This window comes from Phocoena phocoena, chromosome 2, assembly GCF_963924675.1.
Source record: "Phocoena phocoena chromosome 2, mPhoPho1.1, whole genome shotgun sequence".
In the NCBI taxonomy this organism is placed as follows: Eukaryota; Metazoa; Chordata; class Mammalia; order Artiodactyla; family Phocoenidae; genus Phocoena; species Phocoena phocoena.
In genome coordinates, this window is record NC_089220.1 from 107,841,057 (window position 1) to 107,985,235 (window position 144,179).

The following is a 144,179-nucleotide window of genomic DNA, read 5'->3' on the forward strand; positions in this document are numbered from 1 at the left end:
CACGTTACCCTGCCCTTCGGTGTGGGGACTCTCTGGCATCACTACAGAACCCGTAAAGAATCCTAACTTCTGGGAACGAGGTGGGGGGGCGGGGTGGGGAGCTGGGGGGAGACGACTTTACTAAGATTTCATGGCCAATCTGGGTCCAGCTTCAAGAAACCAAACCCATTCTGGATTATTGTTTTCTCCCTGATGGGAGCTAATGAGTCCCACGTGTTTGTGGCCTAGTGTGTAAATGCGGCATTTTATTCTAAAACCTGGCAGTCCCTCTTGCCTATGATTCTGGGATTGGTGGATGAGCCTGGCAGGGTCACCTGTCATTCCCCTTGAAACCCGGGGTAAATCTAGTCATGCTGGAAACCGGGCAAAGGGCTGACATGAGGAATCTGGACATTTAGGATCTAGTGCCCGCTCTTTCACTGGGTGACCTTAGGCAAGTCATCTCACCTCTTTGGGCTTTGGTGTCCCCATCTATAATACTAAAGGAAGGGGAAAATAAATCCAATTCAAGCCTAATGGAGAGTGACAAGATAAACCCTGGGTTCCATGTCTGAGTACTTTCTAGAACCCTGTGGGACCTCTCTTTTGGAATACACTCCAGCCTTGGGTGGAGAAAGATATGGGAGTCTCAGAGACTTCTCACTGCAACCCTTCCCCTTCCAACCCCAAACCCCTATCCTCCCATAGCTAATCTACCCACCCATGTGCAAAAGAAACCAGGAAAACCCAGGTCAGCAGGCGGAGGGTCTGGAGTCAAAGCCTGATGGTAATAACTTCTCCTCAACCAAGAGAGAAAATTATTTTCCAGGACAGGACATGAATACCGACTCAGCCTAACAGTGTTTCTGGGAGATCATGGTAAACCAGCTGTGTTATTAAGACTCTAAGGTGTTGGGAGGAATTTGTTTAGATTACACCCACAGGCCAGAATCGCTCACAGAGCTAATGGCCAAGGGTTTTCCTTTGAGTTGTAGAAGGAGAAAAAGTGGGAGCCAAGTTCTAGCCACATCCCTGGGCTGGCCCTAGTCCTGGGAGGACAGACTGGTTCTGGGTGGGGCTATGGGGAGACTTGGTCTCACCGGAGAACTGCTAGAGAGAGGGCAGGCTGTGGACCCCCAGAGGCCCAACTGGGAGTAAACCTGGGCTCTGCTACTTCCCCACTTATGTGATTCTGGGGGAGTTATGTTCCTTATCTTTAAGACTCAGACCAACCAGTAGATGGGAGCTGCAAGAAGGCAGGTTCTAGCTCAGTGTGAGTGTGAACTCTAATCACCTGAGCTGCCCATAGTTAGAAGGGACTGCTGTCTTTGGAAGAAGTGAGCCCCCTGACTCTGAAGGTAATCAAGGGGGTGACACTAAAAGGAGGTGTTGTAAGGAGACACCACAATGATTTGCAAGATGGGATGAGATGACCTTAACTCACTTCTATTTAAAAGATTTGAATTCTTTGCCAGCTGGTTACTCAGGCCCTCAGCTGTGACCGCTAAGTGCCCAAAGTCTGCCCCTCCTACGAGGCTTGGGAGGAAAACAGTGCCCATCTCACAGCTGCAACCACTCCCATTCCCCATCCTCAGCCTCCTCATCTGTGGGCTGCTTGTCCAGCACTCAGAAGTGCCCATTGTGGACCAGAAAGGCTCTTGGAATCAGTCACTTACTGCCAGACTGTGGAATAAGCTACTTTGTCCATCTGGGCCTCAGTTCCTCATTTTATTACTCCCTGTACATTTTTTCTCACATATCACTGTATTCTCAACCACTACCAACAGTTCCAAAATCTATCCAAAAACACAAAGGACTTCCCTGGTGGTCCAGTGGTTGAGATCCTGTGCTTCCACTGCGGGGGGCACGGGTTCAATCCCTGTTCTGGGAACTAGGGTCCCACATACTGCGTGGCGAGTCCAAAACAAACAAAACAAACAAACAAATACAGTCAAATAATTATGGAAATTTGATATAGGAAATTTGAAGTGCTGAGTCAGACCTAAAAGATTAAAATATAAAAATTTCAACATTTCCACCTATGTCATTCCCTGGGGGGTACAATTTATTGAAAGGAATAGTCATTGTTTTTATACACAAATACCATCACCAAATTATTGACCTGTCTTGGGGATTTTTTAAAAATCTATGAATAATGTTGAGCTGAAAGGACTCTGATTTAAAGGATTTGAAATACACGTGTTTGGAATTCCTACCAATGAGAAATCACCATTGACTCTCAGGTGCCCTTCTTGGTCTATTTTTCAAAGACCCCAAACTCATTCAGAATTCCCAGAGTTGCAATATAATTAAATATCTATTAGACTAAGCCAATATGAGAATAATCTCCTTGAATTATTCACAATGCTTAATGCACTTCTCTGTTTTTGTTTTTTGGGTTTTTTTTTTTTGTGGTATGCGGGCCTCTCACTGTTGTGGCCACAGGCTCCGGACAAGCAGGCTTAGCGGCCATGGCTCACGGGCCCCGCCGCTCTGCGGCATATGGGATCTTCCCGGACCGGGGCACGAACCCGTGTCCCCTGCATCGGCAGGCAGACTCTCAACCACTGCGCCACCAGGGAACCCCCACTTCTCTGTTTTTTATCCATCTGTTCCTTATTATCATACTAAGAGGTAGTTATCACACCCATTTCATAGTGGAAGAGTTACAGAGACACCTCGTCTTTAAAATAGGGATGATATTAAGTATTAGATGAGATAACATGAAAATATTCCACCTAGAGATTGGCCCATAGCCCAAAACAGCAAATGATAGTTCCCTGCACTCCTCTGGACATGAATAGCTCACGCTTCTCACCCAACTGCCAAGAAGCCACAACTGTTTTGTGACCAGGAATATGGGCACTTTGGGTCAAGAGAGAGGTTATTCTGCTAGGGTCAGTATCCCAACCCTCCTTATCACCACCTCCCCACATTTGAGGCTCTTATAAGAGGCCCTGGGGCCCTCGAACTGCAGAGGATGTGGCCCCCCACCCAGCAGTGGGCTTGCAGCAGGTGCTCAATAGGTGGCTTTGGACTGAGTGGGGCACATACAGGTCTAGACAGGTAGGACTAGATCCTGCCCTTGCCACCCACCCCTACTCCCACCCCCAGAAGCCATTCCACATAAAGCTAACCTTTTGGGACCCCTTTGTGATGTCACTGCATTCCCTGGAGGCACAATATGACAACCACTTCTGTGATTTTTCAATTATAAATTCAGATGTCAAAACGGAACAGAACCTTAGAAGTCAGATCCAAGCTCCACTTTACAGATGAAGAACTGAGGCCTGGGGAACTTCCCTGGTGGTCCAGTGGTTGAGACTCCGCACTCTCAATGCAGGGGCCACAGGTTTGATCCCTGGTTGGGGAACTAAGATCCCGCATGGCATGGCCAAAAAAAAAAAAAAGAACTGAGGCCTGGACAGGTTGGGTAGCTTTGCAAGCCAGTGGTAGGACCAGCATCAAAGCCCAGCAGGAATCTTGCCTCCTAGTCCAGTGCTCTTCTTCAGGTCTAGGCAAGCTCATCACTACCCTGTGTGCAGAAATACCACCATGGGTGGCAAAGGCCAGGGGTCACCCATCAGGCAGGAGGGCCAGGAGGTCACAGTTGGAGGGAACTTCAGTCTCATATGGTTCAACACCTTCATTTATAGTGGAGGGTCAGAAGGGGAATTGTGCAGGGTGGTGGAGCTGGGCCCAGTCCTCCACCAGATTGCAGGCTCTCGTGGGTCAGGGGTTGTGTCTCCTCCATCAGACTGGGGATTCCTACTTAGGTTAGGGCTCAGAAGTCCACCAGATCCCTCGTGTGTCAATCACTGCAGATAGAGAGATGTACAAGGTGGGGCGTGTGCTCTAGAAAGGCTCAGGGTCTGACACAGAGCCACTTTCCTTGCCTCCACCCTCAACCTTGCTAAGTAGAGAGGGAGGTTGGTGTGGGGTCGGGCAGAGCCTGGGAACTCCGTGGGCTGCCCACAGCCATGACAGTTTCCTTGTCCTCTCCAAGTCCCAGAGGGACATTTGTTGTCCGGGTGGAGGAAACTCTCACCAGCTGCAGAAAACACCCCACTGGGGCCTTGGGCACAGGGCCAGAGTGCTGATCCTGGACTCAGCCTCAGAGTCATGACCCCCCACCTTGGTTGACCCCCTCCGCACTTCCTGGCTTCTGAGGGTGGGAGCCGGGTGTGTGCACTAGCCCTCCAACCCACTGAAATCAGGGATGGACTTGTGAAAAACTGGGACTGGGAGGGAACTTCAGCCAGTAGGGCGTTCGTGCTCCTTCCCACTCCTGCTCTCAGGAGAGGTGCAGGAAGTGGTTCTGTCTGTCTACCAGTTACTAGGTGCCAGGAACAGGCCATCTGGGGAGGGAACTGTGGCCCCCTGGGGGTCAGCCCCTTCCCCACCCGCCCCTGGCAGGAGGCAGCTGCTTCCCTTCCTGAAGAAAAGGCTGATGCAGGTGAGGAGAGGCACCTGGGCTGGGGCCTGGGGTCAAGTGGACGGGGTTCAATCCATCCCACATCTTCATTCATAACCAAGGCAGAGCCCATTCCATCTCTAGGCCTCCCTTTCCTCATCTGTGAAATGAGAACAGTCAGACACTCTCCCTATCCTTGAGACCATTAGCAAGGACAGAGTCAGGACTGGGCACGGCAGAGCCCACTTTCCTCCAAGGAGGGGCTGTCATGCTTTCAGCCAACGTCTAGCCTCAGGGAAGGAGAAAAGCTGGCAGAGGGCCTGGGATAGTATCCGTGGGGACTCCTGCCCACCCCCTCTATCTCTTCCTCCTCTTCCTGTCTAGTCTCTGGGGCAGAGTCTTGCATATATTTCTGGCTGCCGCCTCCAGGCTTCTGGCTTCCCAGGCTCACACAAGTGGTCCCCACATCCCAGCCCTGCTCTAATGGGGTGAACTGGGTGGGAGTCCCCGGCAAGAAAGGCACACTTGTGTTGGGTCTGCAGATTCATACTTGAGGATCTGTGCATGCGTGTGTCTTGGGGGGAGGGAAGTTCCCCTGCTCCCTTCCCAAGTACAGCGTTATCACTGGGAGCCACTGAGCTACCCCAGCCCTCCTGAAGAAGACCTGTTGCTGAACATCTCCTGAAAGGCAGATACATCCTACACAGGGCTGGGCCTCAGTTAACCCACCTGTAGAACAAGGTAGCAGGAGAAGATAATCACCAAGCTCCCTTCCGGCTGACATTTTGGAACCCGGAGTCTTAGGTGGTCACCCAGGGAAGTTCTGGGCAAGGTGGGCAGCAGGAGGCCTGGGGCTGTCTGCGTCCAGACCCTGGGCAATTCCCTGTCTGATCCTCTACTGTAAGTGAAGGGGGTGAACCATAGGAGACTAAAATTCCTTCCAACTGTGACCTCCTGGCACAAAGTGACTGCCCAGCATCTGTAGCACAGGGAGGAAGCAGAGCACAATGGTTAGAGACGCAGGCTCTGGGGTCAGACTGGCTGCACTCCAGTCCTAGCTTTGCTGCTCTCTGGCCATGTCATCTCGGGCATGTGAGTGAACCTCTTGGTGACTCAGTCTCCTCATCTGTGAATTTAATAATATCTGACTCATGCATGCTGTAAGCAATAAACGGATAATATCTATCAAACGAGGGGAAATAATAGTTATTTTCTCACCTGATTGCTGCGAGGATTATAGACGTTCAGGTGCTGACAAAATGCCTGACAGTGCAATTTAAGTGTTGCATATTATTTCAAGAAGCCTGTCTCCTTCCCATCCACAGACATATAGTCTCCTCAGCAGCCCCACTTTCCTTTTCCCAAGATCTGAGCTATACAGCAATGGACGAGTGGGGAGTAGCAAGAGGGGAACAGACACCAGCTTCCCACACCCATCCCGAGTCAGGGAATACTTCCACATTCAGGGACTTACTGAACGTTCACCTGTTAACCACGCATTTTTACAGAGAAGGAAATCGAGGCTCAAAAAGAGATTGGTCTAGGGGCTTCCGTGGTGGTGCAGTGGTTAAGAATCCGCCTGCCAGTGCAGGAGACACGGGTTCAAGCCCTGGTCCGGGGAGGTCCCACATGCCGCGGAGCAACTAAGCCCGTGCGCCACAACTACTGAGCCTGCGCTCTAGAGCCCACGAGCCACAACTACTGAAGCCCGTGTGCCCAGAGCCTGTGCTCTGCAACAAGAGAAGCCACCGCAATAAGAAGCCCGCACACCGCAACAAAGAGTAGCCCCCTGCTCGCCGCAACTAGAGAAAAGCCCGTGCGCAGCAACGAAGACCCGACGCAGCCACAAATTAATAAAATTAAATAACCATTAAAAAAAAAAAAGAGAGATTGGTCTAGCCCAGAGTCAGGGGCAGAGGCCCAAGCCAAAAGAAAACCTACTCTGGACCCCAGCCCGGCCCACTCTACGTGTTCCACCTCTGCCTCTCCCTCGGGCACCCAAGTACCCCTGCCCCACCAACCGAAAGCGTGAGCTAGGTATTCATCCCGTCCTTGCTCTTTCCCAGCTGAATGACCTTGAACAAGTCATGTAAATTCTCTGAGCCTCATTCCGAACACTGTACAGACACTGTCGAAATACCGTGAAACAGGTGTTATTATTGGCCCCATTTCAAAGAAACAGAGGGCCAGAGTTAGGGTACCTGCACGAGGGCTTACAGCTGCTTTAGTGCAGGTTAAATGGGATATTTTGTAAACTGCCCTCATAGTGCCCTGAATGCAGTAGGTGCCCGGTATATGGTCACCATTATTACTATTTTTCTTACGGAAGTGAGTGACCCGGCAGGTCTCCAGATGCCCTCCGGGCCCTTGGCCATCCAGCCCGCTGGCCACCACATCACATGAGCCGTACTATCTTTAGCCAGGAAGATATTTATATGCCCCGGGTAAGTTTTTGCTGGTACGGGGGAGCCCCGGAGTCGGTGACCGCTGCATCCAGGCCCCCGGAGGCGGCCTCCGCGCCTGGGCCCGCCATGCCGCAGGGCCCTGGGGCCCTGATGCAGGTGTGGGTGGGCAGCCAGCTCTTCCAGGCCGACCAGGCCCTGCTGGTGGAGCACTGCGGCTTCTTCCGCGGCCTCTTCCGCTCGGGCATGAAGGAGGCGCGCGCGGCCGAGGTGCGCCTGGGCGCTCTGAGCCCGGACGGCTTCCGCACCATGCTGCAGGTGCTGCGCGGCGAAAGGCCGGCGCTGGCAGCCCCCGACGAGCTGCTGCAAGCCGTGGAGTGCGCCGCTTTCCTGCAGACGCCGGCGCTGGCGCGCTTTCTGGAGCACAGCCTCACGTCGGACAACTGCGCGCTGCTGTGCGACGCTGCCGCCGCCTTCGGCCTGCACGACGTCTTCCACAGCGCCGCGCTCTTCATCCGCGACAGCGCCGGCGAGCAAGCGGCCGAGCTGGCGCTACCCGAGGCTCGCGCCTACGTGGAGGCGCTGCGACCCAGCAGCTACGTGGCCGTCAGCACTCACGCGCCGGCGCCCGGCTTCTTGGAGGACGCATCGCGCACCGTGTGCTACCTGGACGAAGAAGAGGACGTGTGGCGTACGCTGGCCGCGCTGCCTCTGGAGGCCAGCACGCTGCTGGCCGGCGTGGCTACGCTGGGCAACAAGCTCTACATCGTGGGGGGCGTGCGGGGCCCCAACAAGGAAGTGGTGGAACTGGGCTTCTGCTACGACCCCGACGGCGGCACGTGGCGCGAGTTCCCCAGCCCCCACCAGCCGCGCTACGACACGGCGCTGGCCGGCTTTGACGGCCACCTTTATGCCATCGGGGGCGAATTCCAGAGAATGGCCATGAGCTCCGTGGAGCGCTACGACCCGGCCGCGGGCTGCTGGAGCTTCGCGGCCAACCTGCCGCAGCCAGCTGCCGGCGTGCCCTGCGCCCAAGCCCGCGGCCGCCTCTTCGTGTGTCTGTGGCGGCCAGCCGACACCACGACCGTGGTGGAGTACACGGTGATGGCAGACGCGTGGCTGCCCATAGCCGAGCTGCGGCGCCCTCAGAGCTATGGCCACTGCATGGTGGCCCACCGCGATAGTCTCTACGTGGTGCGCAACGGACCTAAGGATGACTTCCTGCACTGCGCCATCGACTGCCTTAACCTGGCCACGGGCCAGTGGACAGCGCTGCCCGGCCAGTTCGTCAACAGCAAGGGCGCGCTTTTCACGGCCGTGGTGCGCGGCGACACCGTCTATACGGTGAACCGCATGTTTACGCTGCTCTATGCCATTGAGGGTGGTACCTGGCGGCTGCTCAGGGAGAAGGCCGGCTTCCCACGGCCCGGCTCCTTGCAGACCGTTCTCCTCAGGCTGCCTCCCGGTGCCCGGGGGCAGGTGGCCTCCACGACGCCAGAACTGTGACCCCTGGGCTGGGCTTTAGGAGGGGATGCCCAGAGTCTTCTCTGAGCCATGGCTGAGTCTATTAGACTGGCCTTAGGAGCTGCTGGGAACTTCTCTCTCCCTGCCCCAGGTGAGAAATCGGGGGCCTTGTGCCTTCTGCTTCTGGTGGTGTGAACGTGTCCAAGGATCTCAGGAAGCAACGACTCTGGCATCTCAACCCTCAAACTACTTGGGCTGTCTTGAGAGCTGCTGGGTCACAATGTCCGTGGAAGGGATAGGGGGTAGGATTTCAATAATCCAGGCTTGTGTGTGAATGGGCCAGTAATTGAGCACCAGCTGGGAGTGGGTTAAGTGATGTTAATCAAACTGACAGGCAAGAATTAGGCACCTACTGTGTGCTCAGCAGGGTGCTGCGCCTAATGTGACTGTAGTTGACAGACAGGGGTCCATAAAGCTTAGAGTCTTGCCAAGGACAACAAAAGGTTTACACACATTTGTCTTGATCCACAGAGGGCTGAAGGCAACAGGGCAAAAACAAACCAAAAAACCCAAACCCTGCAATATAATAAAGTCCTGAAGAAATCAGGGCAAAGGGAAAATAGGGAGAGGAAAAATATGTTACTCCAGGCAGAAGGGTAGTAAACTGTATGAAGAAGACAGGCAGGATAATTAGCTGCTAAATGGGGAGATTCAGAAGAGGAGAGACCGGGAAAGCTGGAGCAGATGGGAAGAGTATGTGAGCCCCGCCTTTAAGGCAGAGCAGCTGTAGATGGAGGCCTTTGGGGAGGCAGTGAGGCTGCACTGGCTTGTAGAGACAGAAACTGAGCTGAACCTGGAGTGAGACCTGTGAGGGAAAAAGGGTTCCCCATACCCTCTAATGGGATGTGGGCCTGCAGGGGAGAACCCAGTTGGAAGTCCCTTATCCACTGCCCTTTTTGTCATCACTCCAGGGCAATAGACTATTAATTTCCATGACTTCAGGTTACTCAAGGTATGAGCCCAATTTTGGGCAGGTCTAACTGCCTCATCTTCCTCACCTGTATCCCTTCCTCTACATTCTACAGGTTAATTCTTTCCTCCTAGCCTCCACTCTTGCCATTCCCTGGACCTGGAACGCCGTTCCTCTTCCTCTCTCTCTGTTGGCTCTGTGCCTACCTTCTCTGTGCAGGGTTGGCTTTTCCCGACGATGGCTGCGTGCATTGCTCATTGGACCCCTGGCTGACGTCCTTTTCCACGTGTGTATGTGCACATGTGTGCAGCCATGCACATATGTAGATAGCAAGAGCAGAGATGCTTTTGTGCTGTCAGCTGAGCTGGGACACTTTCCCACCTACAGAATAAAATGATGATGTCCTCCAAAAGAACATGTCTACACAACAAAAACAGACTCACAGACATAAAGGACAGACTTGTGGTTGCCAAGGGAGAGGAGGGGTCAGGGAGGGAAGGATTGGGAGTTTGTGATTAGTAGATGCAAACTATTATATGTAGGATGGATAAACAACAAGGTCCGACACTATACCACAGGGAACGATATTCAATATCCTGTGATAAACCATAATGGCAAAGAATATATATATGTATATGTATGAGTCACTTTGCTGTACAGCAGAAATGAACACAACATTGTAAATCAACTATACTTCAATAAAAATTTTTTTAAAAGAAAAACATGAGGTCCTGGGATTTCCCTGGTGGTGCAGTGGTTACAAATTCACCTGCCAACACAGGGGACATGGGTTCGATCCCTGGTCCAGGAAGATCCCACATGCCGTGGAGCAACTAAGCCCGTGTGCCACAACTACTGAGCCCACGCACCGCAACTACTGAAGCCTGCACACTCTAGAGCCCGCGCTTCGCAACAAGAGAAGCCCCCACGCGCTGCAAAAGCCCATGCACAGCAACGGAGACCCAACACAGCCAACAAATAAATAAAATAAATAGTTTTAGAAACAAACCAAAAACATGAGGTCCTGAAAGACATCAGGCTGTAGAGATCACTATTTAGGGACCTGCTGCTGACCTCTGGTGCTGACCTCTGGTGTTAGATGAGGACTCTTATCTTGCCTCTAGAGTACCCTGACCCTGGTTTCTGGTCAGATGCCCAGCTCAGTCCTCCAGCCTCTCCAAGCCTCTGGGCAGACTTCTCCGAGTGGTCCTAAGTGGTCTCCATCCTCCAAGACCCAAGGGCCGTGGGAAATCCTGGCCTCATCACAAATGGAGAATGCAGCATCAGCCTGGCACCTCCTGGGCATGGAGCCTAGTGTCTGGGCTGCCCCTCATTGCCTCCTCCCCTGACCTATGTTCCTGTGCCAAGCCCTGGAGAATGCTGCCCTCAGAAGCCTGGGACCTTTTAGGCCTGGATTAATTTAATCTGATGAGTCACAATAATAAATCCTGACTTGGGCATCCTGTGAATGATATGCAAAGTGCTTTCACATCCATCTCCCCACTCCAGCCCTACCTCAGTCATGTGAGTTGGGTAGCTTCTCCCAACTGATGAGATGTGTGAGGTTCAGAGGTCAAGTGACTGGCCCATGCCACAGAGCCCCTCACTTTTTTGTTCTATCGATATGTAATTTTATTCACATGTCAAAGATTTATCTAACTCATTAATAAGGGAACCAAAAGAATGGTAGGGCTGGTTCAAAGGCACATTTGAGAGACAAGAGATCTGTATATGTTGTTGGAAAACATATACTGAAATAAGCTTGCCAAGTACAGGTAAAGCCGGTTGGTGTCTTACAGGGAATAAAAACATAACTTTTGTGGTTCTCTACTGGACTAAATTCCTTTTCATCTTCACATACATGCACATACATACTTGTACATGCAGCTACGTTAGCATGTAACTTTACAAAGTCAGGACCCTAATCAAGAGTAAATAGTAGAACAAAGGCACAGTCTCCTAGAGAATTAAATAACTCTTAGTGCGTCAACTCTGCCCCAGAATCACACTGAAAGGACATGCAGTCCTCCTTTTGCCTATTTTCAAGTTACGGATAATTTTTCTCAACAGCACAGACCACTCTCCTCCTTGCTCACTCCTGATCAGTGCTAAGTGCACTTGCAGTCTTGAGATCCATTAGCTCATCTGCTCTCTCAACCCACAGAGCTTTGTTTGTCGGCTTTTAGAGCTGGCTGCGTGGACCAGCCCAGACAGGTCTGCTGGCTCCAGCGTTCGGTCGTCCTTAGGTCTAGACCAACCCTTCCTGAGACGCCTTTTATGTGTAATAAGCACACAGTGTTCACAGAGAGCGTTCCCACAGTGGACTTATTTAAGCTTTGTAAGAATTTTAAGAAGGTAGGCAGCTTGGCAACATCCCCACTCCCTTCTTAAAGATAAAGGAAAAAAAAAAACCCAAACACCCAAAGGTCGTGGGTGACTAGAAGAGGCACAGGTAGGAAGTGGCAGAGCCTGGCTTTGAACCCAGAGCCATGTGCTGTTTTGTGTCACTGCCTCTCTGCTTGACTGACATCCTGGGACGGACGAGGTAGTTCTGCCAGTCTCCTTTACACTCCCCTCCCTGTTACCCTTCTCTCTGTGCCTCTTCTGCTTGGGGTTCATCTGCCCCCCTGCATTCAGCCCCTTTCCCTCCTCCTCCTGAGACAGAAAAATTAACTGTCCTGGGTTCTCTTGCCTTAGGATCTAGCTGGTAGAGGAATGGCCCCCTTCACGAGGGTGTTAATGACTGAAGGCCTTGGCAGGTATCTGCACTTTGACAGATACTCCCTCCCTCTCACAGTGTGGGGAGGTTTTCACAATCCAGCCCACCTTACCCTCTGGCCTCACAGGTCAGGCTGCATTGTCTCTTCCTGTAGCCTGCCACCCTCAGCAAGGATGGTTACCATGTCTGGTTTGCAGGTGAGGAAATCAGCAGAAAGCTGAAATGGGTCACCAAAAGTCACACAGCCAATCAAGTGGAAGAGCAAGGACCTGGGACCAGGACTTGGGATTCTCAGCCTCTCATACCCTGGCATCCAGACTTGACCACTGCATGAAGGTGTTTGGGGATGCGAGGCAGCTGCAGGAGGGCAAATTACAGAGATACTTAGAGGTTACTAAGCCAGAAGGCTGGGTTTGAAATCTCTCTGTGCCTGCCCAGAGGGACACTCTAAGAAGTTTGTCCTTCCAGAGAGATCTACACACACACAAACACACACACACACACAGGGCTTAATGCAGCAAGGAGCATCTTCCTGAACCTCCATGACAGCCCTGCAGCCCCACTCTCTGGAGCTCTCTCCAGTCTTCTACAAACTTTCTCCTTCACCCTGACTCTGGATACCCTGCACCCAAGCTTTCCTCTCCCTGGGAATCATCCTGGTTTGCTTACATAGCCTGCCTGACAGAGGCAGAAGGAGACACCAGCCCTTCCTACACTCTACCCAGGGCCTGCTTCCCTGCTGGCCTCTCTTCGGCCTGCTCATATGGGCAGAGTCAACCTGATGATACGCCAGCCAGACCCTGTTGCTTTCCTGCTCAGACCCCTGGGTGCTCCTCATCTCCCTTGAGTGAAAGCCCAAGTCCTTTCAGGATCCCCTGCCCATTTCCTCCCTGACTTTATCTATCACCGCTCTCCCCCTGGCTTCACTGCTCTTCTTCAGGTACCCCAAGCACGCTCCCACCTCAGGGTCTTTGCACCGTGACCCTCTGCCGGGCACACCTCCCTCCCTTAGCTGCCTGGCTCACTCCCCACCTCCTATGGGCCTTTGCCCAAATGTCACTTTCATTCTGAGGCCTTTCCTGACCACCCTACGTAAAATCTACCTCCCCCTTCTCTGCGTTCCCTACTCCTTTTTCTGTTTCCTTTCTTTCCATAGCATCTAGCATCATCTCCTATGCTCTATTTTTACTTGTTTAGTGTGTGTTTCCTTCTACTAAAGTTGAGCTCCATGAGGGCGGAGATTTGTGTCTGTTTGTTCACTGCTGTATCACCAGGACAGTGAACAGAACACAGTAGGGGCTTAATAAATTTTGAATGAATGAATGGTGCTCAATGGATGTCAAAAGAATAAATGAATTAATCACATGGTCAACCAATCAAAGGAAAAACCCATAGAGAGAGGCTGTCGGATTTCAGAGGAGAGGGGTATCATTTCTGGCAGGGGTTGGGGTGGGCGGGTGACTAGGGGAGACCTTCATGAGAGGGTGCACAGCACACCGTGGGAAGAGTGGGATCTCCGCACAGCATCAGCTCAGAGGCCGCTTCTCTGGCTCCAGTGGAGGGGAGGGATTGGAAGTGCTAATCATCCCATGAAGAATTGCTCCTCTTGGCGGTGGAATACACACAGAGCTGGTATGTTTATTTTCCTTTGGCCCCAAACAGCTGGGCCTCTTTTTCATCCTAATTGCTTTGCTTCAAGTTGCTGTCACTTCCCAGGAACAGTGGCAAGTTTAACTGCTGGTGGGAGACACAGCTGTCGGCAGACAGGCCACCTCTGAGCAGGCCCATTGTGGCCGTGGAATACGGGACGCCCATGGAGGGGGGTCTCCCGGGACTCATCCCAGCAGTGTCCTCTGAAACCCTCATGATTCTGCCCCAGCTGAAGTGGGGCGCCTCTCTCTCTGGCAACTAACAAAAGGTAAAGGGGTCCTTTTGTAGGGCTGCAGGGTCTTGGAGCAGGATATAAGCATCTCATCTAACCCCTCTTTTTACAGGGAGGAAAGGTAAGTTGGCAGGGGGCGGGGCAAATAACTTGCGTGGAGACACACAGCAATGCAGTGGACCACTCTGAGCTAAGACCCACATCTGTAGAATCCTCTTCCCGTCACACCATGCTGCATCTCTCGTGTTGCCTTCCAGGACACCCATGAGTAAGATTCCCCAAAATGACCCATCAGGCCTTCCCTCCCCGATTCCAGACCTCCATCCTTACTTTTTCCAGTAAATATCACCCCCTCTTGCGTCACATCAATTCAGCACTCTGCTTTCATTCAGCAGATAGAGACAAAGGACTTGGTCTCTAATGGTGGTATTTGGGCACCTGGGCCCTTCACATCACACACACACACACACACACACACTCACAATTTTGACAACTCTAAGGGTGGCCTTATGACTTTGGCCCACTGTGCTTTTCTTTCCAGTAACATATTTTCATTCTCACTGGAGCCTTCATGGATGGGCCTAGCCCCACAGTCCTGATTAGCAGAGGGAATTTCAGGGGCTCAGAGAGGGGGCGAGTGTTGGTTTGGGGAGGAAACAAGGTGCTGAGGCTCTGCCTTCTGACCATGGGAAAGTCTCTTCACCTTTCTGATATTAAGGTGTCTCGACTCTAGACAGGGAGGGTAATTCCTGTCCCAGAGGATGGTTATGAGAGTCAAATATGACCTAGAGGCTAGCACAGGTTATGCTCACCATCCATATTCCTTTCTCCTCCCTCCCCCTCCTCACCCCTTATTGAGACCCTTTCTGTGAGACAGGCATGGGTGGGATGAGCCAAACATGGCCCTGCAATCCACGCATTTATCACTCCGTGAGGAAGCAGGATGGCGGAACAGGTAAGCATCGGCTTTGGCATCGGGAGACCTGGGTTCATATTCCGGCTCCATCACTTGCCAGCTGTGTCATCTTGGGCAAACTCGGTTTCTTTATAAAACGTTGAGGATGATAAGGCTTACCGTACAGAGTTGTTGTGCAGGTAGATCACGGGAAGCCCCTGTAGCTCTCCCAGGAGGGAGGGAGGTTGGAGCCTGAGTGTGAAGAGCCTTGAACGCCAGGCTGAGAACGTGGGCCTGTTCTGTAGGAAAAGGGAGCCATAGCAAAGGTTTGAGGTGGAGACTATGGAAGACGGATATCGTGCTTCTCGAATTCCAATACCAGGTCCCTCGCCCGCCCTGCCTACCCCTCTAGAGCCACTCTCCCCTCCCCCTGCCTCCCACCCCAGGAGGCTGCCCTGCTCTCTTGATTTTGGCTCCCCATGGGGGCACCTGAAGAAGACAAGGGGTAGGGAGGAGTGGGAGGTCCAGGGACTTCGTTGGTGGCTCCCTCCTTTGCCGGGCTGCCTCACACTGACTTTTTTTCCTCCAGTGACCAGAGTCACAGCTCCTGTCAGGTCGCCCTTCCCGTGCAGCCCTCTCAGTCTCCAGGTTGTGGTGGCCACCTCTCCCCTCCCCCTGCAGGCCTGGGGGTGGTGAGAGACCCACTGTTGCCAGCCCGGCACTATCCCTATAGTAGTAGCCTCCGTCTCTTTCCTCAAGTCTCCTCTAAGGACGTGATCTGACTTGCCATCTCTTTCCTGCCATGATCCGTGCCCTGTTCGCTCTGGCTCTCGTCTCTCTGGGCATCTGTCACCGAGTGGCTTGGTTTGCTACAGCAAAGGATACAGGCTTACCTCGCGTTACTGCACTTCACTTTATCGTGCTTCGCAGATGTTGCTTTTTTTTTGCAAATTGAAAGTTAGTGGCAACCCTGCGTTGAGCAAGTATCACGCCATTTTTCCAACAGTACTTGCTTACTTTGTGTCTCTGTGTCCCATTTTGGTAATTCTCACAGTATTTCAAACGTTTTCATTATTATTATATTTATTATGGTGATCAGTGATCAGATGTTACTGTTATAATTGTTTGGGGGTGCCATGAACTGTGCTCATATAAGACTGTGAACTCAATGGATAACATTAGTTTTTATGTTATTTTCCATAACATAACATTTTGTGGAAAAACCCAAACGGACTTTCTGGCCAACCCAGTAGAATACAATATAGTGTAAACATAACTTTTACACGCACTGGGAAACCAAAAAATTTGTGTGACTCACTTTATTGTGATATTTGCTTTATTGAAGTGGTCTGGAACCGAACCCGCAATATCTCTGAGATATGCCTGTTCTGGAAAATGTCCATCTCAGTATCTTGGCCTGATTACACAGTGATGGGAATCAGAGAAACGTCTTACCAGAAGGGGTGGTGCCTCAGTGACCGGAAGCTAGGGCCTTGCCTCCCAAGCCACTTGAATTTGAGGGGAAAAAAGTGACCTTTAGAAGCTCTTGGAGGAGTGGCTGGGAATGAAACCACCAAATGCATGAGCTCCAGGGAGCACAGCTTCTGCTGCCCCCTCCCAAGTGAGGGACCAGGCAGGTCTGCAGCCCTGGCCACTAGGCAGGGCCTGGTTCTCCACTGCCTTGGTCAGACCTGACCTTTACTAGGTTTAACCAAGGGGTCCTGAGGGGGACAGCAGGGAGCCCTAGAGACATTTATTCCAGGCCCAGCCCTGCCACCCATTTGCTGGGTGATGTCGCACCCGATGCTCTACCTCTCTGAGCCCCACTTAGCATCTGTCACTGAAGATGACAGCCTTTGGTGCACACATTTGCTGTGTGGTCAAGTGAGGGGATGTGTGCACATGTTCACTGGTGGTCAAGTGAGGGGACGTGTCTGCAGGCCCGTGTTGAGGGTAACCCAGTGCTCCAGCTTCTAGCTCAGACTTTCTGGATTCTAACTCAGTTCTAGCACTTTCTGACCAGGTGACCTTGGGCAGTTCTTAACCTCTCTGAGCCTCAGGTGGCATCTGTCAATGAAGACTGTTGGGAGGTGAGCGAGCTAGTACACAGAAGGAGCTTAGGATAGTACCGGGCCCACAGCAAGTGTCAGTAAACCCCAGAAAACTTTCCACCCTCAGGCGAGGTCAGTGGGTTATCTTGCCAGTAGCAGTCGCTCTGGCTTCAGATGGAGAAGGCAAATAATGTCTACATGGTGTGGTTGGGAACCTCAAAGAGGGTCTTTGGCCTTGAAAGCATCTTTCACCATTCTTCCTGGTTGGCCATTATCTCCAGAGTGTAACCCCGGGACCCTGCACTGTCTTAGGGTCATAGGCCTGGTGGGGTGGAAGGGCAGGCATGTGAGTCCTCTCGCCAGACACTGAGACGGTGTCATCCCTGTGATCCTTGGGCCCCAGCCCCTGTACCCGAAGGCACTGAACGCTTGGGGAGCTCAAAATACTTCTCTTAGCTTCAGCAGCAGTGACCTACCTTGAAACCCGAGAACAACTATCACTCAGCCATTTCCTTGGCCACCTGCCCCCACGTAGCCTGGCATCGGGGTGGGCAGAGCAAAGCTGCTCATCACACAGACAGGACTGGTCACCTTCTTGACCAGCAGTGCCCACCCCTCTCCTCAGAGCTCAGCCTGGTCCACCACAGAGAGCATGGTCACTGCTTCCAGCCTGCTCAGGGACAGTGACCCATGCTTGTTTCTGTCCAGCCCTGCTGCCATCAAAAAGGGGCCATGTGCTCCCCAAAGGAGCACATCACAGGGCTCATGAGCCAACTTGGACCTCTGTCCCTTCCACGGAGCACTAGGGGCCTCGTGCATATTAGCACCGGCACCCTCCCAGCAGCCACAGGGATGCCTTACTCTGGTCCCAGAGTAAGGACCTTACTCTGGTCCCTTACTCCAGGCTCTGAGGGGCTGGGCACTAAGGAATGGGGACCGGCTGCCTTTGTGCCCTGAAACCACTGTGCTGATAGTGTCATCCCAAGTACCCAGAGCTTCCCTTAATACTTTCTGGTGAGTCTTTCACCTGGCAATTCAGTGAAACGTCTACGGAAGCCAGTTACCTTCGGCATGGCCACTCCCCAGAGGGCTAACTTTCATGGTTTCCCTCCTCCCCTACCTTCCTCCCTCTTCCTTCTGCAAACACTCAGAGTACCTCCTCTACCACAAGCTGCGCCAGGCATGGGGGCAGAGAGACAAAGCGAGTTCGGTCCCCACCCCCAGGGCTTCACGTGGAATGACGGAGGTGCCCCGTCAGCAGTTACAGGACCACAAGGTGTCTCTGATGGATACAAGCCCCTTGGTGAGACCCAGGACCTCCAAGCCTCCTGGCTGCCCATGCCTCGGCCCATATTTCCCTCATCCTGCTTTACAGCCTTAGACTTTTCTCTAGATTCGAGGGGTGACAGGACACCCTCTGCCCCATTTGGTGCTGCCTTTACTCATATTCTCTCATTGCATCCAGCAGGGTGCTTTGGTTGTCAGCAAGAGAAAACAACTTTGGCTAAGTTAAGGAGAGCAGAATTCTAGTGGAAGGATGTTGGGTAGTTCTAGGCTCCCAGGGATGGTCAGAGCACTGGCTGAGAAAGGACAGAATGAGTGTGCTCAAGGTTCCAAGGTGACATGCCAGAGTTGGCCTGGCCCTGTGCAGGTGACATGTGCCCGCCCCCTGGTCAGGAGAGGACAGGGCACTTTGACAACAAGATGACCCACAGCTGGGGGAGGTAATTCCTCCAGGTTCACTGGGTATCATTTAAAAATAAGGGAGGGGCTAACCAAAGGTTTATCCAAGTTTGCTTTCTACATCAATAAACTCTGCCAAATACTCAACAAAAAAAAGGGAGAATGGCCCCTAGCTGGGTGGCCAGAAAACAGCAGTGCTCACTATGGTCTCCCTTCCATCCCCCATGTTGGCACCACTGTGTCAACTCTGTAGCTCGCTGGCTGCAGCATCAAATCCAAACTCCTCAAGGCCCAGCCACAGCCCTCCAGGCACACTGAGGAGCTCACCAGTTCCCTCCCACCCCAGGTGGTCTCATGCCTGGGTGACAGTGGCCTGGAATGCCCTTCCTCTCCTTCTCCATGTGAAGAACTCCTGCCCATCCTGCAAGACCCAGCTCAGTTGTGCCCCCTCCTGGACGACACCTCGTGCCAGCCTGAGGTTCATCTCTCAGCCTGGCTCAAGCTCCTGCGGGTGGGGGCTCACCTCTGCCTGGAGGCTGCCCTCCCTGCACCAGCATTGGTGGCTTAGGAGCTGTGTCTGTCCCCATGGTGGAGCTCCTGATGCTCTCCCCGCCACCCCCCATCTCCTCCTTGTGCCGAGCACAGGGTCGGCGGAGGTTCATGACATTGCTTGGCTGCTGAGGATTTCAGAGTCTGTGATTAAGCCATGCCTTGGGCTGGCCTGTCCTGGGTCCCTGGGTCCCCAGCCCCCTGGCTTCCGTCCTTCCACTCTCACCCGGCACCCAGTGAATGTCTCTGTTCAGCCTGGAAACATTTTCTTAACGACAAAAAATAAATAAATAAATAAAATCATAGGTTAAAAATCTCGAGCAATAAAACAGCAGATGACGTTGAATGGGCAACTTCCCAGAGGACACAGAACACACGTCTCCTGAGTGGGTGGCCTTATAAGGACAGGTTCAGGAGGAGAATGGGCAGGAGGCAGAGCCACCCACCAGCAGAGGGGGAGGTTGGCATGGGGGTGGGTGCCCCACCATTGGGCCGGGAGTGGAGCCAGCAGGCTAGGACCCAGCTCCACCAGAGGAGGGGGAAAAGTACCACCTCCAGAGGTCCTCGCTGGGCCAAAGCCCGCCTGTCCTTCTGCCTTCCCGGCTTCAGCAGCACAGGCTCTGACCTGCTGCCAGCCAGCTGCCACGCTGCCCTACACCGCCCAGCCGAGCACCAGGAAGCCGCCCACCCTAGGACAGGCCATTTCTCATTCTTCTTCCTACTTCCCTGCACTCGTGGCCCAGCAGGGCTTGGCACCCAGCTGGCACCCAGTAAAGCTGTATTGGCTGGAAGATTAGTGAGTGGTTGTTTGGTGGTAGTTTTAGCTCATCAGCTGGGCTGTAACGCCTGGAATACAGGGGCAGTGCCTTCTCAGGGAGTCCAGTGCACAGCTGAGCAGGTGCTTAACAAAGGATTTGGTGCTTGAGTGGGGCCTGCCTTTGAGTAGAGCTGAGCAATCAGTTCTTACCTCACTCAGGATCACTTTGTCCCCGGCACGAAGGCACACACCTCCACAGCTGCTCCAGAGAATGCCTGTGACAGGGGCTTCACTCCTCCTGAGGACAGTGTGTGTGTGGGTATAAGAGAGAGAGGGAGTTTCTAGGAGATTCTTGGTTGTTTAAGGGTTCCTCTGAGCCCAGCATGTCTGGGAACAAAGCCCTCACCCTTGGGGTCAGAGGGTGAGGGGAGGTGTGCACCAGGAGGCCCTGTACTGAGGGAGGGGCTCTGGAAGCCTCCCCCAATCTCATTAGGAAAGACTCTTTCCAGAGCTCCCAAAAGCCCCAAATCCTCCTTGAAGTGAGTCTAAAAAGAGACAGAATGGATGGTGAAATAAGGTGAAAACTGGGAGTGCCACCCCATCCCCTGGCAGGCTTTTTACTCAGCCAAACCTTATCATTTATGAGCCACTGTTCATGAGGTAAGCATTGCTGTCTCCCTGAATCCTCTTTTAAAAAGCAAAGCGTGTTTCTCTGCAGGGGCCGACAATCACCTCTCTAATCACCAGATGAGGTAGGAGGACAGGGCAGGATGGGGAGGGGGAAGGGAGGGAGTGTGGAAGGAAGGGGGCTGAGAGGGGAGGAGGGTCCAGGAAGAGGAAGCTCCTGACACCTCCACGTGATCCTTGGAGGCCAGCTGTTACCTGAGGGTGCATCCTCCTCCACTATCCCCAGAATGGAAGGGTCAGGGCCAAGAGGAGGCTCTGGCAGCCCCTCAGCTGGCACTGCTCCCGGTGCCAGGAGAATGTTGTCAGCTGCAGAAGGTTGACTCAAGTTGAAGCAAGAGCCCCAGAGGCTCCTGTTAGAGGTGAGAGAGGAGAAGAGCCAGCTGTGTTAGCTTGAGCCTGGTGAGGGCCCAGGCTCAGACCCTGACCCCTGGGTAAGGCCTGCTCCACTGTCATTCTGTTCCAAAATAGAAATGTCCTTTGTATAACGAGTAATGCAAAACACAACAAAACTCCCTTATGTGACTGCCTGAAATTCCACCATTAGTCACGTATTATTTTGGGTTAAGCATTGCCCCCTGTGCTGGGCGGAATAATGGTCCCCCAAAGACATCCATGTCCTAATCCTTGGAGTTATTATCTACCTTACATGGTAAAAGGGACTTTGCAGATGAGATTAAGGATTTTGAGATGGGCGATTATCCAGATGGGCCCAAAATAATCATAAAGATCCTTATAAGAAGGAGGCAGAAGGGTCAGCTAGTTAGAGGGCACACATTTCCCTGGGAAGGGAACACACAAAGAACTTGAGGTTTCAGCCTGAAATAGTTTCTGAGGGCCTCCCACACACACACCACACCCACCCCATGAGGGAACATGGTTGGGACACAGAAGGGCAGACAGAGTATATGGGGACAGAAGTGAAAGCAAAGCCTCAGGGAGCACTTGCTTCTTTCTGCATCCTTGGGCCAGGCCTTGGTCACCACCTGGTCCCCTGACTCCACCAACCGCCTGGCTTCCTCTCCAAGGGTCATATTGTTTAGACTCTGGCTTCTGGTAGCTGAGTGTGTCATCTGCTGCTGTTTCAAGGGGACACCAATGACCCTTACTGTTAGCTGTAGAGATTATCTTTCTCCCAGAATCCTCTGCTCAAAACACCTTCTTAAACCCTGCTGACCAAAGAGGCCGATTCACTGGGGGAGAGGTTCTCCCAGGTTTTCTGAGTTTGATTATAAATGCTGGAGATTTGTTAACCATAATGATAATGAGAAGGATGACAGAGTAAAGGTAGTAGTAATTATAGAACAAAGCAGGGTATAAATATGTATAAATAATAGCTACTAGATGCCATGTCACAAGCTTCCTGTACACTCTCCTGTTCAATCATCCTAACTGGGAAATTTTAGTGTCCATATTTTATGAATAAGAAACTGAGGCACAGAGAGGTTATGTGACTTGCAAAAGGTCACATAGTTTGTAATAGGGCTGTAGTTTCAGCTCAAATTTGACTTCAGAGTCCATGCCTTTAACTACCACACTATTCTACCTCCTAAAAAATAATTTAAACTAACTGGGCCCATTGATATCTCATTTTTAATCAAGCAATAGTTTTCTAGGGATGGGAAAGTTTGGGGCAGGTGGGAGAAGGATGGGGGAGTGACATGGAGGAAGGTCCTGTGATGTGGGGGAGAGGCCAGCCAACTGGTCACCTCTAAACAAGGGGACCTAATAAGGTGGCAGACTGAGGCCAGATTACCTTAATCAAAACATAAATAGCTTTAGATTTAACATTACATCTTAGAAATTGAATTTGAATTTTACTGTCTTTTCCAAGAGCAGTTTTATTTTTGACTAACAATGCCATCTCGCCGATTTCTAAAATAGTTTTATGTTGCCTGCAAGTTATTTAAAGCAAGTTTCAAGGCCAAAGAATATTTTTAATGTAATTTCAAGTCGGCAGGCATTGAGGCTTAATGGAAAGCACCCAGGGGCTGGATGGGCCTCAGGAAACCTGGGTTGTAGTCCCAAACTTGTTGTTTAGGCCTGTGTAGGCCTCCAGAAGTCCTCACTGCATGTTCAAACAAGATTATATTTGCGTTTTTTACAGGCCTCAACTCCAGGTCCAGCCCTGTTTGTTGGGTGGAGGGGGCTGAGAGGTTTTGGTTCTGTGCTAATTGCTGCAGGTCATTGCTCAGGGCAGCTGAGAAGGGCAGAGGCATCAGCACCTTGTCTTCTGACCTCTGCTTGCCTGAGTCATGGGCAGCTCCAGCAATTTGTCCCCTCAATCCCTGGGGACCTCCAGAAGCTAGGCCTGGGGTGACTGGAGACAGCTTTGGTCCCAACCTGCCCAATCCCCAAATGAGGAAAGACTGACATAGGACCACAGATTGTGAGAGCAGAAGCCAGATCTCTGCTCTGGGCCCATTAAATTGAATAAAAATCCCCAGAGATACTGGCCTAAAAACAGACACATAGATGAATGGAACAGAATAGAGAAACCAGAAATAAACCCACACATATGTGTGGTCAATTAATTTACAACCAAGGAGCCAAGAATATACAATGGGGAAAAGACAGCCAGTCTCTTCAATAAGTGGTGTTGGGAAAACTGGACAGTCACATGCAAAAGAATAAAACTCAACCACTATCTCACACCACACACAAAAATTAACTCAAGGGAATTAAAGACTTGAATGTTAGACATGAAACCATGAAACTCCTAGAAGAAAAAATAGGCAGTAAGCTCCTTGACATCGGTTCTGGTAATGATTTTTTGAATCTGACACCCAAAGCAAATGCAACAAAAGCAAAAGTAAACAAGTGGGACTACATCAAACTAAAAAGCTTCTGCACAGTAAAGGAAACTATCAACAAAGTGAAAAGGCAACCTACATAATGAGAGAAAATATTTGCAAATCATATATCTGATAAGGGGCTAATATCCAAAATATATAAAGAACTCATACAACTCAACAGCAAAAAAACACACAATATGATTAAAAAATGGGCAGATCTGAAAGGACATTTTTCCCAAATAAGACATACAGGTGGCCAACATGTACATGAAAAGATGCTCAGTATCACTAATCATCAGGGAAATGCAAATCAAAACCACAATGAGATACCATCTCACACCTGTCAGACTGACTATTATCAAAATGACAAGAAATAGCAAGTGCTGGTGAGGATGTGGAGAAAAGGGAACCCTTGAGAACTGTTAGTGGGAATGTATATTGGTGCAGTCACTATGGAAAACAGTGTGGCGGTTCCTCAAAAAATTAAAAATAGAACTGCCATATGACCTGGCAATTCCACTTCTGGATATTATCTAAAGAAAACAAAAACACTAACTTGGGGCTTCCCTGGTGGCGCAGTGGTTGAGAGTCTGCCTGCCGATGCAGGGGACATGGGTTCGTGCCCCGGCCCGGGAGGTTCCCACATGCCACAGAGCGGCTGGGCCCGTGAGCCATGGCCGCTGAGCCTGCGCGTCCGGAGCCTGTGCTCCACACGGGAGAGGCCACAACAGTGAGAGGCCCGTGTACCGCAAAAAAAAAACACACTAACTTGCAAAGGTATCTGCATCCCCATGTTCATTGCTCTACTATCTACAAGAGCCAAGATATGGAAACAACCTAAGTGTCCAGTGATGAATGCATGGATAAAGAAACTGTGGTGTAAATATACAATGGAATATTATTCATTGTAAAAAAAGAATGAGATCTTGCCATTTATGACAACATGGATGGGCCCTGAGGGTATTATGCTAAGTGAAATAAGTAAGACAGAGTAAGACAAATACTGTATGATCTCTCATATGTGGGATATTAAAAAACAAAGAAACAAATAAAAACAAGCTCATAGATACAAAGAACTGATTAGTGGTTGCCAGAGGTGGGGGATGGAAGGGGGGGAAATGGGTGAAGGGGGTCAACAATAACAACCAAAAAATCAATTAAAAAAAGAAAAAGAATCTCCAGAGAGCTTCTTATAATAACGAAACAGATTCCCAAGGGCTGCCAAGCTGGACTTTCTGAATCAGATTATCCAGGAGTGGGGCCTTGGACATTTTAACAAACTCCCCAGGGCATTCTTATGGCTAGCAGTCAGGGCTAATCACTCCACTTATCCTAGGGAAACTTAGGCCCAAAGAGGCCTTGAGCCATTCATCAGCAGAACCAAAATCAGAATTAGGTCTTCTGACCCACAGTTAGATATTCTTTGCACCCCAAGACCAGAAACCTACAGGACCCAAAGAACTGCACATCATTTATTTGTTTTAATTTTCTTAAACTCAAAGTTACTAATGCCCTTAGTTTAAAGAATCAAATATAGGTCATTTTACACAGCTTATATGAAGACAGTTCCTCGTCTATGCAACTCCATCTGCCCCTCCCCGCAAGGAACCACTTTCAACTCTTTTAGCTGATTCTTTTGGTACTGAAAGAAACCAGACTGTCACCCCAAAATATGCCTCTTTGACATAATTATTTTGAGCTGAAGGCAATTAAGAAGCAGCAAATGCAGGAAAAGCTCTCTCTACCCTGCCCCTCTTTTCTGCTTAAAGGCAGGATATAAATTCTCCTTTTCTGGAGACAGATTCTTGTCAGCCCAGAAATGTACCAGGGGAGCCTACAAACAAACCTTACTCCATTACCTCCCTCCCATATATTTACCTTCCCACAGTTTGCCATCCTTGGAAGCCTAAAACTGTTTTCCTTTGTCCTGTCATTTCTCTACAAATTTATTGTTCTTTGTTGAAGATGCTATATAAGCCAGAGTTCTAAACTGCTACTTTGGGTTACTTTTCATTGAAGTTTCTCAGGCATGATGTGTGCCACATGCATTAATAAACTTTTATTTTTCTCTTGTTAATCTATCTTTTTGTTAAAGAGCCCCAGTTGAAATCCTAAGATGGCTAAAGTTTTGCCTCCTTTACAGTATTTATTCCCACCCTTGGCATCATTTGCATTTTTACAATGAGTATGCATCAATTTGTTTTTCTTATGTGGTCTTCATAATACAGTCAGGATGGATTGCCAGGGATGCGTGGGCACCGCGAGGTGCATCCAGGGTCACTGGGCGCAGGCTACCAGCTCCTCCAGGGCTTGCTCACGGCGGTTGCCATGGACCAGCAGCACCTCCTTGATCCGGTCCTGCTGGAAGCCCATGTCGCTGAACTGCTCTGAGAGGCGCAGGAACTCCCCTGCCTGAGGAACAGGAGGCAGAGAGGGCGTGGGGGACTCTGTGAGGCTGGGCCTCTGCCCTGGGGAGCCCCCTCCCAGGTGGCCACCGTACATACCCCCAGAAAGCTGTGACCCCCACAGGCCAGGTGAGCCTGATCCTGGGCAGCACCTGTGGTTTTCCTGTACCTCAGTGACATGGGCTCAAACCTCCCTTCCTGTGCCAAGGAAGGGGAGCCCAGCCAGGCTGCCAGCTCTCTCTGTGCGGCTTTCCTTCCCCACTCTGGCTCACTCCTGACTCCCTGTGCTCGGGTGCTGCGCTGGGGCAGGAAGAGGAAGGCTGCATACTGGTGCCCAGAGGATGCACAGCGCAGGGTCTCTGTCCAGGCCCCAAACCCTGCCAAGGTCTCACACAGCACAGCCTCTGCCTGCCTTCCTCCTCTGGCCCCAGTGCTTGAAACTTCCCTGCCCCTCCCCGCTCCTCTCCTCGGCATCTCTCCCACCCCTGCATCCCTCCCTCAGCCTCTGTGAAGACTGCTGGCCTGAGCCAACTGCCAGTTGTGGACAGGTCACATTCATCAGGCACTTAGAATGTCCTCCTACTGGGACCACAGCCGCATGCATTCTGGGTTTCCAGGTAGGTGGCACACTCCCTGAGCACAGAGTTCAAGCACCTTTCTGCTACCTATCTGGCTCCTGTCTGGGTGTCTGACAAGGAGTGAAAGTCAATGTTTGTTGTGTTGATTCAGTTAAATAACACTAAAAGCCCTCCCTCCTGCATCCTCCCCACCCCTTCCCCTTCCCCTTCTCCCTCCCCTACCCTATCTCTTCCCCTTCCCCTACTCCTTCCCCTTCCATTACCCCTTCCCCTTCCCTTACCCCTTTCCCTTCCCCTTGGGTCCTCTCCCCTTCCCCTTCCCCTTGGGTCCTCTTGCCTTCCCCGTGCCCCATCTCCCTGGGCTGTCTCCTTCTCCCCAGGGCTGAGCAAGCAGGCTGTCTCCTGTGGTCCCCAGGCCGGCTCTGGCACTGGTCCTCCCCAGCACACCAGGCTCGTGTGTGCACCCCACACCTCCCCTCCCCGGGGGCCCAGGCTGGAGGCCCTGCTGACCTGGCTCTCGGAGAACTGGAACATCTCCATGGCCTCATCCACCAGGCCTTCCTCGTAGCCCTGTCGCAATAGGCGGTCACAGGCGCTTAGGTAGCTGAGAAACTGGGCAGGAAAGGTGCACAGAGGGAAGGAGGTTAAGAGGGGTAGCAGGGGCAGCAGATGGGGTGGAGGAGGCACCCAAGGGCCTCGTTAAGGCTGAGCTCAGGGCCAGGCTGACTGGGCAACCTGCCACACACAACGTGGCCCCAGAGACCCACGAGCTAACAGAAGAGGGTCAGAGGCCTGCCCTGGGGACAGGTGGATAGCAAAGCCTCACCAACTGTCCCAAGCTGGGGGCTGGAATCCAGGAAGAGGGCTGTCAGGGTGGGCTAAGGTGTTCCCAGAACCTAAGTGGGGAATGGGCCAGGGCTCAAACATGGGTATCTACCCACCACCCACCCAGGATGCTTAGCCTCCCTGGTGAGCACCCACCTATGAGAAGATAACCTCCTCTCCCACACACAGCTGTGCACCCCACCCATCGCCAGACACATAACATCTTTGCCATCCAGGACCCCGTGGGCCCCACTCTCTGCAACAGTCCTGCACCAGCGCTGGAAAGGGGAGGGGACAGTGGAGGACCCACAGGGAGGAACACCTCTTCCAGCCACTCCCTGCTTAGTCATCAGGGGCTACTTTTGCCCTCAGCATAAAGTGCTACCTCCCAATCCAGTTTCAGTGGCCAGCTTACCTCTGTCAGCAGCCCAGCCGCTCCCTCAGCACCCCCAGACTTCTGCACATCTGGTTCCAAGGCCAAGGCCAGCCTCACTCCTCTTCCCTGGGGAGCCTCTCCCCACCCCCCATCTCCACCAGGTGCTCCCACAGCACCCCATGCTTCCCCTCACATACAGCTTTGTAATTGCTCTACTGTCTTTCTCATCCACTAACTTTTTGTTCCACGAGGGAAGACTTGTGTCAGTCTTGTTCACCACTGTGTTCCTAGAACCCAGCATGGCAGGCAGGCAGAAGGAGCTCAATAAACGTATGCTGTGTTTATAAAATGAATTAAGAACTACCTTCCGGGAGCTTACAGCTCAGTGGGGCGATAAACCAGATACAGGAAAACATGAGTGCCTGTTTCTGCAGACCTTCAGAACTGGGCAGAAAACACAGATCATAATAGACTAATGGTTTTCAAATTGTTTTAGCTTCTGAACTGTCCAAGCACCAGGGGGCTTCAACAGTAACAGGGTAAGGTTGAAGCTGCTCTGGGAGAACTGTGGGAAGGAGGTGGAGGGAGCCCAGAGTCCGGTGCCCCCACCTCAGGGACCCTGCTCTGGGCACATTTTGAAAACCACCCAACCAAACTCTCCTTGCACAGTTGAGGAAACTGAAGTCTAGGCAGGGCGGGCAGCTTGCCCCAGGTCCCAGGACTAGGGCTCAGATCACCTGACCTCTTGGCCAGTGCCTTGTCCATCGGGGGGCTAGCTGCTAGAGGAGGGGCTTTGAGCTGGCTTGAAGGTAGACAGGGTTTCCGAAGGTGAAAACAGGGGCAGGGCAGATGGGGGATGCTCCCTTCACCTCTTGGTTCATCGACAGCAAAGGTTCTCAGCCTTGGTGCTGACTGTAGCTACCTGGGAGCCTTAAAACGACTGGTGCCTCAGTATCACTACCCATAAACTGCTGATGCTCACCTCCAGAGGCCCTGATATGACTGGTCAGGGGGGCAGCCTGGGCACTGGGACTTTTACAGCTCTCCAGGTGATTCCTGTGTGCAGCCAAGGTTGAGAATCTCTGAGTCAGTCCACACTAGTAGACCCAAGCCAGGCTGCATATCAGAACCATGCATATCAGAACCATCTGCAGATCTTTTAAAATGATAGGGCCCTGGGCCCACTCCAGATCCACTGATTGGGACTCTGCAGAGTAGGTCCTGAGAATCTGCATTTGTAAGGATTCTCCTGCTTGGTCAGTTACCAGGCCTATCTCAGGCCCCACAGTAGGTGAGGATGTCACCATCAGACTCCAGGATGGGACCTCCAGCAGTTATTGATTATAAACACATATTCCCCTCCATTCTGTGAATGGGGAAAGTGAGGCTCAAAGAGGGGACCTGATGTGCCTAGAGTCCCATGGCAAGTCTGGGCCCGGCCTATGGACCCTCACACATGCCACCCACACCTGTCCTGCAGGCAGTCAGTAGACACATCGATCCTTGTGGAAGGAGGGAAGGAGTGATGGACAAAGCTTATCTTTTGTATCTTTTCCTCTCTCCTTCTTTCTTCCAAGTGCCCTGTCTCTATCACCTGATGCCCCCCCTCCTGGACCATCCGTCGTTCATCTCTTTTCAAAAGGATTTACTGTAGTGTTTGTCTTTCAAAGGGAGAAGGGCTGTGAACCTAAAGGAGATGCTCAGTTAATGGTGGAGCTTCACAGAACAGAGAGGAATACTAACTTGGTGGGGGAGGATAGATGAAGTCATCCAATGGCCCTTCAGGCCCACCCCTTAGTGCCTGGCCCCTGACTGCTCACTGGGAGAAGATTCACCAGGCAGGTGGTCAGTCTATGTCTGGAAACACAACGTTCCTGATGCAGTGAGATTCTCCCAGCCCACCCACAGGGAGGCCAGTGCCCTGTGCTGCCTCCAGCTAATCTTCAGACCCCCACAGTGATGGCCCGAGACCCCAGCCTTGTCACAGGGTCTGGAGGGACTGAAGAGGCATGTCAGAGTCCCTACCATGGACTTGGCCCCTCACAGCCCTCCTGGAGAGCTTCTTGGCCAAGGTCCTGGCTTTTCAGCGGCAGCTGAAGGTGGAGGCAACTTCTTAAATCTCAGATCAGCCTAAGGTGCTGCCCTGGAAGGTTCTCACACAGAAACTATCTGTCCCTTCAGGAACTGCCTTAGCTACAGAGAATCACTTCTCTCAAGTCACCCTCTTCCCACAACGGTGACTGACTGAAGTAGAAGTATGAAGGCCTGACCATCTCATCCCCAATTAGGACAACTCTGAAGGGCCATATATGCTTCCAAGCTGTGGAGTTGGCTTTCACTGGGTCTACAAAGCTCAACCTCTCCCTCTACCCATCCTTGCTTCTGTCATTTCCCTTACCCAGAAGTTGTTCCCAAGGGTCTCCTTAATAAATATCCTGTATGCCAAACTCCATTGGAGTCTGCTTCCTGGGGAACCTAACCTACAATACTGGTTTTCCCCATAGCTCCTAGCTGCATCTGAACACCCAAGAAGTGCCCAGCAAATACTGATGACTAGATTGATGGATGGGTAGATGGAAAGAGAGAGAGATGGGTATGGGTACGGATAAACTGTTGAGGGAAGTGGTTAGAGCTGTGCTATCCAATACGGTAGCCAGTAGCCACATGTGGCTATTTACCTTTAAATTTTAATTAATTACAATCAATTAGAATTCTCAGTCACACTAGCCATATTTCAAGTAACCACACATAGCTAGTGGCTACTGTATTGGACAACACAGGAATAAAACATCTCTCCTGCTGCAGAAAGTGTTATCGGGCAGCTCTGGAGAGATTTGTGGCTGCCCAAAGTTCCAGTCTTCTGTATCTGGGGCAGAGACTGGGACAGGAGTAGAATATTGAGACTCCCCAAGTAGGTATGGGGATTCCTGATAAACTCCTATGGAGGTGGTAGCATTAGGGTCTAGAAACTTGCTCACAACCCCCAATAATTGATTCCAAGCTGAAATTCTGCCTCTAGAGAAAAACATAAAATATCTTCAAGTTGAAGATAAAAAGAGCGTGGCCACTCACTGGGCTCCAGCTCCACAGCCCCCCAGTTCTGGGTCCTCCACTCACCTGGCTCAGGCTCTGCCGCCCAGTCTTCTGTAGAGCCATGATAGCCCTGTGCAAGGGATACCCCAGGGCGACCACTGGCCCGATGAGGTCTTGCTCCTCCTGGCTCAGGGCGGACAGCAAGTCAGCAGAATCAGGGTGCAATCTGTGGGTGGCGAGAGGCTGGGGCTCCTGCCCAGGAGGTGGCAGGCAGGTATGCGGGCTCAGGGACTGAAACACAGACAAGTGGATGTGTTAGTTACCATGGAGGTGACACCTGGCTAGGCAGGACATTTTTAAAGATGCCTTTATGTACCACCCTCTCTACAGAGTGTAGGGGCTAATATTCTGAGGAGCTTGGAGTCCTGCAGACCTGGATTCAAATCCCAGCTCTCCACTGTTTACTCAGTTTACTCATGTGTAAAGTGGATGCAGTTATACCAGATACCTCACAGGGTTATTACAAGGCTTAAATAAGACAAGGTGAGAAAACTGATTAGCAAAGGGCCTGGCATACAGAAACTGCCAGTAGATGATAATACTTACTGCTTAAAACAACCCTGAAAGAGAAATATGATAGGCTCATTCTATTTTACAGATATTGAAGTCAAGGTTCAGACAACTTAATGACCTGGTAAGCAACACACTTTTGGGACCTGAACCCTACTCAGAATCAAATCCAGGGTTCTTTACCCCAAACCTTAGTAAGGGGGAAGCAGGGGTGATCTTCCCAGCCAGATCTTCCTTCTTGAGTTTGGCTGGCTGGAGCTTGGCTGGGCATGGAGTAGGGTAGGAACTGGGTACAGCTGTGGTGTTGGGGAAACCCACACAGACCCTGGACTAAGGAGTGTGGCTTGAAGGCATTTCAATTGGTTTGGCTGGCATCACCCCTAACCCGTCCCCCATGAAGAAGCACCTATCTGCTAACCCCGAACATACCTCCCTGTCCCCTCCGCCCCAAGAAAAGCCTAGCTGCTGCCCTGACTTCAGGAGCAGAGTGCATGTGACGTGTGAATTCCCCACCCATCCTCATCTTCTCAGGGGTTTCCCTGCCATGACCTCATCCTAGGATCTGCTCTTTACCCCAGGTGAAAAACATGCAAATCTTAGGATTTGAGTCTACTCCTGTGACCTTGAAAAAGATTCTTACCTGCTCTCTGCCTCAGTTTCCTCCCCTTCAGAACATCTGCCCCATCCTCCCCCCAACCCCGCTGTAGGATTGTTGCTAGAGTAAATTTAATTGGGACCAGGGAAGAGCCATCCTGGCATCGGCAGCTAGTCCGTGATGTGGGCGTGGCCTGTGCAGTTTACACAGTCTCTTCTCTGTTCGCTCTAAATAACTGTGTGAGGGGTTGCTGCCCACTTTACAGGTAGAGAAGAGATGGCTCAGAGCAGTTCAGTGACTTGCCGAAGCTCACACAGCAGTGAGTGGGAAATGCCAGACCTTGAATCTGTCTTTTGGATTTAATTTCACCTCGGCCTTATTCTGTTGCATCTCCTCGCCTGACTGTGGAACTGCTGGGGGGAAGAAAGCTGTGCCTAACTGCCACCTCCTGCTACTAATCCTGACCTAACCCATCTGTTCCAGATCCAGGTTTTGTGGAGTTTGATACTTACACAATCTGGACCACTTAAAGAAAAAAGACACAGTTACGGATACAAAACTATGTACAAGGCCTTGGAAGGAGCTAGTGAGGGGCCTGAGGCTTAAGCTTCATTGGCTTCACCATATGTTCATATCTGCTCCCAGTTCTTCTTGGTACACATCCTCTGTCCTGAAGCCTTCCCATCCTGCAGCAACCCTCACCTCTCTCTCAATACCTGATTCCTCCCACTGTAGAGTGCTGCCTTGTCTCACACTTCCTCGCCCAACTCTCCTTGTCCTGTGAGTTTGACCTGGTCTCTTCCAACCCAGTCTCTTGAAGGAAGTGACTGTACAGTGAATATTCCTTGATTGAGCCTTCCCCTCACTCATCCTACAGCAAGCCTTGCTGGGTGGGAAGCCCTAGATCTGAGCCACATTCACTGATTCAACAGACATTCACTGAGCACCCCCTATGGGCCAAGTGTGCTGCTGGGTGCTGCGGAAACAAACATAAATGCGATCGCTGCCCTAGAAGAATCATATTCCATTGGAAGAGACAGACAGATGTTGGGTAATTACAATTATTGTGACATGCACCCTAATAGAAGCAAAGAAGGCACAGTGAGAAACAGGGATTAGGGACCTATGAGCAGGGAATATTCTAGGCAAAGGGCCACAGGAAGGACTGCATGGTATAGGGTCAGGTGAGAGCAGGTAGGGAGGAGGCGCACGAAGAGGAGGGGACCAAGGCTTCGAACAAGGCCGGAGACCCAGACTGCGGGGGCCTCACTGCTGAGATGTGGCCTCGGCCAAGGGGGCAGTTTCCTTACCGCAACCACGGGCCTGTGGCTCCGCAGCGGGGGCACGGCGCCAGCCGTGGAGGGCCGCGGGGGCAGCACAGGGGTGCTGGGGAGCGATGTCTCGGGGCCCGGGGGTGGCACTGGGGCGCTGGGGAGCGGGAGTGCCGGGCCCAGGGGTGACGCGGGGCCAGGGCAGAGGCTCAGAGCTCGGTGGCGGATGCGGTGCAGGAGACTGCGGGGGCGGGCGGCCAGCCTGCACTCAGAGAGCCGCCGCCGCGCCCCGGCCAGCTCTGACCTCACGCCGCGCAGCACGTCCAGCGAGCACCGGTGTTGGCTCAGGCTGGGGCTCGCCGAGGAGCTGAGCTGGGGGCTGCAGGGATCCGACTCTTCCTCCATGGCAGAGAAGGCTTCTTCCTCATCCTGGTCCTTCTCCTCCACCTCTTCCTTCTCAGGATGCTCCTGCGGTCTAGCCTCAGGACCTTCCGCTGCGGCAGGCATGGGCTCCAGCCCTTGCTCGGGGCTGACCAGCAAGAGCCAGGCGGGAGGGGCTGAAGCTGCCCCCGGGGCGTCGCACTGGACCTGGCAGGGTCCCCGGACTACAGCCTCCACCCAGAAGAGTGCCCTCCTCTCCAGGCTGAAGTCATACTGCGGAAAGAAGGCCGAATGAGGCTCCGCCAGGCAAACCAGGGCCGGGGGCGCACCCCTACCTTCTGGCCTCTGGGGAATCTATTCAGGCATAGACTCACCAGGCCTGGACAGTTTCTGATTCTAAGCCCCAGGCATTCATCGCAGCCCACCCTCACCCTTAGTTTTAGCTAGCACTGGGGTGGATGGATATCAATAACAATTTAACGGCAAACTGTGCAGGAAGGACAAAGTGAGGAATAGGTTAATAGACTGAAACAGTGAAAACAAATATCTAAGTCCCTTTGCCATTCAGTATATAATTGAACAACAGGGGCTTAAAAAAATTCTCCAACAAAACTTGTTCTTAGCAAAGAAGCTTTCACTTGAGCCCAGAATCATTTGTCACTGAGCAGTTGGCCTTGGAGGCCGGCCCAGGCCTGCCAACCTCTCTGTGGAGTGGTACTTGCCCCCATCCCATTCGCTGCCATCCAAGGTTACTTTGGGGCCCAGGAAATGTAAAAATTGCTAATTTTTGTTGAATTCTACTTACTAGGTCCTAATGTTATTCCTATTTCCAGATTACCAAAATGAGGCTCAGAAAATTTGATTTGCTGGTGGTCAGATTAGTGGTGAGTAGTTGAGCTGGGATTCCTCTGTCCATCTGACTGTAGTGCTTTCTCCACTACAGATCAAGCCAACTAAAAAATAAATCTGGAGCCCACATAAATAACCTAAATTGAGAGTTTGTAAATGAGGCAAAAATAAAATATTCCCGGTACCTACCATTAAAATTTAGAACTGGAAATATAAAACTCCATTAAAAAATATAAATATTCTCAAAAGGCAATTTCAGTGCTCAATGATGGCCACTTAAGGCTGGGGGAAGTGGTGTGTGGGGGGAAAATGAGAGGCAGAAAGGTAGACAGGCACTGCCCCCTCCCACCCGTGAATGATTCTATGTTGGAGAGAGGAACATAACTTAGCTGTTCTAAGTGTGGCTCCCTGAGTGTATCTTATTTCTCTCTGTATTCTCAGGGCCCAGGGCAGTTCTGGCCCCAAGGGGATATTTGTAATTGTGTGCAGAATAAATGGACAGAGAAAGAGATTGGAGCAAAGTAAGTGGGTTGTGAAGGACAGAGGAGTGAAAAAGACAACTTCAGAACTGATGAGGCAGTCATGGAGAGAAAGAGACTGAGAGATAATGAGACAGTCAACAGGACTTAAGGAATAAAAGGATACAAAGACCCAGGCTGGACAACCAGTAAGACAGGAATACAGCCCCATCCACTAAAAAAAGAAAGTAACGACAAAAAAATATGTTACGACAAAGGAGCAAGGTAAAAACATACAAGACCAAATAAATGAAGATGAAGTTCACAACCTACCTGAAAAATAATTCAGAGTAATGATAGTAAAGATGATCCAAAATCTCAGAAACAGAATGGAGAAAATACAAGGAATGTTTAACAAGGATCTAGAAGAACTAAAGAGCAAACAAACAGTGATGAACAACACAATAACTGAAATTAAAAATACTCTAGAAGGAATCAATAGCAGAATAACTGAGGCAGAAGAATGGATTAGTGAGCTGGAAGATAAAATGGTGGAAATAACTGCCAGGGAGCAGAATAAAGAAAAAAGAATGAAAAGAATTGAGGACAGTCTCAGAGACCTCTGGGGCAACATTAAATGCACCAACATTCAAATTATAGGGGTCTCAGAAGAAGAGAAAAAGAAAGGGTCTGAGAAAATATTTGAGGAGATTATAGTTGAAAACTTCCCTAACATGGGAAAGGAAATAGTCAAGTCCAGGAAGTACAGAGAGTCCCATACAGGATAAATCCAGGAGAAACACTCGGAGACACATATTAATCAAACTATCAAAAATTAAGTACAAAGAAAAAATATTAAAAGCAACAAATAACATACAAGGAAATCCCCATAAGGTTAACAGCTGATCTTTCAGCAGAAACTCTGCAAGCCAGAAGGGAGGGGCAGGACATATTTAAAGTGATGAAAGGGGAAAACCTACAACCAAGATTACTCTACCCAGCAAGGATCTCATTCAGATTTTTTTTTTTTAAAAGAAAGGTGGCTAATGAGTCTTTTTTTTTAATTATTTTATTTTTTTATTTTTGGCTGTGTTGTGTCCTCATTGCTGCACACAGGCTTTCTCTAGTTGCAGCGACCAGGGGCTACTCTTCGTTGTGATGCACAGGCTTCTCATTGCAGTGGCTTCTCTTGTTGCGGAGCATGGGCTCTAGGCATGTGGGCTTCAGTAGTTGTGGCTTGTGGGCTTTAGAGCACAGGCTCAATAGTTGTGGCGCATGGGCTTAGTTGCTCCGCAGCATGTGGGATCTTCCTGGACCAGGACCTGTCCCCTGCATTGGCAGGCAGGTTCTTATGCACTGCACCACCAGGGAAGCCCTCTCATTCAGATTTGACAGAGAAATCACGAGCAAAAGCTATGAGAATTCAGCACCACCAAACCAGCTTTACAACAAATGCTAAAGGAACTTCTCTAAGTGGGAAACACAAGAGAAGAAAAAGACCCACAAAAACAAACCCAAATCAATTAAGAAAATGGTAACAGGAACATATATATCAATAATCACATTGAATGTAAATGGATTAAATGCTCCAACCAAAAGACACAGACTGGCTGAATGGATACAAAAACAAGACCCTTACATATGCTGTCTATAAGAAACTCACTTCAGACCTAGGGACACATACAGACTGAAAGTGAGGGAATGGAAAAAGATATTCCATGCAAATGGAAATCAAAAGAAAGCTGGAATACCAATTATCATATCAGATAAAATAGACTTTAAAATAAAGACTGTTGGGGACTTCCCTGGTGGCACACTGGTTAAGGTTCCGCCTGCCAATGCCGGAGACATGGGTTCAAGCCCTGCTCCAGGAAGATCCCACATGCCACGGAGCAACTAAGCCTGTGCACCACAGCTATGGAGCCTGCGCTCTAGAGCCCGTGAGCCACAACTACTGAGCCTGCGTGCCACAACTACTGAAGCCTGAATGCCTAGAGCCCATGCTCCGCGACAAGAGAAGCCACCGCAATGAGAAGCCTGCACACCACAATGAACAGTAGCCCCTGCTCGCCGCAACTAGAGAAAGAACATGCACAGCAATGAAGACCCAACACCGCCAAAAATAAATAAATAAATACATTTATTTTTAAAAAAGAAAAAAAATATTCCATGCAAATAGAAATCACAAGAAAGCTGGAATAGTAATACTCATATCAGATAAAATAGACTTTAAAATAAAGACTGTTGGGGGCTTCCCTCGTGGCGCAGTGGTTAAGAATCTGCCTGCCAAGGCAGGGGACACGGGGTTGAACCCTGGTCCGGGAAGATCCCACATGCTGTGGAGCAACTAAGCCTGTGTACCACAACGATTGAGCCTGCACTTTAGAGCCTGTGAGCCACAACTACTGAGCCCTCATGCCACAACTACTGAAGCCTGCACACCTAGAGACCGTGCTCCACAACAAGAGAAGCCACCATAATGAAGAGTAGCTCCCACTCACTGTAGTTAGAGAAAGCCCATGCGCACCAACAAAGACCCAATGTAGCCAAAAACAAATAAATAAAATAAATTTTAAAAATTTATAAAAATAGGGCTTCCCTGGTGGCGCAGTGGTTGAGAATCTGCCTGCCAAGGCAGGGGACACGGGTTCGTGCCCCGGTCCGGGAAGATCCCACATGCCGCGGAGCGGCTGGGCCCGTGAGCCATGGCCACTGAGCCTGCGCGTCCGGAGACTGTGCTCCACAACGGGAGAGGCCACCGCAGTGAGAGGCCCGCATACCGCAAAAATAAATAAATAAATAAATAAATAAATAAATAAATAAATAAAAGTTTTTAAAAAATATAAAGACTGTTACAAGAGATAAGGAAGACATTACATAATGATCAAGGAACCAATTCAAGAAGAAAACATAACAATTATAAATATTTATGCATCCAACATAGGAACACCTCAATACATAAGGCAAATGCTAACAGCCATAAAAGGAGAAATTGACAGTAACACAATAATAGTGGGGGACTTTTAACACCTCATTTACAATAGACAGATCATCCAGACAGAAAATAAATAAGGAAACACAAGCTTTAAATGACACAGTAGATCAGATAGACTTAATTGATATTTTGAGGACATTCCACCCAAAAGTGGAAGAATACACTTTCTTCTCAAGTGCACACGGAACGTTCTCCAGAATAGATGACATCTTGGGTCACTAATCAAGCCTTGGAAAATTTAAGAAAATTGAAATTGTATCAAGCATCTTTTCTGACAACAACACTATGAGATTAGAAATCAATTACAGGAAAAAAAAACAGTAAAAAACACAAATACATACAGGCTAAACAGTGTGCTGCTAAATAACCAAGAGATCACTAAAGAAATCAAAGAAGGAATAAAAATATACCTAGAAACAAACGACAATGAAAACGTGATGATCCAAAACCTATGGGATGCAGCAAACGCAGTTCTAAGAGGGAAGCTCCTGGCAATTCAAGCTCACCTCAAGAAACAAGAAAAATCTCAAATAAATATTCTAACCTTACACCTAAAGCAACTAGAAAAAGAAGAACAAAGAAAACCCAAAGTTAGTAGAAGGAAAGAAATCATAAAGATAAGAGCAGAGATAAATGAAATAGAAACGAAGAAAACAATAGCTAAGATCAATAAAACTAAAAGTTGGTTCTTTGAGAAGATAAACAAAATTGATAAACCTTTAGCCAGACTCATCAAGAAGAAGAGGGAGAGGACTCAAATCAATAAAATTAGAAATGAAAAAGGAGAGATTACAACTGATACCACAGAAATACAAAAGATCCTAAGAGACTACTACAAGCAACTCTATGCCAATAAAATGGACAACCCGGAAGAAATGGACAAACCCTTGGAAAAGTACAACCTTCCCAGATTGAACCAGGAAGAATTAGAAAATATAAACAGACCAATCACAGGTAATCAAATTGAAACTATAATTAAAAATCTTCCAACAAACAAAAGCCCAGGACCAGATGGCTCCACAGGCGAATTCTATCAAACATTTAGAGAAAAGTTAACACCTATCCTCAAACTCTTCCAAAAAATTGTGGAGGGAGGAACACTCCCAAACTCATTCTACGAGGCCACCATCACCCTGATACCAAAACCAGACAAAGATATCACAAAAGAAGAAAATTATAGACCAATATCACTGATGAACATAGATGCAAAAATCCTCAACAAAATACTAGCTAACAGAATCCAACAACACATTAAAAGGATCATACACCATGATCAAGTTGGATTTATCCCAGGGATGCAAGGATTCTTCAATATACGCAAATCAATCAATGTGATACACCATATTAACAAATTGAAGAATAAAAACTGTATGATTATCTCAATAGATGCAGAAAAAGCTTTTGCCAAAATTCAACACCCATTTATGATAAAAACTCTCCAGAAAGTGGGCATAGAGGGAACCTACCTCAACATAATAAAGGTCATGTACGACAAACCCACAGCAAACATCATTCTCAATGGTGAAAAACTGTAAGTATTTCCTCTAAGATCAGAAACAAGACAAGGATGTCCACTCTCGCCACTATTATTCAACATAGTATTGGAAGTCCTAGCCACGGCAATCAGAGAAGAAAAAGAAATAAAAGGAATACAAATTGAAAAGAAGAAGTAAAACTGTCAGTGTTTGCCGATGACATGATACTATACATAGAAAATCCTAAAGATGCCACCAAAAAACTACTAGAACTAATCAATGAATTTGGTAAGGTTGCAGGATACAAAATCAATGCACAGCAATCTCTGGCATTCCTATACACTAACAATGAAAGAGAAATTAAGGAAACACTCCCATTTACCATTGCAACAAAAAGAATAAAATACCTAGGAATAAACCTACCTAAGGAGGCAAAAGACCTGTACTCAGAAAACTATGAAACACTGATAAAATATATCAAAGATAACATAAACAAATGGAGAGACATACCATACTCCTGGATTGGAAGAAGCAGTATTGTGAAGATGACTATACTACCCAAAGCAATCTACAGGTTCAATGCAATCCCTGTCAAATTACCAATGGCATTTTTCACAGAACAAGAAATTTTACAATTAGTATGGAAACACAAAAGACCCCGAATAGCCAAATCAATCTTAAGAAAGAAAAACGGAGCTGGAAGAATCAGGCTCCCTGACTTCACACTATACTACAAAGCTATAGTAATCAAGACAGTATGGTACTGGCACAAAAACAGAAATATAGATCAATGGAACAGGATAGAAAGCTCAGAGATAACCCATGCACATATGGTCACCTTAACTTTGATGAAGGAGGCAAGAATATACAATGGAGAAAAGACAGCCTCTTCAATAAGTGGTGCTGGGAAAACTAGACAGCTACATGTAAAAGAATGAAATTAGAACACTCCCTAACACCATACACAAATATAAACTCAAAATGGATTAAAGACCTAAATGTAAGGCCAGACATTATCAAATTCTTAGAGGAAAACATAGGCAGAACATTCTATGACATAAATCACAGCAAGATCCTTTTTGACCCACCTCCTAGAGACATGGAAATAAAAACAAAAATAAACAAATGGGACCTAATGAAACTTAAAAGCTGTTGCACAGCAAAGGAAACCATAAACAAGATGAAAAGACAACCCTCGGGATGAGAGAACATATTTGCAAACGAAGCAACTGACAAAGGATTAATCTCTAAAATATACAAATAGCTCATGCAGCTCAATATTGAAAAAACAAACAACCCAATCCAAAAATGTGTGGAAGACCTAAATAGGCATTTCTCCAAAAAAGACATACAGATGGCCAACAAATACATGAAAAGATGCTCAACATCACTAATCATTAGAGAAATGCAAATCAAAACCACAATGAGGTATCACCTCACACCAGTCAGAATGGCCATCATCAAAAAATCTACAAACAATAAATGCTGGAGAGGTGTGGAGAAAAGGGAACCCTCTTGCACTGTTGGTGGGAATGTAAACTGATACAGCCACTATGGAGAACAGTATGGCGGTTCCTTAAAAAAACTAAAAACAGGGCTTCCCTGGTGGCGCAGTGGTTGGGAGTCCGCCTGCCAATGCAGGGGACGCGGGTTCGTGCCCCGGTCCGGGAGGGTCCCACGTGTCGTGGAGCGGCTGGGCCCGTGAGCCATGGCCGCTGGGCCTGCGCGTCCGGAGCCTGTGCTCCGCAGCGGGAGAGGCCGCGACAGTGAGAGGCCCGTGTACCACAAAAAAAAAAAAAAAAAAAAAAAAAAAAAAAAAACTAAAAACAGAACTACCATATGACCCAACAATCCCACTACTGGGCATATACCCTGAGAAAACCATAATTCAAAAAGAGTCATGTACCACGATGTTCATTGCAGCACTATTTACAATAGCCAGGACATGGAAGCAACCTAAATGTCCATCTACAAATGAATGGATAAAGAAGATGTGGCACATATATACAATGGAATATTACTCTGCCATAAAAAGGAACGAAATTGAGTTATTTGTAGTGAGGTGAATGGACCTAGAATCTGTCATACAGAGTGAAGTAAGTCAGAAAGAGAAAAACAAATACCGTATACTAACACATATATATGGAATTTTAAAAAGCGGTGAACCTAGTGGCAGGACAGGAATAAAGACACAGATGTACAGAACGGACTTGAGGGCACAGGGGGAGAAGGAGAAGCTGGGATGAAGTGAGAGAGTAGCATGGACATATATACACTGCCAAATGTAAAATGGATGACTAGTGGGAAGCTGCTCCATAGCACAAGGAGATCAACTTGATGCTTTGTGATGACCTAGAGGGATGGGATAGGGAGGGTGGGAGGGAGACTCAAGAGGGAGGGGATATGGGGATATATGTATACATATAGCTGATTCACTTTGTTGTACAGCAGAAACTAACACAACATTGTAAAGCATTTATAGTCCAATAAAGACGTGAAAAAAAAATACCAGCACTTGTGATTTGTGGAAGCTAAGCAAGACGATTCTAAATTTCAATATGAAAAACAAACCAATAAGAATAGCCATACCAGCTGTTAATATATATTATAAAACCTCAATAATTAAAGCTAAGGCACTGGCACAGATAGACTAAAGGTAAAGAACAGAAAGTCCAGAAATAGAAATTAATATCTATGGGACTTAGTAAATAATAAGGTGGCATCTCAAGCAATGGGAAGAAGATGGTGTTAGTCAAAAATGGTGTTAGTCAGCTGAAAGGAAATAAAGTTGGATCCATCCTCACATCATACACAAGGATGAATTCCAAAAGGATCAAAGATTCAATCGTATGAAATGAAACCATAAAAGTACTAGGAGAAAACAGGAGAGAAATCCTTTATAACCTCAAGTGGGAAAACATTTCTCTGAATTGAAATTGAGAAGCCATGAAAGTACACACAAGCACATGTGAAAATCTGCATGGCAAATATACCCCATAAGCAAGGTCAAAGGCAAATGACAACTGGAAGGAAAACAGCTCTGATAACACAGACTAATATAGGAGTGCCTAGAAATAGATAAGAAAAAGACCAACAGCCCAACAGGGAAATGGACAAAAGATACGGACAGTCCACAGAAAAGGAAATACAGATGGCTCTTAAACACATGAAAAGCTGCTCAACCTCACTAAGGATAAGAGAAAGGCAAAATAAAACTACACTGAGATACCATTTGCCTATCCCTGGGCAAAGATCCAACATCTTATGACTCTCTGTTGGGGAGTGGAGCTGAGGTATAGGCCCCTTGTAGAGCGCTGGTTGGATGTAAATCAATATAACCCTTATGGAAGGCAATATGGTAACACACTTCAATTCAAAAGGACATCTGCATAGTCTTTCCCTGCAGCATTGTTTGTAATGGCAAAAGACTGGGAAGAACCTAAGTGTCCATCAAGAGGGGATTCATTCAGTAAAGTACGATGTATTCATTTAACGCAATACAGTGAAAAACAAAGTGAAGAAGCTTTCTATGTATTGATATGGAAGGTCTTAAAATATATTAGGTGAAAAAAATCAAGACGAACAGTGTATACAAAATGCTACCCTTGGTGTAAAAAAGGAGGAAATAGCTGTATTTGCTTGTATATACACACATAAGAATCTCCAGAAGAATACATTTTAAAAAATGAGTAACAGAGGTCACCAGTAGAGGTGGGGACAGGACAGATGGGAAGGTGTCAGTAGAAGGCTTTTCACTCTTTCAGGGTAGGCAAACTGTCTGGGAGCCAAACTGACCTCCAACCTTGTTTTTATAAATAAAGTGTTATTGGAACACAGCCATACCCATCCACTACTTTCTGTAATGTCTATGGCCCTTTCTCCCTACAACAGCAGAGTTAAGTAATTGCCAGTTTTTACTATCTGGTCCTTTACAGAAAATGTTTGTTGACCCTTGTGCTATACCTATATATACATATATATACATGTATATATATGTATTTCATTTCAAACTGTATGAATATATTTTCTTTCTAAAAATTTTAATTGACAAAAGGGAAATTAACTCTCATTAAAGGGATGATGAAACTATGATGAAACAACAAAACACAGACTTGTTGAGGCTCCTTGGGAAGGCAGTAGGGTACAGGGAATGGACATGGGCTTTGGGGTCTGATCACATTGGAGTCCTGGCTGTGTCACTTACAAGCCACATGACCCTGTTGGTCACCTGGGTGGAAACTTTGGTTTCCTGCGCCATGAGGAAGGAACACCCACCTGCTAAACGGGTCATAAAAATGAGAGAGAAGAGTGAACGTATAAGGAGCACCTAGCATGGGCCTGGTGCATAGCAGATGCTCAATAAATGGTAGCTATTTTTTCTTTTTTTCTCTTTAGGCCACTACAGGTTCATCTGATAATCTAACTACTAGCTATAACATTGTTGCTATGGGAAAATGTGTTTCAAGTTCCAAACATTGGGAATACAGCCCAGTACATTTGGAAGACTGACCAGGAGAGGCTGTAAATCATACTTGGAGTCTCTATTTGATTATTTGCCACAGCAGTAAAAGAAATGGAGGCTCAGGAAGGGAAACAGGCACAAGGGAGAACAGATGCCCATCCTGAGAATAGGAGGCGGAGCAAGGGCCAGCACATGGGCTAGGACACTAGACATAGACTTGGCAGAAGGGTACACATTTCTGCTTCGAGGAGAAATAACCTTCAGAATAGCCTCTTCCCAGCTTGCCTTGAGCCCAGCAGAGAGGGAAAAGTTGTGATAGTCTACCTCCCCTGGAGTTTAGTAAAGCAAGTTCCTCTTCCCAACAATACAGGCTCTACTGCCAGAGGGCCCACAGCACAGGCTGCCTGGGGAGAGCAAGAGCTCCTGCCCCACAGAGCGTGGGCCACTGGACACTGTGCTCTGGGCTTTACAAAGCTTATTTCTGTTCTGGGTCCTAAGGAGCTTAAGTGCAACTCCAGGGTCTGCAGATAAGTCTCCTGCTCCTGTCCCCAGAGGCCACTCATGCCTCTCTACCTGACCCTCCCCAGGCCTCTCCTTCCTGGACTATGCTCTCTGCACCTCACTTCCCACAACCCTTTTTTTTGCCCTCGAACATCATCTGTCTGATGGCTCTCATGTTCCAATCCTTCTCTTAGCTATCAGGAAATGATCTAGAGTCAGGACCTGGTTTTTAGTCCTGCCACTGCCACTATCTTTGGACAAATCATTTCCCTTCTCTGAGCCTCAGGTCCTCATATGCAAAAGTGAATGAGAGCTGAACTAGATCCTCAAACTTTCCTACAAAGTTAGCCCACAGACAGCGCTGACTGAGGACAGAAGAGCCTGAGGACTCAGTCCCAAGAGACCCAACACCAGCTCCACAGTTCTCTGCAAGCCTTTTCTTTCATTTTTTAAAAATTCATGTGAATTTTGCCTTCTACCCCATGATACATCTGTGTTATAATATAAATGCAATAGGTTTCCTCCTAAATCTTCAAGTAAATTTGACTCACTTGGAAGTTAAATAATCATGCTTATCCTGAGGGTATGTGATACCACCATATATACTGGGTGCATATCCCAGTGTGTGAGCTGTGGGGCAAGGGTTGCCTCAAGGGTGCCCCCAGGGTAGATGTGCTTTGGGTCTGTGGAATAGTAATCCCTTCTGATGTGTCCCATGTAACTGTCTGCATTTTAATGGAGGATTCTGGAGATAGTATCTTAGCCCAACTAAGTGATTCTAATGGTGGAATTTTAGAATTGGCAGCAGGCTGATAGAGAACAGAGGAATTGGAGCATCCTTGCTATGACTCTCAGTTACTCTATATAGGCAACCTTCCAGTTATTCTAAACTTAAAATAAGACCCACTAAATAGCCCCAACACCAGGACACTAGCCTTCTTCATGAAATATCTTTTCCTCTTGGGTTATTTCCGAACTTCCTAGAATATACCAGAACAGGACTGGCTGCCAGTTAAAATCAAGGAACAAGGGACCTAATGAGGCTCAGCATCAGACCCAGAGACCCAGGGATGAGAAGACAGAAAGAGAGATATACTTACCATAGAACCCAGCAGAAGCTGCCTGCAGTCTGGGACACTGAGCTCTGGCCCAGGGAGGGGCTCTGTGCCTATCACAAAGCCCTTGGGCACCTTGAAGGGGACACCATCCAGGGCATTCATTCTGTCAGAGGAAGATGGTGGAGATGGCTGAGTAGGGCTGGGGCAGGCCTCCTGCTGGCAGGGAGAGAGCGAATTCCTGAGGACCAGGCTCAGGTCTCAAATGGCTCACTGCTCTCCTATGTGGTGACTTAGCCGAGCCCCACAGAGCCAGGAAGGGAAAGGCCCGTGCTGCCTAAGGGAGGAAATGAATAAAACAAGAGCATTCAAACCGACAGCAGCTGACTATTTCATGTTTAAGTTTTGCTCTCTAGACCACTGTTTCCCAAAACACGGTTTGCAACACTAGTTCTAAAGCATTTCATCAAGTTTGCACCCAAATGGTTAAGAAAGAAATATCAAACTACACAAACTCTTCCAAAAAAGAAGGAATACATCCTAACTTGTTTTGATTTCATCATCACCTTAAGACCAAACCTGGGGGCTTCCCTGGTGGCGCAGCGGTTAAGAATCCGCTTGCCAATGCAGGGGACATGGGTTCAAGCCCTGGTCCAGGAAGATCCCACATGCTGTGGAGCAACTAAGCCCACGCACCACAACTACTGAGCCCGTGAGCCACAACTACTGAGCCCGGCCGCCTAGAGCCCATGCTCCACAACAAGACAAGCTACCGCAATGAGAAGCCCGCACGCCACAGGGAAGAGTAGCCCCTGCTCGCCGCAACTAGAGAAAGCACGTGTGCAGCAATGAAGACCCAATGCAGCCAAAAAATAATTAATTTTTTTTAATGTTAAAAAAAAATACCAAACCTGACAAGAAGATTAGAGGCTGATATTTCATGAAAATAAATGCAAAAATCTTATCAAAAATAATTATGGATAGAAAAATACAATACTGCCAGGTTGAGTTTATTTCAGGAATGAGAGACTGGATTAACATTCCAAAATTAATCAATGGGAATAAAGATAAATATCAATAGAATAAAAATGAAAAAGTGTATAATTAGCTATCTCTATAGATGCAGAAAAAGCACTTGATAAAATCAATATCCACTCATGATTTTAAGAAACAATAAACCATTTTTAGCAACTTAAGAATAGAAGAGAATTTCCTTAACCTAACAAAGAAAATCTCTAAAACATTTAAAGCAAATATCCCACTTAATGGTGAAATATTAAAATATACCCCCAAGATTGGAAATGAGACAAAGATGTCCCCATCATCTCTTCTGTTCAACACTGCACTGGAGGTACTAGCCTGTGCAAAAAGAGAGGGAAAAATAAAACAAAAGTATAAGGATTGGAAAGAAACCAACCCACCATTATTTCTAGATGACATATTTATATGTAGAAAATCCAAAAGAATAGTAAGGTAATTTAGCAAGTCTTTGGATACAAGGTCAATATACAAAAATCTATTGTATTTCTACATAAAAAAAACAAACCACATAAATGTTATCTTTTAAAAATTTCGTTAGAGTTTGGGATTGACATATACACACTGTTATATTTAAAACAGATAACCAACAAGGACCTACTGTTTAGCACAGGGAATGCTGCTCAATATTCTGTAATAGTCTAAATGGGAAAACAATTTGAAAAAGAATAGATACATGTATATGTATAACTGAATCACTTTGCTGTTCACCTAAAACTAACACAACATTGTTAATCAACTATGCTCCAATATAAAATAAAAATTTTTTTAATTTTTTTCATTAGAGATTGATACCATTTATATTAGCATTAATTACCTAGGACTCAATCTAACACAAGATTTATAAGACTTCTGTACAGAAAACTATAAAACATTAGATTAAATGGAGGAACATACCACGTTCATGGCTTGTAAGACTCAATATTGTAAATATATCAATTCTCCCTGAATTGATTTATAGATCCCACATATCAAAATTCCACCACGTTTTTTGGTGTAAATTGGCAAACTAATTCTAAAATTTAAATAAAATGCAAAGGGCCAAGAAAAGCCAAGACAATCATGAAGAAGAAGCAACACAGTTGAAGATTTATACTATCAGATGTCAAGACTTAGTTTAAAGTGAAAGCAATTAATACAGTGTGGTATTGACATAAGAGCTTACAAAGAGACCAATAGAACAGAAAAAAAAAGTCCAGAAACAGATCCACACATATATGGATCCTTGATTTATGACAAAACTGGCCCTGCAAAGCAGTAGGAAAATGAAGGTCTTTTAAATAAATGGTTCTGGACCAACTGGATATTCACCTAGAAAAAAAAAATCTTGACCTCTACCTCATATCATAATCAAAGGTCAATTTCAGATAGACTGTACATCTAAATGTGAAAGGTAAAAAAAGCTTGAAGATAAAATAGGAGAATATATTTATGGCCTATATATATATATATAGGCCATAAATATATATATATATAAAGGCAAACATTTCATAAAAGGTTACAAAAAAGACTAACCATAAAGGAAATACTGATAAATTGAGTTACATTAAAGTTAAGAACTTCCATTCATCACCATACCATTAAGTGAAAAAGCAAATCACAGAGGGGGAAAAGATATTTGTAGCACACATATCTGACAAAGTACTCATATCCAATATATGCAAAAAACTTCTACAAATCAATAAGAAAAAGATCCCAAAATAGGCAAGAGATTTTAACAGGCACCTCACAAAAGAGAATATCCAAATAGCCAATAAACATGTAAGTTGTTTAACCTCATTAGTCATCAGTGAACTGCAAAATGAAACAATGAGATAACACTACACACACACACACACACACACACACACACACACACACACACGAAGAGTTAAAATTTTTAAAAGCCTAACAATATCAAGTGTTGATGGGGTTGTGGAATATCTGGAACTCTCATGCACTGTTGGTGAGAAAGTCAATTATTATTATTAGTCAACAATATCTACTAAAGCTGAAATCTAAGCATTAAAAATTCACACATAGCTTCTGAGCCTTTTGCCTAAGATCAAGTGTAGTAGCTGTTAGTTTAATTATATTCACAACAGCCAGGGATTTGCTTTTTTATGTATTTTAGACCACATTAAATATTCTTGCCTTAAAAAACAAAGCGAAACTCATTCACATAATTCAATTTCATGACTGCCTATAATATACACTTAAATCTAGACTCCTGACCACAGTCTGGCATTTTGCAAATAATCAGGGCTTAGCAGGGAGCCCACACCAGGGAGTGGCTCCCTGGCTCAATACAATGTCATCCCTACCAGGATGGTGCAAAGCCCTGCTGTTCGGGGTCACTGGGGTCATCACCACACCCACATGAGAGCATCATGTGAGGAGGTAGAGTTGATAATCTGAGTGCAGAGAGGTCAAATGAGGCCAGATGGGCAAATCCTTTAATTCCCTCATTTCTACTCTCTGCCCTCTTTTGTCAGTGTCTTACTGTATGTAAGACTCAAAAGGCTTCTCCACCCCATGTTGGGAGATAATTTCCCATCATATTGGCATTGAGTCTTTATGCTACAGGATCAGACAGCTTTCAGTGTGATCAGTAAGTTATCTGCCCCATCAACCTGTTCCTACAGGAGACCTTGAGTGTAGGGAGTGGTAGGGGATACATGAAAGTTAGGAAGTTTTGGCATTCTCAGATTTATTGTTCACATTTTCAGCTATCATTAGAATTTTTAGCTATGGGGAAGGATCACAGTTGTGCTGAGTCCCAAGTGTGAACTGCCTGTCCAATGAGCAAGTGCAGGGCCACCCTCCTGCTTCCTTCCCTCTGCCCCAGCACCTGCAACCTAACAGATATTCTCTACTCAGCATTATACTTGCTTCTAGAGTAATTTAAGAGTTTGAGGATTCTGGAAACACCTCTTAATAGCAGCAAGGGCTACAGTGCAAGACGTGATCTAGTTAGAACATATTCTAAAATGACGGTCACATCTGCATCTGCTAAATACAAAATAAGAGGTACAGATCATTAAGTGATGATATTCTTCAGAGGGAGGAGAATATTCTAGTCCTTATGGGGGGTTGGGGAAACTTCAGGAAAGATGGGACTTGATCTGGACCCTGGAGGGTGGGAGAACAGCCTGTGAGCAGGGAAAAGGCTGGGTGGAGAGTATAACTCCAGGGAGAGAACAGCTTAAGCCAGGGAGCAGAGGCAGGGCAGAGTGAGGGGGAGACAAGCTGCTTGACTCAAGTATATCCTTTGTGCTGAGAAGCTGTCTGCAGTAAGATCGAAGGGGTAGATTGGGGTGGAGCTGGGGAGGGTGCTGAACTTCAGGCTGAGAGCTAATCCCATTCAGTAGGCAGAGCAAGCCCTGAAGGGGTCTGAAGGGATGGGGTGAGGGTGGGACAATGGGGATATTAGGAAAGCCAGTCTATGCATGCTTCAACAAACTGCATAATCCAGGACCTTTCCATCAGCAGTCCATGGGTCTGTGCCCATATGGCCACATCTGAGCCTGGGACGAGGGGCTGGGTAGGTGGGGATTGTAGTAATTGGTCTACATGGAGTCCCCACAATGACACTAGTATTATTTTTTAAAGGTGTCCACTATCCTCCCAAAATGACTTCATCCTTGCCCATAGCTTCAATAATCTAATACTCACACATTAAATTCTCCAGTTCTCTTCTAAGATCAAACTCACAACACAACTGCCCTTGAGGCATGTCCTCCAAGATGTCTCAAGGGTGCCTCAGACTCAACATACCCAAAGTGAACTCTGATCTTCTCCTCCCCCAAACTGCTCCTCCTCCTCCAGTATTCCTTGTCTCAAGGAACGTCTAAGGGGCACACAAGCTTGGCACTCACCCCTGATACTTTCTTCTCCTTCACTGCCACCCATCTCAAAACCCTGCCAGGTTTTCTCCTAAATCTCTGGAATCTAGCCATTTCATGCTACCTCCACTGCTACCGTGGAAATCCAAGCCCCCATTATCTCTCACAAAGACAACTGATGTCCATGTATACTCTCATGCCTTATGATTCTGTTCCACACACTGGGATGAAAATGATCATTTCAAAACAGCAAACTAAGCCATTTCCACTGTTTAAAAGCTTCCAGTGGTTCCCACCTACTCTCAGAGTAAAAGCAAACTCCTGACAAGGGATTCTAAAGCCTTACAGTGTCCGGCCCCTTCTCCTTCACTTGCTGTCTTACTCTAGCAATGATGGCCTTCAACTTGCCTTGGTCTCCTGGCCCCCCAGAGGGCCTTTGTGGATGCTGCTCCAGATACTTGCTATGCTCCTCTTTGTCTCTTTCCACTAGTTAATTCTTCAGAGCTCTGCTGAAACAGCATTTCCTCAAAAAAGCTTTCCCTGACCCCCAAACTTGAATCAATCCAACTAGTACATTGGTTTTCAAGATTTTTTTCTACTGTGCCCCATAGAATGAAATATATTTGACTTTGTGACCTAGCATATACATACATGAACTGAATGAATTCTTACCCTTACTATATGATACATAGATATTTTGTATTATTTCACCTAAAAGCATTACAAAACACTGTTTGAGGGAAAAAAAGGGTGGGAGGCCTAATCAATCTAATGGAACCGTAGCTCTCCTTCAAAGCACTTGGCACATTTTTTATGATTGTTGGATTAATATCTATCTCCCTCAAAACCTGCATTAGGGAGTATTTGGTATTTTGCTCACCATTAGAGCCCTTGTACTTATTAGCAAGTTATCTGAGCCTCAACAGGCACTTAAAAAAATTTGAACAGTGAAAAATATAAATTTGTGACTAAGTACTTTTTCTTTGTAGTGCTTATCACAATTATAACTGACTTTAATTATCTGTATAATCATTAAGCTTCTCTACTCTCACGGCAGGAGGGCAGGAATCCTGTCTGTTTGCCCCCTTTTTATGTCTCCAGCATTTAACATTGTACCTGGAAAATGGTAAATAGAAATCATTTCCCAAGAACACTGTTCAAATCCTGGTAACCACATTCCGGCAAGAATGAGTTAATGAAGTTGGAAAATGTCTACTGCTCTGCATAGTTATCCACTCTAACACCAATTGCCTCAAAGACTTCAATCTTTGCTTCAGAGACTATGGAAAACCCAGTTTATTCCACAAAGCAAATGGAAACAAATTCTTCATGGATAGCCAGGTGTGGCAAGTCGGGATCTACTGATGGGTGCACTCAAAAGTAAAAAGTTAATTATGCGGGAACAGCTTATTTGTTATAAGCAATTTTTAAAAAAAATTTAGCTAGAAATGCTTGGAAATGTAATCTCTAGTTCCTAAATTCTACCACAGCTACTACTTCACAGCATTCACATTCCTTCTATATATATTATTCTTATTTGAATGGAACAAGACATACTTTGTACTTACCTTGTAATTCCCAGGATAGCTTCTCTGTGGACAAAACTTGTAGAAGTGAATTGCTACAACAGATGGTATAATCTCAGCTAAGCTTCTTGATACATCCTTGCACGAAAGTCACGTGGACATAGGAACATGAATGGTTTTAAAGTGATTAAGTTGGGTGGCTGTAGCAAATTCTTTGACGTCATAAACTCAGGCATTCCCGTTGAACACTCTTAGTATTTAACATACAACTAATCTCTTTCATTTTCCAATCTTCCCTGTATTTACCTAATTTCTTAAAAATAAACGCTTTTGTTAGAGTTTCTCACAAATCCAGGGTCTCCTGGAAATTTGTCAAGATAAACAAATTTCTTGCATATACGACATGATGAATCAACACATTTCTAGTTAGTCTTTGAAAGAGTTTAATTCTCTATTTTCATTAATTTATGTTCAATACATAGAGAATACAGGTATAGGTCAGGGATAGGAAATGTGCAAGATAAACTTGGAACAGAATACTGGGATTGAGTGGGAACTCAGGAGTGGAGTTAAAAGAGGCTCCCACTGGCCAAAGGTGAGGCAATCAATAAAAAAAGATAAAAACAATGGACTGAAAGACAAATACATTTAGATCTGAGTTCATAATGATACTTAAAAAAAAAAAATTCTCTGGTAACTTTTGGAGGATGCTATGGAACTACCTCATTATTTTGAAAACTAGTAAATAAAATCATGTATTTATTTTTTTGCCTTTCCTATACAAATTGTACCCCAGGGTAACCAAATAGTTGATAAGGGGATGTTTCTCCTTTTAGTATATTCCAGCTGATAATTAAAGAAAGAAGGGCATAATTAAACTATCACTATTTTGCAAATCCAAATGAGTGTGTCTAGGTCTTGAATGTCAATGGCTGCTAAGATCACAAAATAAGACAACCAATTAGTCCTCCTAAATGGAGTACACACCAGGTCTATGAAATACTCTTGCCAGAAAATCCCGATCTTAATGTCATCAAACCTTTAGATCAGAGTGCCCCAACAGAAACATGTGAACCACATGTGTAATTGTACATGGCAAATCAAACTCAATTTCAGTTCAAACTCAATTTCAAGTCCCCAGTAACCATACATGGCTACCATATTAGACAGTACAGCTCTGTCTAATCATTATATTATAGGAATAGAGGAACATGTAATCACAAGGACGCAGTTAGCAAAATCCAGACTGGCAACTCTTTAGGAAAAAAATGATCTGATTTCTTCAAGTAATAAACTGCAAGGGAGTGAAAGTGCAACAGTACATAGGAGGAAGGAAAGACAGACCTATGGGTTATCAGAAACTTAAGAGACACATCAACCAACAACAATGCACAGTTTGCATCCAGATCTTGATTTGGAACAAAGTGTAAAACACACATTTATGAGATAATTTAAACATTGACTGAATATTTGATGATACTAAGGAGTTATTCATTTCTTTAGGTGCAATAATAGCAGTGGTTAAATTTTTTAAATGTCTTCGAGCTACATAAACACCTATGAAGTAATATGGCATCTGAGATTTGCCTCAAAATAACCCAGTGTGATTGGTAGGGTTACAGATAAAACAAGATTGGTCAAGAGTTGACCATTATTTGAAGCCAGATGATGAAAAAAATTATACCATTCTCTTTACTTTTTAATATTTGAAATTTTCCACAATTAAAAAGAAAAGACTGTAGGATAAGATTACAATGATACTGTCCATATTCTCAGAAGTACAATTCATTAAAGACACTACTATAAGTCTTTCTTGGGACGTCCCTGGTGGTCCAGTGGGTAAGACTCCAAGCTCCCAGTTCAGGGGGCCCAGGTTCGATCCCTGATCAGGGAACTGGATCCCGCATGCCTGCCACGACTAAGAGTTTGCATGCCACAACTAAGAAGCCCGCGTGCAGCAACTAAAAAGATCCCACACACCCCAACGAAGATCCTGCGTGTTGCAACTAAGACCCCCGGAGCAGCCAAAATAAGTAAATATATATTTTTAAAAAGTCTTTCTTTCTGAACCTATAAAGCAGGGGTCCCCAACACACCCCACACCCCGCCCCCGGGCTGCACAGCAGGAGGTGAGCAGCGAGCAAGCGAGCCAGTGAGCAAAGCTTCATCTGCGGCTCCCCATCGCTCGCATTACAGCCTGAACCATCCCCACCCCCACTCCCCTCCCCAACACTGGTCCCTAGAAAAACTGTCTTCCACGAAACCAGTCCCTGGTGCCAAAAAGGCTGGGGACAGCTGCCTTAAAGTACCAGTGGCTGCTGCCACCACCACTACGCAGGGCATAAACTAGGAAAAACTTAACAAAAGACCAAACAAATAATAAAAATAATGCTCACTTTATTAAAACTTTGCAGAAGCTGAATGAGAGGGAAGAGGGAATGGTTTTTTCCACCTGAGGTTAAATGCTTTCTTTTCCTTGGGTTCTGCTGCCTGAGTTTTCCTGAGTCCCTGCTCCACACTCCCTAACGCCATCCATGCAGGTATCTTAGTGGCAAGGCTGTCTGGACACCAAACATACATTGTACAATTCATCTTTTATTTCTACTCTTCCTGCATCTCATCAGAAAATGGTGGAGATTTATAACAAAAGGGCACATAGGCCTACGGGGTTATGTGAGGCTAATCACATCAGATTCTGAGGTTTATGAGCTTAGCAACACTTTAGAGGAGTGCTGGCCCTCATACCCTGTTAAGTCTGTAATGCGTAACATATAAACAGTGCAAATGAAACAACAAAAAAGGAACAAATGTGTTAGCATCTTGTATCCAAGAGCTTCCAAGTACATGAAATCACTTCCAAAGTTGAGACGTCCTTTCCTGCTTATCCAGAGTTGGATACCGCCTAAAAAGTTTGGTGCTTGAGATTCACCTTCCGGTAGCAAATGCCTAGTTAATAAATTTGAACTTTGCAGTAAATGTCTTTCATCAATGTGAAAGAGTGTGTAGTAATTTGGGAGGCAACAAATTGGGGGCAAAGGCTCAAACTAAAAATGGTATTTATTTAGCTTTTTGGAAATATAAATAACACAATAAATGGCAAAAAGGAAAACAAAATAAAACAAAAAACCTGACATGTTATATGACTGATCATCTCCAGGCACAACAGCATTTATTAATGAGTATAAAAAAATAAATTTTATTATTTTTATCTGCTTTTCCCCCAGCTTAAATTACATGTATATTTTTGGAAGCTTGAGTTCCTAAGAAATTCCACAATTTCCACTATACCAGCTCCCACAATGTGACTGAGTGAGGTTAATCAAGGTCCCACTCCCATAAGGAAATTAATTTTTATCCTTGCAGATTCTGAACAACCAGACCTCTAGGAACTTAAAAAGCAGGTGCTTTCATTAGGATCCTTCTAATATGGGGAAAATGCAGCCATCATCCATTAAAACACAATCCAGTTTGGGTATAGGTACTCTTCAGGCTTTCCAAGTTCTCCACTTGACTACCAGACAAGGCCACCAGCTTTTCTGGCAGCCCAGCCTCTCCAGCTGCACCAAAAGTGGGATTCACAAAACTGAAGATAAAGCATTTCTGACCTTTCTTCCTGGAAGTTAGGAGGCTCTCTGCGTAAGAAAGGTAAGGAGGTTTTGCATCAAGCTTGCTTTAACAAGGAGTACTGGGGAAGGGACTGCTAAATCTACCCAGTGCACACCTGTGTCGAGGGTATGAGTATATAGCGTATACTTATCCATCACCACACAAGAAAGATAAGAGTAAACTTATAAATCAATCTGGACCAAGCCCCTCAAAACAGAGGCGAATTTCATGAACCAAGGCCACTGCCTATTGTAAAAACCTCAGTTCACCTAGGTCCTTTCCTGAGGAACCATATTAATCTCCTGATTCAAGAGGCACCTTGGCCAGGACAGAGGACAGAAGGAAAACTTAACTTCTGGGTAGGGCAATGCCACATGGAGTTTAGAGGTTGTGATTTATACTACAGTACAAGAAGATGGCAGCGTCACTAATACTTAGAGCTGGAAAGAGCCTTGGCTGGACGACACTCCTGGAGCATCTTTACTAATGCAGCTTAATGGCGGTTGCCCAGATGTCGTTGCTGGGGAGCGGGGGAAGAACCCATCCTTGGGGAACGGAGTTGCCTTTGGGATGATCAGATGGCACCAGGTACTGATCCCAATCATGCCTTAATGAGAACATTACAGAACAACTGTTTATTTTTGTTTCATTTCAAGCACTATGTTAGCAACTAAATATTCTATTACAGGACTTTGCCTTCAAATGACCGATATGAGTCCATTAAAGAACGTGATTTCTAGAAATTATGCAAAAGACTATTTCTTAAATGTACATATATGTAAGTGGGAAAAAACGCCAAATAACTTATATTTTATGGATAACCAAATAATGAATATAGAGTCGATCCTCATTACTTGCAGATTCTGTATTTGCAAATTTGGCTATTCACTAAAATTTATCTGTAACCCACAAATCATTACTCATGGTGCTTCCCTGGTTACTTGCCAACATGCACAGAGCAGTGAAAAATCTGAGTCACCAAAAGGCATGTTCCCAACTGTGGTGGAACAAGGTGACACTCTGCCTTCTTGTTTTCAGCTCCCCTACTGTAAACAAGTATCCTTTCTGTAGTCTGTTTAGTACCACATTATTCAAATTTTTGTGCTCTCTATTGGCACTTTGCTGTTTAAAATGGCTCCCCAGTACAGTGCTGGAGTGCTACAGCTAGCATTAGAAGGCTGTGATATGCCTCATGGAGAACACATGTATGTTAGATAAGCTACCTTCAGGCATGAGTTATAGTGCCATTAGCTATGAGTTCAATGTTGATGAATCAACAGTATGTATTAAATAAGGTGTCTTTAAAAAGAAAGACAAGGTTAGGTATTGATCAGTTGATGAAAATGTCGTGGCCAAAGGCTCACAGGAGCCTAGCTCTGTATTTCCTTCAGGAGCAGCAGTTCAGTATTCTCTAATTCAGCATTTGCAGTTTTATAGAATATAGCTGCTGTAAATAACGAGAACCCACTGTAATATATTTAAAGGCTAAAACTTGTATATTAACCAGAAATACACTTTTCCCAGAACAGCGCTAAAGAGTACTGTTGGACCTTGGAAGGATCCTCAGAGAGCACTTAGTTCAGTGGTTTTTCAAATCAGGCTTTGAAGACACTTAGGCCCCAAGTAGATGCTCTGGGGAGTCTAGAAATAACAAAGTGCTTCCAGTCAATAACACATTTAAACTGCCTGTGGAACCCATTCATTCGTTGTTATACAAACTGATTTTTCAAAAGATTACATTTGGGAGGGTAGTACTGTTCACATTTGAAGGCCACAGTCTAGTCCATCATTTTCACCTTGTAGGTGAGGAAAGTGAGACTCAGAACTGAAAACTTTACCCAGCTCATTAGTAACTGCAGATTAAGGTGAGACTCCTTGTTCCTAGCTCTCTTGGCTTTGACCTGTAAGAACTCACAAGTCAGTGTGGGTCATTGTTAACAGTCTCCACAGGTGAGTATACAGGGAGGGTTTCTTTTCCTTGGTCTGTTTAGCAGTAGAAGAGAATTAGGAAAACGAAGTCAATGATTTAAGTCAACATAACAGCTATAGCATGGGATAATACAGAGGGCAAGTCACAACCTGAGTTTCAGTGTCTTCACCTGTTAAAATAGGGACATCTACTTCTCAAGAACTGATGAGGACTAAACAAGACGTGTGTGGCATGCTTCAAACTTGGAAACATTCTATAAACTCATAAGGAACTAAAAATAAATAAATAAATAAAGATAAAGTAATAGACCTCAACAACATAAGCACTTTGTCGACTGCTTCTTGCTACCTAAGGGAAGGAAAACATGGAGAATGCCCCTCTGACCTTATCTGGATGAGTGCTGGCAGGGAGTGCTCAGCCTGGAGGTAATACTGCCGGAAAGGCTGCAAGAGGTGAGCAAGTGGGAACTCATCTGAAAAAGAAAAGGCACAATGCCATGTCATCATGCTTCATATGTACAGCATATTTCTCAAGGCAAAGTGACTTAGTCTATGATTATACAATATGATCAAATGTGTTTCATCTTTATCCTTGATTTCCAGGATATAGTTTAGAATTCAAATCCTAAAGGATCCTTCCAATTTGTCGCCTACCACCTCTTAGCTTAGGTGGAGATCATCCATGAGGAAAAGAGCTGTCAATCTAGTATTTTTCTTTTCTCCACTGGTTACAGAGGAACTTACCTGGATCCCCAAATAACTTGGACTCAATTTCACGCTTCTGTAGTAAAAATTTCTCTTTTTCTTTCCTCTGTTTCTTCTCTAATTCTCTTTTCCTCTCTTCCTCTTGTTCTCCTTCCAACATAACTCTGAGGGCTCTCTCTTCAGCTTCATATAATTCAGAGCGTTTTTTAATGAGTTTTCTCAGTCGCTGAAGGTGATGCTCAAAGGTCTCATCTGCTGAGGCTGGAGGACAGACCCCTGGGCAAAGAGATGCAAATGACATTTTAGATACAACTTTTTCTTATCCCCAAATCCATGTTCTAATGAACAGACTCAAAGTCCTACTTACAGTATGAATTTGGTTAGAGTTTACAAATTCCAACCAGCCTTCAAGTCTCAATTTGATCTTTTTGAGTCTTCAATTAATTTCACCCCTGACTTTCACTAACTCCTCTTTCTGTATCACACTACTTAACCTTTGATTTTGTTTATTTCTTAATGGTTTTGATCCTTCAGTTGGAGAATTCCTCTACTAAAGGGAGGAACTGTCTTTTACTTCTTCACTGTGAAATTCCTACAGCACAGACTCCTAGACCCAACTAATAAACAATTTTTCCTCTGACTAAGTCTGAACTTCTGAGAGCGCACACTTGGACAGTGAGGAAGAAATACACTTAACCAACCACAATAACCTCACAGTCTGCTGCTGAGGGCAGGGTGACCAAATGTTTCATTTGTCCAGTCTTAGCACTGAAAACCCAGTGTCCTGGGACAGATGTGATGGTTGGTCACCCTGATTTGGAGGTCTGACTCTTTTTTCCCTCAACCACGGCAGCTAAGTAGTTGCAGAATTCGCTCTCCTATCTTCATCTCCGAGGCTAACATTCCTTCAGATCATTTTGTCATGATTTCTTGGCTTGAACAAGTTTTCATCTACTCATTCCCACCTATGGAAACTCTACAACTCAAATCCATCTTCTACTAAGTTGCCAATTATTTTCCAAATACACACAAAATTCATATGCACTGAGAAATATAAGCTGTCACTTTGTTGTTTCATAATAATTTCATGGTTTGTTTCATTTCTTTACCTAGACCAAGGATTGGCAAACCTTTTCCATAAGCGGCCAGACAGTGAATATTTTAGGCTTCTGGATCATACAATCTCTGCTGCAAGTACTAAAATCTCTCAGTACAGCAAAAATACACAGACACGCCATCAGCCCCAAAGTGCCTCCAGACCCCTGAGAAGGTGTGGCCTGCTCCCATCTCGGTGTGCTGGCCTGCACCACCCGCGCTCATTCCCCTCAGCCTTTCATGGGTCCCTCCTGACCACCATGACACACTCCCTCTGAAACACCCCCCCACACCAATCCTCTTCCAGACCCCCTGCAACGACATGATCTAGGTTCCCTCCACCTCTACCATTACTTCTCTAATTCCTGCAGCTCCTAGATACCAATGCTTTCTCCTTTATTCCCCTTTAGCCACCCATACCTTAGGACCTCACGCAGTCTTTGGACCTTGGCATGATCAGAAAAAAGTTTCCACCTCTGAAGTCTTAAACCCAATTATTCTCTTCTCTGACTTTCTACCCGAAACTCTGTCAGCTTCACTAAAACCTCCAATCTAATATATCAGATTTCACCAAAACATGTGGTCGCCCATTACGCAAAACCCCAATAGACCTGTGCTCTGTGCTCACCTGCCAACTGCAGACTCATTTGATTATGTGACCTAGTGCCAGTGTATAGTTACATCAGCTCAGCCCATAATGGCACCTCCCTACAGCCATACTCCCATGTGTCTCTGGTTGGCTCTCACTCATTCCTCACAACAATTATTTCAAACATTCACTTCCCTCCTAAAGCCTTACTTCTCTACTCTTAGCAAATCATCTAGCATTTTCCCTAGAGAAAAGAGGCTATCAGGCAGGAAATCCCTTAATTTTTTGCCGCTGACTTTACTCATCTGCATTACTACCCATCCTTGCCCTCTTCGTTTTCATTTCAGTGGAAAATGGGTCCTTCTCCACTTAAGTTAATTCCTCCATCTGGGATCTGAATCTCCCTACTTCCTGCAGGACCTCAAGCCATTAACTATCCCTCCTGCTTCTCTTCACAGGCAAACTTTTAATAAGCTGGACTCACTGTCTGCTTTTCTTATCTCCTCCTCTTTGATCTAGTCTAGTCTGGCTTCTACCCATACCACTCCACTGAAATGCACCCAGCACCAGTCACTAATAATCTGTTGGGTACTAATTCCCATGGATGTTTATTAATCTTTATATTACTTGATAATAATAATAATAAACACTTATACAGCATTTACTACATGCCAGGATTTTTTTTTTTTTTTTTTTGCGGTACGCGGGCCTCTCACTGCTGTGGCCTCTCGCGTTGCGGAGCACAGGCTCCGGACACACAGGCTCAGCGGCCGTGGCTCACGGGCCCAGCCGCTCCGCGGCATGTGGGATCTTCCCAGACCGGGGCACAAACCCATGTCCCCTGCATTGGCAGGCAGACTCTCAACCACTGCGCCACCAGGGAAGCCCGCCAGGACTGTTTTAAACACTTTATGCATATTTACTAATTTAATCATTGCAACACCCCATGGATCGGTACCATCACTATTCCCTTCTTACAGGTGAGGAAAAACCAAGGCACAGAGAAGTTTAAGTAACCTGCCCAATATTATGCAATCTCTCCGAGCATTTGCCACTTTCTAGAAAAAGTAAGGGGTCTACACTTTCCTCCTATCTCTGACCTCTCTTGATCTCTTTTGTGGCCTCCTCCTTACCCATCTTGATTTTGACATTCCCTAGGATTTTGTCTTTGGGCCTCATCTCACACTGCACAATCTCCTCAAGGTCATCCCTACTTAGAGCAACATGCTGATAAACTCTTATCCAGGATGTACCACAAGCACCACAAACATAACAGGTCCCAAACTGAACTCATCAGCCCCAAGCCTGTTCCTCCTCTTGTTTTCCTGGTCAATTAGAATGGTATCATCACTCATTCAATAGATCAAGCTAGAACCTGAAAGTCATTTTTTTCCTTCAGCTCCCACATGCTGAGTTCCCCCAAGTTATTTACTTATATGTACACACACACACACACACACACACACACACACACACACACACACACTCTCTACTCACATCTCTTAAATCTGTTTACTTTTCTCCAGCTCACTATCTGACTCTTAGTTCACACTCCCATATTATCCCTGCCCAGACTGCAATAGCCCTATCAGTCTCTCTTTTTTCCTCCCTCCTAGAAGCCCCAAACCTTTCTCTACTCTGCCAGCACTGATCTTTGTCATCTCTGCTTAAAATCTTCCAATGGTTTCACTCAGCTTTAAGCATAGGTGAGAAGTCTAGCCTAGCAAATAAGACACTTTGAGACGTGGCCCTGCTTACATAACCAGCTTCATTTTCTCAGCACAGTGAGAGAACTTAGAAATTTGCTCTTTTTCTTTTAAAGTATCCAACAAAACCAGTTTACTAGATACTAAATCGTTTTACATTCAAGTCAGTTAACTCCAGAGCCTGCTTATTTTAATTTCTAAAATTTCTTCCTTCTTTCAGACCAAAGTGAGGCAGACTAATAGAAATTGTGTTGTACAATAAATTCACTTGGCTAAGTTTACTGAACACTCAGCTCACGGAGGACATGAAGTAGGGGAATATGAAATAGTAGCCCTCAGGTTTTACATTATTATAAGGAAGAGATAGAGGTAGACACAGTAGATGCAAACTCCCTCTGATTCATAAATGCTTTGTGGGGTCATCTGATTCTGAGACCTGAATCTGAATCAGCCAGGCTGGAGGCTGGCATGTAGAAGTTAATCATTTAGCTAGTGAATGAGCCTGACTGAATGCACATGTCCCAGTGACATTTTATTAAGGATCTGAGCTGCAGTTTTCAATTATATTTTAAACCACACAGGGCAGATCATTTGCTATTGTGGTACTTGCTAATTTGTGTACTCTCAAATATCCCTGGTGAATGTCAATGGCCTACAGCCTACTAAATAAGGCAGCATGTTGTTCAAGCCAGGTGCAAATGAGAAGGAGCAGTAAGTCACCTCAGCCCAGATCAGGGAAGGATGGAATTTACTGTATTTACTTTTGAAGGATAGTGAGAGCTAAAAATGGCAAAGATGGTACTGAAGGCCCTCCAGACAGACTGGTAAGAGCAAGGATCCAGGCAGGCAGGAAAGCACAACTGGGGAACTTCTAGAAAACCAGTGCTCCCTCTAGAGGTAAGAGGAGACCACTGAGGTTCTCTGGGTCCAAAAGGGACCTGCAGGTAAGCCAGGGACACCCATGCAGTCTGCGGGGCACTCCCTGCCCCGTCCAACCATTCACACCTCTACAAATATCAATGTTTCAGGTTTGAAATGTTTATGAAGGAGCATGCTAAGTTTTCGACACCTTCTGAAGCACCAAGTAAAGATAGAATAGCTTTCACCTTGGTATATGGGCTTGACCAGCCACGCCAACCTCACTCAGAAAAGTGTGGCTAGGAATGCCTGGGATGGTAATGAGTCAAGAGGAAGACAGTGCAGGACTTCCCTGGTGGCACATTGGTTAAGAATCCGCCTGCCAATGCAGGGGCCATGGGTTCGATCCCTGGTCCAGGAAGATCCCACATGCCTCAGAGCAACTAAGCCCGTACGCCACAACTACTGAGCCTGTGAGCCACAACTACTGAGCCCACGTGCCACAATTACTGAAGCCTGTGAGCCTAGAGCCAGTGCTCTGCCACAATAGAAGCCACTGCAATGGGAAGTCCATGCACTGCAACAAAGAGTAGCCCCGCTCACCACAACTAGAGAAAGCCCATGTGCAAGTAACACAGCCAAAAATAAATAAATAAAATTTTTTTAAAAAGTAAAAAGAAGAGGAAGACAGTGCGGTGGGTTCCCACATCCTTTTCAATTTTGGCTACCAGGGATAAATATCTCCTGAGGCTTTCTACTTCCAAAGTTCTGAGGTACTACTCATAAGCTTAGTTACCCTACTTGGTGAAAATAATGAAGTATCAAGCATTTTTCCTTCAACAATTTTGGGGAGAATGGAAAGAAATGCAAAGCCATGGTTACCTTTCCTTGCTGCAGCCTCTTTCCTGAGTTTCCTCAATTTCTCCAAGGCCCGAAGAATGTCCACCATTCTTTTGGTGTCTGCTTGTTTTTTCCTCACTTCAGATAGGACACCATCAGCAGCAGCTTTAAGTTCCTGCTCCTGGATGAGAAAGAGAGCCCATGAGACCCAGTATGGAACCTTACGAGTAACAACCTTACAGCAGAGAATATCTGCCTGGCCGTGAGATTTCAGAGGATCAGACAGTCCCAAGGTTAAGAAAGACTCTACTGGATCTACATCCCAATTTCCTGAGCCATGCACAACTCCTCTCTGCATTGGTCCAGCCAAGGGATTATCTTCCCTGCAGCTTCCATGTGGGCTCTTGCCTTTGTTTCTTCCTCAGAGTTTCTCAAAGTGTGGTTCAAGGAACATCTGCCTCCAACTTACCTTGTTAAGTTGGGGCTCTCATTAAAAATGCAGACTCCTGGATCCAAAGATTCAGACTAGCAGGGAAGATAAAGAATGGGGTTGGAAAGGCCTAGGACTCTACAATGTTCTCAGTGATAACCTAAGCACGGTTTGTGCCCTGATGCTCTAAAGTCTCAAGAATCTCTTTGATATGACAGTCTTTTAAACATCTGAAGACCCAATCTTACTCTTAAGTTGGTTCACATGTAAGCTAAATAACCCTGGTTCCTCAAGTCACTACTCACAGGACTCTGTCTCCAGTACCCTCACAGTGCGTGGTAGGGAGGATCCTTTTGCCTAAAAGCTCTCTTTCCCATCTGTCAAATAAGCACTATAGTTTCACCATTACAGACACCCCATGCTGTTTCACTCTTTTGTTTCTGGAACTGTACATGTTGCTTTCACTTAGCTTTGACATTTCCTACAAGACTCAGCTGAGATGTCACCATATCATCTGGGAAGCCTTCCTTGATACCTTCCCCCAGTGGATTAGATATTCCTTCTCTGGGCTTTTATCGCACCTACAGTTGAAATCCTAACACACACCATGCTATACAGACATGATCCCCCATGGTGCTCTAAGCCCCCTCAAGGACAAGCACTATGTCTTATTCACCCCTACTTCCAGCACTCAGCAGTGGGCCTGCCATAATGGGCCCACATTAAATGTCTGGTGAACTGACTCATATTCCCTTAGGTTAAGGCATTGCCTCCAAGTACTCTCCTTTAAAGCGCTGATATATTCCTGGAGGTGTGAAGACAAAGCTTGCCATCAATATACTTTAGAGGGGAGTTGGATCAGACTCCAGGGCTGTAGCAGACACAAGGAGGACACAAGCCTGTACCCGCTGGTTGTGGAGAGTGGAGGGAGAGGGGAAGTCCCTAGAAGCATTCAAAAGTAATGAGAATGCCTTAACTATTTGACTGATTTCCAGTTTCACCCTGGCTCTCTACTTAAGTTAAAACTTGAGATCAGTAGGCTTTGGAATCGAGCAATCTGGGCTCAAATCAGGAGTGAAATTGCCACGAACCGGTTGTGTGACTGTTGGCAAGTTAACCTCTCTATGCCTCAATTTCCTAATCTGTAAAATTGGGATAATACTGCCTACCTCTCAGACTGTTACAAGGTTTTGAGTAAGTGCTCAAAAATACCATCGTTGAACTTGGGATATTGTTGAACTTGTAAATAAAGGAATCCTGGGAAAATCATCACTAGTGCCCCATCAGCCAATTAGGGTATATGTTCCTTGAGAAAAGGCCCCAAGTTCTCTTTTTTTGTATTCTTAAAATCACCTAGAGCAGGACAAGACGCAAGGACCCAGATTCTTGTTCGTCGTGAATGTTACTAAGTGGACAGAACGCTGGAGCAGAAAACAGATCTGTCATCCCTGCAAAACCACTATGCGATCCTATACTTTGTATTTATGGGACTTTGCAGCGCACCTAGAGCATTTGTGTTATGTACTGTACACCATTAACATGCAACCAATACGGAAATATGAGGTCGGAAAGGCAAACTATCTCTTTATTTTACGGATGAGGAAAAAGAGGCTTAGCCCTGAGGAATGACAGTGCAAAGCCTCAAGCCCCATCGGGTGTCAAACACCATTACCCCTGCTCCCGTGTGCATCCGCTGCTCTTACCCGCTTCTTCTCCTCCACCTCCTGCACGCACTTGACCCTCCAGCGGTCAATCTCCTGCTCGCGCTCCGCTGCCCGCGTGGCCTCCGCCTCCAGCTCGGCCTCGCGTTCCCGGGCCCTCTCGCGAAGCCGCAGCCGGCGGCGCCGGACCCTCTCCAGCCTGCGCCGCGCCTCGCCCACATAGGCTGCCTGGGTCAGGAGCTGAAGTCGCTCGGCCAGCTCGGCGCGCAGCGGCTGTGCCTCCGCATGCAGCTGTGCCCAGGCCACGCCGTCAGCCTCGGCCTCGCGCAGCGCATGGCCCAGGTCGCGCAGCCGCCGCACCAGGCGCAGGGACCCGCGCAACCGAGCCCGCACCTCGCCCAGGTTGGGGCCGGCGGGCGCGCGCGGGGACACCGGGCAGCCGGCCCGCCGCGGGGTTCCGAACACCGCCTCTAGCCACTGCCGGTCGCGCAGGCGCTGCAGGGCCGCGTCCCCAAGCACGTCGGACGGCGGCGGTGCTTCAGGCCAGCGCGGGCTCCAGGGCGGCCCCGGGCCTGGAGGCGGCGGCCGCGGACGCTCACCAGCGTCGTTCCCTAGGAAGGGCCGGCACTGGGGCGGCGGGGGAGGGAGCGGCGGTGGCGGCACCTGGTAGAAGGAGCCGCCGCCGCCGCCCCCGCCCCCGCGGGAGGCTTCCCCGGGGGCCCGGGGCTGCAGAGCCAGCGGGGGCTGGAGAAAGGGGGCGGAGGCCCCCGGAAAGGGACCAGGCCGCTGGGGAAGAGGCGGTGGGAAAGCCGGAGAGGGTAGCGGTGGTGGCGGACAGCCGAAGGGAGCGGGAGCCGGCGGCTGCGGGAGCGGCGGGCCCGGGCGACCCGGGGTGAAGAAGGGTGGCAGAGCCATGGCCACCACTGAGGGATTCTGAGAAGTGACAGGAATCTGAGTGGTTCTCAGCGAAAGTGTCTTCCGGGAGGAAGTGACGTAACCGCGCGCGACATAAGTGTGACGCACCCGACCCTAGGAGCCCAGCGCATGGATGGGCGTTCATTCAACCCTTCAATTCAAAAATACTGTCCTTACTGAGCATTCTAGGTGAGGAGCTAGCCCTTTTGCAGTGCGACTAACAGATACAGTTCCTGTCCTCGTAGAACTACCTATCTAGTAAAGAAAACACATTAATCAAGTAATCCTGCAATCAAATGCAAAAGGGCAGCGGCGAATGTAAGTACTACCAAAGAGGAAAAAAGGGCAAGAAGAGCTTATAGGAAAATTAAATTTAAAGAGGTTGGGGAAGGTTGTCCTAAGGATTTGAGACTCCATCTGAGGTCTGAAGGGTAATTATGAGATAAATCGTAGAAATAGAAGAGAAAGAAGAGAGGGACGCACAGTCCAAATGGGAACAGCATTTACAAAAGCCCCCTAGTAGACTAGGAGTAGGTCTGGTGCGGGAACTGAAAGAATGCCAGTGTGGATGGAGCACAGAGAGGCTGAAGGGAGCCTGGTGATCCTGGGAGGTGGACAAGATCGTAGCGTCCAGGATCTCATATCTTAAGAACAGTGGGAAACCACTGGAGGGTTTTAAGCAGGAGGGACAGGGAAGGCCATTCACTCCACATGATTAGATTTTTAAAATTAAACTCTGAGATAATTGTAGCTTCACATGCAGTTGTAATAAATAGTACCGCAAAATTCCGCGTACTTTTTACTCAGTTTCTCTTGCAAAACTGTATTACAATATCACAACCGGGATGTTGACATTGATGGTCAAGATACAGAACATTTCCATACTACCAGGATCCCTCATTTGCCCCTTTATAGCCATACCCACTTCCCTTCCTTAACCTCTGGCAACCACTAATCCTCCATTTCTATAACTGTTGTCCTTTCTAGAATGTTATATAAATGGAATCATACAGTACATAACCTTTTGGGATTTACTCTTCTCACTCAGCCTAATCCTCTAGAGATACATCCAGGTTCTTGCATCAATGTTCCTTTTTTTTTTTTTTTTTTTTTTGCGGTACAGGGCCTCTCACTGTTGTGGCCTCTCCCGTTGTGGAGCACAGGCTCCGGACGCGCAGGCTCAGCGGCCATGGCTCACGGGCCCAGCCGCTCCGCGGCATGTGGGATCCTCCCGGACCGGGGCACGAACCCGTGTCCCCTGCATCGGCAGGCGGACTCTCAACCACTGCGCCACCAGGGAAGCCCCCAGTGTTCCTTTTTATTGCAATAAAGGTGTGCAAAAAAAATGTGTGGATAAAACGAAACCACACTTTGTGTAATCATTCACCTGCTGAAGGATATTTGGGTTCTTTCCATTTGGGGGCTATCATGAATAAAGCTACTATAAACATTTGTATACAGGTATTATGTGAACACAAACCATCATTTCTCTGGAGTAAATGCCCAGAGTGCAATTGCTAGGTCATACACCAGTTACATGTTTCGTTTTTAAAGAAACTGCCACATTGTTTTCCTAAGTGGCTGTACCATTTTATATTCCCACCAGCGATATATGAATCATCCATTTTGCCTGCACTCTCATCAGCATTTTGTGTATTTACTATTTTTTATTTTAGACAACCTGATAGATACGTGGTGATATTTCATTGTGGTTTTAATTTGCACTTCTTTAATGGCTAATTATGTTGAATATCTTTTCATATGCTTGTCTGCCATCTGTATACCCTCTTCACTGAAATGTCTGATTATGTCTTTTGCCCATTTTCTAACTGGATTTTTTGGTTTTTTTACTGCTGAAATTTGAGTTTGTATTCTAGATATTAGTCCTTTGTATGTGGTTTGCAAATATTTTCCCCCATTTTATATCTTGTCCTTTCATCCTAACATGTTTGTTTTTTCAGAGCAAAAGTTCTTAATTTTGATGAAGTCCAACTTAGCAGTTTTTCCTCTTATGGATCATGATTTTGGAGTCAAGTCTAAGAACTCTTAGCCCTAGATCCTGAAAACTTTTCTCCTGTGCTTTTTCTCAAAGTTTTCTAGGTTTACATTTAAGTCTGTGATCCATTTTGAGTTGATTTCTGTATAAGGTATTGAGACTTAGTTTGAGCCCCCACTCCCGCCCCACCCCTTTGGATGTCCAATTGCTCCAGTATCACATGATGAGAGCTTTACTTTTCAAAGCTGTAAAGTGATGGATGATCCCTTGGGTAAGAGTCCAGCTCTGTACCATGAGAACCAACATGAGCCTGACCTCACTTCCCAAGGGACCACTAATATTTCTCAGAAACTTTGTAATATTCTACATATTTATTTGTATTTTATGTATTCAGTAATTAGGTAATACTGTACATAATATTTAAAGGCTTCAGTTTTTATCTTAAAATTTATTAGGTAAGGTATGGATATACCTTTTTATTTTCTAGATGTATACTGTTGTCAATACCATTTATTAAATATTCTTTTCCTAATTTGAAATATCACCTTTTCCAATACTAAATTCCCATATATATTTGGGATCTATTTCTGTACATTCTTTTCCATTGGTCTGTTGAGGCACTGGTACACACTTAAATATTTAAAGGTTTATAATATATATATATATTTTTTTTTTTTTTTTTGCGGTCCGCGGGCCTCTCACTGTTGTGGCCTCTCCCGTTGTGGAGCACAGGCTCCGGACGCACAGGCTCTGCGGCCATGGCTCACAGGCCCAGCCGCTCCGCGGCATGTGGGATCTTCCCGGACCAGGGCACGAACCCGTGTCCCCTGCATCGGCAGGCAGACTCTCAACCACTGCACCACCAGGGAAGCCGGGTTTATTTTAAAAATAGAAGATGCAGTCCTTCCTCATTCTTCAGTTGTTGGTTAGGTGGAGAGGCTCTGGAACCAGTCTACCTGGGGTTAAATCCTGGCTGTTACTTACTAGTTGTGTGACCTTGGGAAAGCTACCTAAACACTCTGGGCTTAAGTTTCTTCATCTAGAAGGGTTGATAAGAGTTGTTGCATTAAATGAACAGAGTGACACAGAGTAAGCACTATGAGTGTGCATTATCATTTTGCTTGTTTACCATTCTTATTTTTTTGTGTGAACTTTAGAATCCATTTGCCTAGTTTCATTTTAAAACTTATTGGCATTTTATTGGAATATTAGATTTATAAATTAACATAGGGATAACAGACATCTTTATAATATTGTTTTCCCATTGAGGAACATGGGATACCACTTTTCATCAGATTTGCAAAAATACCTACCCATCCACTCTTCCACTTACATTGCTATCATCTTAGTCCAATCCATCATCTTCTAGTAGGCTTATTATAATAGCCCCAAGTACCCCTGATTTAGTCCTTGGTCCTCTGTAGTGTGTTCTGTTATACCACAACCAGAGTGGTCTTTTAAAACTTACATCTGATTATGTCATTTCTCCATGTAAAACCTTCTGGCAACTTCTCATCTCACTCAGAATCAAAGCCTGGAAGGGAACTGGAAACAGCAAGATCAACTTGTAGTTTACTGTGGAGGGGATGTGGGTTCAAGAGAGTTATGTTTTGTATGTTGGTAAGAATTTATCTGATTGATATATACACACTACTATATGTAAAACAGAAAACTAATAAGGACCTACTGTATAGCACAGGGAACTCTACTCAATACTCTATAATGGCCTATATGGAAAAGAATCTAAAACAGAGTGGATATATTTATAACTGATTCACTTTGCTGTACACCTGAAACTAGCACAACATTGTAAATCAACTATATTCCAGTTAAAAAAAAAATTGATCCAAAAGATGGTAGGAGATAAAGGGCAAGTGCTGGAGAAATGTCCACAAGTAGGCCTCTAGTCATGTCTCCCTCCATTTATCTCAGCACCTTCCCTTCCCAACAATCTAAAACACATATCTACTGATGTCCAATTCTCATGCTTAAAACCCTTTTAATAACTCTCCACTACTTTCTGCATAAAATTACAACTTAATCTGGCATACAAGATATTCTATAATTTTTTAAAAATGTACAGAGCACCAAATATATGAAGCACCATGTATGTGCTGGTTATAGTTAACGAAACAGGCATGATCTTCATGCTAGTGGACTTGACGGTGTAGTTGGAAAGACAAGTGAAAAATAAGCTTGGGGGTTTGCTATAGAACAGGAAATACTAGGCATTGTTTAGATGCTTCTGGGAATGTTTCAGAAGGAAGGAGACCAATAATGTAGTAGAGATACTAACAAAAGAACCGGAGGCCTTAAGAAATTAGAGGGGATGATGGGATCCCCTCATAATAACATGGAGTGACTGAGTTTTGATAAAAGGAATCCTTCAGCTGTAACTGGAGAGAAAGGTTGGGTGCTGAAGCAGATACATTTATAGATTTGATGGTGGGAAGATGAGTTCCATCTTTTGATGGTTTCTCAATGAAAGGCAAAGTCTTCAGTAAGATGGAGAAGGGAGAAAATACATTAAATCGTCTTCTCAGAGTAGTAACATGAAGTTGTACTGGTTGCCTATTTCTCAACTCCTAAATCTCCCTAGTTGTTTCACATTTCTGAGATTTTGATTTACTTTTCATTATTCCTTTCTGGAAAATTCCTACTTGTTCTTCCAGATCCATCTGGGCTATCACCTTTTGTGCCACACCTGGTACCTACCTCACTTCCATTATTATAATGCACTGATGTTTGTATTTGCTTCCCCTACTAGAGTAGTAAACTTCTTGGGAAGCTTGGTCTGTATTCCTAGTGTGGGGCCCATGCAGGATATTTAAGTAAGGATTTTCAATCAATGTTTAACATAAACAGACTTTTCGTCTGTGGAATCTACAACTAGGAGAATTTATTAGAGGAATATGAATTTGTCAGGATTAACAGTCTCTAGAATAAAGCCACTCATGATATCTGTGTCCTTTTAAAAATGGCACTGCATTACGGACACACCACAACAATGGCTTTCATTTAATCCTTTTGTTTTATTCAAATGTCAAAACAAGTTTCAAGATACAAATCGTAGTTATACTCAGTTGTGTTTAATTTAAAAACATCAATTATGCTTTAACTTTCAAAACCAAATGTAAGTTGTTGTGACTAAAATGTCTCCCAGTGCATTTCTGGAGGACTGCCTTTAATATATTTAGTAGCTACTCCAATTTTCACTCTACAAAAAGGAAAATGATGAGGCTGTAAGAAAAAGATAAGGAACAGTTACAATATGAAAGACTTCCTGAGAAGAACTTCAACCATTACTAGGGAGACCAAGAAAGATACCAGTTTCTGTTCTATACTCTAGCAACCAGGCTTAAACACTTTGCAAAACTGTATTTCTGGTCCTACCCCAGCCATAAATAGATATCTAACATCTCTTATTACATCACAGAAAACCCAATTTCATCAACAAGATGTAGAATTTGCTAATAGCTTAGGGTTCTTTTCCTAAGAAAATGGGGGCGGGGGCAGTAAGAGGAAAACTCACGAGTTTATAAACTAAAAACTGAAAACAAATGTTTAAAGGTACTCTGATTTAAACAATTTCAAACGAGGCTGAACTGAAGGAACAGTATAGGAACTTCTATCAATATAGTGGGAAAGAAAAAAGTTTAAAAGGTACACAAATATTTTAATATTTATGGAATCAAATGAAATAATTTTCACTGTTAAGTCCCCCAAATTTCCCCCACTGTTTAGTTTTCTTATATAATGAAAGTTAATAACTTATATTTTAGTATGAACACATTCCCTTCTGCTGATAGCACAGATTTTCTTTAATATTCTATGAAGCCAAAGAATTAGACAAATATCCAGCACCAGAAAACAACAAAAAACTAAGTACTTTAGGTAAATGTATTAGGATATTTTATTTAGCTCAGCACATGGCTGTAATACTACTTTTAGAATTAGATGTAGTCTTCCCCTGAAGATTTAAGGCAGACTTCAATTCCATCTGCTCACTCATGGTACTAAAATGGACCAAAGATGGCAAATAAATCAGACAAGTCAGCAAGAGAATGGCCTTTTTTTATAGTCCAATGGGGAAGTTTAGTGTCATTGCTTAGTGGATAAGACTAAGAATACAGCTAAACAAATCATCAAAATAAGGTTCTTCAGGGTACTTTCTCCGTGAAATCTTTAACTACTTGGAAACTACCTGTTCCAATTTTTAAGATGAAAAAAATTCTAATATTTTCAGGAAACAAACATGGGTAGAAAAAGCTAAACTAAAGAATGGCATCCCAATCTTCAATTTTAAAGAATTTATTTTCCCATTTATAGTTACATTATTGTAAAATCCACAGTTATTGCAACACCTGCATTGCTTAAAAGAACTCCTAAGCATTTTTTTAAAGCGTATTTTTTAAAAACCAAACCAAAATAATGTACATTTTGTCTCTGAACACTGTGTCATTGAAGTCCATGTAATGTCAGTCTGTATAAATCAATGTGATGTTACATTATATACATGATCTGATTTTTATCCTAAAAGCTGACCATGTATGATATCCAAGATAGATCCAATGCTTTTAATGTCAGACTGTAGAGACAGTTACGATCCTAAACAAAAGAAGGAAAACTTTATATACAGAAGTCTGACAGTTTAGCTGTTTGCAGCATCTGCTTGACGAGGCCATCCTTCTTCTTCAACTCCAGAGTCATACTCCTCTTCAGAGGATTCTTTCGTTGGAGCCCTATAATGAAAAGCCATCAGTGCTTTTTGTTTTTTTAAATAAGAATTAGGGGTAAACACAACTTCTCAAAAAAATGAATAATAAAAAATTAATCCACTTAGCTAGAAATGACAAACAAAGAAGGAAAATATTAAGAGCACTTCTAATACTAAGATTGCTTAATGGTAAAATATGGGAAACATTTAGAGCACACAACCAAAAACTACAAGTAGTTTTCCCAAACAAATTTTTTACTGAAATAAATCAACAACAAGGCTTCAACCGTGAAGGCCTTTCCTCCAGCAAAAAAGTAGAATCTATTAACGAAAATGCTTGACATTTAGCATGTCAACGGTAAAGAAGTGGAAAGCTTCTGATCAAACCAATATGACTCAAATTAGTCAAAATTATGATCAGACCACCACAATTCCTTTATATATTAATATTAAACAATAAAAATGAGAATTATATCTCTTTGAATAAGTAAAGGTTGTTCAAAACCAATCAACTGCCTCATAAGTTACCTTAGAAGATAAGCATAAAACATAACATATGTTGTGACAGAAATCTAATTTTTATGTAGGTAACATTAATGTCAAACACTGTTTAATAAATATTTATTGAATAGATCGGGGTCAGTAAACTACAGCCTGCAGGCCAAATAAAGCCCATCATTTGTTTTGTAAATATTTATCTGAACACAGACATGCTCATTCATTTATGGACTGTAGCTCTAGTGCTATGAGGGCAGAGTAGCTGCAATACAGATTGTATGGCCCTGAAGTATTAATCTAGCCCTGTACAAGACAGTTTACTGACCCCTAGAATAGTTAAATAAAGCAGTGAAAGAGATGTCAAATTTGTCAACTGATAAGATACAACTAAGAGAAAAATTATGTCGTCAAAGTTTTGGTCTTATGTGGGTCTTCCCTGGTGGTCCAGTGCTTAAGAATCCACTTTCCAATGCAGGGACACGGGTTCAATCCCTGGTCTGGGAACTAAGATTCCACATGCCGCGGGGCAACTAAACCTGTGCTCCGCAACTACTGAGCCCACACACTGCAACTACTGAGGCTGTGTGCCACAACTAGAGAGCCAGAGCCCACGGGACCACAACTAGAGAGAGGCCTGTGCGCCACAATGAAGAGCCCTTGCACCACAATGAAAGATCCCACATGCCGCAACAAAGATCCCTCATGCCACAACTAAGACCCGACACAGCCAAGTAAATAAATATTTTTTTAAAGTTTTGGTCTTATGAAAGACATGAAACAAGTAATTCATAAATTACAGAATTAGCAGCAAAGTTCATTTAAGTCTTTTCATTTTCACTTTTATTTTTTTGATACTTCTTCCTTTAGGAGAAAAGAGTGGAGACTAATTTTTTTTTAAATATTTATTTATTTGGTTGCACCAGGTCTTAGTTGTGGTAGGTGGGCTCCTTGGTTGTGGCAATGCGAACTCTTAGTTGCAGCATGCACGTGGGATCTAGTTCCCTGACCAGGGATCTAACCTGGGCCCCCTGCATTGGGAGCGTGAAGTCATCCACTGTGCCACCAGGGAAGTCCCAAGTGAAGACTAATTTTGAAGATCAATTTTCAAGACTCAAAATATTTTATAAACCAAAATTAGAAATTTTTTCTACAGAAAACTTGAGATAACTGATTACTTTATGATTTATAAGGATTTTTATATAATTTTATGACAGACCAATAAACCATAGCAATAAAGAGCCTATCTCAAGCTTTAGATCTGTTTTAGTTTGACAATACACTTTACCGGATGTATCCTGGTTCCTTCTTTCCTTCTACTACTTCTTTGTCAACCTCCACACATACAATATCAGAATTAGGGACTTCGAACATTGGTTCTAGTAACAGCTTTTCCTAAAGAGATAAAAAAAGTAATGAATTACATGGAAAACTGAGGTTACATATAAAATGCTTGTATTCTACAGGTTATCAATCGAATTCATCAACTCAACAAATATTATGGAGTCCCTGTTATGCACCAGTAACTGAACGTTGAAAAGTCAATGTAAAAGCTTTCATATTCTTCATATTAAAACAGCTTCTAACTAAATTCACAGAGAAGTCATTCTATAAGGGAAGGCTTTTTGTCTGTATAGTTCTGCCTACTTAGGTCACCATGCACATACAAAAAGACTGTACCTTCATTTTGTATGTGATTCAGGTGTTACTCAGAAGCATTCTTGACATACTCTATGACCAAAGGAGGTCAACTAGTAATCCTTAATTTGAAAACGATTTAATCCTAAATCATCTCTACAAAGCTATGACTTCAAACAGGCATTTGTCTCAAGTGCTGCAGTAGATCTAAAGTTATTTACTAAAGAAAACTAGTTTTGCCTATGAGTAGGGGCTGGATTATATTCCATCTTAAGGAAAATACTGGTTGAGTACATCAAATTTTCTAAAAATGTCAACTATATCACCTGTTCTTCTAGTTTACATGCTTATAAATCTGTCACAACACTTGAAGTCCAGGCCTTCATTAAAGAGTAAAATCTCAAATTATGATGGATGTGTAGTTCTAATCAAAAAGTCCTACTGAGGGCTTCCCTGGTGGCGCAGTGGTTGAGAGTCCGCCTGCCGATGCAGGGGACACGGGTTCGTGCCCCGGTCTGGGAAGATCCCACATGCCGCGGAGTGGCTGGGCCCGTGAGCTGTGGCCGCTGAGCCTGCGCGTCTGGAGCCTGTGCTCCACAATGGGAGAGGCCACAACAGTGAGAGGTCCGCGTACCGCAAAAAAAAAAAAAAAAAAAAAAAAAAGTCCTACTGAGATGAGAGAAGTAATATTTAGCAGTGAAATCCTCAGAGAACAGAATATGTGCTTGCTTTGGGAGCATGTAGGGAAGTAGTAACCCACTGTACAGCCAGACCAGGGGGAGTAGGGGTGAGAACTCTAAGGAAGAAGGTGGGTGGTGACTCAAAGTAGGCTGGGTCTCTAGGATTTGTAACAAAATAAAAATAGTTCATAACATACTGAAGAATTTAGGGGTAAAATGCCACAGTATCTACAACTTAATTTCAAACAAAAAACAACAATGAGGATTTCAATGGTTCTGAGAAGGCACTCTGGAGCTTAAGTCAAAAGGCCTATGTAGAGTTTTCTGCAATTCTCCTTCCCATGATCCTGATTTCCTCTATTTCATTAATCATATTAACTGTATGTCCTTTGTTGCAAACACCCTGAAGTTCCTTTTTAGAAAAAAGAAAGATATACTGTGACCAAAAAAAAAAAAAATCACAAAAAATATTAGACCAATTTTCTGGATGTATTTCCAGAGGAAAACATCGAGGTTTAATATTCTCAAAATTCAGACCAAGAAATAATCTAGTTTCTGTAAATTTATGCCAACTTACCATTATGGACCGGAGGCCTCGTGCACCTGTTTTTCGTTCTAGTGCCAATCTGGCTATAGCTTTCAAAGCATCTTCAGTAACATTCAGTTCACACTACAAATATATTCAAAAGAAATAACTCAGATAATACTTGATGATATTTTCCTACTATAACCATGCAGTATTTGATCTACTAACTATTACTACCTACCACCATTACTGGTCTTTTTAGAACAAAAAGAGACTAATGCCCTGACTTTACTGGTAAAGAAATAAGTTCCAGAGAGTTAAGTACACTGATTCACTAATACTCAGAAACACAGGGTCAGAATCTTTGTGTCTTAACTGACCCTATCCCCTATCAGACTAAAGCATTTTTAGACTATAACTTAGTTTCTGGAAAATATTCATTTTAAAGAGTGTTACTAACCCTCTCATCCTATAGAACGAAGGTAAAACTTTAGACAAGTCTCTCTAAATTACCACAAATTCCAAAACTTATTGAGAAGTTAATATACCCTCCCCAAATCAAAATACTTTGGAACATCAGATTTTATAAAATCTTGGTATTAAACAACTTTTGTTTATTAATTTCTACATCCAGAAAATGTAAAATTTTAAGTGAGGTAATTATCTCTCATGGTGCTTCAGAACCTTGCCTTCAAAAAGCACTTGTTTCTATGAATTAACCTATGGGAAGGTATCAGTATGAATCTCAAGTTTGTCCTTAGTCCTTGAAGAGGTTTTCTACATTAACGTGTATTTTCTAGGGCTTTATTCAACATTTATTGAACCCCTGTGTGTATATATATTAGAAACTGAGTGATGAATCAGACACCACCTTTGCCCTCCAGAAACTTAAGTGTATTGGGTGGTGACAAATTAGCAAAAGAGCATTTACAGCATAGTGTTTGCACATGGTGCTAAGAGAGCACCAAAGTGGGGGCATCTAAATAAGGCTAGGGGACCACTGAAGGATTTTTAAGGAGGGAAGTAAAATAATTAGCTTTGTGTTTATTCATTAAGTACTTATTAAGAACTTAATATCTAATATTTGTTGGACACTGTGTTCAATAATTTTTAAAAGATCCACTCTGGAAGTAAAGTGGGAGATGATAATATTTTGGTGGTGGTGGTCAGAGACAGACTTTAGATAGGGAGACCAATTAGGAAGTAAATGCATGGGTCAAGGTGAAGAATGATAAAGGAGACTGACTTGAGGTAGGGACAATGGCAATGGAGAGAAGGAGACTGATATTTTGAGACACTACGTTCAGAAAACCCAAACATTTGCTATCTGATTAGATATATGGCTCCAGGTGTCTGGCTGCAGAGAAGTAGATGTGAGAGCTAACTTTAGAAAAAAGTATACCTAGTATGTCACAATGAAAGCATTTAGAATATCAAGGCTGAAAAGACAATCCTGTGTGCCTGGCTTGAGGGGTTAGGGGTAGGCTGCTAGCACAATTTCTCTATATATATATCCTTGGGCTTTAAGCTACAATGTCAATTTTAATTAAGAAAAAAATAAAGCCAACTCCTAAGTGTCTAATATGACACAACGTGCCTTCCCTGATTCCTAGATCCATATTTAGTGAGGAATAGGCTGGTATTCCAGATAAGTATTGCTTTTTTTTTTTTTTTTAAGTATTACTTTTTAATTTGTTAGGCTAACATATGTAGAGTTTCAGTAGCAAAACAAAAAAAAACCCATAAATTAAGTAAGTATAAAAAATAAAAATCTAACCTTATCCATGCTGAATAAGGCCTGGTACTGAGGAATAACAGCATTACGTGGCTCAGTTAGTATTTGTACAAGTGTTTTCTCATCTAGGCTATGCAAAGGAACTACCACAGGCAACCGTCCCACAAACTCAGGAATCATGCCAAATTCAATGAGATCTCTGGCTTCCACATGACGTAATAAACGATCTTTTTCTTCAATGTCTTGGTGAGTATTCGATTCTCCACTTCGATTGGCAAGGTCTGCAGCAGCTGCAGCCCTTCTGCCTTTTCCCAGATTAGATGGTGTTCCAAATCCAAGATACTGCCAAAGAAAAGACAGGTATTATAAATAACAGAATAAAGCTGCATCGTGCTCAGCATTTTACATGCATATCTCATGCCATCTTCACAACAGAGGAAAGTATTATCATTTATATTTTACAATGAAGAAAAAGGCTTAGAGAGGTTAAGTACCTTGACCAAAGCTCTCATTGCTGCTAGTGGTAAAAGCCAGGATTCAAACTCAGGTCTATCTGCCTTCAGAATTGAGAACCTAACCAACTCTCAAAGAATGAATTCTAGTAAAAGTAGGTAAGTAAGAACTGTGAAGGGAAGTCCCTTAGAACTCATACAATGATGTTGCAGGATTTTTCTGAGACCTCTAGACTAGTGTGGCTTCCAAAATGTGCAAGAACTGTGGAAACAGTAATTATTTTGTAACCAAAGTCAGTTTTGTAATACTGTAAACAGGAATAGTGCCTATGGAACAAGCAGACTTAAAACAAAATTATCCACAAGTGTCTTAAGTCATTGCTAAGCATTCTATTAAAATCGTGATTTGGGGTTGCATCCTATGAGTTAGAACATCCTATGAGTTAGAACATCCTATGAGTTAGAATAATTTCGATTTTATAAAGAACATGTAAGGACATCAAACAAAAATGGTAACTTTGCTGCAAAAAGTTGTTTATCTAAGGTGTATGGATCTTGCTTTAGTCAATATAAAAGAACTATACTCCAGGCAACTGTCCGAAGTTTAATTTTGATATGTCATACAACTTTTGTCAAAAGAACAAGTACATGATATATGAGAAAACAGCTAAGTTAAAAATCCATTCCTGATACTCTAAGCTGTGTATGTGGACAGTTAGTGTATCAGAAAGCAAAATACCTTTCATTCAATAACTTAAACATGTATTAAACATTTATTATATATACAATATAAGCATATATAGTAACAAATATATATACTCATATTTATTATATATATGGATATATATTTATTAAGCATTAACATTATTATAAAACACTGAGGATACAAACCTGAAGACAGCCCTTATCCTAACCTAAAGGGACTTATTTACAGTGAGAACACATGAAGATATTAAAGCATCATAGGTGCAATGAAGGACAACTGTACAGGAAACTACAGCAGTGGAAAGAAAGAAAAGAGGAAATACTGGGGACAGAGGGTAGGAGGTGACCAAGAAAGTCTTCACAGAGGAATTGCCTAATCATTTAACAGACTGAGTCTTAAAGAATGAACACATATTACCACCCAATACACTTCTGGATTTGTTTGAGCAAGAAATAAATGTTTATTGTGTTAAAAAAAAATGAACACATATTTGCCAACTGGACTGAGGTGGGGAGGACATGAGCAAAGGCAATAGGAATAAAACTTAAGACTGCAAGCAGTTTCATATGGTTAGGAAAGAGGTAGAGGTAGAGGTATATTATTTATATTGTACTCCTGGCTTTCAATGAGGTTTGGTAAAAACAGTAGCCAAATGGATGTGTTTAATCCTCTATAAAATCACTGTTGCAGACTCTCTTACATCTCTGTCTTCTTTTCCTAAAAATCTATGTGACAGGGACTTCCCTGGTGGTCCAGTGGGTAGGACTCCACGCTCCCAATGGAGGGGGCCCAGGTTCAATCCCTGGTTGGGGAACTAGATCCCACATGCATGCCACAACTAAGAGTTCGCATGCTGCAACTAAAGATCCTGCATGCCGCAACTAAACATGCCACAACGAAGATCCTGCATGCTGCAACTAAGACCCAGCACAGCCAAAATAAATTAAAAAAAAAAAAATCTAAGTGAAAAACTTTTTTAATCTTTGTCTCTCATGAAGACATCATACCCTTCCTCTTTCAGGCAATAAAAACTAGCTCACGATTTCTCCCTACTTTTCATTAAGAAGTTCAAAGCTAAACAGAGTGACTTAATTTCCACTAAGTTGAAATGACCTAAACCTTCCTTTTACATGTTTCTGATCTCTTTACTAATAATACTTTTAATTGTTCTTTTCTAAATGTTTCTAGCTTCAAATTCTTTTTGGAAGCATGAATTATAAATAAATATAAGAACATGGTCCTTGGCTTTGGTTACAGAATTTTGAATATAAAGTTCTCTCTCTCTCTTCCCCACCCTCCCCCATCTGTCTCTCTCAACGCATGCATGTTTGGACGCACACACAAAGAAATAATTTCATCTTTCTAATTTGTTAGGCTAATTTATACAGAATTTCAAAAGCAAGAAAAACATAAATTAACTAATATGAAAAATAAAAATCTAACCTTATTGAGGAATAACAGCACTACCTGGCTCAGTTAGTATCTGTACAAGAGGTTTCTCATCTAGGCTATGCAAAAGAATTAACACAGGCAACCATTTATTAGCAGCGTTATTATTTTTTTTTTTACTACTACTAAACTACTACATTAGTAGCTACTACTACTAAACTAAAAGCTAAAGTAAACTACTAAACATGCAAGGCCAAGGAGACTTAAAGCAAACAATACAGCAAAGAGGTGATCTATGATATATTCATTTACGTAGAATATATTATATAAAAGGTATCATTTGTGGCTATTATGTAAAACACAAAAGCATGGAAAACAGGCATGTTTTCTGGCTTCTTGCCACTATACTGACATTACATTTTATCATAATCAATCAATAAATAGGTACTGGGCATGAACTTTGAGGATATGAAAAAATAAGTACCAGTTAAAATCAAGGCTTATAAGAATGTTTAAGAAACATCTATAAAACTAGGTGGGATCACAACCCTTCCCCCAACCTCCAAACTGCTTTCCTCCATTGGTGCATGTCAGCAGTGATCTATGAAGACTCTATGGGCAGAAGCAATGGAGACAAGCTCTTTATTGGGCTCCAGTGAATTGGGCAAGAGAAATGAGTAGAATTTTTATTGATACAGCAGCTACCTCAAATAATAAAAAACTCCTTAGATGAAATATAAAATTGAAATCATCAAGTTATACTTTAAAAATGCCCATATACAGATGATATTTAGAAATCTTCCAAACTACTACTATGAAATTTTAAAAATAACTAGGCATATATTTCTGGTATACTCTAAGAAAACCTAACTCGTAAAAATCCACAACTGGCAGCCAGCAGATATGAGATTAGAAACTGAGGGTCCATCCTCTAACTTCAAATGCTTTCTCTCCTAGTAATCACTCAGAAAAACTTACCTTTTCATTTTTTCTCCTGCTGATGATTCTGTCCAAACCATTGAAAGCACCAGATGCAACAAACAGGATGTTTGTTGTATCAACTTGTACCGTTTCTCCACGTAGCTTACGGGAATTCTTTTCTGGAACATTGACTATTGTGCCTTCTAGTAGTTTTAATAAGCCCTAAATAAAGAATAAATGATTTATGGCATCATCATATAAACGTATTATTTATTATACTTTAGGTAATGGGATTCAATGGGGAAAATAATATGTGGTTATGGTCAATGAGCATAACTGAAGAAAACTCCCACATTTCTATAACTAACATGAAAATCTAATATACTATCACATTAATTTTTCATAAATTTATTTGGAATAGGTATAGGACTCCTGATGCATTCAGGAAACAGTCAACTCAAGAGGTTGTTTTTGATGGTAAAGACATAGTTCTGACATAAAGATAGAATTATGGCTAAGATGTTATCCAACCAGGGTGGGAACATTCAAAATTTGAAAATATTTGAAGATTTGTCTTTCAAGCAAATTAAAATTCTATTCTACTCCTAGTGTTAAACTTTGAGAATACCTATATATTGAGATGCCTTCATAAAAAACATCATCCAGCACATTTTATAAGTGTGACTACCTGTCTATGTCTTGGTCAAAAAAACAAAAGCAATTTTCCTTACCCTGTAATTTATGTCATAATTAGTTACCAGTAAAAGGTCAAGTTGCCCAATAGATTATTATGACTTTAAGTATGACTCTATAAGGCATAAAACTCTATTTTATCTTCTAATTAAGTGAAAAGAATAAGATACATGTACATAGTTCATTTATGTCTAGTCAGAACTAGAACTTTCTTCAAGAGTCCTCTAGAAATGTTTAACTGGGCCTTTGTGTAATAAAACCAACAAAAATTAAATTTCATTTATTTCTTTAAAATATTTTTAATTTCCTAACAAAGGTAATTTGGTATTTAAAATCGCCAACAGCTTTCTCTTAGGACCTGAACTAAATGGTATATGGAGTTTGGAGTGGGAGAAATAAACAAAACAGAATCTAATTGAATGTGAAACCAAACGTACAATATTTGGGAGGTTGATGTATTCCCTTCCTTTTAGTGGACTTGAACAAAATATTCAACTGCTTACTTGCTGAACGCCTTCTCCACCTACATCCCGTAACTGATGAATGCCTGGCACACTGCCAATCTTATCTACTTCATCCAGAAAGACAATTCCTATAATTTAAGGAGGATTCTATTTATAATATGAAAAAGATATACACAAAATAACTCAGCTTTAAATGACTAGGTAGCTAGAGAGCAAGGTTATTTAATCTTTAATACTTAACATATACAATGGCTTAATACTATAAAAATACACTGCTAGCTTTCCCACTCATCATTTTGTGCAAACATTTTATAATTTATTCTATAGAATATCACTTGGGTATGATAACCAATTCTCTATGACAATAGTTATCTACCCCACTAATGTTTTCAGGTTCTTTATTCTGAGAAGCTGAGATAGAGGTATAGTGTGAAAGCAGAAGGTGGATACAGGGCTGGTATTAGCAAAATTTTAGCTTATTTTTTCCCATCCATATTCTTGTCTTAAAGGAATTTGGACAGGAAGCTGTCAAGCTCTTCGTGTAAACAAGGACAGATGATAGATAGGGAAAAGAGAAATGCAGCATCTATGACATCCCCTAAGTCAATAGCCTAATTTGTTTCTATATACATCTTGCACTCTCCTGCACTTGTCTTCATCCCCTCCCTTACCCCACCCCAGCATTATGAGTATAGAGGAAAGTCAGAACAGGAAAAGCAATGATAGTATTAAGGATCTAATGGAATAGTAATTTATCCTGTTTTCACCCTAGTAGCCATATTATAACATTAAGGCAAAGCAAACTTTGTGGCCCTTAGTATGCTAGAAAATGTTTAACATAGCTACTTTTATATAATTATAGAATTTTACTCCTTGACTCAAAATAAAAATTATATTCTCTTGCTATTAGACTGCTTCCCCAGCAGACTATATCTGGGGACAAACTACACTGAAACATACCTTGTTGTGCTTTTTCTACATTATAATTGGCATCTTGGAGCAGTTTGGCAATCACAGATTCAATATCTTCACCTACATATCCAGCCTGAGTCAAAGTCGTACAGTCACAGATAGCAAAAGGGACATCAAGGCATTTAGCTAGGGTTTGTGCCAGAAGAGTTTTACCTACAAATAGAAACAGTAACTAAAAATTTACTAAAAATATGTTGTCATACAATTTCTCTACAAAAATGCAAAACAAATTAAATGTGAAGAATGTATAATAAGAAAAATCAGTGTTACATCTTTTCTCTACTATTACTCAGATATAATGGTACGCTATTTCCATTATTCCTGTTAAGATATTAGGGACTGGCCTAAAGGGCAATACCAACGCCTCAAATTCAGTTCTAAGCCCTTTATAACTACCATAAGATTGGCCTTAGATATTCCTCTTAAGAGTGAGAATCCCCCAGTCATAAGACACAGGTTACAGAATCATTTATATTCTATTTTTTTTTAAATGAGTAGTGATTTTTCAGTAAGTTATTTACCTGACCCAGTTGGTCCAAGCAGCAAAATATTACTCTTTTCAAGTTTTATGTCATCATGGGAAGAATCCAATACTTCACCTCCTCGTTTTTCCTGAGGTATTTGTTGGTTTACTTGTTGCTGCATTGATGCTCCTAAAGCATTACCATGTGGACTAATTCCAGCAATCTGAAGCAACTCTGAAAAAATGCCAAAGGAATTATTAGAGCTTCATTTGATTTTACCTGAAAAAATGCCCAATAAAACCCTACATCTAAAACCAATCACGTATTTAGAAAAAATGTAAATATTCTGACATTTTGCCTTACCTACAAAGGAAGAAAGCCTCAAAGTTATCTAATGACAAACGTACAATACACAATGATTATTCAGGGAACCTTAAGCAAAGGAAATGGATTATTTTTACCTTCCTTATTTACATAAACTTGTATGAAGAATATACTTTTACTGAAAAGAAGGCAGTATAATAGGAGAACAGTGCTAGGAGTCAGAAAGCTTTAGCTTTGGTCCTTTATTTGCCTCTAAATAACTATATGATCTTGAGCAAGTCATAGGTACACTTTGTGTTTCTATGCCTGTGTTTAAGAACAAAACACAAGGGCTTCCCTGGTGGCGCAGTGGTTAAGGATCCACCTGCCAGTGCAGGGGACATGGGTTCGAGCCCTGGTCTGGGAAGATCCCACATGCCACGGAGCAACTAAGCCCATGAGCCACAACTACTGAGCTTGTGTTCTAGAGCCCGTGAGCCACAACTACTGAGCCCACATGCCACAACTACTGAAGCCTGCGTGCCTAGAGCCCATGTTCCGCAACAAGAGAAGTTATCACAATGAGGAGGCCACGCACCACAATGAAGAGTAGCTCCCGCTTGCCTCAACTATAGAAAGCCCACGTGCAGCAACAAAGACCCAACACAGCCAATAAAAAAATCAAAAAACAAAACACAATTAATTTGCAGGCACTCTGAAAGATAAACAAAGATATATTATTTTTTTCAGTACAAATGAAAATAAGCAGGGCTGTAGAGAAAGGGAAAAACATTGAACTGAGAAATAGGAAACTTGGGTTCTAGTCTCGGTTCTATTGTAGGAGCATGGCAAGTCACTTAGCTTTACTGGGCCTGCTTCCTTAGTGAAAATACTGAGACATATGACCTTTAAACAGTCTCTTCCACATTTAAAAATGATCCTGTGAGTCTACCAGAGAAACCAACTATGGTAAGATTCATTATCCTTGGCCCTATCTGAATTCCTGATTTTACAGGATCTCAACTGGATCACTGCAGTTCCTTTATTAGAGACATAATCTTAACTATATGGGAATCATATTGTTGGCGAACTAACAGTTTATCAGCTGGATCCCTTAAAAAAAAAATCTTATTCTCACTCTCTCTTGGCTGAAGGAAAGAATCCCAATACTCTTTTCAATTAGCCAGATTTTTAACTATCCATATTGCTCCTGGCTCTCAGCATTTAAGGTATATGTGCTCATATCATACTTGTTTATATTTTCTGGATTTATTTTTAGGTTGTTCTAAGAATATCAGTATTTTCCAACGCTTTATTATTATTTATTTATTTTTTTTTTTTTTGTGATACGCGGGCCCCTCACTGTTGTGGCCTCTCCCATTGTGGAGCACAGGCTCCAGACGTGCAGGCTCAGCAGCCATGGCTCACGGGCCCAGCCGCTCCGTGGCATGTGGGATCTTCCCGGACCGGGGCACAAACCCATGTCCCATGCATCAGCAGGCAGACTCTCAACTACTGCGCCACCAGGGAAGCCCCCAATGCTTTATTATTTTAATCAAACCAACAGACAGATGTTCAGCAGACATATTATTATAGTCCTATTCTATCTGGCTGTCACTTTCAAACTATCTTTGGGTCACACCCTTTGGTAAAGGGTTATTCTAGTCATCAAAAATAATAGGCATTAAATAAACATTTGAATTTAATTAAATTGTGCTCCATTTGACGGTTAATGATCAGCGAATAAATCACAATGCTATGTCTCAGTACAATTCACATCAGGCAAAAAAAATGCAGTCTATATTAGTCCAGTTAGATAGTTGTCCTTACTAAACAAAAAAAAAAAGTTTTTTTTTTTAATTTCAGCAAAATCTAGTTAGGAATTGTGACAATATAAGAAGGTGCTTGGCTGAAAAGTAGGTCTGCCCGATGGGGAAAAGGTGATTTAGGTAATTTGAACAAAATCACAAGAAGCATACTGACTACAGTGAAATCATATGACACATGTATTTAACTTACTCTATGATTTAAGTATTTTTAAAAAAGGAATAATTTAAATAGTACAGAACAAATGATGTTTGTCATTCCATTTATGAAAATATGCCCCAGGGTAAACTTGAGATAACTCTCCTGTTCTTTCAGTTAAGTCTCTGTTCTTACATATCTCTCATTACACAGGCAGCTCTCTATAACAAGGACTATGAGCAAGCAGGCTAGAAGAGTTAGTTGTGTGCAGCTCATCAGCTATATGGCCCTAGGCAAACTACTTAAAATTTCTGTGCTTCAATTTTCTTAGATGTAAAATGGTAGTGAAAATAATAGTTTCTGTCTCATAGGTTTGGGGAAGATTAATGAGTATATACATTTAAAACACTTAAAACAGTGCCTGGCAGATAGTTTTATATGTGCTTTGGAAGAATTTACTATTAGTACTACCGTTTTCTTGTGTTTAAGTATTTGTATAACACACAGCCCTTATATGCAAGCCAACTATTTCATTTCGTGTTTAACTTCAGAAAAACTTTATGTTCCAATGATGGAGGAAAAAAGCATCAATCTTAACATGTTAAAAAGACATATGTTGGTCTCTAATATGTGATTTCCAAAGGAACATCAAAGAATTTTTTTTTTTTTTTTTTTTTGCGGTATGCGGGCCTCTCACTGTTGTGGCCTCTCCTGTTGTGGAGCACAGGCTCCGGACGCGCAGGCTCAGCGGCCATGGCACACGGGCCTAGCCGCTCCGTGGCATGTGGGATCTTCCCAGACCGGGGCACGAACCCATGTCCCCTGCGTCGGCAGGCGGACTCTCGACCACTGCGCCACCAGGGAAGCCCCACTACATACATTTTTAAAAAATCACTACATATATATTTTATCAAAATACTCACTATAGACTTTTCTTTAACAATTCATAGTAGCTTCATCAGCCACCTGCCCAAATTTATGAATATATATTGACAGCATATTTTATTACATTTAATAAATCTCATGCCAGAGTTGGTAAACTAGTTATGTTCTCATAGCTCATCCTGAATATACAGTACACTTCAAATAGTAGATGTATAACACTGTTTCGTTCAAAGGCAAATGTAAAATTATCAAACTTTTGGGCTTCCCTGGTGGCGCAGTGGTTGAGAGTCCGCCTGCCGATGCAGGGGACACGGGTTCGTGCCCCAGTCTGGGAAGATCCCATATGCCGTGGAGTGGCTGGGCCCGTGAGCCATGGCCGCTGAGCCTGCGTGTCTGGAGCCTGTGCTCCGCAACCAGAGAGGCCACAAGAGTGAGCGGCCCGCGTACAGCAAAAAAAAAAAAAAAATTATCAAACTTTTAAGTGAAAAATGTTCATACTGGCTTATCTATTGTTTTTTGTCTTTTGTGACAACATGAATCTTCTTATAACTTTGGAACCTTCTCCCTCTGTATGGCAGCTATATCCACCTCCAAAGAATGGGTTCAAGACATCAGAATGGCCACTATCTTTGGTTTATCAGGTCCTTCCACACCCTCCATCAGACCATCTGATGCTCATAGGGGCAGTCTAGGGCTCGCAACAGTGAGTTGGTGCTTATGCATAATTAGCAAGTCTACACTAAGTTTCATAAACACCAAAAAATAAACAGTGTGGTTTCTGGCAAAGAGTACCTGGAAGATAATCTGCCTCCCCTAAAATTTGTCACTTACAGGCAGACCAACTCTAATTGTATGGTTTTTTTAAAAAAAGGATATAATATTCAAGCTACAGATTTTTAAAAATACAACTTCTGTTAATATGCAGATCTAGAGAAAAACTGCATATAGTACTTTTTATTTCTCTACATTATGCTTTAAGAAATATCACAACAGAAAAGATAAAATCAAATATCTAAAATAACCCAACATCTACAAACTACACAAATTAGCTACGAAACTGTTCCAAAGTTATATACACCATGTATAACAAACAGGCTTAGATAATATACAATATCTTTCTTAGTAATACACAAGCAAATACATGTCTACCATTACTACTGCTGACAAACTTCACTGAGGTAAATCTCAAAAGGAAGAATGATTACAGAGGAGGACCTGAAGAGAGGTCACTTACTTGTAAATCTGTACTCATCCTCCCGTCTTCTTATTTCTAACTCTAAGAAAGAGGATGAAAATGGCAATGTGAAAATATTATATATTTGTTTAATTTAGGGGAACAAACAAGGAGTATTCCACTTCTTGCCCTCTTCCAAATATATTTAAAGAATATGTTCATTAACGTCCTTTCAGCTTTTCACATTATCAAAGAATTTATATGCTACCTACTTTCTACATTTAAAAAAACCCCAAAGATGCTTAATGATGGCTGTCCAGTTGCTAATATTCACATTTGTCAAATACAAAGCTGCTATCTATTTTAAGAAAAGAGTAGTAATAATTTAGGTCTTTAATAAGAGTTTAAATCCCTCATACTATAAATACCATGTAACCATTTGCTTTTCCAGCACCTAGAAGAGCTTAACTATTAATTTGTTGACTGAAGGAATCAGAAAAAATCATTTTGCTCCATGACTAAACAACGCGATTTGGACCTTATAAAAATGAAGGTTCCAAGTCTTTCAATAGTTACTATGATTTATACTTTCTAAAAAAGTAACTGATCCTACTACATGACTATTTTGCAGTAAGCTCAACCAGTGAACAACTGTCTTCATTAAGCCAATCAGTCATATATTTAGTAGCTACTAAAAGTAATTTAATACTGAAAGTATTTAGCAGAACTCCCTAAAATTGTAAAATGATGACTAAAAGAATGTAAAATGATACACTGTAGGACAAATCAGAAATTACAGCTCCCTGGCCAAAAAAAAAACCACACACACACAAAAGACCCTTAAAATATTTACACTGTACTCTATTCATAGTTTTTTAAATAAAATCATTCTATTAACATCACACACAATATTGTCCACAGTAAGTTGACATTACACAGTATATTGGTACGTTAGAATCTACCATTAATAGGAATTATACTTTGAATCACTTACAAACTTGCCCTGAACCTTGCACTCTGTAGCTGGGGACTAAAAGGAAAGAGTGCTCAAAATGTTCTGTAAGCTTTATCATCTCCATATATCTCTGACTTAGGCAAATGAAATTCTGTATCCTGAACCCAAAAGAGAAGAACTCAAGAGTCACACAGAGAACACTGCAATGATCCAGTCATGGGGAAATAGTTGTGGTCAAGTCTACAATTCAAAAATGATGTCTCAATCTGTATACCAGAACCCGTGTACATATAACTGAAAACAAAAGTTTTAAGAAATAACACTTAAGTTGTTAACATACTCTGGTATTTTCTACTCACACTTATTAACTCTTCTTTAAATGCTGTCGGCAATGTACTGAAATGATTTCATGAACCACTAATGGGAAGTGATCTGTATTTTGAAAAATGCTGTAGTGTACTAAAAGTATTTTAAGACAAAAGCAAAGAGTTCCAAATAAGGATTACCTCTAAAGCACAGTAATCTCTATTTTGGTCAATTATCAAAACACTAACCTCTAGGAGTTAATGATGTCTGCTTCTCAACTTCTGCTTGCTGTCTCACATTAGCTGGGATATTATTATATATTCTCTTATAATGATTGTATACAGCAACTGAAAGCACCTTCTTAGCAAATGACTGGCCAACAACATACTTGTCGAGGTAGTTATAAATCTGAAAAATGATTAGATATGAACAACTTACTATGAGCTATCACAAAATATGCACATTAAAGTTACATACTGAGCACACTTTTTTTTTTTTTTGGTTGTACCGTGCAGCACGCGGAACTTCCCCTACCAGGGATTGAACCTGTGCCCCCTGCAGTGGAAGCATGGAGTCTTAACCACTGGACCAAGGGGAAAGTCCTATACTGAGCACATTTACTTACAGTTTTAAATTTGAACAAAGATTCTCATCCAAAACAAAATGCCACGACTTCCCTGGTGGCGCAATGGTTAAGAATCTGCCTACCAATGCAGGGGACATGGGTTCAATGCCTGGTCCGGGAAGATCCCACATGCCGCGGAGCAACTAAGCCCATGCACCACAACTACTGAAGCCCGCGCGCCCTAAAGCCTGCGTTCCGCAACTACTGAGCCCGCGCACTGCAACTACTGAAGCCCGTGCACCTAGAGCTCATGCTCCGCAACAAGAGAAGCCACCACAAATGAGAAGCCCCTGCACCGCAGTGAAGAGTAGCCCCCGCTCGCCACAACTAGAGAAAGCCCACCACGCGCAGCAATGAAGACCCAACACAGCCATAAATAAATAAATAAACAAACAAATGAATGAATGTTTGCTCCCTTTAGGTTTAAAAACAAAACAAAACAAATTGCAAGGGGCATGACACATTATGTAGCAATGATTCAGAGGCCCCAAACTTAAAAGGAACAAAACACAATTCTTTTGTTCTCTAGCTTAACAAAGTATCCCTGTACTCTTCTAGTGCTATGCCAGTTTCTATTCTATAAACAATGTCACTGATCCTGATTTTTGAAAGTTAATATTAAAGTCAATTAGAATACCTACACTTGCCACCATGGGTCTAAAGCTATCATCATGAATGTAAATCATTTTTAAAAATCCTTTTTACACCTCTCTCAATAATATGAATAATATTCTTCACAAAGACAACATATTATAAAACTAACCTTTTCAAAATAGGCATTATATAATCAAAGACCATTATACCATCGGTATCAATGTGTTTTAATGCTCATAAACATTTAGCTTCTTCTTAGATATTAACTTTAAAGCTATGCTTTTATCTAAATGGCAATCTAAAAGCCTTATTCTTGGTAGAAACTAAAGCTCTAGATGAAACTTGGATATTGCCAAGAGCTTAGCACCTGGGATAAATTATTTCAGCTTTTAGAAACAGAAATTAACTGTTAATGTTCACTAACTCCTGAAAATAGTTATTTTCTAGAACTTTATTCTCTAGAACTTTGACTCAGATGTCTGAAGTCTACACAAATTAGAGGGGAACATAAAGCTTAACAGCTATATTTTCCATTACTTCATTTATTTTTACATGACAAATTCTATAGTCATTGACCATATGTATTTTATTACGGTTTTTAAAAATCATCATTCCTCACAAATTATACCCATGATTTATTAAACCTGCCATAGCACACTTGCAGAGACAAATGCACTGGTACCTAAACAGTAGAAGAAAGCTAAACTGAAGCAGAGGGTGACAAATGATGTAAGTGTGCAAACATCTGAGATATGGCCAGAACAGAGGGCACACAGTCCAGAGCAGGGCTCCTCCTTCTCAGAAAGTGTACGCCAAGTACCCAATGAAGCTGGTGGTACACTCTGCTGTGTCTCACATGGCCAAATCACAATCCATCTGAGACTCCTAGGAAGAGCCCACACCACAAAAGTCACAGTGCTATACAGGAGAGCCCTGGCACATTGGTCAGGAAAAAATTACTTGCTTCTACTGTTAGCCCGAGGCTGTTTTACCATAAAGTAGATTAACTTAAGGGGGAAAAATTGCAGGCTGGTGTTATTTAGGGGCCCAAACTAACAAAAATAAATCCCCAGCTGCTCTATTTTAAGGATATCATTTTAGATTAACTCAGTATTAACACTACTTTAATAATCATCAACTATATTTCATTGCTACGAATACAGTAATCATGACATGGGAAAACAGCAATGGATTCCATACCTGAATTTCAAGTATCAAATATCAGTAACAATTTAGCCAGGTATAGTCCATATTAAGAACTTATAACACTTGTTTAGATACTAGTATTAAGATTCAATATAAACTGGAGGGAGGGGAGCAATGAAATGTTTTCAAGATAAAGTGCTTATAAGACTGAACTAAGACCTATACCTTTTTGGGGGGAGGAGGCGGTTTCTGTTGGAATGCCAATTTTACAGCTTCTGCTGCTGATTCAGGTTCTTTAATTATGCTTTTCTTTGAGTCTGCTTCTGATAGCACAACAAAAAAATGATGACATTTTTCACACTTCACAAAGCGGGTGGATGCTGTAAAAGGACAGAGAAAAATAATTCAAATAGTGTTTAACCTTAAAGACTCATTGAAATTGAAACCTACGTACTTGACAAAAATGCTTGTAGTTCACTCCACTAGCCACAACAAACAGCCTAGTTTATACCTAAAATAGATGATAAAGATGAGTTCAGTAAACTACACTTTGTTCACTTTAACTAGGTTCTTTCATTTTGTGATAGACTGCATCTAGAGAAAAGATCAGTTGAAATTATTTCGACTTCTCCATTCGCTAAAGTTTCTTTTTTTTGGCCGCACCACACTGCTTGCAGGATCTTAGTTCCCCAACCAAGGATTGAACCCGGGCCCTCGGCAGTCAAAGCGGGGAGTCAGGGACTTCCCTGGTGGTGTAGTGGCTAAGAATCCACCTGCCAGTGTAGGAAACACATGTTCGATCCCTGGTCCGGGAAGATTCCACATGCCGCGGAGCAATTAAGCCTGTGTGCCACAACTACTGAGCCTGCACTCTAGAGCCCGCAAGCCACAACTACTGAGCCCACACACCACAACTACTGAAGGCCGCGCACCTACAGCCCATGCTCCACGACAAGAGAAGCCACCGCGATGAGAAGCCTGCTCACCGCAACGAAGAGTAGCCCCCGCTCGCATGGTAGAGAATCCCATACAGACTATTAACAGATACAGAGCAAAAGGTACACAGGAATTAGTTACATGTTGGTAGGTCTAGGTATACATTTTCATGTTACCTTTGTGTAACCTAACTAGAGAGGTGAAAAGAATTTTTAAAACCATGGGAATCTCTGTCCTTTGGGAATATTATAACTACCTATCCATACATTACAAGAAAAACTGCACTGGCAAGCACACCTCAATCTTCACAAAATAATCTAAATTTTTTTTTAAATAGACAATTCCACATTTAAAAAATAAATTTAACTATTAATTCAGCCAATTTAATTCTTACGTGTCTGTTCTTAAACACAAGGCCAAACAAAAATACATTCTGGATAAATTCTAGCCACAAATTTTAAACTAGATTAGGGGTCATCTGTGTATTCCATTTATCAATCACCTAGTAAGTGCTTCCCTAAAAAAAAAGATCAAGCTATACCAAGTACCTTTGATTAACACAAGCCCAAACACGTTATCACCACCTCCCATCAGTGGGAAAGACAGTGGCTTTAGTTTAGGATAAGGCACCAGTAAACAGGGGAAGGATTAAAGGGCAGAGAAGCCGCTAATCTAGTTCAGGCTGTGTGACAGAAAAATCTGGCCTGAGAACACAAGAACAAAATATTTTTCTGAAGATACTAGGTGAAAGGGAAAGAGAAACACTGACAAATAACATTTGTCTCTGCTTACTGTTTGAAGGGTTGCTTAAATTCTACCTGAATACTTGCAATACAGTTTTACACTGAAACATGTTCAACATATACCCAAGTTCAAGGATTCGATTTTATTTATCAAAATGCTATTTCAGAAAAACAAACAAATAAACAAGCATTGTAATGCATATTTTTTACTCCTAAAAACAAGGGGCAAAATCTGACTTTGTTAAATTATCAGGGGATAAATAAACCTCCTTCCTTTAAATGATTACTAGAGGTATCCTATATTCCTTTATAAACAGAATACTGATTCCAGTAAACATGCTTGTATAATATACCCACGACAGAAGAAAGACTACCTTAGTAAAAACCTTTTTCAGGATATTTGCTTAAATGAAAGTTCTTCATGATTTTGAAAAAGTTTCAGGGTCAAACATAAAATCTCCAAACCACTGCAGGAAAGTTTATTCTTAACCTATGAGAAATGTAATTACAGTAAGCCTTCAGAAAGTATTATATACATAAAAATAAAAACTAAAGGCTCTACCCAAAAGCAAAACATGCACTATGACTCTGTTTAAATGAAGTATAGGAACAGGCAAAACCAATCTCTAGTGATGGAGGTCAAGGTAGTAGTTGCCTTGGGGAAAGAAAGGTTAGTGACTAGGAAAGAACAAGAGGGAGCCTTCTGGGGTGTGGGAATATTTGATATGTAAATCCATCAAACTGTACATTTAGAATCCATGCACTTTCTTTCCTTTTCTGTAAAGAAATTATATCTCAATTTTCTCTTAAGTTAAAATAAAAAAGAAATAAAGACCAAAAAACAGAAACAAACAAAAAAAAAACAACTAAAAGCCCTACCTTAAATAAAAGTAGGGATGCTATTCATGTCTGACAAGTTATTTTTTAAATGGGCAAGAAAAAACTAAATAATATATATCATTATAATCAAGAATCTTAGATATTATTTCAATTTCTGATGATTTTCTATACATTCATAATGGTATCTATAAAAATGGCATTTTATTTCTACAGTCAGTCAAGCAAGAGTAATACCACTATAAGAAAACATAAAAATCACTACAAATATACTTGTGAGATGAAATATGTACAGCAAGATCAATGAGCTAAGAACAGTTTCTACATTAAAAAAATGACAATGAAAGTTATATGAAATTCAAATTTCAGTGTCCATATACAAAATTTTATTGGAACATAGCCATCCTCACTGTTTTACATTGTCTATGGTTGCTTCTGCACTATAACAGCAAAGGAGAAAAGTCACAACAGAGACCATATGGCCCATAAAGTCTAAAATACTTAATATTTGGTCTTTATAGTAAAAGTTTGCTGACTCCTGCTATACAGCATTTAAAAGGAAAGGACTACCCACAGAATGAGAAAAAATATTTGCACATCACATATCTAGATAAGGGTCTAGTATTCAAAATACATAAAGACCTCTTATAGCTCAACAATAAAAAGATAACCCAACTTAAAAATGGACAAAAAATTTAGTCTTTTCTCCAAAGAAGATATACAAATGGTCAATAAGCACATGAAAAGATGCTTAACGTCTTTAGTCATTAGGGAAATGTAGATCACAACCATGATGAGATACCACTTCCCATCACTATGATGGCTATAATAAAAAAAGACATAAATGTTGAAGAGGATGTGGAGAAAATAGAACCCTTACACATTGTTAGTGGGGTTGTAAAATGGTTGTAAAGCTACTACCTCTGTAGCAGTTCCTTAAAAAGCTAAACAAAGTTAACATTTCACCCAGCAATTCCATTCCTAAGCATATACCCAAGAGAAGCAAAAACGTAAGTACACACAAAAACTTGTAAACAAATGTTCACAGTAGCATTATTCATTCATAATGTCCAACAAGCAGAAACAACTCTCAAATGTCCATCAACTGATGAATGGATAAACAATGGAAATACTATTCAGCCATAAAAAGCAATGAAGTACTGATACATAATACAACACTGATCAACCGTGAAAACATGCTAAGTAAAAAAAGCCAGATATAAAAAGTCACATAATGTATAATTCTATTTATATGAAATATCCAGAATAGACATATCTATAGAGACCACAAGTAGGTTAATGGTTGCCAAGGCTGGGAGGGGAAGGGGTGGAAAGTGACTGCTAAGGGTTATGGGGTTTCTTTTGGGGGTGATATAAATATTCAGGAATTAGATACTGGTAATGACTGTACAACTTCATGGATATACTAAAAATTCCTGAAATGTATACTTTAAAAGGGTGAATTGTATGGTATGTGAATAATAATAGCTCAATAAAAAATTAAAATTTAAAAGAAAGAACTTGTATGTATCAACACACAAAGCTCTCAAAACACTGCTGAGTTGGGAAAAAAAACAATTTGCAAAAACATGAACAATATGAAACCATTTATGCTTTTTAAAAGTTATGTGTTCAATGAAGACATATTACAGAAATATATCTTTAGCATTATCTATAATGCTCTACTTTTTTTTTTACAAAGGGAGATATACATATGTATTCCTCGGGTAATTAAAAATAATTTAAAATGACAAAAAAAGTAGACAATTACTTAAACAGGCCATTCACAAAAGAATTACAAGTGACTAAAAAGCACATAAAAGAACAAAAACAAACAAAAAGCACATAAAAATATGTTTATGAACTAATAACTAATAAATGCAGATTCAAACAAAATGAATAACCCACGTTCAAACAACATTCTTTAGAACCAGGATGATCCAATTTTCAGTGAGTAGACACAGAAGATCCTCAGCATTCAAAAGGGATGCATTCTGGAGAGACTTTTATTATGGGCCAGCAAAACCAAGGAAGAGGGCCTCACTGCTGGGGCTTCTTTCTTCTATGCAGTACAGCGCCAGAGGAAAGGGACAGTGTCATGCTCATCTGTGTATTTCCTGGGCCTAGCAGTGTCTGACTCAACAGATGCTTTGTAAGAATGTACTCTTGTTTTACTCTTTTCTTCCACATTCTCTACTCCCACATCTCCCTCCCTAATTATAATTCCCAAAGGAAACAGCCTTGAGTTGATTAGTATAGTGTTTTTTATCTAGATAATCTCTAGGGGAGGTGGGAATCTGTATGTTAACAATCACCTTCAGTGATTAATACAACCTGGAAAGTTATGAGAACACTGTATAAAAAGAAAAATTTAATCTCAAGAGGAGCTAGTTTATCCCTAAAGAATTCCAGTTGGTACAAAGGACAGGAACTTCTGAACAGGAAAGGAATTTCTGAATAAGATATCTTCACTGCTCTATAACCTTGGATGAATTACTTAAACTTAATTTTAGCTACTTCATTTATAAAAATGAGGATATTCCCTGTTTTGACAAAAATAAGATTGTGAGAATAAAATTATACAGACTGACATTTATTAAATGTTAGTTTCTTTCCTTTTCTATTCTAGGAAATTATTTTTAGAGTAGAATTATAGGTCTATAAAGGTTGAAATCTTTCTTTGGGGAAAAAAAATGGAAATTTTCTTGATTAAAACATGTAATATGACACTGCCAGTATGAATTGAGCAATCCTCAGACATTTTGGAATTTTACTATATGACACCAATGTGTTAAAAGTAAATGTTATTTAGAAGTTATATCATCCAATTCTACCACTTTCATTTTATGTTGCAATCCAAATTAATTTTCATTCATACTGATTCTTCTCTTTGATCTCTTACTGGGCAAAGCCACAAAGAGAACCTCATATAGAATGGTACCACTTTAAAGGTCTTTCCAAAATTGTAAAGATATGCTACATGTAATACATTTTCATATAGTGGACAATTAATATTAATGATAGATGTGAAAATGTAACTGAAGTCTCAATATTTGAGTTAGAATATAGAGAATCCTCTCTAGTTAATCATCAGAAACTGAAACTTCTGCCAAGCCTGACCATCAATCTTTTCACAATTGGATAGTATAGCAGGTACCACGGTAGTGCAAAGTAATTTACTCTTGAGTCATTACCATCAACTCTAATCATGTAGGAAATGATTTATCTGATTCATTAAATAAAATATCAGCAGTAGCATCTCTGCATTTCAGAGATAGTTACTGACACTAACAGCAAAAATAGGACTATTGATGTCTTCCTTCTCTTAGTGTCTGAATCACTAATAATTATCAGACACTTCCTAGAACTGAGGACTTAGCACCTCTGGTAAGTACTCAGAGAGGGAAAATACCTTAATATTTGAATAACTGACAATCTCCAGCTATATGAGATGCTTAATAGGTATTTGAAGAACAAATACAGAATAAATAAGCCTTGCTTCTTCTACAGCTTAATGGTTACATACATGAAAACCCACGAAATCCAAATTTAAAATAAACACATGTAAGCAAAATAAAGAAGCAAAGAGGGCTTCCCTGGTGGCGCAGTGGTTGAGAGTCTGCCTGCCGATGCAGGGGACACGGGTTCGTGCCCCGGTCCAGGAGGATCCCACATGCCGCAGAGCGGCTGGGCCCGTGAGCCATGGCCGCTGAGCCTGCGTGCCCAGAGCAGGAGAGGCCACAACAGTGAGAGGCCCATGTACGGCAAAAAAAAAAAAAAAGAAGCAAAGAGTTTTCTTAAATTACCTTACACCACAGTGCAAAGCATTACTAGTCCAGGAGATTTTTAGTATCTGGTGAACGTAAAAGACTAACGTTAAGTTCAGGAAGAAAATAATTCTAGTTTATATAATGTATGTATTTATAATGTATATGTTTATACAATGTATATAATGCAAGTAACGACTTACAGAAAAGGCAGGGAAAAAGAAGAACAATAGAAGAATACTTACACACAAAGGTCTCTACGTGTGTGCACAAGTCACCACATTTAGGACAGCGAAGCTGGTTTCCACCTTTCCCAGAATTCCCAGAGCCTGACTTCTTACTGCTTCCCTCACTTGCTGATTTCTAATGTTTGTGGAAGAAAAAAAAAAAAGAAAGTCAATTATTACTTTCAGGCAACCACCATGTAACTTAAGTATAAGCAATATTGTTTGTAATCTTATAATTTTTACAATTTTTAGAATGGAATTATTAGTATAATTTATATCTCTATTATCACTGGTGTAAAAACAATAAAATCAGTTCTAGTAAACACATATATTTACTGCATTCCTTCTTTACATGGTATGTGCCAGCATGTATAATTAGCTTTTCTGCAATGACAATCAATAAACACTATGGGAAAAAAAATCAATAAGCACTAGTAAATTAAAAAAAGTTACTATAGGTAAAAAACTACATTTCAATGAAATTGAATCAGGAGTTATTATCTTGGCAAGTAGTGACTCAACTTTCTTGAATCTAACTTTTATCATCTCTAAAATGGGGATAATTTCACCTACTTTAGAGGGTCATTGTTAGGATTAAGTGTGGATATGAAAGCACCTAGCATTTTGTCTCACATATATTAATAATTCAAGTGTTGTCAAATTCACATAATAAAAAAGAAATGGTAACTCACTGACCTAATACAATCACCAATCATCTACTTGCTAGCTACAGAGTAGCCTAACATTAAGTCATACAGATATCTAAGATTTTGAGGTAGAGGATGAAGTAAGGTTTATACTATCATGAGTTGTAAGAACTGTGTGGAAGCAGAAAATGATGGTTATTCCCAATCCAACCAACCATGAGACTGACTACATAGATTATTTTTTTTATTGGAGTATAATTCCTTTAGAATGTTGTGTTAGTTTCTGCTGTACAATGAAATGAATCAGCTATATATATACATATACCCCCTCCCTCTTGGACCTCCCTCCCACCCTCCTCCATCTCACCCATCTAGGTGGTCACAGAACACTGAGCTGAGCTTCCTGTGCTTTACAGAATGTTCCCACTAGCTATCTATTTTATGCATAGTAGTGTATATATGTCAATCCTAATCTCCCAATTCGTCCCTCCCTCCTCTTCCCTGCCTGTGTCCACATGTCCGTTCTCTACGCCTTAATGAAGCTTCTTTACTGCTTTGGGGTGTTAGAAATTTTAACTACTGCTTACTAAGTGCAATGCTTATCAAACTATTTTATGGCTCAGACTGATAACACAAAATAAAAATATGTAGGGACTTCCCTGGTGGCACAGTGGTTAGAATCCGCCTGCCAACGCAGGGGACACGGGTTCAATCCCTGGTCCAGGAAGATCCCACATGCCGTGGAGCAACTAAGCCCGTGTGCCACAAGTAGAGATGCACTCTAGAGCCCAACTACTGAGCTCACAAGCCACAACTACTTAAGCCCGTACAACTAGTGCCTGTGCTCCGCAACCAGAGAAGCCACCGCAGTGAGAAGCTCACGCACCGCAAACAAAAGTAGCCCCCACTTGCTGCAACTAGACAAAGCCCGCACGCAGCAACAAAGACCCAATGCAGCCAAAAAATAAATAAGTAAATAAATTAATTTTTTAAAAAAATATGTAAAATTCTTCAGATCATTTTATATATTTCACATTTCCTATAGAAAACACACAAACCAATGAAATACAGAGTAGTATTATTATATTTAATTGTTTAAATGAGGGAACTCAAATATGTGTATAGATGCCAATAAAGATAAAATACCTTATTTCCATCTCCAGAGCCATCTTTACTCATCCCATCTTTTGAAGCAAAGTATGCTGGTGTTTCTGTAAAGGCTCTAAAAGGAGCTCTTCGTAGAAGCTGAGTTTCAAAGGTCCCAAGCCTTCCTAAAACTGGTATATGAATGCGACCACAAGAAATACCTGAAAATACAATGAAATTTAGTCTACACATCAAATATTAACACACCTTCAATAAGTCCCCTGGGGATAAAAATCCCTCAAGCATAAAGGAGGTTGAAAAAGCTATTGTCTTCACAGCAGTAGTACAAACTGGTGACACCATCTTCAAAAACTGGCCCGACCTGTGCTTTGGAAGTAAGGAAAGACCACCCAGGTCATAACAATAAATGGCTCTTTCAAAGTGTGAAAAATAAGTAGTTCAACATCTGCCTCACCTGTAGGGGAAAAAGGCCATTTATGTCCTATATTCTTATACTTCTTATATTATTTCTACCAATGAGAATAAACAATTGACATGAACTCATCTGTCTCTTTGGTTATATGGGGGTAATACCTGCAACAATGGCAACAAATTTCAAATGTTCTTTAAAAAGTTATGTGCTGGGCTTCCCTGGTGGCGCAGTGGTTGAGAGTCCGCCTGCCGATGCAGGGGACACGGGTTCGTGCCCCGGTCCAGGAGGATCCCGGATGCCGCGGAGCGGCTGCGCCCGTGAGCCATGGCCGCTGAGCCTGCGCCTCCGGAGCCTGTGCTCCTCAACGGGAGAGGCCACAACAGTGAGAGGCCCGCGTACCGCAAAAAAAAAAAAAAAAAAAAAAGTTATGTGCTATTCATTAAATCATGTTTTAATAAAATATTTCAATCCTATAGAAAAGAGAAATATATTTCAATAAAAAAATATTGTGTAACCACCATCCAGCTTTCAAACATTTTAACCTTTTGCCATATTTGAAGTTAAAATTCTTAGAAAGACATAGGTTAATCACTGACTTATTTGGCAAACTTTTTCTGTAAAAGATGAGGATAGTAAGTATTTTCAGCTTTGTGGGCCATGTATGTAGTCTCAATCTCATTAATTCTCCCTGTAACATGAAAGCAAGTGTAAACAATATGCAAACACATGGGTGTGGCTGGATTTGTTCCATGGGGCCACTGTTTGCTGACTCCTGCTTTTTTCCATATAAATACAAAACAGGCCTCCGAATAAATTATAGTCAATGGCAAAAGAGCCATACTCCCATAAGGCAGCATTTCCCAATTTGGTCTTTAAAAGACTGTTCCCTACACAAGAAAACTGAATGGTCATACAATAGGTTAAACAAAATTCCATAGACTTCAGTACACTAGAGCTATTCAGAATCTTGCATAAGCTATAATGTACATTAATGAACCCCCAAAAAGGAAGTTTCCCAGCAGAGTGCTATTAGGAGGTAATAAACAACCAAGGGGTTAACACTTAGATAAATTTAAGAAACTGATTTTCCCTCCCTCATTTTATTCCCTGCAAAATTCACAACTCAGGACTTAAATTTTCATTCCCACACCTGTTAGGGCTTTTAAAAGATCATGCACACATGTATATATTGTATCCAAATGCAAAAACTGGTTTAAAATTATGTAGGGCTTCCCTGGTGGCGCAGTGGTTGAGAGTCCGCCTGCCGATGCAGGGGACGTGGGTTTGTGCCCCGGTCTGGGAAGATCCCACAAGCCGCAGAGCGGCTGGGCCCGTGAGCCATGGCCGCTGAGCCTGCGAGTCCGAAGCCTGTGCTCCGCAAAGGGAGAGGCCACAACAGTGAGAGGCCCGCGTACCGCAAAAAAAAAAATTATGTACGTCAAACAATTCAAAACCAATTGCTTAATTATATAACTGTTTTTTTAACGACTCCCATTTTCCAACACAATTTTGTACACTGTTAGAACTAGTTTCTTTACTGTTAGAACTAGTTTCTTTACTTATCACCATAGGCCATCTCCAGTTCCACGAAGTACAAAAATGAACCCACCAAACTACTCAGGAAAGATACAAGTAAGAGGAAACAAATTTTCTCATTTCTATATAAATTCATAAAGAACACCAAAAAAGGATTATGACACGCCAGTCCCTAACCCAAAGAGTGTAAAATTTTGCTTAACACTATTAAGCTTGACTATTAATAAGGAAAAAAAAAAACCAACTACATTTGATGTTTTCCTTCTAAGAAACATCTTCAAAAGACATTTCAAATTTTCTCTGTAACATTTCCATTTTTTGCAGTAAATTATGTTAGCTATTACTCTCTCATTAGAATGAGATCTAAGGTAGTTTATGAAATTTAAGCTAAACATTAATGTTTTTCCAAGGACATAATATGATTTAAAGACTATGTCAATCTAAAAAGCAAGTCTAGAAAAAGTCATGGAGGAGAGGGATAGATGAAATCAAGAATGCAGAAAGTTGAATGCACCTTGACGCTGGGTGACAGGTATTTTGGGGTTCAGTGTTCTATTTTGTGTGTGCTTGAAAACATCCATTATAAGTTAATATGAAAGGTAGCATAATACAATAATTTATTATAATCTATGTAACAAGGGTAACTTTTTTATTGAACCTTTATGATGTATTCACAAAGAAAACTACAATTGTAACAAGCTTTATGTGAGGCTATTTGTACTTGGATGTTTAGAACAAAACTTAGCCCTGAAGTATCAGATAGAGTGTATTATTTCCCACTTACAATACATCTTTTAAAATAGTATTTAACAATTTACAATATCTAGTATTATTAGAAAATAAGCTGAAAGGAAATTATCTTTGGCAATTTAAGAGAGATAAAAATTATGAACATGATCCTTTTAAAATCTACTTGAATAGAAAGAAAAAGTGTCCTTCACCTTAAATAATTTATCAAGTAACATATGAAACCAATGCAACCATACAGTCACCACAGAAAATACTATCTGAGAAACATGTTCATATCATTTAAAAATCTAAATTTAAGAATTTCTTTGCTGGCCCTGATGGTATGGTACTGGAGAGCTGTTTTAATATTCTACTGATATAATCTAAGGGCTACACCAACAAGATGCTGTAAATACTAAACCTCTGGGTCTCAAACTTGGGCATGCATTAGAATCACCTGGAGAACTTGTTAAAACACAGGCTGGAGGGGATTCTCCCTGGTTCTGATTCAGAAGGTATGAGGTGGGACCCAAGAATGCATTTCTAACAAGTTCCCAGATGATGCTGATGCTGCTGGTTTGAGGACCCCACTTTTTAAAACCACTGTACAAAACAATTTAAATGATCAGTCATTCACCAATCATATAAAATCCTCACAGAAATTATGGCAGCAACCCAATCAGTTTTTAACCCATTTTTGTGCCCTCTGGCAGTCTGGTGAAGCCTATTCAGAATGTTTTTAAATGTACAGAATAAAATACATAACAAAGGAAACCAATTATCCTCAAGTAGTTATCAAAATATTTTTTAAATATTCTTTTTTTTAACATCTTTATTGGAGTATAATTGCTTTACAATGGTGTGTTAGTTTCTGCTTTATAACAAAGTGAATCAGTTATACATATACATATGTCCCGTTATCTCTTCCCTCTTGCGTTTCCCTCCCTCCCAACCCTCTAGATGGTCACAAAGCACGAGCTGATCTCCCTGTGCTGTGTGGCTGCTTCCCACTAGCTATCTATTTTACATTTGGTAGTGTATATATGACCATGCCACTCTCTCACTTTGTCCCAGCTTACCCTTCCCTCTCCCCATATCAAGTCCATTCCCTAGTAGGTCTGTGTCTTTATTCCCGTCTTGCCCCTAGGTTCTTCATGACCACTTTTTTTTTTTTAGATTCCATATATGTGTTAGCATACGCTATTTGTTTTTCTCTTTAAAAATATTCTTCTTAACTAACAAAATTAAATAAGATCTAACAGCTTTTAATGTAACTACCATGATTTCAAAGTAGTGGAAAGTATAAACAATATTTTGAAATACCAGTAATGTAATGTGATATGAAAATATCTGTGATTTTGATTGGTGACAAATCCACAGGTATTGCTAATACTACTGTGGTTTGCTGACTACATTCGTAATTGAAGGAAATGCTATATTTCACTCAGATTAGTGAAAATAAAGTTCAAAGAACCTCTGAATTCTATCCCTGGGCCCTTTGGAAGCCTGTGAACCCAGGTGAAAAACCCCTAAAAGCCAAAAAGGGAAGCATTTATGGGAAGTATATTTCGAAAGAGTACTTGGCAGCAATGACAGAAGACAGTCAAGTTAAACCCCTTACAAAACTTCTGTCATAAGGATAAAGCTTTGAGTTTCAGAGCAGTTTTTTTTTAAAATATATATTAGAATAAGGTACAATGATGTTAGGGCTATTAAGAACTTGGAGGGTAATTTATTCAATTTCTAAATACTTGACTTCCTATATTCAATCTTGAACTAAGCATTCTCCAAAAACATACAAATGATTCAGCTTGAAAGATTAACCGATCTTTAATTTGCATTTTAGAAATAGAGTAAAAGAATTAATTAAAATTTAAAACTATATTTGTAGTGACAATATTTTAAGTGTATAACAACTGATGAAATGGCAAATTAAGTTAAATGCTCTCTTGAACACCAGTCCTCTAACCTCCAACACAAATTGGAAACAAAATTCAACAAAAACTCGCAAACAATGCTGGCAACTTAGTAGATGCTTATTGCTTTTAATAATCTCAAATTTTTATTTTATGCCCAAGTTATTACTTCAGGAATACTGAATACTTCTTAATAAAGAAAAATAACATCACTCCTATGATAGCTTTCCTCAAGTTTAAAAACGTTTGATAGGTTTTCACTAAAGCTACTAGTCTGCTGGTCTGAAGATGAACATGCCCAAGAAAAGAGAAATGTTGATTAGGAAATAGTGTGCTATTCTAGAAATAAAGATGCTCTATCATTTACTCACTTTGTCATATTAATTTGTATTGGATTTAACTACAAGAGGGGGGGGGAGAGAGAGAGAGAGAGAGAGAGAGAGAGAGAGAGAGAATTAAAATCTAGCTAAAAAAATTATGGATGCCCACCAACATGTTTGAGCATCTTCAAATCTTCATTTACACCCTCATGAGGTGACACCCTTTCAATGGACAAGAACAGAAAGCATCCAGAAATCGAGGGATTTACACAGGATCACACAATTCTCACAGCCAAATTCAAACCAAGTACTGTCACTCAGAATTTTTTAAATGGAATCAAACATTTCTGAATGCATATATTTAGAATGCAAACTGACTGTTATATATGCAAAGTACATTTGAAAAAATATACATCAATATTGAAAACACCAGCAATTCAAGTAGAAAAAATATTTTAAAATTTTACTTTACTATAGGTTTCATATTCAAAGAGAATACTGAAGAAAAACACATTAAATTGGATACACATAGCCCAACAGGAAAAGAAAACAGATCCAGTGTCTAGTATGACAATTTATCAAATTAATTTTTCAAACTACAGTTTAAAACTTTTAAAGTCTAACATGACAGATAAACCAATAGAAATAGAGAATAGCGCTGTACTTCAGAGGAGCTCTGAAATCTCCCCTTTTATTCTTAATTCATTATACAAATTTCCTGTTAGAAGACTATATTGATGAAACTATTTTTATTTGTTTAAATTATGTTGCTGAAATTCTTAACTCTGTACATAAGAATAATAAACTAGCTAAAGTTCAATTGTGATTTTTCTATCTTTCACCTCTCTTCCTCTTTCCAAGAATTCTAAATAAAAATAACCCTCTTCAAGGTTTTTCAGGCCTTAAAAAAATACATCTTTATATTCTTGTAGACTTATGTATACTTTTAGAGTTTCTACCATGGAAAACAAACATTTTATGTAAATCCATGTGAAAACCATGTGCTGTTTCATTGTCATATAAAAATATTAAATTCTATAATGATATTGGGTAATGTCTCATACTTTAGGTTTAATTTACTCCTTTACTGTGAAAATTATAGTTTGGTATTTCTGAAAACCTCTAGTAAACTTGTATTAACTGAGAAACAAATAGATAATTCCTAAATAAGTCATTAGCTTTTGCTGATTTACCTAATGATAGATTTAATTTTGAAAGATGTTGTTTTGAAAACAAAAATAAACAAATAGCTGCACACTTCCTATAACTCATAGTTTTCAGGGACAATTGATAGAGACAAAGAATGTTGTCAAAGAAGCCCTCCCTGTCCAAGGAGAACACATACCTTATACAGGCCCAGAAACAATATTATTCTTTGTCTATTCCTCTAAACTCGAAGATGAGGACTTATTCACCCTTCCATCTCCAGCACCAAAGCAGGGCCTGACACATAGCAGGCCCTCAACAAATTTGTCAAATAAATGAATTTAAATATCTGTCACTTTCGAGTGTTTGCAACTCATATTCCTGGAATAGGGATGTCTACTTGTTCAGGATTAACAATGTTCTGGGACTAAATTCACTCCTTTACATTTATGTACCATTTTACAAAATGCTTCTGCCCACACAATTGAATCCCTCTGTGAAATAAACTGTCGGAAAATAAATATTTAGTAAACTGTAAGAATTTTACAATGAAGCTAAAAATTCGGAAAAGGGAGCTTTTTCTAATCCAAAGATCATAAACTGATAATCCAAAACAAAACGAATCTGTCTAGAAGTTAGTGATTATAACAGGATCTAGACTCTTTGCTATTCATAGATTTAGGGAAGAGAAAAATGGTTTCTTTTCCGGAATCTCTTGGCTGGGGTTGCCACTCTTTCACAGCTCCTGATAAACAGAAAGGAAAGGTAAACAAGCGCCACCCTTAAAAAACTACTTGGGGCTGTCAAGTTAGGAAATCCGGCAAACGACTGACTCCTTGAGACACCTAAGCCCTTCAGAAACAATTTCTGCGGGAATTTCCATCTCCCCGGGAGCTTTGCTGCGGCCCCCGAAAAGTAGTGCGAGTCAGCTTTACGTCCCGGTGTGAGCGGCCGCACAACGACTGTGACACCGCGGCCCCCGCGCGGCCTGCGCCCGGGACGGCCCGCTCGGCGCCCCGCGGCCCCGGGGGGACCCCAACAGGGGCGGCTCCTCATCCGGGCCCTTCCCGCGGCCCGCGACAGGCCCGAGGGGAACCCGGCCGGGCTCCAGAAGAGGAACCGCAGCCAGGGGAGGCGGCAGTCACCTGCGGAGTGGGGTCTGGGGACACTTTTTAACCAACGGAGCACCGCGTGCCTCTTTCAGGGTTTCTGCGAAGCGACCACATTCTGGCCCCAAAGTCAGAGGGCCTGAAAGCGGGAGGGTGGGGGAGCCAGAGGGTTTCACTTCAAATGTGAGAACCAGCTGCTCCAGAGGTTGGCAGAGACCCATGCCACGGAGAAAGGGGGGGTTGCCAGGCGAAGCGCCGAGCACCTCCTCACATCCTCGGGGTGGGGGAGGCCTCTCGCCCTCCCCGGGGTCCCCGCCGCCGCCGACCGGGCCACTGCTGGGTCAAGAGCTCAGGTGCGGGACTACTTCGTTACCTCTTGGCGCGGAGGCGAACGAGGAGCTGATGAGCCGCGCGGCTGTGGCGCCGCAAGTACAAGCGCCGCAGCCCGACATCTCCGCGGGGCCTAGGCTGGGGCTTCGCCCCCTGCCGCCCTCCGGGTCTCAGCAGCCGACTGCTACTCGCGGGGTTCCCTGGCTTGGCTCCGAACTCTCCTGTCGATTCTAGGCCCACTGCAGATATCACCCGCCTGGGAGCAATGCCTTCACACTTTTCGTGCCCCACTGCCGTCTACTGAATAGACACCTAACATGCCCCCCCCTCCACGTTCTCCTCCCCCTGCACCCTCCCCTCCTATCGGGCCCAGGGGGGCTTGCGCGCGCCTGCGTCCTAGGCCTAGGGAGGGGGCGTGGGCACGAGCCGCGCGTGCGTGAGACACAAACGTAGGCGAGGGGAAGGGGGCGGTGACCTGGGCGCCAATGAGCACGCTACGGCAGAAGGCCGATTTACCCCCGCCCCCACCAAATGAAGAACTACAAGTCCCGACCCACAATTCTTCCGGAAAGTCCCTTTATCCTAGCGTTGAAAAGTTTGCGATTGTAGCGGAGAGATGCATGCCGGGAGTTGTAGTTCCAGCTCGTAACAGTAAACTGGTCATTTTCTACTGGTGTCTGGGAAGGTCAAAGTGAAACCCGTGGCTTATCCGGTCGCAGGAGGAGTCTTGAAAGCCGCCGATTATATAAGAATCGATAAGTTCCTCCCCTCGGGGGTCCCCCATCCTGTGTTCCTTATCTTTTCCTTATCTTTGGTTTCCTGATTTGCGACATGGAAGTGGCGGTATTTTTTACTAAGTTCCTCAAGCAACAGCTGTTGGATGACAGCTCTCTTTCCTTGTTTTTTCAAGCCTAGTGGTGATGACTCTTCAGGTCGTTGCTAGTCCCTGGGTGCTTTACAATCCTTTGTCCGTTCCCTTAAACCTGAGCACACCTTGGTAAATAGTTACTTCAAGAATCTCTCTTCGGTTACTCTTAGACCTCTGTTTGGCTGGTTCCTCTCTGGATATCTAAAGCAGATCAGGGCTTTCCTGGTGGCGTAGTGGTTAAGAATCCACCTGCCAATGCAGGGGACACGGGTTCAAGCCCTGGGCCGGGAAGATCCCACATGCTGCAGAGCAGCTAAGCCCGTGCACCACAACTACTGAGCCTGCACTCTAGAGCCTGCGAGCCACAACTACTGAAGCCTAGAGACCCATGCTCCGCAACAAGAGAAGCCACCGCAATGAGAAGCCCGCGCGCGCATGGCAGCGAAGAGTAGCCCCTGCTTGCCACAACTAGAGGAAGCCCACAACGAAGACCCAACACAGCCAAAAATAAATAAATTTGAAATAAATAAAGTGGATCAACCAGCTAGCTGACAAAGTACAGGACGGTGACAAATGAATCATACTCTTTTCATTCTGGGTTGGCACCAGACAGAGTATTTACTTGGTATATAAGATTCTCATAAACTCCAAAGCCCAGAGAAATTGCCAAGTGAGCTTGGATATCTTCAGTTCTGAGCTGGCAGAGGAGGGGGTGGGGACGGAGGGGATGGGGGGACAACGACACGCAAGCCAGAGTCAGTTATTTAGCCCTCTTCAGTCTGGGATCAGAGAAATGTGGCTTCTAGTTCCCTGGGTCTGGCCGTGAGAAGGCGCATTGGCCTTGGCCCAGACCACACAGGTTTTTTGTCTCTCTGGGTGCTGACTCCTGGTACTCCTTCAGCTTAAAGTGACAGAGACCAGAAGGGAGCCCAGGTCTTAACTCAGCTGCCTTCATGAATAGAATTTTGAGAGAATAGAGACTAAAATTCCTACAATCCAGTGTTTTCAAACTGTGTTCCTAGAATCCCTCAGAAGCCAAAGCTCTTTGGTGGGGGTGAGGGGACTAAGAGAGTGAACCTCCCCAAATCCTCCTCCAAGCCACCTCCAAAGTCAATCAGAGCAGCTCTGGTTTTATCTGTTTCATTTATTGCGGTTTCGTTTGAAAAAATAGTCATGGGACTTCCCTGGCAGTCCAGTGGGTAAGACTCCACTCTCCCAATGCAGGGGGCCTGGGTTCAATCCCTGGTCCAGGAACTAGATCCCGCATGCATGCCCCAGCTAAGAGTCCACATGCCACAGCTAAGAAGTCGAAGCCCCCATGCCACAACTAAAAGATCCTGCATACCACAATGAAGATCCAGCGTGCTGCAACTAAGACCCGGCGCAGACTAAATAAATAAATAAACAAACACACATAAATTTTTTTAAAAGAAAAAATATAGTTGTTCTGCTTTAAAACAATGTTTGAAAACCACTGATTCTAGGACACACTTCTTGTAGCAGTAAGCTAAGCAGGTCACATGGACTCTTAACACCCAATTTAAATTTGTTTCATTCCACCCCACCTTCTATTTCAATTATATACACATTTTCTTCTTCTTATAGAAATTAAGAAGTTGGTTGCTAAAATCTATAGATTGCTATATAGCAAGCTGAGTAAAAGCATTGTTAAGCCAAGGCTTATCTGGGGGCACCCCATGAAGCCTTCCTTTTCTCTGTCCATTCTAAAAACTTGACTTACTCATTCAGTCAACAAATATTTGTTGAGTACGAATTACATGCCAGGCACTGAGGAAATCGCATTGAACAAAACAAAAAAGTTTCTCCCATGGAGCTTCTATTCTAGTGGGGAAAGATAAGACAGTAGGTAAAACAAAAATATGTGCCACTGGTATGATGACATAGGAATATCTTTATATTGTTTCATAATATAATCTTTCATTCCAAGGACAACTGAGTATTCAATTTTTTTTTTTTTTTTTTTTGCAGTACACAGGCCTCTCACTCTTGTGGCCCCTCCCGTTGCGGAGCACAGGCTCCGGACGCACAGGCCCAGTGGCCATGGCTCACGGGCCCAGCCGCTCCGCGGCATGTGGGATCCTCCCAGACCGGGGCATGAACATGTGTCCCCTGCATCGGCAGGCAGACTCTCAACCACTGCGCCACCAGGGAAGCCCTGAGTATTCAATTTTATTTATGGGCCGATGTTTTGTGTATTTTATCTGTATTCCCAACTGTACTATGAGTCTTTGAAGGCAGGTATTTCATTACAAACGTGGGCTGAATACACAGTAGAAATTCAGTAAATACTTGATTAAGTACTTATCTTCCAACTACATTAGCTTGGCAGAAAGCTGAGATGGTGTCTTCAGAAAATCTGACATAAAATCAGAGCAAATTATAATTGACAAAGAAGTGTTAATAGACACAAATTCTACAAATTTATACAATGGTTGATCCAACTGATTGAGTGTCCCAGAAGGAATTCTCAGGAGATGCCTGATTAGCAGAGTGTAGACTTTGTCCTAGAAAGAACAAAACAAAGGAGGTGTACAAAACTCAGTTTAACTTTTTCTCAAATGTGAGCAAAGGTCATGTGGCTTTGGCATCAGGCTGGTCATGGTTTCATCACACAGGCAACATGAATTTGGTAGTTTCAGTGCATCACCCCCAAACTATGCTCTGTGGGTCAGAATGTACCTGGATTATTAGGATCAGCACCCAACAAGCCTGTATTGGGACCCTAACTTTGTGCTAGGCTCTTTGATGGTATAAATCTGACAGTGTTATTCAAATTGGGGAACTTATACCATGGGGATATACCAAGACTTCCATTTGGTACTTGGTACGTTGCGTCTTCGTTGCTGCACATGGGCTTTCTCTAGTTGCGAGCAGGGGCTACTCTTCCTTGCGGTGCGCGGGCTCCTCATTGCTGCGGCTTCTCTTGTTGCGGAGCACGGGCTCTAGGTACGCGGGCTTCAGTAGTTGCAGCACACAGGCTCAGTAGCTGTGGCTCGCGGGCTCTAGAGCACAGGCTCAGTAGTTGTGGCACATGGGCTTAGTTGCTCCGCAGCATATGGGATCTTCCTGGACCAGGGCTCGAACCCATCTCCTGCATTGGCAGGCGGATTCTTAGCCACTGCACCACCAGGGAAGGTTTTGCTAAAATAGTCTGGAGTAGGGCTCAGGAATCCATTTTTATTACTAGAATCAGGAAATGCTAAGTTTTATTTGCCGAAATGAATAAGGTGTGTTCTCTGTGGTGGTAGAAGCCTGTGCCTTTATTTCTCAAGGCCTCTATTTTAGGCTTCCTCTAATTACCACCACTTTCTCCCTCAGTAAATCACTGCCCAGCCTTGGTACTGTAGGGAGACCAAGGATTCTACAAAAAGATGCTCACCGTCCTCCTGGGTCTGTCCTTGAGTGGGGGGTGGTGACATAAGATGGCACAAGGTTCCCCATCCCCAACCGTGTCCTCAGCTAGAGGAATGTCCTTCATCCTGATGTTCAGGGAGATGGTCAGCAGATGGCACTAACTCACCATGGCTTCCCTTTTTGAATCCATGGTAGAGGGGTTGTAGGATGGGGAGAAGTGTTCTTAAAGCTAATCCATTGGAACTTTTGGTATACCAGATCTTGAGGACAGTGCTAGGAATGCTTATTTAGTATTTTCTAAAGGGCACAGATGTCAGGGGTAGAAGGAATGCTGTGTGTCTACTAGCTGGGTCACTCACCAGCTGTGTGACTTCTGACAAGTTACTTAACTTCATAAGCCTGTTTTTCCAACTATAAATCGGGGGGCTCCTGACCCCGTAGGGTTAATGTAAATAAAAGATTCTGAGTCGTAGTATACAGTAGGTGCTTAATTTTTTTTTCTGTGCAATGCTGTAATTTATGGCTTTCCTTTTATGCCTGTAAAAAACTCCTTTTTAGTTACACTTCCTGCCAACTTGTTGACAACCTCACCCTATTCCTTTACACCTTGGCACTGTAAGGAACTCACTTGATTTCAAACGCAAAATTGAAGAAGAGAGACGAAAGAGAGAGGATACAGACCCTTGGTTTATAAGTCCTTTACAATTTGCAATTAATTTGCCTTAGCCATAATATTAGACAATAAGAGATATTTATGCTTTGGTAACAGTTGTAATCATTTATTACTTGCAAGCATCCACTGGGCTGTGTGTATAAAGTAGTACCCGTTGGTAAATTAGTCAATAAGAAGAAATGAAGAGAAAAGCTTCTGAGCCACCAAAATAGATGTTGCAAAGTTGGCAATTCAAAGTTCATACACTTTGCTCATACCTGGGCCTTCAGAATCTCATTCTGTATCTATTTACTCATTTCAATTACTGATTTGGTCATATGGATCTCCTTCCCAGAAGTGAGTAAATTAGAAAGGGGAGTGGTGCTAGAAGCGGGCATATTAACCACAGCCAAAGTGTTCTCTGAGAGCCTGACAAAAAAGGAGGAAACGGAGAAGTGGATGCAAGAACTCAGTAAGAAGACAGGGACTTCCCTGGTGGTCCAGTGGTTAAGACTCCGTGATCCCAATGCAGGGGGCCGGGGTTCCGATCCCTGATCAGGGAACTAGATCCCGCATGCCGCAAATAAAAAGATCCCACGTGCCACAAGTAAGATCCGGCACAGCCAAATAAATTTTTTAAAAACTCAATAAAAAGACAGACTCACAGATGCAGAAAACAAAAAAACAAATCGGTCTTATGAGAAGGAGGAGGGGGTTGGATGTAGGGAAGATAGGTGAAGGGGATTAAGAGGTACAAACCTCCATTTACTAATATATATTGTGTTCATACATTTGTTCAACTGATCCTTAAAATAGCCCCGTGAGGTACATATTATTTTCTCAAGTTTATAGTTGAGGAAACTGAAGCACACAGAGGTTAGATCACTTGCCCAAGATTACACTGCTTGTCCAAGATTACACTGCCAGTAAGTAAAAGAACCAATATTGAACCCAGGTAGCCTGGTTCTATAGCCATGCATTTAGCCACTGCACTATATTCCACAGGACTCACTATTAGATTGTCTTGGATGAAATACACTTTTTATTGCATTGTTGAGCTTTAAAAAAATAAAATTTTCCATGAACATGCATGCAAATTCTTATGTTACTACATAGGTTGAAAATTGTCATATAAATGTTTTAAAGAATCAAAAGTAAACTCAGGAATTGTTTTTAAAATGAGCACGCAATTGGAGGCTATCAAAAGTGACCAGAAGGGGGAGTTCCCTGGTGGACCAGTGGTAAAGAATCTGCCTTCCAATGCAGGGGATATGGGTTCAATCCCTGATATGGAAACTAGGATCCCACATGCTGCAGGGCAGCTAGGCCCGTGCGCCACAACTACTGAGCTCATGCGCCTCAACTAGAGAGCCCACATGCCGCAAACTACAGAGCCCACCTGCCCTGAAGCCTGCACGCCACAAGTAAAGAAGAGAAAAACTGCACGCCACAACTAGAGAGAAGCCCAGGCGCCACAATGAAAGATCGCGAGTGCCTCAACAAAGATCCCGAGTGACGTAACTAAGACCCGATGCAGCCAAAAATAAATATAAATAAATAATAAATAAATCTTAAAAAAAAAAAAGTGACCAGAGGGGACTTCCCAGGCAGTCCAGTGGTTAAGACTCAGCACTTCCACTGAAGGTTCCTGGTCGGGGAACTAAGATCCCACATGCCACACGGTGTGGCAAAAAAAAAAAAAAAAGGGACCAGGTATTTTGAAAAAGAACCCCAACAACAAAAACTTTGAGATTAAAAATATAATTGTTAAAATTATATGACTAAAATTGAATTAGTGTTTGTGTAGTGGCAAAACTGTCTTCAAGCATTAGGACAAAATTAAGACATTTTCAGATAATAAAATCTGATAGAACAAAGTTGCAAGACTCACACTTCTTGGTTTCAAAACTTACTACAAAGCTGCAGTAATCAAGACAGAGTGGTACTGTCATAAGAATAGATATACCAAGCAATAGAACAGAATTGAGAGTCCAGAAATAAACCCTCACTTTTACAGCCAATTGATTTTCAATGAGTGCCAAGCCCAGTTAACGAGAAAGGAGAATCTTCACCAAATGATGCTGGGTCAACTGGATATCCACATACAAATGAAGTTGGATCTCTACCTATATACATATACATAAATTTACTCAAAATGAATCAAAGACCTAAATGCAAATGCTAAAATATAAAACTCTTAGAAGAGAATCTAGGTATAAGTTCATGACCTTGGATTAGGTAACAGTTTCTTAAATATGACACCAAAAACATAAGCAACCAAAAACAAACAAATTGGACGTTAGCAAAATTAAAATATTTTGTGCTTCAAAGGACACTATCAATAAAGTGAAAATACAACCAATAGAATGGGGAAAAATATATCTGCAAATCAAGTATTGATAAGGGCCTAGTATTCAGAATATATAAAGAACTCTTACAACTCAACAGTAAAAAGACAACCCAGTTTTAAAAGGAGGTGCTATAGACTGAATGTCTGTGTCCTCCCAAAATTCATATGTTGAAACCTAATCCCCAGTGTGGTGATATTAGGAGCTGGAGCATATGGGAAGTGATTATGTCATAAGGGTAGAGCCCTCATTAATGGGATTAGTGCCTTTATAAAATAGGCCCCAGAGAGCACTCTTGCCCTTTTGAACCAGGAAGTGGACCCTCACCAGACACCAAATATATCAGCACCTTCATCTTCGACTTCCCAACCTTCAGAACTAAAAGAAATACATTTCTATTCTTTATAAGCCACTCAGTCTTTGATAGTATTGTTGTAGCAGCTCAAATAGATAAGACAATGAGCAAAGAATTTGAGTAGACATTTCTCCAGAGAAGATATACAAATGAGAATGTAAGTATATAAAAGAAATAATAAGTAAAAAGAAATAAGTATGTAAAAAATGCTCAACAGGGCTTCCCTGGTGGCACAGTGGTTGAGAGTCCGCCTGCCAATGCAGGGGACACGGGTTCGTGCCCCAGTCCGGGAAGATCCCACATGCCGCAGAGCGGCTGGGCCCGTGAGCCATGGCCACAGAGCCTCCGCATCCGGAGCCTGTGCTCCGCAACGGGAGAGGCCACAACAGTGAGAGGCCCGCGTACCGCAAAAAAAAAAAAAAAAAAGAAAAAGAGAAAGCACTAAAAGAATAGAAAAGGTATAAAACTTCTAAGTCAATATGAGGAAATAAATGGAATAAGAAAAATATTACTCAATCCAAAAGCTGACAATAAAAGTGATTTTTAAAAAAACCCACCAGGTAAGATGGTAAAAAGAAGTCCATATATAACTGTAATCACCATATGTACTTACAAGACTCACAGTTAAAAGACATTGTTAGATTGAATAAAATAAACTAAAATCCAGCTATAATGCTGTTTACAAGAAACACATCTTTAAACAAGACACATAAGCTTAAAAGTAAAATGACAGAAAAGACATACTGAGCAAATACTAACCAAAAAGGGAATTCGGAGCTATATTATTAGACAAAATAAACTTTAAGACAGAAAAAGCATTATAGGAACAAAGAACATAACTACATAAAAGATAAAAGATTCAACTCACAAGCAGGAATGAAAATTCAATACATAGGGCTTCCTTGGTGGTGCAGTGGCTGAGAGTCCGCCTGCCGATGCAGGGGACGCGGGTTCGTGCCCCGGTCCGGGAAGATCCCACATGCTGTGGAGCGGCTGGGCCCGTGAGCCATGGCCGCTGAGCCTGCGCGTCCAGAGCCTGTGCTCCGCAAAGGGAGAGGCCGCAACAGTGAGAGGCCCGCGTAACACAAAAAAAAAAAAAAAAAAAAAAAATTCAATACATAATAGGCATCTATTAACATAGCCTCAAAATATGTAAAGCCAAAATTGAAGAATCACAGGGAGAAATTGACAAGCACATCATTTAGTGGATGATTTCAACACACTTCTCATTTATGGAACTAAACAATTAAAAAGTATAAGTCAATGGTCCTGTATGGAGACCTGCACCCAATGATTAGAGAATATACTTTTTATAAAATTGCACATAGAAACTACAAAAACTGACCAAGTACTAGGTCACGAAGTAACACACAACAGATTTCAAAGAACTGGTACCACACAGATCTCATTCGATGTATTTAAAGTCCCCTGATGTTTGGAAATGGAAAACTCTAAACTCCCAGTAAACCCACTGATGGACTGCATCCTGCAGGCCTTGCAAGCCTTGTAGTAGCCCAGCCTCCAGGCCAAAGAGTTTGGAGCTAGCCAGACAGTAATGGTTTATTGGACAGGGGACCTTACATGTCCAAAACAAAAGGTACGGGACTTCCCTGGTGGCACAGAGGTTAAGAATCCACCTGCCAATGCAGTATACACAGGTTCGATCCCTGGTCTGGGAAGATCCCACATACCGCGGAGCAACTAAGCCCATGCGCCACAACTACTGAGCCCATGTGCCACAACTACTGAAGCTCACGTGCCTAGAGCCCCTGCTTGCCACATCCAGAGAAAGCCTGCGAGCAGCAACAAAGACCAAACGCAGCCAAAAATAAATAAATAAATATATTAAAGAAACAAAACAAAAGGTCCTGGAGAGATGCTACTTGGGGGAGAAGTAAGCTCCCATTTATAGGGGGAATTGAAGTCAGGTTGACTCATCAGTTACCAAGGAAACCAGTGGCTGGGGCAGGGGACAAGCATGTAGATAGTTACTAATTAAGTCCTATAATTAAGACAATTGGATGGTCATGTGAGTGAAGCAGGGCCTGGTTGAGCAGGGGATGTACAGAGACCAAGAGAACACCCATCTTGAATGGCCTGACCATACACCCACAGTGATCTGCTCACTGTCCCACTGAAAGTATTCACCTTTCAGGGGGTTCTCCCCAACTCTCCAAGATCCCTTTCCTCTGAGAATTGTGCCACCTCCCCAGCAACTATGACTGTATCATAGGACTGCCTTTTATACTCCACTCCCCACTATGGCCACAGTTGCTTGGACTAGAGGTACAGCCCCAATTTGAAATGAGCCAATCAGAATCTCCAAGAAACCGGGGCTTAGGTCAGGGCTCTTCATTAGCTTTAAGAGATGGTCACCACTTCTATGAACCCTGGGGAGCAGAGAAAGCTGATCTGCAAAGAAACTAGGGGTTCCTACAGAGAGGAAAGACCACATAGTAAGAGGGAGAGACTGAAAATCAGACTGACTGGAGAGAGGGACTTAGAAAGAGAGACAGTCAGAGAGACAGGTTGACAAATAGAGAATGTAGAACAAGACTGAGTTAAATTGAGAATGATGAAATAAAATTCATATTTCATGGCAAAACAAAATTTAAACAAATCTTTTTCTCTGCCTGTTTGGGTTTCTTCCCTCCCCTTTAGTGTGTATTGTACATCTGCATTAACCAGACCTCCTTACAAGATAACATTTCTTTTTCTTTTTGCCATGCCACGTGGCATGCAGGATCTCAGTTCCCTGACCAGGTGTTGAACCTGTGCCCCCTGCAGTGGAAGCACAGAGTCCTAACCACTGGACCACCAGGAAATTGCCTAACATTCCTTCCTAATCTTATAAAAGGTCACACCCCTTAGGAGATAACCTTCCTTCTTATTGCAGAGCATGGGCTCTAGGCATGCAGGCTTCAGTAGTTGTGGCACACAGGCTCAGTAGTTGTGGCTCATGGGCTCTAGAGTGGAGGCTCAGTAGTTGTGGTGCATGGACTTAGTTGTTCCACGGCATGTGGGATTTTCCTGGACCAGGGCTCGAACCCATTTCCCTTGCATTGGCAGGTGGATTCTTAACCACTGCACCACAAGGGAAGTCTGGCACAGCCAAAATTTTTTTTAAAAAAAGGCAACAAGAAAAATTTCTGGCCTTAAGGGAAAAAAAGTCCTCCTGGAAGGAACTTGCCTTTCTCCTCCTAGGCCTTTGAGATGAAAATGTTCTACCTGGTCTTCTCCAGGAACTCTTACCTCAGGCCATCTTTTTAAAAGGCAAATTTCAGAAGGTAATTCTTATTTAAAGAATGGAGGAAAGATAGTTTGAAACTTGACTTATCAAGGACAGATACAAATCTTAAGTATCTTCTCTATAAATATTAGTAAAAATGGGTTTAGCCATCTAGACAGATGACCTTGATTTGTTCCATCAGCCAGAAAAGCAATTTGAATCTAACCTGTTTTTTAATTGATTGGTTTTATATTGTCAATGAAAAAATCATCAATAGTCAATCTAAGGAAGAAATGGGAATTTTTATTTAAGCCAACCTGAGGATTATATCCCAATAGAGTCTTTCAGAAAGCTCTGAGGACTGTTATGCCTGTTAGAGGTTAAAGAACAGTTATATGTTTTTGATACAAAGGTTTATATGTCAAATGATGTATTACTGACAGTGTACACAATCCAGACCCACAGTAAAAAGCGTGGGTCATGGGTCGTTCATTGAGGCCCCTTACAAGATTAAGAAGGAAGGTTATCTCCTAAGGGGTTGTGACCTTTTATAAGATTAAAGAGGAATGTTATCTCATAAGGAGGTCTGGATAATGCAAATAAACAATATGCACTAAAGGGGAGGAAGGTAGAGGCCCCAGTGGGCAAGGAAAATTTTTATGTTTAAATTTTTCTCATCCTGCCACAAAATATGAATTTTATTTAATCAATTTTCCCATTTTGATAATTAATCTTTAGATAGAAAGCATTAGATGATCAAATATTTGTTCCCTCAATGTCAGGCTGGTTGCTTACCTGCCCTGGGTCTATCATGTCCCTTGATGTCAGGTCTTAATAGCTCTGTTCTTTCTTTTTTTTTAGGGGGTTATATTGGTAAGATGTCTGGCAGGGGCTAATGGTCAATTCCAAGTTGTTCAATATGATTTATGCCAATTTAATCTTGCTCGTGCACTGTGAGTGTTCATTAATTTACAGAGAACTGTAGATGTGATCAAAATTGACAGGAGCAGTAACAATGTCATTAGTAAATGTTTAAGCCAAGATCCTCCTAAACCAAACCATTTTCCCAGTATTTTTCCTAAACTGGGAAGAGGACCATTCAGAGCAGAAATTTGATTCTTCATGTGTCATAAGATGAGTTAACAAATATCTCAGCCAAATTGTCATACCATTGGAAAACTGATAGAACCCAGTGTGATCACAATAAAGGCCGATTGCAGGGGCTGTTTCCAAGACTACCTTGGTCACCTTGGTAGGTGATCTTGAGCCCAAGGGAAACCAACTGTGCATCTTCCTAGCCAACCTGGGGAGAGCCAAGGCCATAAACTTGTTCCATAAATTCACTGGATCCTGTTAGGAGCTACCCAATATTTAACACCTAGTGAAAAGGATTACTTTTGACCAGGTTCAGAACAGTTGTCATTAATTGGCTGAGTAAGAGGGTCCCACTTAGTGATATTGGCAGTAAAATTAGCTTGCATGGTACTAGAGTTTCTTTCTTCTAAAATAAAACTGCTAAGAGCCATCCAATTAGAGCCTTGGAGAGGAAAATCCACCAAGGTAACCTAGGAGTACTGGACATAGGTAATTGGCCACAAACCCAGAAATTGGATTGATTTTTTTGAAACTTGCAAATGATTGGGCCCAAGGAAAAAATACATTTGGTTAAAAAGCAAAAGTGTGAGCAATTGTCTAAGTAATTAGTATACAGGCCTGGTCTGGCATCTTGGGTCAGCTGTCTACTTCAGATTTCATCTTCTTCTTGTCCTGGTCTGGTAGTGTTTGTCTTAGTTAGTCAAAGTTGGGTGTTAGAAACAGGAGTTGCAGTTCACTCAGGAGAGAAGGCTTGATATGGTACCTTTCAACATGGCTGTAAAGAGTCCTTTATCTGATGTCTTTTCCAGTATGCATTATCCCCTGGTTGCAGGAGATACATCTGATCTTCATCCAAAGATAGATGACTGTGATAAGCTTCAGAAATAAACTTTACAGTAATATAACATAGCAACAAGGAGTCATCTGAGAAGTGAGTCTTTAGCAGTAAATACAGACCTCAATTAACAAAACTAGAATTTAATATCTACTGAAACATATTTTTTCTCTCTAAAATTACCCTCATTTCTACCAAATATAGTCAAATTCAGACTAATTTGTTTGCAAAATAAGTCTGGTTTTTATAAACTTAGCCTGATTATTTACATAAGTGTAACTGATCACATAGGCTCTTTTAACTTGGCTGTGCTGGAACTTTTCTTATGGAATTTCAGATTAAGCTGTTGTTTTGTTTTGGGTTTTTTTGAGGATTACTTTTTTAAAATAAATTTATTTATTTATTTATCTGGCTGCGTTGGGTCTTCATTGCCGCGTGTGGGCTTTCTCTAGTTGCGGCAAGCAGGGGCTACTCTTCGTTGCGGTGCGTGGGCTTCTCATTGTGGTGGCTTCTCTTGTTGCAGAGCACGGGCTCTAGGCGCGCGGGCTCAGTAGTCATGGCTCATGGGCTCTAGAGTGCAGGCTCAGTAGCTGTGGTGCATGGGCTTAGCGGCTCCTTGGCATGTGGGAATCTTCCTTGACCAGGGCTCAAACCCGTGTCCCCTGCATTGGCAGGCGGATTCTTAACCACTGCACCACCAGGGAAGTCCCTCAGATTAAGTTTTTAAAAGGTCTCTCAGGGGCAGGAAAGCCATACCAAGGGCTTGTCACAGATTCCGCCTGTGATATCTATAGATTTTGGTGAATTCCTCTCATTTCCCCCCAAGTACCTTGAGACTCCTGTACCTGTTAGCAGGTAGCCATCCTTATTTGCCTGATAAAGTTGCTGGGAAACTAAGAGATTCCAATTTCTGGAGGGATCAGGTAGAGAGAAAAGACATGTTTCAGTTCTATTTACAAAGGTATAATTTACCAAATTGCCATAAGTCATAATCAGCTTGAGAGTGATGGCCTAGATTCTGATGGCTTTGCATTTCCTGGTTCTGGTCCTTCCTGATGTCTGCTGGTACCCCTGTTACTTATAACCAAAAGTATTCCACTGTGCGGTCCCATCTTTACTCCTTGGCTCTAGCTGATCCCTTTGCCTGGAACTCCACCTATCCCGCACTGCTTCCAACTTGGCTTGTCTAAGTTCTCTCAATCCTTCAAGACTGAGAGAGCTTGGTGACATTTTTCTCTACCAACTCAGCTGCTGGAACTCTCCAAACTGTAGAGAGCATTCTGCCTGGAACGTCCTTGGTTGGAAACAGAAGCAGCCTGATTGGCCCCTCTGTCTTCCTGCCTGTGCCCTTCCTCTCTGCCATCTGGTGTCTGTCTTCTTACAGTTCACTCTCAGTAACTGAGTTATCAGCCAGTGCACAGCAGTCTGAGACAAAAACCCGGGGCTTTTTTGAACTGAACATTTTGTCCATCCAGTCTGCAGAGTCTCCACAGGGGAAGGGAACACCCAATGAATCATCAGCTGTTTGTTAAAGCAAAAGCATCTTGGGCACTGTGCTCTTAGCCTCACTGAAAATCATGAAAAGGACTTTAGAGGTGGTTTAGATTCAATCTAGATAAATCCTTCATTTAAATTTTTTCCTATTTATTTACTGATAATTTAGATATAATTTACACATAACATTGTATTAGTTTTAGGTGTACAACCAACCCCTTAATTTATTTATTTGTTTATTCATTTATTTAGGCTGTGCCACACAGCCTGCGGGATCTTAATCTTTTTTTTTTTTTTTTTTGCGGTACGCGGGCCTCTCACTGTTGTGGCCTCTCCCATTGCGGAGCACAGGCTCCGGACGCGCAGGTTCAGCGGCCATGGCTTACGGGCACAGCCACTCCGCAGCATGTGGGATCCTCCTGGACCGGGGCACGAACCCATGTCTCCTGCATCGGCAGGCGGACTCTCAACCACTGTGCCACCAGGGAAGCCCGGGATCTTAATCTTAATCAGGGATCGAACCTGAGCCCCCTGCAGTGGAAGTGCAGAGTCTTAACCACTGGACCGCCAGGGAAGTTCCCCAACCCCTTCATTTATAGGTGAGGAAAATGACAACCAAAGTCAGACAGCTAGCAGGGAGCACAACTGTCTTTGGAAGCAAGATGCTTAGAAAGTAGGTGTCATGAGCTCAACTCAATAGTGTTTCCTGTCTGAAAAGAGAGGTATCTGCCATCCCTTCCCAGCCTCCACCTCCTGGTGTTGCACAAGCTTGTTCCCCTTGCTCCTGACAGCCACACCTTCAGCAAGCCAGCTCCTAGCTATCATTCACACCTCAAATTAAATGTCACCTCCTCTAAGAAGCCTCCTCTGACCACCGTCCCCTCCAAATCTGGTGCCACTATGTGTAGTATATTTTATATACTCACGAAGGCCTGTCTACTTGCACACATGGGTTTGCATAGAATAGGCACTCAATAAATGTTTGATGACTGAAGAAAGAAAAATCAAGTACCAGCTACTGCTTGCTGGGATCTATTTATTCAGGCCCTCAATGGAGAACAGAAAGGGAAGGCCATAAGTTGGGAGCCCAGTCAGCCCACCTTTCCCAGTGGCCTCTTTTGGTGAGTTTGAAGGGAACTGGATGGTCAGGTCGAAGCAGCACATACTCACTCCTGAAGCAGCGAGGCATCTGTGCTGTAGATAGCTGAACACAGACCCCTTCAGTCAAGCTTCCCAACCCCCAACCCATGCAGTCAGTGGGAGCCACTCCCTGGAAAGCATAGTCTGGAAGTAGGTCAAGGAGCAATCAAAGGCCACTAGGCCCCAGCCCTACATACACCCACTTTCTCAGAGGTCACGGGGATGCGGTGCTTAGCCAGAGAAATTTCTAATTGATTATGAACCAAACCCTTGGGAGCTGGGCAGATGCTGATCTAAGAGTACAAATCCAGGCCAGACCAGAGGTGGCCAGAAGGAACTGCACTGGGCCAGCCAGGGGATCAAGGAGAGCTTTTTGTCCTGATTGTAAATGATGCCCTCTCCTCCCCCAATCCCCTTGGCCTCTTTCCTAATAGATTCTGGAGAGGTTGGGAAAGAGGACATCAGTGCATCTTACTCAACCCTACATCCCTGGCTACTGATGCCTCCAAGATCACTTTGGCACCATCCAGTGGCCTCTGATTTACTGTTTTAAACCAAACACCTTTTCCAAAAACAAAAAAACCCTGTCCTTTTGGATCAGTTATCCAGTCATTTTACTCAAGGGACAGAGGCTGTTACCTGGCAGAGGCTGTTACACACAGAGGCTGGTGTCTGGAAAAGCTGGGCAACTTTAGAAGAGCTTGGAATAAAAAAAGAAAAAGCCCATCACTTCTGAGTGAGGTCAGCCAGCCCAGCTGGAGAAGGCAGCAGGCTGTGGGGGAATGCCAAAGGACCACTGGGCCAGCTTGCCAGACCCTGGGCCAAGCCACTGTATAAGCTCCCCAGTACTGGAATGAAAGAAAGGAAAAAAAAATCAGGACATGTTTTCAGCTTTGCTCAGGGGCCCAGAATATCTGGGAGGGGCTCACAACTCCAGGAATCTCTGCTCTTCTCTGCAAATGGAAAATATGATCTATGAGAACAAACTTGACCAGTAGAATACGTGCCTAGTCACCCAGCCCTGTAACTTAGGGTTAGGTGGCCTGTGCCTCATGCCACCTGGTGACCACTTTCCAGAGACCCCTCTGTCCCTCTGAGCAGTTGGCTCAGATTAATGGTTTAAAGACAGGTCAGTGACCTCAAAATCAAGTACAAAATGTGCATTTATTGACATCTGTTCTGGGCCACACTGGGCTTCTAGAAAGAACAAAAGCAAATATAAAGGGAAACACGCTAATATAATTAGCAACCTAGGGCAGTTGTGGATACCAGGAGATGTTTTTTCCAGATTTGGTAGAGGAACTATGATTACCTTATACTCAACAGTGTAACACTGAACGTGCACTAGAGTTCCAGATTCAGCAAAGAAATAAATGTTATTTATAATTCACGTAAAAATATTTCACCACCTTTTATATGTATGAACTGTGATGGAGGCCTTGCTTACATCCTGTGGAGCAAGGCCAAGAAATATGCTTTATATTGGTTATTTGATCTTCAACATCAGATTATCCTTATTGTAGAGGTGGGCAAAACCATGCAAAAAAGAAAATGAAGGACATTTCCATGTATGGCACTAAATGAAGAATGCTCAGAGCCACAGAGTTTGCCCAATTTCCTGTGTTTCTTGTAAAGAACAGGGCAAAGAGGCTTTATTTTGACATTTTGGGGGCTCCATGCCAATCAGTATCACAGGACAAAGACAGTAAGAAAGGGAATGAAGAAACAAACGAGCAAGTTGCACCGGAACAGATGGGCTTAAGTTAACCGAGTGACAGTTTGGGTGTCAGTCTCACAATGGCTGTGGGGAGAAGGGAAGTACCACAAGCCTTAGTTGCTCAGAGGCTGCTGACCAACCCCAGAAAACCTCAGAGAGGCCGCCCCTCTGCGCCAGCGCTGGCCACCCTGACTTGACCACTGCCTCCTTGAGGGCGCTCTTCCCCTGACAGTGCTTGCTGGGGAGGGCCGGGCCGGGGTGCTTTGGAGGTACTGGAAGGCACTCTGACGGCCCACCTGCCTCTCTACGCAGTTAAAGGTCAGGGCCACTCCCACATTGCTCTTCATGACTCTGGAGGAGCCATCAGATGTGCCATCAAAGCACCGGCCAAGCGCAATCTCCTTGGCTGTGCGAGGGTCCTGGTCAGTGACAGTGTAGATGCCATAGTTGTGGCCCAGTGGGTCCAAGGGCGCCAGCATGGTGTACTCGCTGGTGTTGTCATTGACCGCCAGTGGTAGGTGGTTGACCAGGTACTCATGCAGCATGGAGTTTACGCTGACTCGATGGCAGCTGCCCTGGGGGATAACCTTCACCAGCGTGCGGTCTACACGGTCCTGGTCATAGAGCATCCCACTGCACTTGAACTCCAAACAGGCAGCTGAGACATTGGGCTGGTCCCTGTCCCGTGTGCTCTTCACATCCCGGATTCCATACAGCTTTCCCACTGTCTGCCGGTGGGTGCCCCCCATGTTACGGGATCGCACGTTCACCTCCAGTGACCCCATGATCTTCACCTTGATATAGCAGGCCCTGAACTCCATTGGCTTGGGCCACCATGCCAGGTAGTCTTCAGTCCAGCTCATGGGGTCATCCTCGTTGAAAGGGACCGTGTTGTAGTCATACCGATCCCCCTCAATCTGGTAGAACCGGAAGTGGGCCGCACTGGGAGGTGCTTCCTCGCATGCCTGGAGGTTCTCGAATGCATAGATGGGTCCATTGCTCTCCTCGGCTGAGTTGGGCCTTGGTTTGGCCATGCTGATCTGGAAAGCTGTCTTCTTGGCCTGTGGGTCCTCATGGTCTGTCCGGCGGTACTTGAGCTTGTTGAGGTAGGGCTGAGGGACACCAATTGCATTTGGGTTGAATTTAGGAGAAGACTCCACTGCTTCCAGTTCTTCCCCAGCCAGGCTCGCTAAGACGTAGGCAGAGTAGGCATCAGGGGACTGGTCATCGCAGAAGGCAGGCAGACAGGCCCCATTGGGACCAGTGATGACACTGTCAAAGCGGCCCCAGGCCCTGGGGTTAGAGGAGAAGCCAGTCCTGGGCTCCAGGTTGATCACAGAGACCACGACACCCTGCATCTGCTCACTGGGCAAGAACCTCTCACTTCGGTAGGCCCTCACCTTGATGAAGCACCTCCTGCTTTCAGGGACATCCAGGTTAAAGAGCCTCCTCTCACGGATCTCCATGTTGCCCACCAGGAAGGTCCTGTCTTCTCTTCTGTTCCGCCTTTGGCTTTCAAATTTGAAGTCACCTTCCTCCTCCCACAGCCCTGTGCCTGGGTTGAGTGACCAGAGTTTCATCATGGGCAAGTGCTCTGGCATCTTGACCTGGGTTGAGTCGAGGTGGACCTTTACCTTGCCAACATTAAGTGACTCTGAGGTGGCCTCACCTGTGAAGTCCACAGAGAACATGCCATATGTCCGAAGTGGGAAGGTGTCTCCTTCATCGTTGATGAAGTTCAGGTCACTCTGGGCAGCAGTAGCTGTGGAAATATTCCGGGGATCCAGGAAGGTCACACTGGCCTTCACTTTTCCTGTGTAGGGCTCCCCGTTCTGCCGGTAGAAACTCTTGGATGGGATCTCCAGCTCAGCCACAGGATCTTCACCAGCCACATCCCCCAAGGGGATAATGTTGGTCTCCGTGGCCTCCAAGGTGATGGGCTCTTTCCGCCGAAGCATCTTGATCTCATGGAACACCGCACTCCCCTTCTTATTGAAGGGCAGCACTTTGGTGGTGTTGACAAACTTCTGCAGCCTGTCCACAAATGTGAGCACCAGCCTCTCAGTGTCCTGAGGGACGTGGAGGGTGAACGTGCCCTTGTAGCCAGTCATGCTCACACGGCTGTTCCCCATGTACACGTGGCCAAAGCGCATGGGCTCCCCATTGTCAGAGGCGCTGACACGTCCCCGAACGATACTCTGGGTCTCCGTACACCGCTGGCAGCTGCACTCCATGGCCACCTTGGTGGGCAGCGTGTACCCACTGCACTGGATCTCCCTCTCCTCTGTTTTGGAGATCCCACAGCAGTTCTCCACAGCATCCTGGCACCTGATCCCATTATCCTGCTGCCCTGCACAGGTCTTGACAGGGCAACGACCCACATCATAGTAGAAGGAGTTGGTGGCATTCTGGAAACAATCATGGGGCAGCTGGATAAGGTAGCTCTCGGGGGTTGGGTTGCAAGGAGTCTCATCGGGGGCTATGGAGGGAAATAGTTCGGATATTAAATGCAAGTTCTTTTCCTACATAAAGGGGACCTCAACCTCCCCTCTCTGCCATACTTTAGGGTTTTCAAAGTACTTGTGTGATCCCAATTCTCACAAAACTCCTCTGAGGGAGATAGAACAGCTGTTACTAATTCCATTTCACACACAGGGAACAGAGTTTGCTGCTGAGACCAGTAGAGTAATCGTCCTAATTGGAGGGGTCTTGAAAATTCGTGAGGGTGTTTTGAGTTACCACCAAAATTGGCAGTGCTACTGACTTATAATGGGCAGGGGGCCTTGCAGCTCTGTTTTCTGCAGTGCCTGACACTGTCTCTCATACGGAATTCTTCTGCATCCTGTTTGACTTTCACGTATTCTATAGACATTCATGTAGGTGGAAAACTTGTTTAAAATTATCGGAGCCTGGTATCTTTTACATGGCTTTACCATACATTGAATTTTTCAAGAATGCAACTACCATATAAATCAAGCTAAGATTGTACTTTGTTTAGCTTGGAAAAATACCAAGAATTGCTTCTTGTTTCAGAAAAATCATGTACCTACAACAATTGCCCAAGGAATGTGAAATGATGCCCCTGTATCCATCAGCATTTGTAGCTGTCACATTCATGGTGACTGGATTCAAGTGCAAGTATCTGACCTCTTGGTTGATGTTCTTGTGTCATTATGCCAAAGCACTTACATATTGAAATACATACTATTTTGTATTAAAATTATTTTCTTTGTATTTCCCTTTTACGTTATTAGGGCCATGTGCATGTATATTTGGAAATTATATGTAGCTATTATCTATAAATTTAACTTTAAAATAGTAAAAAATATTTTTAATTGAAAATATTTAAAATTTAAAGTATTAAGAATAACTGAAAAAAAAAACAGAAAGAAAGAATAACTGTGACAAGTGGGGAGCATTGGTATAATGAGTGGGGAACCACTGCTGACAATTCTCCACATCTCCTCTGCCAGGGTTCAAGTCCCCTGTGTCCTGCCTGTCCCGAGGTGTGTTACTCAACTTTCTTGGAGTCTCTGAAATATTCCAAAATCCTTCCAACAAAATTTCTTCTGCCTTTTGTTTGGTTTTGTTTAGGCCAATTACTAAGATATCCTCCTTCTCCCTCACTTTCCAAGTACAGTTTCCTGATTGGTCTTGGCCTCCAGTCTCTCCTCCTCCAGCTCACTTCTAGAAACCAGCTTTAATCAGGTCACCCTTTCTTGTAAAGCCCCCTCAGTTTCCCACTTCTATACCTTGCTCATGCTGGCCCCTTGATCTGGAATGCTCCCATCTCCATACACACAGACCCCGGCCATTGTTTAAGACCAGGGATTCACAACATTGGCTGCAAATTAGAATTACCTGGGGAAGATTTTAACCTGTGCATGACCAGGCCACATCCCAAACCAATGAAATCAGGCTCTCTGGAGGTAAGACCCAGGCGTCAGTATTTTAAAAAACTCAACAGATGATCCCTATTTAAGCCTCAATCAACCAGCCATAGTCACTCCTACCTGGAAGGTCTCTGTCTCTCATCTATAGAGTCCACAATTCCTTATCTCCTGTTTTAACTACATTTTTTCATCTTTACTGACTTGTCTCTTATTTCTCCACCCATCCTGGAGTGGCAGCTCTGTGAGGGTAGGATCGAGGTCTGTGCCATCTTTGTGTCCCAGAGAGCACAGTCTAGAAAAGCCCAAGGTTTTACTGCCCAGGAATGCCCACTGGAGTGCTCCCCAGTGCTGTAGCAGGGGCTCCCCAGGGGCCCTGACAGTCTTACCTATGACAGTCAGCCGGGCGACATGGGACTTTGCAGCCCCAGTGTCGCTCTGGGCCTTGCAGAAGTACTCCCCGGCCTGGTCCCGTTGCAGGTTCCTCAGCACCAGCTTGCTCTCGTGCTTGTAGAGGGAGGGGTCCAACAGTGTGCTGTTATGGTACCTGAAAGGGATGGAGAGGGACGGCCTGAGGGGGCAGTAGGAGGGCTGGTATCCTTGGGGACAGTGCCAGGAGCAAGGCAGATGGTGGACGGGTCCCTGCAGATGCCAACACCACCACTGACTCAGCTCATTCAAGAACACTGACTGGCCTGGGAGTCAGGGGACTCGATTCTGAGTCTCAGCCCCACCACTAACTGGCTATGGACCCTTAGACAAACCATTTCACGTCTGAGTTTCAGCTTCCTGTTCTATGAAATAGGAGCAGTGATGCCTAGCTAACTCCATAGAATTGTTGAGAGCGTCAAACAAGATAATGGCTATAAAATGTTTGTGAAGGGTAAAGGACAGCCACTGGAGACACTGACCTTGTTTGCCCATGTCTGGGAAATTAGGGCTGGGGAACCTGGTTCTGTGGCCCAAGGATATGAGTCAGGACCCCAAGACCAGAGCTGCTCTGGGGGACGCCAGCTTTGGTAGGACAACAACAGGGCTTGCTCGTTGTCTGGGTGGCCTCAGCCCTGCTGGCCCCCACTTGTTAATTATTGCCATGATTAATAAGTCCAGACCCAATGCAAGAAAGCTCTGGTTTCCAAGAGGAGAACTGGTCCAGGTAGCTGGCAGAATACTCACCAGAAATACTTGTCTGGTTTGGGATTCCCCGTGGCCTTACAGCACAGGGACACACTCTGCCCAGCTCTCCGTGCTTTTGCCTTGGGGTTCATCACAATGTATGGAGTCTCTGAGACAGAAGGTGAGACATGGTGTTTTGGGTTTTTCTTTGTGACAGGTTCTCCAGAGCCTTACTCCCTCAGGTATTTTGACATGCGTTAAAATTGTACAACTTCACACACACCACCCAGCCCCTCTCTAATGGTCCTAATAAGTAGCTGGTCCAGAATGGAGTCCACTCCCTCCATCTACTCAGCCTGGGACCCGCTCCCATGGTCTCTCAGGCAGCATCTGGGTGAGGCAGTGGAGAACCAAGAGGACCTTGTACCAGCCAAGATTCCCAAACACTGCCATTGAGACAGAGCTGGCTGCTCTGCTGACTCCAGCAGAATTTTCTGGCCATTCTGCACCATTTCTGAATTCCCCCAGCCTCTCTCTCTATGCCTTTCAAACGTTATACTGTATTGTAATTGACTATGTTAGATAAGGTGACCAGGAAAGAACTCATACATTTGAGGGAGCAAGCCATTCCAATATCTGGGGGACGAACACTCTAAGCAGAGTATATAGCAAGTGCAAAGGCCCTGAGGCAGGAGTGTGCCTGTGTGTTTGAGGAACGGATAGGAGTAGAGTGACTCAGTGTGGGTGGAGGGGACTATAATAGGAGAGGAGAGGGGAAGAGAGAAGAGAAGGGGGGTCTGGCAGATGATGTTGGGACTTGGGGATTTTTCAGTTTTACTCTGGGCAACCTGGAAAGCCAGCTCTTAGTACTGTAATCCTTTTATTTAAAAGTCCAGCCTTCCTCCCCAGCCCTATCCCAGAGAAGTTAAGTACCTGCCCTCATGAACTCCGCCTTGATGGTGGCTGCCTTCAGTCTAGTCTTAGGCATTGTGAGCCTGATAGGGGCAAACTTGGTCTTTGTGATCTTCAGGATGCTTTTGCCATCGGGGCACAAGCCAGGGACTCGGAACCTCCCGCTGCTGTCCGTCTGGGTCAATAGCTTAGGTGTTTTGGTCAGGATGTAGACAGTAGCCCCTGAGGCTGGGGCACCCCCAGGGAGGGAGACAACCCCATACAGCACGAAGTCCTGGCACATGCAGGCATCACAGTCAGCATTCACCTGGCCCATGGGGCAGGTCAGGTCACAGGCTGTGGAAGAAGGGGCCACATCAGGAGGGCGTGTGTGGATTCTGGCCCTCCTTCAGTCACGTCCCAGCCTGTGGATTCACATATGCTTCCTCTCCCCCTTAGGCCTTTGTTACCCTTCCTCATCAGCCTGCATGACTAATTCCTACTCATCCTTCAAGACTTAGCTCAGGACACCTCCTCTAGAAAGGCTTCCTCAATTCCCCTAAGCTATAATAATTGACCATGCACTATGCTCCCACATTATCCTCTACATCCCCCATCGGTGCACGTAATAGATGCTCAGTTAATACCTGATGAATGAATGGATGAATCTGTCTCAGTCTGACCCTCTAAACTATTCTAGGCTGCTTCAGCCCCAGCCCCATGCCTGCCCAGTACCAAGAGCAGGGGTAGTACCTGAACAGGCCTGCTCCATGCAGAGCCGACCCTCCTCGGTGGCATCATTGCACAGTGACACCGTCTCCGCCAAGCAGGTGCGTGTTCGGGTCTGGACCCCAGGGTGACCACAAGCAGCAGAACACTTGCTCCAGGGAGACCACAGGCTCCAGAGGCTGTGCTCTGTGTCTTGGCGCAGGGATCCTGCAAAGCAGGATCAGCAGATGGTCTGACTTCCCTCTCAGAGGGACTCTGTCAGGAAATCTGACCCAGAGGCTGTTTTTTCTCAGAGAGCAAGGCCTCCATTTACATCACAGATGTCACTGATATTTATATTTCCTGTAAGGATTTTTCTAGCAGATGGACATCAAGAGTCTTGAGGAAGTGGTGTCTCTAAGTTTTACAAAAACACCGAATGGGCTAGGGGTGGCCCTGAGAGGGACTTGTTGGCCAAGCACTGGGACTTTGATGCACTGTCCTAGGAGGTGCAGGGATAGCACCATCTTACACTGTACCCATGTTCCTGAAGAAGGGCCCCCTGGGAAGTCAGGGCCTGGGGCCTCAGTGACATCAAGCCCCCTCTGCCCACCCTCCTCACCTCTGGTCTGAGGCCTGTGTACAAGAATGGAGGCCTCGGACCTCACTCAGGAGACCTTGCTCAGCCTGAGCTCCCACTGCAGACGACCACCACTGCCTCCCGGGCCTGCAGGGTCAGGCCATGTGCACTGGCGGGATCCCAGGAGGGGAGCGTGCATATCCAAGAAGCGGGCAGGCCTGCAGCGGGCTCTGAATTATCCAGTGTGGGGAGAGGAGATGGAAAGAGCACGAACTCTTGGGCTCTGCAAACACAAGCATGGGTTTAAATCCCAGCATTCCATTTATCAGCTGTGTCGTCCCAAGAAGTTACCTAAACTCCCTGAACCTGGAATAACTTGTCAAAATGGAGATTCCTCACAGGTCAGTTGTAAAGGTTGAGTAATGGAGATAACTAGCAGTGTCTGGCACAGAAGAACTAACATAGAAACTGACACTTAGTGGACGTTCACCTGCATTAAGCCCTCTACATTCATTATCTCATTTAATCCTCATAAAAACCCCTACGAAGGATTACTAATATTACCCCTGTTCTACATGTGAGAAACCCGAGGCTCAGAGAGCTTCAGAACATTTGTCTAAGGAACACAGTAGAGATGGCAGGCCCAGATTCAAACCAAGCAGCCCAACTGCAGAGCCTGTGGTCTTCACCACCGTGCCACATGTACTCAGTAAAGTGGATTGAAAGGAATTACCCATCCACACAGAACACTGTTGGGAAGATTATGGTTCTCATGATACTAATGGGTTATTATGGAGTCAAAGCATGTGTATGTGTGTGACAACCAGAGTTCCCGTAGCCAGACGCAGGTCCTGGCTCTCCCTTTGCCGAGGCTGGTGGGAGGTAGCGGGTAGGGACTGGTCAGGCTCACCTGGCGGGCAGAGGAAGCGCACGGTATAATTGGAGCAGTTCTGGCCGGGCCGCTGCTCCCTGTTGAGGCACCAGAAGCCCTCAAGGGGGCTGCCATGGACCACTTGGCCAGTGCTGCCTGCGGGTATCCAGTCGGTGGTCCTAGCCTCTAGCCGCAGGGGCCGAGGACACACCTGGTGCCCGTAGTAGAAGTGAATGGCATCTAGCCGCTCGTAGTCGCCCCGCCCACCTGGGTGGTCAATGTTGAACCACGTTGTCCACTCCCCAGGACCTGAGAGAGAGAGCCAGGTAGGAGAGGAGCCAGGCCCTGGAGCTCCAGGTGAGCTCAAGCCCTGGAAGTCATCCCTAATACCCCTCACCCACCCCTCACTGGTCTCAGGCCCTCATCGCATCTCTCTCTCCAGCATCTCTCCAATCTCTTACACTTCTGCTTACACCCTACCGCCAAAGGTTCTGTTAAAGCTCTCAGCAGCCTTGGCTGTACCACGTCAGAAACTTCCTGCCTGGGTCTCTACCTCCAGCTTCCTCCGAACCCATACCCACCCCTCTCCAAACACTGCAGTCAGGGTGAGCTTTCTCCACGTGGCTTGGGCCACATCACTCCTGGCTTTAACTCTCTTAACCAGGCATTCAGGTGCTGGTGAGCTGGCCCCTGGTATCTCTCCATCTTCATCTCCCTGCTCTCTCCCTGCCAGCCTGTGCTCTGGCCCCAGCAAGCCCTACAGCATTTCTGGAAGCTATCAGGCGGCTGCATTATTCTGAGCTGTCCTATATACTTGGTCCCTCTGCCTGGACAGAGATGTAGGCCAAATGCCTTTTTTTTTTGCCACACCGTGCAGCATGCGGGATCTTAGCTCCTCCCCCCAAGGATGGAACCCACGCCCCCTGCAGTGGAAAGCATGGAGTCTTAACTATTGGATCACCAGGGAAGTCCCCAAATGCCTTTTAAAAGTGGGTTTCACTCTGTATGACAGACTCTAGGTCCTTGTTATACAGCAGAAACTAACACAACATTGTAAAGCAATTATACTCCAATAAAGATGTTAAAAAAAAGATATCTAAATATATATATATATATATTACAACCATGACCATTAGCCAAATAGCTATAAATAAAACATTTTTGAAAATTTTTTTTAAAAAGTGCATTTCTATGGACCCCTGACATTGTTCCCTGGCTGCAGAGATCCTCTTAGCAAGCTCAGTAAAAACCCTGCCCCCAATTACTCCCTGCTCCAGCCACAATTCACTGTCCAGGGGGTCAGCAGGCTTGGCAAAGATGCCTGAGGTCCTCTTCCCAGGCTGGGCTCTTCTCACCGACTGAGTGAGCATCATCTGCCTCCCTGAGGGCTAGGAGGATAAGTGAGAGGCCAAAACAGTTACAGGGACCCAGCAGGGTCCTGCTACTAGCCTCTCATAGGGAAGCAGTGTGATGTGGCGGATGGAACATAAGCACTGGGCATGGGTTCAAATCCCCCTCTGTCACTTACTGGCTGTGTGACTTCACAAAAGCTTTATTCCTTTAAATCTGTTTCCCCATAAAATAGAACTGCATCAACAATCACCACAGCATAGGGTCCTGGTGCGTATTCAGGGTGACGGTGAAGGTAAAGGGACATGGCATGCAGTGCATGGTCAACAAATGGTGGCTCTCTTTTCACTCTTGTTCTAGAAAGGGACCATGGGATGCTGCTGGGCACCTGGGGCTCCTACTTTAGGGTCTGAGCCTGTTCTTCTTGGCGGAATGGAACCTTACTTTCCTCATCTGTAAAATGGAGATATTAGTTCCCACTGCACATATGGTGGTCCAGTTGGCATGAGGATTCCATGAGGTAACACAAAGTAAACATCTCTGAAGTATACGGAGATTGAGACTGTGAGCCCCAGACACTCTGCCACTTCCTGACTCTGTGACGTTGGGCCAGATACTTAACTCATCTGACCCCTCATCCTAAAGTGAGGATAATAATAGTTCCTATCTCAGAGGATTGTAGGGATTAAATAAGCTCATTCATAAAATCCACTTAGAACAATGCCTAGCACAGAATGTTTGCTGAATAAGTGTTAGCAACTCCTTTTAAGCTCAAGACCTGGACAATAGATGTCCATTTCCCTTCTCCTGGCAAAGTCTGGCTTTGGGAATCCACCCTCACCTTCATAGGGCCTAACTGGAGGAGTGGTCCTTTAATTTTCTGACCCCAGGCTAGCAAAGTCTGCCTGAGGAAGGGTATAGGGACCTCGGGCCACAGGCAGTGAGCCTCCAGGCCCACACCACCGGAGGCTGCGTTGGGGGCTCCCAAATGGAAAGGAGAAAGGAGAGCAGAGCACTGCAAAAGCTTTGAAAGGTAATTAACTCTCACGTGAGAGAGCCAAATCAGTATTCTCTTTGCTGCTTAATTGGGGTGATAGGAGCTCTTTTAATCAAACTAATCTGATTTCCCCTCAGATGGCTGAATGTTAATCATTTTCCCCAACAGCAGCTGTCAGGGTAGAAAGAGCAAGGCAGGAGGTGGGCACATGCAGGGTTTGGCAAGACGCTGAGACAGCCTTTGTTCCTGCACCCGTGGTCACAAAGCCTGCAGTGCTCGCTGCTTTATGAGAGGATTTTGAGCATAGTTTTGCTTTACCTGAGTATGTGGCTAGAAATCAGGAAAGGAAGGGGAGATGGGAGAGAGTATACAGGATAGTGCTGGGAGCTCTGATGCTTAGAAGCCTTGGGGAGCCCACCAGGCAAATTCTCTCCACCTGTTCCCTTGAGAACTCAGTGTCACCAGAGAATGGGGTCAGAGGACAAGGAGACCAGAAGGGGTTCTGGTGTCTCTGTCAAATTTGGTGACGGGGTCTAAATGAATTTTCATGAAACTAAAACCAAAAATCTGGCTGTGAGAACTCAGTGATCCCTTTTGCTTTGGCTATCAGAAAGCTCAGAGCTAAACTTCACACTCAGGGGCAGTGGTAACCCTCTTATCTTTTTTCTGCCTTCTGAGTGACACTTACCCTGCTCCTCATTTAAAAGATTCTGTTTTGTGAGTTTTAATATTGGTACTTAAATCCTTTAGGAAAACAAGCAGGGTATAAATTATGAATAAATAGACAAACAAGCCTCAGATCTTAGTGCCACTGCTGTGGCTTAAGGCAGATGCAGAGTTAGGTCCCAGACCATAGTGACTCCATTATGACAAGTGGGGGATTAGAGAGACAGTAGATACTTAGCCTGTACCCAACAGAGAGGTGACCTCTAGGACCAGGAAGAAGAACACGCAGGCCTTGATCACCACCATCTTTCCTCCAGGTCCCGTGGGGAACGTGGCAGGAGTTGAGTGAGGGTTCCTTCACAGAGTCGGATCGTCCCTGGAACGTGACCCCTGAGAAGTTTCTCAGATCAGTGACCTGCAAAGAAACAAAGCTTGTCAGGTTCCACTTCTCTGAGTCACCTCTTAGGGCTTGAGCAGAACTATTTCTTGACCTATCAAGGGTGAAAAGTGGACAGAATGAAGTCTTGTGAGAGTGACACCTGCCCAAATTGCAAATCTGGTCAGCTTGCAAGATGCACAGAGTCAGACTCTGAGTTCACATGAGGCAGACCTGGATTCAAACCCTGGGTCCAGGTGCCAGGGTCCCACATCGAGATGGGACACAAGGGACAGTAGGGGTGAGACGTTTCCTTGCCAATGAGGAGGGGCCTGGGCTCACCCGCGGCAGCCTCTGGGTGACTCATTAATCACTTCCCAGACCCGGGCTTGGGGGCATGTTTTGCTACCCCTTGGTGGGGTTCCCATTCTCACACAACAGGCTTACATATTAAGGCTATGCAGCCCCTGCCCCAACTACAGTGGCGCCTCACAGGGCAGGCCAGCTGAAGGGTGCAGATGCTTCAGACACACCGCCTCCATGAACACATTCCCAGATATGCACTGGCTGCAGCTGGAACACATTTCTGGCCTGTTTGTTTGGGGCCTGGCTGGGAGTTTCTGGCCTGGCTGCTCCTGGGCCTCCCTCAGGAGGCTGCTGAGGGAGAGCAGAGGGGATGCACTGGGAGAGGCTAGGGCCCCCCAGTAACTGCTGAGCATGGGTTACGGGCTGCAGGAGCAGGGAGAGGAGAGCAGGTCTGGCAATAGGGCAAGGACGCAGGGGGAGCGGCCCAGGCTCCCGCTCAATTTTCTCTCTCCCCAGAGCTCTGGCCAACCCAGAATCTGACTAGTGCCTGGAAATTCAAAAGTGATTCCCTTCAACCTCCAAAGTCCAGGGTGTGGTGAGAAAAGGGAGATTCCTCCTTTCTGGAAAAAATGATTCAAAAGCACTTTGTTGGGACTTCCCTGGAGGCGCAGTGGCTACGAATCCACCTGCCAATGCAAAGGACACGGGTTCGAGCCCTGGTCCGGGAAGATCCCACATGCCGCGGAGCAACTAAGCCCGTGTGCCACAACTACTGAGCCAGCTCTCTAGAGCCCGCGAACCACAACTACTGAGCCCACGTGCCACAACTACTGAAGCCCACGCGTCTAGAGCCCGTGCTCCGCAACAAGAGAAGCCACGACAATGAGAAGCCCGCGCACCGCAACGAAGAGTAGCCCCCACTCACCACAACTAGAGAAAGCCCACGCGCAGCAATGAAGACCCAACACAGCCAAAAAAAACCCACAAAAAACCCACAAATAAAGAAATTTATTTTTTTAAAAAATAGCACTTTGTTGTCCCAAAAGAAGAACAGACCAACCCCATGCTGCAGATCATCCAGCTCTAAGCCCACTAACTCCACCACCACCTGTTTCTCAGCCCAGAGAACAGAGCACGGGTGTCCCCGAGGTCTCCAGCTCTTGTGTGTCTCACGCCACGCTCCCAGGCTCTGAGCAGAGGGCTGAGCGCTCCGCGGGCCTGCACAGCATTCAGTCTGGGATTGCTCCGCAACTGTCTGGGAAGCCAAAGTGGCCTGAGGCACCTTATGGAAAAACCATTTCCCATCTGGCAGCGCATGGAAGTTTCCTCAGCATATGCTCTGTGGGTGAGGCTCCCCATCCCACGGGTCCCAGAACTCTCGGATAAAGAAGACTGGCTGACTGCAGGAAAAAAGCAGAGTGCCCAGAGGTACAAAGATCTTGACTGGGACTCTCTGAGGGCCCCTATCCTCAGGTGGGGGAGGGAAAAGACCTTGGGCCAATGGGAGAAAGGAGAGAACTCCAAAGCAGAAAGGGGCGTCTTCTCTGGGGGAGATAAGGGGTGGTCAGGAATAGCTGAGCCAGGCAGTGGGGTGCAGGGATGGGTTGAGGAGAATAGGAGTGGGGCTCACCGTGTCCTGAGTGGGACTCCTCAGCTGGGGGGGTCCAGGTCTTCCTCTCCCCAGCAGTCCAGCCACGGGACCTTATATAGCACAGCTGGTGGCTCAGCCTGTGGCAATGCACCACGGGAAGCGGCCGCGAAACCAGATCCAAGCCTGAGGAAGCTCGGCCTTCCCCACCCCTCCCCACACCCCCTGCAGACTCCAGGGGCCCGGATTTCGCTTCCAGATTCTCAGAGGGAGAGGCCGCAGGGCCTGGGGATGGGCCAGGTGGGCAGCTGCCTGGGGCTCCATAGGCCAGAGCAGAGGGATGGGTGAAGAGGCGGCTGGGCACTGAGCAGCCCTGGGAAGGGGCCAAGGGCAATTCTACATGTGGGCAGCATTTCATAGCTCAGGAGGTGGGATGCTCTTGCCTAAGCTTTGCTTGCTGATCCCCCGCATGGCCCCGGCCCTGACCTATGCTGGCCTTAGCACATACCCCAAGCTCTCTTAGGGCTACAGATCACCTGGCCTCTCAGCTGGGGGTGCTTGGTCAGAGTTGGGCAACTACTGAGCTTCTGTGGCCCCTGAGGGAGCACTCAGGGAACCTCAGAGGGACAAGGGACAGAGGAGTGGTGGGGCACAGAATGAGAGTAGTTCTCCCTTACCCCTGCCTGCTTCCATTTGGGTACCTGCCTATACCCATTGGACCCGAGAGGAGCTCCTGCATGTGGATTCTCTGAGATCCTGCCAGATGCTCATATGTGCGTGTGTGTGCGTGTGTCTGACTTTGGGTATGGGTGCCACCAGCAGTGAACAGCAGCCTTACCCATAGGTGGCACAGGCAGCTGCTTGTGTTTCCAGACTTCACCCACCTCCCCTGCAACATGAGTTTGCCTGTGGTCACAGGCAGCAGTTCTGTAACTTCAGCGTGTACTACAATCCCCTGGAGGGCTTGTTAAAACACAGATGCTGGGCCCCTCCCCCCAACTCTCTAGTTCAGTAGGTCTGAGGTGAGGACCGAGACTTTGCATTTCTAACAAGCTCCCAGGTGATTTTGATGCGGCTGGTTAACAGACCACACAAGGAGAGAGTACCAGGTGGAGGCAGAAGATGGGGAGGGGTGAGCCAGGGAGGCAGAGGGAGCTTCCAAGGCCTGCCTCATGTCTCAGGCTCATCTGGCCTGGGCTGGGCTTTCTGCCTCATGCAGGGCCTGGAGATGGAGGCCTGGCCCGTGTGGCCCTCCACACCAGTGTCAGCCCACTCTTTCCACACACCCTCACTGAGCGCCTGTTTGGGGGGCAGGCTCCAGGCTGGGCACTGGGAGGCCATAGGGAGGAGATGTATCCATGCATTCAGAGGAAAGAGCCTTGTATGGAAATGATCCCACGGTGTAGCTGTGCACACTCTTATCCAGAGAGCTGTGCGTGTGTGGTTGTGTGTGTCTGTGCCTGTGTACATGCTGTATGTGTGTACGTCTGTGTCTTTCTCTCTATGTGAATGTGTGTGTGTGTGTGTGTACAAACAAGGGTTTAGGAGCTCTGTTTCTCTGAGCGTCATCCTGGACAGGAGCTGTTGGGGGAGAGGAGGATGGTGGAGGAAGGATGTTGAGCAGGGACAGCCCCTAAGCAGATCTGGGGCACAGAGCTGGTTTGCTTTTCCTCTTGGAGCCTGGTCTCCCTCCTGGCCCCCAGCTTTTGGCCCATAGATCCTGTAGTAGACCCAGTCTCGTCCAATTATTATCAGAGCCAAGCCATGAAGCAGCTTTAGCCTGAACTAAGTGAAGGCAAATTCTGAACGGAGTGAAGCCCCTGAGACTCTGCTGGTCCATGGACAGACAAAGGCTGAGCCACAATAGCCTGATCAAAGAACAGGAGAAAAACAAGAACTTGGGAGTCAAAAGCCTAGTGCTGGCTCTGTTGCTAATTTTGATGTGTGATCTTGGACAAGCAATGACCCAAGTGACCCTGGACCTCAGTGTCCCCACCTGTGTAGCAGGAGTTTGGACTGAGTGAGCTCTGAGGCCCCCACCAGCTCTTACAAGATTTGATAAGATGCTGACAACAAACACTGCAGAAAGGAGAGAAAAGAAGAAATGACAGCTCCGAAGAATCTCACCAGAGGTCAGGAAGGAGGCCAGAGAAGCTACCTGACCACAGACTCTAGATAAGGAGAGCAAGGTAGACAGGAGAGGAAGGTGGGGAAAGGTAAACCAGAGGACCAGAGGTCAAGGTCAGGGTAATCAGCTGCTTTCCAAGGTCTCTACTCTATGGAATCCCAGAGTATGTGAACGAGGTCTCCCCAGCCTCCCAAATGCACCCCTCTCTTCTCTTTCTGTAGTGGGAGAAGGAAAGTGGGATAAGGTGAGGGCTTGGCAAAGTAGAGCTCCTTAGGCCATGATTCCTGCCTAGGTGTCCTTGCTTGGCCCAGAACTCACAATGAGGCCCCATCTATCCTGCCCCAGTGGCCAGAGGGTACTGTCATGGTTGGCACAGGCTGAGGGACTGTGAGCTAGAATCCCTGGGTTCTGATTACAGCACAGCAGGTTGTGTCCCTCTAGCTCATGTCCTCCCACCTCTCCCATCAAAGAATCCCTTTCTGTCGCCAAGTGGGGCTGAGCTGCAAACTGCGCAGGGCTAGATTGGTGGAATCTGAGCCCGCTCCCACCCAGTGCTCCCAGGACTCCTTTGAGGGAGAGGCTGCTGCTCTCCTTGGCTAGGACCTTAGGATAGTCAGGGCTTGGGAGGCAGCCACAGATCTGGACTGTCCAGGGCCTGGCCTAGATGGGTCAGCACCAGCCATGAGTGGCCACCTGGGGCTTCTGCAGGCCAGGCTAGTCTGCTGCAGCTCCAAGCCCCGGCTTGGAACACACTGAAACCCATCAATCACTTCCACCCCTATCCAGGGGATTGAGGGGCTTGGAGCCATGTTTAGCCAGGCCAACTGTGACCCAAGCCTAAGGCCAGGGGTCCCCACCCTGCTGAGGGGAAAGGAGCTTGGGAACACTGGGAGGGGTCTGACATGATGCTGGTGGCTCCAGAGGAAGGTGCTGTGTCTCTAACATCCTCTCTGACCACCATGCCCATGCTCCCATCATTGCCCCCCTGCAGCCTGAGGGGGCTTTGCAGGCCTGGGTAGGGACAAGCCACTAATGATCCCTGGGGACTGGAAGACTTGACTGTAGCTCTGAGTAACCCTCAGGGGCTGCTGACACAGTATGTATGGGAGCCTAGACACCCAGAGTCTACAGGAGTGGGAGAGCTTGCTCTCTGACCCTGTTGTTCTCCTCCCTATCCTAGATACAGTCTGTCACTGTTCCAACCCAATGCCTTTATAGTTTTATTCCTCAGCTTCCCATCTTGAAATACAGCCCTTCCTCCCCTCCCATGTGAATGTCCCTCACCTTTCGATGCCCCATCTCAGTCTCCTCCCTCCTGCCCTCTCTGACCACCCAGGTCCACCTTGACTATTCCCTCTCGGGTCTCAGATGATAATGTTCACCATCCTGTAATACACAAGGCACATTCATGGTCATCAGCTCATCTTCAGTCTCACAGTTGATCTGCGAGGCAGGGATGACCACACCCATTTTATAGAGGGAAAACTGAGGCTCAGAGAGGTGAAGTCACTCAGACACAGTAGGTCTTCAACTCAGAGTTGCCCCTGGGAACCAGTGACCTAGTGTAGACCTTGTCCTGGGGTGCCCTCAGCTCAGAGAAGCCACCATGGAAATGACACTCCAGCCATATGCTCCTCAGCGAGAACATACTAGAACACTCTGGCTCTGCCTGCCTGGCACATACACCCTGCTTCCCATACATACACTAATTTCAAACATGTCCCCATCTAACGTGATCCAGCTATCTATCGTACTGTGGTGGATTAAATATGGCCACAAATTCTTTGCAGCTCTCCCGTGATGAGGTGGAGTCTCTTTACTCACCTTTGACCTGGGTTGGCTTTGTCACTTGCTTTGAACAAAGGAATGACAGAAATGACACTCAAGAGACTTTGCCGCCTCCACTCCCCAGGGACACGGTCCTGAGACCACCATATAAAGAAGTCAATCTATCCTCCTAGAGGATAAGAGACCACATGAAGGAGAACTGAGGCCCCCAGCCAACAGCCAGACATGTGAATGAGGCCATCTTGAATTTTCCACCTCAGCAGTTGCATAAGTGAGCCAGGTAAGACCAGCAGAGGAATGGTCTAGCCACCCATAGAATCGTGAGAAATAATAATCATTGTTGTAAGCCACTGAGTTTTGGGGTGATTTGTTGTACTGTAATAGATAACTGATATACACACTAAGAGTAAAAGATCTTTCAGTTGCAAGAGACAAAAGCACAACTTAGATTGGACTATGCAGGAAAGGAAACTGATGGTTGTCATAACTGAAGTCCTGGGAAAAATTGGATCCAGGGACTCAAACAATATCATCAGGACTGCTCTCTTTCCATTTCTCAACTGCTTCCTCTGAGATGGCTTTTTTCCCAATGAGGCTGTAGCCTGTATTTTCCCAAGTTGGCTGCAATGATAGCTCCCACTGCGTGTGTTCTCGTACAAGGTGACTGCCCTACTCTGCCATCAAGAGGTAGAATCTAATTTCCTTCCCCTTGAATCTGAGCTGGCCTATGACTTGCTTGTAACCAGGAATGAGGTGAACTTCTCAGGCTAGGTCAGAAAAAGTCATACAGCTTCCACTTGGCATGCTTGCTCTGGGGAAAGCCAGCTAACTACCAAGAGACCACCAAATCAGAGAGGCCTGGTGTAGGCATTCTGGTGGGTAGTCCCAGCTGAGCCCAGCCTTCCAGCCCTCACATCACCAGTCATGTGAGTGTAGCTGTCCTGTACCCTCTAGGACAGACCAGCTCATTTACCAGATGGATGCCACTGAGTGGCTTCAATCAAAGTCATAAAAGGCAGAATGGCCCAGTCAAGCCCTACATGAAATCCTGACCTACAGAATTCAGGGGATATGATAAAATGATTATCATTTAAGCCACTAAAACTTGGGGTAGTTTGTTACACAGCAACAGTAACTGGGACAGATGCCATTCCCATGCATTATCTTCCAGAAGCTCCAGACTCCCTTCTAGCACATCTCAAATCTCCAATGGAAAAAGCATGTCTCTTCCCCCATTGTTCCAGCAGAAGTCCTGGGAAAGGCTCTCATTGGCCTATTCCTGACCCAGTTCCTGTAACCATGTGGGTGGAAAGCTCTGATTAGCCCACTTCCAGAGGTAGGGGTAGATCATCCCACTGGAATCACATGAACTGATTTTTCTCAAAGGAAAATTGTGGTGCTGTCACCAGAAGTAGGAAGAACGGATGCTAGGAAGTAAAAAGTGACACGTACACACCTAAAACACAACCACAAACACAAGCACCCCTTTCCTAGTAGAAGTCAACCCGAAATGTCTAACTACTAACCTTGATACCAGTAGTTGAATCCTGATATCAAGAGACCACTTTAACAGCTGTCAACCTCAGCATTTACACTCCCTTTGTTCTGCTGCAAACCTACCCGTGTATGACTTCCCCTCACCCTGTAACCACATCAACACATCCCAGAAGAGTTGAGCAAAGCTGAGCAACTATAATAACAACTCCAGCTTGGAAAATGGAAGAAAAACAAAGAAACCTTCAGAACTATGTAAGCCACACAGGTTGCTGCACGCACCGCCACCTGACAGTCAGCACCTGGTCTTGTAAGGGTGTGCTTACCCCGCACAGGTTGTAGGTGGGAGCAGATTCCCTGAGAATGGGCCATGGTCTGGCAGATCCCCCAAGACACGTCAAGTAGAGCCCTCCACCTTGTGTAGTGTGCTCACCGTGGTCATCACAGAATGCTCTTCAAGCTTAAAAAGAAAGGTCACCTCACTGTCCCTGTGGTGACTCACCATGGTCACAGCCTTGAGTTTACATCTTAGTGTCCCCGCGGTGCCCTGCTGTTTCTCAGGGACACCCACGTTCATGATTTTGCACAGGATTACTGGCTGCACACTTACCAGGGAGTCATCGCAAGAGTGTTCACACTCCCCTCCTGGACTAGTCACACTCAGCGGGACGTGTTTGCCCTGGTGGTTCATCAGGCTTGCCCCGAAGCATCTACCAGACTCTGCTGCTTGCTTCCCATGACCCGAGGCCTCTTTTCATGACTCCCCTGAGAGGCCCCAGGTGGCTCTGGTTGTGGTACGGCTTCAGCTCTGACCATGATGCTGGCAGCCCAGAAGAGCCTGCAGTAGTGATGGGGGTGGCCTCAGTCAGGGGTGAGGTGAGGAGGATGCCAGGTAGTTGTCCTCTCTGGCTGTGCATCCCTGGGACCCGTGGATGTTTAATGGGCTAGAGCTGTGGAAAGTTGA

At 44.3% G+C, this 144,179-nt stretch overlaps 5 protein-coding genes across 5 annotated transcripts; 1 reads left to right on the forward strand and 4 right to left on the reverse strand.

Moving 5' to 3' along the window:
• The first annotated feature begins 6,924 nt into the window (after positions 1 to 6,924).
• Positions 6,925 to 8,301, forward strand: KBTBD13 (kelch repeat and BTB domain containing 13). Its single transcript, XM_065872925.1, has one exon. It carries the CDS (start codon positions 6,925 to 6,927, stop codon positions 8,299 to 8,301), a length of 1,377 nt encoding a protein of 458 aa, XP_065728997.1.
• Positions 8,302 to 25,521: 17,220 nt separating this feature from the next.
• UBAP1L (ubiquitin associated protein 1 like) lies at positions 25,522 to 45,238 on the reverse strand. Its single transcript, XM_065872944.1, has 5 exons — positions 45,119 to 45,238; positions 32,937 to 33,551; positions 30,546 to 30,752; positions 26,738 to 26,839; positions 25,522 to 25,656 (listed from the first exon to the last, which is right to left on the reverse strand). Exons 1-5 carry the CDS (start codon positions 45,236 to 45,238, stop codon positions 25,522 to 25,524), a joined length of 1,179 nt encoding a protein of 392 aa, XP_065729016.1.
• Positions 45,239 to 54,502: 9,264 nt separating this feature from the next.
• PDCD7 (programmed cell death 7) lies at positions 54,503 to 65,811 on the reverse strand. The gene is made up of 5 exons (XM_065872257.1): positions 64,923 to 65,811; positions 62,832 to 62,970; positions 57,741 to 57,977; positions 57,382 to 57,469; positions 54,503 to 55,674 (listed from the first exon to the last, which is right to left on the reverse strand). Exons 1-5 carry the CDS (start codon positions 65,793 to 65,795, stop codon positions 55,551 to 55,553), a joined length of 1,461 nt encoding a protein of 486 aa, XP_065728329.1. The 5' UTR covers positions 65,796 to 65,811; the 3' UTR covers positions 54,503 to 55,550.
• Positions 65,812 to 72,442: 6,631 nt separating this feature from the next.
• CLPX (caseinolytic mitochondrial matrix peptidase chaperone subunit X) lies at positions 72,443 to 107,480 on the reverse strand. Its single transcript, XM_065872525.1, has 14 exons — positions 107,402 to 107,480; positions 99,900 to 100,060; positions 98,125 to 98,242; positions 91,822 to 91,976; positions 89,480 to 89,639; positions 88,031 to 88,072; positions 83,701 to 83,877; positions 83,168 to 83,332; positions 82,247 to 82,335; positions 81,108 to 81,272; positions 77,625 to 77,924; positions 75,899 to 75,991; positions 74,292 to 74,398; positions 72,443 to 72,533 (listed from the first exon to the last, which is right to left on the reverse strand). Exons 1-14 carry the CDS (start codon positions 107,478 to 107,480, stop codon positions 72,443 to 72,445), a joined length of 1,902 nt encoding a protein of 633 aa, XP_065728597.1.
• A 16,876-nt stretch (positions 107,481 to 124,356) lies between these two features.
• On the reverse strand, positions 124,357 to 137,926 carry CILP (cartilage intermediate layer protein). The gene is made up of 9 exons (XM_065871855.1): positions 137,848 to 137,926; positions 135,781 to 135,950; positions 133,811 to 133,903; positions 132,562 to 132,831; positions 131,117 to 131,299; positions 130,406 to 130,720; positions 129,533 to 129,641; positions 128,746 to 128,903; positions 124,357 to 126,945 (listed from the first exon to the last, which is right to left on the reverse strand). The coding sequence occupies exons 2-9, from the start codon at positions 135,839 to 135,841 to the stop codon at positions 124,580 to 124,582; spliced, it is 3,555 nt and encodes a 1,184-aa protein (XP_065727927.1). The 5' UTR covers positions 135,842 to 135,950; positions 137,848 to 137,926; the 3' UTR covers positions 124,357 to 124,579.
• Positions 137,927 to 144,179: the final 6,253 nt, after the last annotated feature.

Bases quoted from the DNA above. Each gene is read 5' to 3' on its own strand.
- CILP (XM_065871855.1), bottom strand. From the start codon at position 135,841: ATGGTGGTGATCAAGGCCTGCGTGTTCTTCTTCCTGGTCCTAGAGGTC. The intron at 130,721-131,116 runs GTACTACCCCTG...CTTCTTCCACAG, and splicing joins CATGGAGCAGGCCTGTTCAG to CCTGTGACCTGACCTGCCCC. The intron at 128,904-129,532 runs GTGAGTATTCTG...CATCCCTTTCAG, and splicing joins AAACCAGACAAGTATTTCTG to GTACCATAACAGCACACTGT.
- UBAP1L (XM_065872944.1), bottom strand. From the start codon at position 45,238: ATGAATGCCCTGGATGGTGTCCCCTTCAAGGTGCCCAAGGGCTTTGTG. The intron at 30,753-32,936 runs GTAAGGAAACTG...TCTGTGTTTCAG, and splicing joins GCCACAGGCCCGTGGTTGCG to TCCCTGAGCCCGCATACCTG. The intron at 25,657-26,737 runs GTCAGCAGGGCC...CCTGTTCCTCAG, and splicing joins TCCAGTTCTCCGAGAGCCAG to GCAGGGGAGTTCCTGCGCCT.
- PDCD7 (XM_065872257.1), bottom strand. From the start codon at position 65,795: ATGGCTCTGCCACCCTTCTTCACCCCGGGTCGCCCGGGCCCGCCGCTC. The intron at 57,978-62,831 runs GTAACCATGGCT...CTCTTTGCCCAG, and splicing joins AGAGGCTGCAGCAAGGAAAG to GGGTCTGTCCTCCAGCCTCA. The intron at 55,675-57,381 runs GTCAGAGGGGCA...GTTCTCATTAAG, and splicing joins CCAGCACTCATCCAGATAAG to GCATGATTGGGATCAGTACC.
- CLPX (XM_065872525.1), bottom strand. From the start codon at position 107,480: ATGTCGGGCTGCGGCGCTTGTACTTGCGGCGCCACAGCCGCGCGGCTC. The intron at 77,925-81,107 runs GTAAGTTTTTCT...TTTCTTTGGCAG, and splicing joins GCAGGAGAAAAAATGAAAAG to TATCTTGGATTTGGAACACC. The intron at 74,399-75,898 runs GTAAGTTGGCAT...TTATCTCTTTAG, and splicing joins GAGGCCTCCGGTCCATAATG to GAAAAGCTGTTACTAGAACC.
- KBTBD13 (XM_065872925.1), top strand. From the start codon at position 6,925: ATGCCGCAGGGCCCTGGGGCCCTGATGCAGGTGTGGGTGGGCAGCCAG.